Genomic DNA, 121,896 nt, shown 5'->3' on the forward strand with positions numbered 1-121,896 from the left:
GAAACCCAATATTAAAATTATTTGTGTAGTCTTCTATATTAATCAGAGTTTGTAATTTTTTCTATACTGAACAAAGTCGTATTACTGATGAAAAGTCACAACACATTTCTCCACAGTTCCTGAGGAAAGTGAATGTGTTCATCAAATGACTTTTGATATAAAATATGTAAGTTTTCTGCAATAACAGCTTTGAAATGACTGACAAAATAGGGAAGGTTTGAACAGCACTAGTTAATCTCATGGTTGACATCTGCAATATTGGGCACTGTGTGTTAATTATGTTGTCTGCATGGGTGGCAGGTCCCTATGATATTTGTGTACAAGTGCACAATTTAAAACATAAGAAATGTGGAAACATGGAATTTTGGTAGTGATGGATATTGAATTCCCAAGACAGAATATAGCTGGTATTCTCAGGAAATCCCAACATTACATGTGACAACCATACAACTATTCCCATGCTTTAATCTCTTCCTCCAGTATGAAGAGTGGAGTAAGTCTAGTAAATTAATTTGGAGGTTATAAAACCATCATCCACTAAATCAAATTTTCTTCCAAAAACTAGAGTGTGTAAGGCAAGGTGGCCGTTGACCTGTAGAAAGAACAGATATCCATAGCATAAGAGAGGTAATGTGCAATGATTGGAGTGTGGGAGACAGTCTGGTCCAGTCATTCTTTTCTCCCCACTCATCCTAAACTGTTTCTACCCACACTACTGCTTTTTGTTCTTTTGAGGAAAATAACCTGGAGTATATTGGAAATCAGTCAGAGCAAGAGAGAAACTTTTCCCCAATTATTATTAAAGGAGCCTGATCAAAAGAATTAGAGCTGGAAATTAGCCGTGATGGGATAAATAAAATCAGGTTCCAAAATCTGGTTGGGAAAGAACACCACGTTCAAGGGATGTGATAACACTTCCCTTGCAAAGCTTTTGCTGTTTCTTCTCCATATATCTACCTTAAAAATAAAAATGTTGTATTGCACTTAAAGAGAAAAGCACTGGTTTTCCCTAAGTGAGACCAATTTCTTGTAGTGGTCCTTTGAGGCACCTCTCAGTATAGAGTTTGGGGTACATAAATTCAGGTATACTTTTTTTTCCTTCCTGTTTTTCTCATTATTATGCACTATGCTTATATCACACTCTAATATCTAATAACATCTCTTTAGGCAGAAGTTACTAGAATTACACTAGAATATGTGTAAATTGTCTTATGTAGAATTTTAGAGTTTGAATATATAGAACTGCTCTTCAAAAACATTTACTTCAATCTTGATTCTGCCTCTGATTTGCTATAAAATGTCAAATGCAATGTTTTCCTCAGATCTTCCAGTAACAGCGCTTTGGTTCTGTCCTTTCTAACAAGTCTATTTGGAGATGTTGGAGCATGTCCTCTGCCATTTCCCCTACTACTCAGGAAGTAAGGTCCTGTTTCTACCGATTACACTCATATAATATATTCCCACAGACCATAAGGGGATGAGAGCTTTTGCAATTACCAAAAGATCATGCACCTTTCAGTTGTTTGTACGCTTGGCTTGCCAATTTGAACAACAGTGATATTATCATTCAGTACTGATAGCTATAAAGCCTCATGTTTTCAGATTGCTCAGATGTTGTGAGACAGGGCATCCCTGTTGCTGATTAGAGTCAGGTGAAGTAATTTGAATAAGGTAAAGTAATTACATCTGAATGTTCTTGGCTGGAAAAGTATGTCACAGATTGAGCGTACGAATGGTAAGATTGTACCTTTGGTCTGGTTTATGACAGTGGCAAGTGAGCACTCTTTTATCCCTAGTGAAATCTGCTTACACTGGAGAGAGTTACCAACATATAAGAAAGCAATAAAGTAACGGTCCTGACAAATCTAAAATTCAAGGTTTGATTTTACAGATTAAATATGAAACTATTGAATTCAATAAATTTGAAGGAATCATTGGAATGGAGAGAAAAACACAGAAAACAAACAATCTTCATTATTATTTAAGTAAAGAATATAGAAGGTTACACTGTAATCAAGGCTTTATCTGTTCAACTAAAATGTGTGAACCTACATGGGCAAAAATGTAGACATTTTTGCATTAAACTGATGAAAACTTTCCAAATTTACCCTCTATAATTTTTAATTTTACGGATACATATCTGTCAAGCTCATGATTACTAAATGCAGTTCTGTCACATTAAAAAAATGTATCTGTGACAAAGATGAGATGACTGTGAACAAGGCCAGTGACACTGAGCTACAGCAGGACAGAATAAAGCAGAAGGTTTGATAATGAGAGATTACACTTTCCAGCTATTCTTGAGGACCAGAGGGAGGGAATTATTTGGCTTATGCTGGCAGCAATTTCCCTAAGCCATGTGAGATGGCATACCTCAAGCTGTTGCAAATGTAGGCAGAACAACCACAGGCCATGGCTCTTGGTTGGATCTAGATTCCCCAGGGTATGAAATATATTGAAAAGGCTCCTAAATAGGGGCTGATCACATAATTTGACTGTTTGAATGGAAGTCCCACATATTCTTCAATCACTAACCCTTGTTCACAGCTCCCTTGAAGCTTAATAATCACTTCTGATTATTTTTTAAAAAATTAGATTAGCTGCTCATGGTTACAGTTTTACAACTGTAACATATCAGATGTGTTAAGCAGAACTTATGGACTGTACCCTTTTCTAGGTTCTGTAAAGCTGCAATGGACAAAGGTTATTAAGTTCCTGCTGTGTTTAAGTTTCCTACCGATCAGTTTTAATAAAATGTTTATTTCTTCAGAAATGTACAGTAGCCACATTAATCCTGTCCTTGAAAACTTAAAACTTAAGCCAAGATTTCCCAAAGAATGTTTGAAACCAGAAATATATTAGTATTCATTTATGGGTATTTAGTTAGCCCATGATTTATATTTTTCTGTAAGGAAATTGTGATTAATTGCAATGGTTAAAGATTGCGTTGTGCATTTTTCAGAAATGATAATACTTACAGCTTTTTGTCCTTTATACTGTTACTGCAAGAAAAAAGTCATTCAAAGTTTTCAGTTTTAGTGAACAAGCATCACCTTTATCAAAACACAAAAAACATCTATTCTTATGCAAATTCTATTTCAGACATCTAAATGACCCCTTTTGTCATTCCTCTACAGGAGCTGATTGATTCATGCTACTAGTCTAAAATATACATACAAATCAGAGCACTAAGAAAATTTTCTTTTCATAATGTCAGATAATGTAAACTTTATTATAAAATACTTCACAATTACATATATTGTATTTCAATTTAAACCCAGTCAGGTGTTCTGCAAGGATAATATGCCTTAGACTGAAGTAAGGTACTTATACTAAAAATGTACCAATTTTATCCACCTGATTCTGTGAAAGTAGGTAAGAATGTAAATGTGTGTATGTGTGTCTGCTTGTGTGTGTATCATGCAGACCACTTGTAAACTGTCATGAAGATTAGTCACCTAATTAGTTGCTACTGTATACTATTTTTTAAAAGATCCAGATAGAAGATGCATTGGCAAATGTTCAGACCATCTTTATGTTATTATATCTAATTGTAAACATCAACACATTTAATTATCATGCAAGCATGAACAATTATGCCATTACTTCGTAAACATACATGAAAGGTTATTCGTCACTGCCATATATTACAAAATATTAGTAATATCATGAAATAAAACCATATCAAACTTTTTCCCCAATCTTTGGTCTACTCATCATTTGAGAAATTCATAGTAATGAGGTCACTAACATGAAAGAGTGTTTTCTCTGAGGGAGAATATATATCTGTTCTATCTGAAACTGAGATGTATCTGCATTATCTTCCCATTAATTCCTCTTTGAAGTTATTTATACAAATTTATACATCCTTGACAATATTTAGTCACATACACACCACCACAGGAAACAGAAGCAAACATCCATTTCCCTCCCGAAGAGGCCTTATGAAAACTGACTTAGACATGTTTCAAGAAACAGGAGAGAAAAGAATCTAGGATCATAGAAGCCAAATCAAAATCAAAATGCTTTTCAATTTGTTTGAAAGCAGGTAAGGAGTAGGTTAACAAAAAGGTAGTAATTTTATATTATCGTTTTATGCATGCTCCTACACATAAAAGATACTAATTTTACTAAATATCTAGACTTAAAGTTGTCTAACACTTTACCATTTTAATATCCAAATTTGACTTGCATTTAAATTTGCTAAATTTTCAAACTCTGGACTGAAATTCTCAAGTCAGGTATTGGATGCCAAATACTGCATGGATGAAAATTTGCTAATATTATAAAATCCTTTCATAAGGAATTCTTAGCCCATGTGTGCTTTGAAGGAAAATCTCAATTTTGTCCAAGCAAATACAGCCAAGTTATAAACTTTAAGATATTACAATTCATCTTGTACTAAGGAATATCACATACTAGATCTTAGTAAGAAGCTTTTAGAATTGAGTGATATAATTTCCTGACCAACAGACATACTTAACTAACTCAATAATTGAGTTAGTGCACTGTGCACTAGGCATCCTTCAACCCTACCCAGCAGCCAACATGCCCATACAGTCCAATGTATTCCAATTTAAAAAGTCCAGAAATGGTTTAGGCATGTCAACTCCAAACTGCATCCATTCTAATACACCTGCTAAGACCACAGGCTCATTAGCTACAGAGCATCAATCTGCCAACATAATTATACTATTTTCCACTTAATTGCTCTGGAATTCTTCTGTTGTGAGAAAAAATATCTGTGAAGCATGCTGGGAAAATGGCTGTAACATCAGCTTAAAGAAAATAGCCTATTACTTACTACCTATTTTTCTAGATATATTACTAAAGTTCTGTTCTGTTAATTACATACAAGAGATATATATGCATTATTGCTTTGCAGCTAATTTTTGCTATTTATTTTCTGGTGGAAGAAATAAAATCAGAAGTTGTATGTATTGCAGTGCAAGAATGTTAACTTTCTAAGTTCAAAACTTAGGAAACCCAAGAACTAAGGTTGATTCAGCAATGTTAATTCAGCCCTCACATCTATGTTTTAGTTTGTAGTTCCTTATTTATCTGTTCATAGAAGAATTTTTTCACATTTTGGCTAATTAAATAGAATACACTCTGTTCTGGAAGCATACAAAGCATAAACTGTGAGGGACAATAATGACCAAAAGAAAACTGATTAATCCATCATATAACTAGGAAAGTCTGTAGGATCAGGGTATGTCTGGAAATGGCAGGTGAAGGATAACGGATTTGAATCATGACAGTGAGAACTGCATCTACCACAAAGTTCTAATGTGATGGTAATTGAGACACACCAACATTTTCCTATGGCTGCTAATGGCTGCTAAAAATGGCCACATTTTCTAGGTACCTATTTGAGTCATCCTTGGCAGATTCATAGAAGTGCCAAGTGATCGCAGCTGTGGCTGAAATGAGTTGGATCTATGCTTGTTATTTAAAATGCTCTAAAAATTCAGGTCCAAACTTGTTCAATTAGCAAAATATTAGTGAAAACATGATCATTTTAATCTCCTTCAAATATTTATTTTCTTGCACAGATTTCTTAATAGTGGCAGAATTATTTTACAAGTTCTTGAGGTTTTAATCATCTTATGGTTTTATTACAAAAACTTTTTGTCATTTTGATGTAGCTTACATAGGCAGACTTAAATGCTCAGACTCAACCAATAATACACCAAATTATCTGTGCCCAGCGTCAAATTCAGAAGTTACATTAATGCTTGCAATATTGTTTTTACTTTCACTAAGCCAATTGAGCCTCTGAATGAATTTAGCACTGTAATGTTAGACTGACTGTAAATCTTATCTGGTTTAAGGAAGTTTCAGATGAGCATAGAGATACTATTTCTATTGCATTTATCCAGGAATTCACTTTCTTGCTTGTTTTCACTGTTCCTACACCCACTGGAAATGTGGAGCGTCTTCACCATTTTCAGAAACTTACAGACAGCATCATGCAAGGACATATGTTGAAGACTGAGATAATCAAGCATACATCAAAGATTTCAGTTTCTGACCTCTGGGCTACTTCCAAGCTAGCTTTCATCTGAGATGTGGTTTTATTTTTTTAATTAATTAAAGTAACTGACAATTTATTTCCTGGTGGTAACAAGATCATATTTATAAACAGGATATATCCTTTATATCCTATTTTGCAGCAACAGAATTTTAATAGGAAATCTTGGCTGTTTCTAGCTAATGAAAGAAATTAGCCTGGGAGGATCACAGAATCACAGAACAGTTGAGGTTGGAAGGTCATTAGTCCCACCCCTTACTCAGGCAGGGTCAGCTAATGCAGGTTGCTCAGGACCACATCTAGTCAGGTGTTAAGATTATCTCCAGAGACGAGGACTCCACAACTTCACTATACTAACATACCTGTATTGAAGTTAGCTTATATTTTTTTTTTACCTTATTTTTCTTTCTCAAATTGCTTAAAGTCCTTGCTACTAAATGGTTATACCATTATAACATAACAGGGATGAATATTCATCAGTTTTCATTCTAACCTACTTCTCGGATAACTAATTTATTAAATCAAATGCAAATTAAACACAGTGCCTTCCAAGTCTGATAATCAGAAGCAGCAGACCAAAACCTTATAGAATTAAAGTCACAATGATTTTGACTGAATTAAATTCTGTATTTGTGGATTTTCATTCACCATACAGATTTTAAACAGTATAGTCTGCATTTTCTACTCAGGTGTTGAGGCTGTAAAGGTATAACCTCTGCTTAAATTCAATGGATTTTATGTCCATTGAATTCCAAAGCATTAAAGTTTCCTATGTTGTAAAGTTTCCATGTTTCACATGGTTGTTCTGCCATTGAAAAAGAGCTGGTGTTCATAGTTCGAGAAAAAGCGTTTTCATCAATTTTGTTGAATATCATCTGTTCTTCCTGAAAATTGAGCTTTGAGCGCTTACAATGTATGACCACCTATAAATTGATAGTAATATTTTTAGTGTGATGGGTTGTGATGAACACATTTTCCAAGTTATTGCTTGGGTTAACTGTTTGGCAATCCTGTTCCATTATTGTTTAGGTAGGTTTTTCTGAATTGTTTTGCTACTGTTTACTATTTTTTGCTAAAGAACATACTGAAATTTGGTAATAAAGTGTATGTTCTTCTTCCTATAAAGCTCATGATTATTGATTCTGATTAAATATTGTGAAAGATATTGTAATAGTTCTGTACATTATTCTCTTGGGGAGACTGAAGAGATAGAAAAGTCTGTAGCTAACACAGGCAGTCTCCCTCCACGCAAAATTCCTCATTGCCTTTGTAGCTATATGCTCAGACTCTTCAGTCAGTAAGTAGTGCTGGTGGTGCAGGACAGGGTACGCATGTGTGAGTTGTAGGGCTATGGCAAGATATGGGCTTTATTATAAAGGGAAGTGAGCTTTCAATCAAAGGAAAAGCTTTGATCTTGAAAGGGAATTTGGGAAAGGAATGAGAGAAGAATAATACCCTGAGCCTCAAAGTGTCAAGTGATGGAAGTTTCAGTGTTGAAGTGTTGGTCCTGAGTGCAAAATGATCAAACAGAAGGAAGAGGAAATGGGATAACATTTCTGAAGACAGAGCTTAATTTCTCTTGGAGATCTTAAGTATGAGCTCAAAATGGTTCAATTATGTTGTCAAAACTCAGAGCAGAAGAAAATGTAAAATAAATCACATATAGAATTGGTGGTGTGCATGTTGACATAAGAGGACAAGGCTTGAGCTAGATGTGAATGAATGAAATTGAGAGTGAAGACAGGGAAAAGGTGACACTGATAAAAATTTATCCCAACCTGTCCTTACTACAAAGTGTCACAGTTTTCTATTTTAGTACTGAAAGTAAGATGAAGAGTGGCCCCTTTTTCCTTTTTTTTTTTGTTTGGTTGGTTGGTTTGTTGGTTTTTTTTAATTTCTGGCCAACTTCCATTTTCCCGGTGCCAGAATGTTTCCCTGAGAACCCCTGAACACAACACCCCAGTTTTTCACTTTAAAAATATGATCAGTCTGCAAGGAGATAGAAAGAATCTTCAGATTGCTACTGAGCTATCAGATAGTTTGGCATAATTTTCCACATGACCTATCTTGGGCAATATTTAACTCACTTTCTGAATGATGCTTCCAAATGGAAACCTCGAACTTTAATGGTTGATTTTGCAGCACCAGACAGTCTCATAATTTTGATCTGAGTAACATCTTGGTCTGATGCTTTTCATATTTGCTATGTTTGCTTTCAGCTACACCAGTGTAAATATACTCATATTAAGTGTCTCAGCCTACTGAAGTACAATTCATTTTGAATTTCGGTCTATCGTATCACGAGGTACAATAGAGGTTCAAAACCCACACCAACTTTCTAGAATGTGGTTAGTCTTTTGGTAATCATCCACCTTCATTAGATGACTGAATACTTAGTATATTCTATTTGACAAATAATTACTGATTTTCAGGCAAAATGATTCCAAATATCTGTCATGACAGCTAGAAATCTAGAATCTCACCAAAAGTCTCTGGATGTAAATGTAGGTTTGATGTTTTAAGGATAGAAGTGGTTGGTCAGAAAGGGAAATAAAACCATTCATCTTTGACAGAAAATATAAAATAGATTCTGACTTCCCCATCCCTAATTACCTAAGAACGACTTGGGAATTCCATTTGAGCATAAGTCCAGTGGGAAGAAAACAACACAATCTACATTCTCTTGGATCCTCAAACGTCTGCCATCCTACTGGGGTGACAGTTTTTCTCCCTCTTTTGGCAACAGAGGAAAAGGACATTCTTCATCCATTGTGTCAGAGAATATATTCCACTACCATTTAAAATGCGGTTTTCCCCTTTACTGAGTAAGCCATAGTATTTAGCTTCCTAAAACAGCCTCTGGATAGAAGTGCAATGTGTTCCAATAGAGTTTGCTTTCACATGTGCAATTTGTTTGTGACTCATGAATCCCCATCAATATGCCTTCTGTAGAAGATGTTATAAATGGCATCAATCCTTTACTTGTATTTGAATCACATGCATAAGGCACTGAGATTTCATAAGATACCAAGCAGATTTTGGGAGGACAGCAGTTTTCAGCTTCAGAACAAAAAGAAAAAATCATTTATGTGCAAGATTTCAGTGAAAATTCAATGTGAAAGAGCAACAGAAATTCTTGACAATGCCTCCTCCCCTTCAATCCCTCCTGCTGCCTCTCTGTTGTCATCCTTCTTAAGTATCACCTCTCCTTTCCATCAGGACTGGCACTCAAGGATAACAGATGGCAGCCTCAAGATTGTAGCACCCTTTAATGTCTGCCCTTTACTGTCTGGCAAAAGTGTTGACATTTCTGCCTTGAATGAGAACTGAAAACATGTAAAAATATATTCAACATGAACATTCAGTGTCTAAGATGTTTACACACTGCTAATGGGCTTTGACTTTATTAGAATGATCCTTAGGTCTGCAGAACCCACAGTCAGGTGTGAACTAGATATTTTCTTCTGTTATTTCCACTGCATTAGAGAAATAACCAGCCTTGTTACCCATGGACTTAAGAGCTGTGCATACTATTTCCATCAGCAAATATGAAGGCACTGTTGTGGGTTTTCGTGCAAGCATCAATCAAGCTGTGGGAGTACAATCTCCTAGAACTGCCCACAGGAAGCTCTGCCTCCTCCTCTGGGAGGAGTCACTAAATGGGTAGGATCAGGAAGAGGTGAGCTGAGAAGCTCAGGTGTTATTAAACACTGGAGTCTTGAGCAGTTACTGAATTTTAATACTCATCATCACAGGTTTTTGTCTTTCATAGTGCACTGATGTTCAGAAGATAAATTGTATAAATGGCTCTGTTGCTGAAAGTAAAGTTAATTTATTTGTTTGCTGAACTGAGCACAGAAATAATGGACTGAATTGTTAATTTCTAAGAGTAAGCTTCAGGGAAATCTCTGGAATTATTTTTTTCTTAAGGACTCAAAATAGGTACCTGACTTCATAAGAACAGTATTTCTGTAAAACATTAAACTCTCTCAATGTACAGTGGAGCAGAGCTACGTCATAGTATTGGGCACTGGCTGAATGCCCCCCTGGCACTTTTCAAGGAAGCACTGCAACTCCTGCAACTCATTTATAGCATTGATTTATTTCTGATGGAAATTAAAAATCCCTGCCTCCTCTTCATCATAAACTATTAGATAGCTCTTACCATAAGGTTTTTGAAACAGCCTTTCATGTTTTATCCATTTGTAGAGTTTTCTTTTTTGTTATTGTTTGCTTTTTAAGTATTCTCAGTTGTTATAAGGTAGAATTTCCCATTAAAAATATATATGCCCCTTTAATCTTCAAATATGTGGAACAATTCAAGTCATATGGGTGACAAAATACAGGACATAATTTACCAACAAATCCCTCAGATTAATGTATACAGCTTAAAGATTTTGCACAGGAGGACTACACATGTCTGGAAAATGAGGACTACTTTCTGCTTGCAAACCCTGTATTTTGACAGGTCATATTGTCTTGAGATAGAACATCAGAAAAAGAATGAATAATTTAATCAGAAATAAATGAGACAAATTGTGTAAGGGACAGTACATGGATTTCCTTCTTGAAAGCTGAAGTCTGCCCATGCTTCACATGACCGGCCAACCATTCCACACTAAATGGTGAGCTGATCAGAAGCAGGTTTCTTCCTGCTAGTTTTTAAACCAAATAAATAAAACATTCAGATTGCTAGCAGATGCAGTGAGTTGTTCTGTGGATTTAAGGAGGCACATAGCTTTTAGTGCCCTTAATAAAAGCCTGTAAAATAATTTTAAAATTACAACTACTATCTGGTTGATCTGAAAATTTTTAATCCATGTTTGTATTCAACAAAATAATGAAAACAGTAGGGTTCACTTCCATAAAAATATTACATGGATTTACTTTTTTGCATGCAAGCTTTTAACTGAAATAATATTCCATACATTCCATTACTTATCTGAAAAAATTGAATACCTTTGTACTTCATTAGACATCTCCCTTCTCTGCCTCAGTAACATGCGGAACTGTAGCCCAGAGTTATTTTTAGATAGAGTGAGCAGTGTGAGAAAATCTGTGTCTTATTTAGGAAAAAATACGTATATTAAGAATTAAATGTGAATGGTCTCCTTTGATCAAAAGTGTTGGGATAAGCATGTGGGACACAAATGCCTGATGTCGAGGCATGCTGTTCCTGCATTTCCTAACTGTTCTTTCATATTTCAAATGCTGTTTTATTTCATCTTCACATTAGAACATGCTGAGTGATAGGGTTAGAGAGACCTAGTGTTTTTAAATTTGCACATCTAAACCCTGTTTATTGGTATTTTGATGACATCTAGTGGTGACAAAGCTGTTAGCCAGATTTCTGTCCTATGCTGATGTAGAAGGATCATCACATTATGAAGAATGCTTGTAAATGTGGGTGCAAGGCTCGCATTTTTAAGATGCAGAAGAAAAGGCTCAGCAACCGTTCCCCTCTTTCACTGTCTAATCATAGGGAACAGCAAACTTCTGGTATTTTCAAATATAAAGAAACTGTTATTCTTGTCATTTATTTTAGGATTTCAAAGTCAGGTTCCACTGATACTGTCAAAAGGGGTAGCGAAATAGAAAACTAGAACCAGGGTTAGACGAAGCCATAGTGAATCTGTGATAGCCAGCCTGTTCTTCAGTCTCCACCCACTGCCAACAAGTTAAAAATATTGTGTACAAACTGGAAGTGTTTGCCTGCAATAAAGCAATACCTGGTGCTGACAGAGAGTCACACAGTGGTTTTTGATGTCTCTAAATGAAAGAGAGCAAATCTCAGCTGCCCTAGTTAGGAATATCAAACCAGTTCTACATATGGTTGCCCTTGTTAGAATTCACCTATATATCTGCAAAATTGGTCTCAGGTCCAATGTATGTAATAAAAAAAAAAAAAGGAACCAAGCTGTGAGAATTCTCTTCCCCCTCCCTCAGAGAATTAGTGTTGAATGAATAGAGATACTTTGGTTGAACAGCACTACTTTCTACAACACAAATGTTTTACTTTTAATAAATATTTATGAGGAGTTGGCAGGGGAGGAAGAGGTTATATTTTGATGATTAGAAAAAACAGTGATTCAATAAATGACATTAACTTACTAGCTTCTCTGCTTTTGTTTCAAAACTATGAATATGTAGTGAGAGAGCGTGTGAGTGTGTGAGTGTGTGTCTCTGTGTGTGTGTGTGTCTCTGTGTGTGTGTATGTGTTTGAAAGAGAGAGAGTGTGTGAGACAGGTGGCAGTGGGGTTGCTATAGCAATTACTTGTCACTAATGATAGGAGGGTAATTACTGCAGCAAATTCCCACATAGCTATTCAGCACACAAGTTAGACTATTTCCCATCCCAAAATATTCTTTCTGTATCTGCAAGATTACCTTTTTCACTAGATGGCTACTGGCTACATTTCTAAAATTTAAAATAGCGTAAAATCAGAAGTTCATTAATTATGGTTTCACTGGAATCAGCATTTAGTCACCCCCATCAATTTTGAAAGAGGCAGCAAAGTTCTGTCCTTGGGAGTATACTTTTCTTAAGGCGCAATACAAAATTTTGTTTTTCAGAACACTTTTTGTAAGTTCAATGTCGAAAACATTTTGAGGTCACCTTCAATGTTGCGTTCAAGAAATCAAGATTAGTATGTGATTGAGTCTGACTCATCACTTAATTGCACAAGATGTAAATCAGGTTTTTCTGCAGTGAACTAATAAAATTAAACTATTAATAACTGTGAAAACAACTACAAATCAGGCCATGTTTGAAGGAAAATAGACACAGGTATTGAGAAACTCATTGACAGAGTTTCTTTACAACATGTTCATTAGCATATTTTTCATTCCCTTTCTTTCCATGATTTGTAGCTTAACAGTGGGTTATGACCTTATGCAAATCAGAAAACCATCTACATTGCATTTCATTTTTAGGCGGGTTCATTCTACAGTATTTAAAACATTTCCAAAGGAATAAATATAGATGCAAGTTCTTTGCTAACATGTGTAAAGAAAATTTTTGGTTTTGTATAATCTGCACTAATAAAATGGTCTCAAAACATGTGTATCTTATTTCCACAAAAATATGATGTTACCTAAGCTACAGTATTTCTTAATGATTCTTTCTATCCTTTTACCTTCCTTTTACTGAAAGAAATACAAATTACAGACATTATTTTTTAATTAATTGGTGGCAAATAAGTGGAATTACAAGCTGCTTTAGAGACTTCATTTTTTGCCCCTCAGCTGGCTGGACTGTGATAATTTGAGGGAATATACAATATTTTCTCTCTTTTCCAGAAGATGAAGTAATGAATTTCAGAACTAGGGGCTAGAAAGATAGCACCTGGGCTTGGTGGATGAGATTGTCTACTATGCCATATTGAACAAATGTTTGATGCACTCCTACTTGTGTATTTCTTTCTGATTCACTTGTTATGAAATTTAAAACTGTACATCTCTCTGGTTACTCATATTAAAAAATAGTACAAATCTGCTTAAGCTTAATTCACTTTCCATCCTTGATAAACTTTTTTGTAACTCCAACATTGCATTTTATTAATGTGAAAAGATAACTGTTACTGTTTATAACTGTAACTGTTACATATAAGGCAACTGTTATATATAAGATAACTGTTTATAAAGAAACCTTTATAAAATGCAACTGTTTTCAGATATTTTTTGGTACAGTTATTTCAATTCATAGATAAAACCAGGTGAATATGCTGGAAGTTAAAATCCACTTGCCAGCTGGTGACCTTGTATAAGTAAGTAAAATAATACTTGCTGTAACAACATGAATAATTGTATGTTTAATAAGGATTTTCACAATTTTGTTTCCTTTGTGCATGCCTCAAGTGAGGTTGCTTTATAATCTGCTTCTGATGTGTGAATCAGTAAATCTTATGAATCAGTTTATCCTCAAAGACAGCACTTGAATTCCCGAGGATTTAATGAAAAGCGCTTTCCATTTTTCTCACTAAAAATATATAGCTTGGTGCCAATTAAAATTCAGTGCACAGTGTATCTAGTAACCCTGATAATCAGTAAAAACATGTCAGAGAGCAAAATGGTTTCTCCAACTGAATGGAAATCTCAACAAGCAGTTAACCTACAATAGGAAGAAACTCATTACTAGGATAGCTTGCTGCCTTACAGCACTTGAAAAGCTGATTAAAGAAATAATGACGGGAAACTATACAAAATCCTGGCAAAAGTGGCAGGGAGGATAATGACACATATTTCAGCTTGAACCAATACTTATTTTGCCTCAGAACAACAACAAAAAATGTTGATCAGACTGCTACATGTTACATCAATGTACAAGAATTACAATTTCTTCCCTAAAACGCCACATTGTTTTTATTGTTTCAGCTCTTTGACTCTTGCTGACTTGAGTTCAAGTCCCAAACGGACTTCTGATCAGCAGGGTAGCTGATTTCAGAATTCCGTGAGAGAGAAAATGTGTAAACTTGGCGAAGTACTCCACAAGCTCCAGCTTGCAAACCTCACAGAGATTGCAGCCCATCCAGCTCGCAAGCTCTCACCTAATATAACATGCTGTAAGTTGTGAAGAAATGTGTTTAAGTATAAATAGTCTCTACTAGCTTCAGGAAGTAAAACTGTTCCCTTAGTTTAGTCAACACATTGCTTGCTGTGGAAGCTGAGAGACCAATGTCCTAGACTCACCAGTTATTTCTCCCTGTAAAATAAAAGTTACCAATAATTGTGTGTATAGTATTGTCTATTAGGTGGTGCATAAGGGCTTGCATTGTATGTACATACTGTAATTGTATAGAAAACATTACGGAGTGAGCCTGCTTTTAGCCTGATGCCTCATACAGTGGTAATTAAGGAGAACAGTCTTTTGATTTGCTACTATTTGCAGTTCTGCAGGAAAACTGAGTTTAGGCTATCTTGTGCTGTGCACTGTTGCCATGTTTAATCTCCTGATTCGCTAGGAACAATTACATGCGACACCTATGGGGAATTTAATTGCTTTGCTCCTGCCTTTATGGCAATCGTAATTATGGTGTAGTACTATTGGGGGGCGGGGCGGAGGAGGAAGAGAGAAAAAAAAATGTGATGTTTTTTAGAACATAGCACTGAATAATATCAAGGTTAGATTTATACAACAGCATAGCTCCAAGAATTAGCTTCCAGAATTAAACCTGTGCTTCATTTCATGAGAGGCCAGACAAAGTAAAGCACTGGTTATTGCAAATATTCTCATGTAAAGCTTTCCATTCAAGCCTATCAAATGCATGTATCCTCCCAATATATGTGGGAGTTAGTACAGCTTCTTTTTTTCCCCCTCCTTCTCCAGCTGAGGAAACTAAGGCACAGAAATGTGCTGCCTGATTTGTCTTTATGAAAAATCCAAAGGAGAGCAAATTAGTATGTAAGAAATTTTGAATTTCTAGCATTTCCAAGCTCCTTTTACTTTTAGTGGATGCGGCTTTGAAGGAAACATAATGGGCAAAACACATGGCTTTTTAAGCTATAAGACCTTAAAAAAACCCCGTAAAATGGAACATAATAAATAAATGAAAAAATGTTGCCGTGCACTATTCTGCTGATAAATCCTGTTGAGCAGAATTGAAAATGTCATTGTCTGAATCATACTGCATGATCCCAAGCAAAGGAGGTTGTAGACAGGATTATCCTATTGCATTCTGAAGGAAATTTTAAAGAGACTCCAAAGAGCAGTACTATATTAGAATTTCTTTTATTCCTTGTAGAAAAGAAAAAATGATCACTGCTTCATTTGCAGTAAGGCCTTTTGATTTCTTTTATCATCTAGATGATTTTCAGAACTGATCTTGATGGCAATTCAGTTAGAAATTAAATTCTCATCAAGAAGTCCTCCAGTGGCTTCACAAGTTAACACTCTTTGAGAAGTGGTGTACAGATCAAAATCAGGACAAATGCTCCAGAGAATAGAGTCTGTTCTGGCTGAAGAACTCCATAATAATGCAGAGGTTTACTTGTCTCAAATAAACGCTAATCAGACAGAAGTGAAATGCACTCACAATTCTCCATAAGTTACCTGTTCACCTTCAACACCTGCAGTAGTCCCTTTTAAATGATGTACAACATGGCCAAACACGTGACCTATAGATAGCAAAAAGGCAACCCACTCCTTTGCTATAATTATACTGTACAAGAAATACATGTTTAAGATAACTACTGGGGTTTTCTCTTTGTAGCCTATCCAACATAAATTTAGTCATGCCAGCGAAGGTATAATGCAATAATTGCCTGTATGAATCTTGGTAGCATTTAGACAATGTGCTGCAAAAGTGAAGGCACACAGTACATACCCCTGCAGATCTGCTGCTATGATTAACCTGAGAAATTTTGTATGAGAAAGAAAGTAACTAAGAGAATTGTGTTTTCTTCAGATAATTATCAACTTCTTTTCATACTGACATCAACAGAACTGACAAGATCTCTTTGAACATCAAGAGTACCTTTCTGGAAGCTTTGCATTCTTTCTTATTAAAAGAAAAAAGTATCTTCGTTGACGTTTTAAGCTTTTCCCAATTTTCATCTTAAAAAAGCTAAGGAGTTGATGGAAGACCCTTCCAAGGCCAAAGGGAATAATTCTCATACAAGAGCCAGTATAATTTTTTCCACAGAGTATATTCTTTTTCCTTTCTCTCACTTAGTAACTGTAACTCCATATAGTTATGAAAACAGCTATAACCTTTTCACTGAATTAACAGTTCCATGTGTAAACGATCCATATCCATTCTCCCCACCTTTTATTATGCTGTAAAAGGCTTCTGGACTGGTACAAGACAGGTCAGGTTTTCCACTCAGAACACAGTATGTGTGTTCACAGTCAATGTGATGGTCTCCTTGAGAAGTCAGCACATGGGAACTATCATTTGAAGACCTGTATTTGGCCACTATCTGGCCAAACAACTTTGGGTAAGTCACTTGCAGTCTTTGTTCTTTGAATTTCTTGTTTATAAAGCCATTATCAACCAATATTTGCAAATTGCTTTGTGTTACTGTTGTACGTTTAAAGTCATTTTTGTTTTTACTTTAAAATCATGTTCTGACTTTGTTTCCTCCAAATTTACATATCTAACCCTCAATCAAGCCCAAACTGCATCCCTTGTTTTGTAATGTTAACAGTGCAGGCATAGTACAAAAGAGAAGAGACTCCAAACAGTGAATCTGAATGCACTTTTAAACATGCTTTTCCATTGCAGATATTTACAAATGAAACCCTCTGATGCAGCATTTAATTCCCACGAGAAGTACTATTCTCATTATATCTTCTGTCTGTATACAAGCTTCTGCTGTGTTACTTGTATTGCCATTTTCAGCAGGGACTCAGAAGAGAGAAAGGATAGGAACTCAGACAGAATTACTAAACTGAAGCACAAAGATAATGAACTCTAATGCAACAGGACAGCAAATTAGAAGACTGGTAAGTTGTTAGCCCATGTAAAAATAGGAAGAAAAAGAGCTTTATTCTATACTTTTCAAGCATTCTTCAAAGCTCAGAGAGCCTACTAAACGACGCAGTCCAGTTAATCTGCCTAGAGCTCCTCAGTTCGGCTCTCTTTACAAAAGAAATCCAAGTAGACATTTTTAAGAGCAATTATTTTTTTATGAAAAGGAAATAACTAAGACCTAGAAAGGCACATTAGGGGCTAGGAGACAACCAATCAGGAAATGGTTTAAAATGCCCATTCAGCTCAATTTGCTTTAAAGTATTTCAAACCCCCTGAATACCGCAAATTCTACAAATAGCCAAGTGGCTGGGAGACATAGCGCATATTGCCAAACAGATTTAAATGCAAAACCAAGACTCCTGTTTCCCAAAGCTGTGGAGGGTGATTTTAACACTGTCTAGTCTTAAGGCAAAGCTAGTCTCTCCGTTTTTATGCATTTCCCTACCAGTGTCCTAATGTTCCCCTTCTGTGCAAATATACCTACAGATAAACATATGTATACAGAAATTTGGTAGTTCCAAAAATGACATAGATTTGGCAAAATTGTGTCCTCTTTCACAACATTATCACCCAAAAGCATTCAAGCATCATAAAATACTCCCTGTCCTTTGCTTTGGGATCAAAATTATAAAGATTTGAAATTATACATTTAATAACATACTTTAGAATTTTATTTACTTTCCATTTTGATAACTCTTGTGAAAATCTAGATAATATATTAATTTTTTTAGACACATGAAGTTATGAATTTATGTTTTCGTTAAAACAAATCCTCAGATTCTCCCTTTATACAAATAATTTTAGCAGCTGAAAATACAGAAATGCACCACATATCACAAAACTGTGATAAAATTTGGAAGATGACAATATTGGATCCATGGGCTGCATTATAGTTTTATTATTCTAGAAGTTTATGGGTACTGTCATATGAAAGGGTACAAATCTATTATAATCCTGACCTTTTCAAGTAACTGACATTCTGAAAATGTTCTGACACTTATATGGAATGGGGGAATTTTATTTTTATTCTGGAAAAAAATAAGACGTCTAAATCTCTTAGTCTGGATAGGAACTTGAGAATTGAAAGAAATGAAGGCAATGTTTCCAGATTTTTGTAGGGAAAAAAAAAAAAAAGCACTACCACTCAGGAAATCAGATACTCAGCTGTGTCTATGGAAAGCTACGACATAATCTTTCTGCAGAATGGGAGAGTCCTTTGAAAGGCTTCCAAGACAGAATAATTCAGAATATTTCTAACAAGACTATTGATTGCAAAAGCACATTTCCTTTCCACTTACCCACATTTTGTGATTTTAAAGGCCTACACGATAATGGTGAAGTTATATGAGGCCTAAAAACTAGTAAAAGCTGCATACAGAATCCCCGCTATCTGATCAAAGGCAAGCTATTTCGTAAGCAACCACAACTCTTCAAAAGATAAACTAAAACCATCTATTAAGAGATAATATTTGAAATAATGTCTGCTAAATAAAAATTACTAAATGGGCATTAAAACAGAATATGAATATAGTCAAATGGCAAATATCAGATTTTTTTCTAAGACACATGGAAACAATTTCACAGATTTTCAGCAAAGAAGCACCATGTGACATGCAGTAAAAGCAGTCAGCTTCCATGTTTCAGCACAAGTTGTACCACACAGTGCAAAGAACAGTAGAAGTTTATTAATAAGTATGTAACTAGAAGACAAACCTGCCGTGATGACCGCAGCTGTGCAGAAAAAGATTCTTTCTTGGATTTCATAAAAATGTGCAGAAATTTTTTTCAGATGACATACTTTCACATTAAAGAAGGATTAGGAATTATAATGACCTCATGGAAAAAGGTATAAATTATGCCTCTTTTATGTGTAGATGGATGTTGCAAATTCACAATGGCTTTTTTCTGGAATACTAGCCATCCTTCAGACTGTGAAACAAAAGTCTCTGAATGCAAAACCCAAAGGTGGGTCCTCATTATCTGAAGAAAGAGGTGGGGAAGAAAAACACCTTAACTAACTTGATGATGTCCAAAATTACAATATATGAAAAGTATAATACTGAAAACCATGTGAAACAGTTGTATTATATGTAAGATTCGTAACCATTCAGACTAAGTAAAAGCCGACCATGACTGAATTTTCAATCATGTGACTGGAAAATCAGCATTTACCATAATAAAGCAAAACTATTCAAGAAGTATTATGGAATAAGAGCTCTAAGTAGGTGAACAAAATTCCTCTTGACAGAAGTGCTGTAGAACACAGTTGCAAGACATTGGTGTGAAAACAGAACTACGGTAAGAATGATAATTGCATGTAGATGAAATGTTGTGACTTCAACCTTTACAAATAATGGTGAAGTGATTCATTCCATGGTCATGATAGCTATTCTTCCCTTCTGGTCACACTCATTACTGAGGATCAGTCCTCCAAAAAGCACCAAAGCTAAAGAAAACTAAAGCTTACAGTTATGTCAGGATACTCAAAATACTACAGCCTATGTTCCTTCACTGACAAATTGTTACCTAATCACTAATAGTGAAAGTCATTGCACACACAGAAAAGAAATGCTATGATAGAAGCCTAGATGAATTCATTGTTTGGATAATAAAGCCCTGAGATTCAATATTTAAATTCTATGAAGAAATGTCTAGTGGAACGTAGAATCACTTTGGCTACAAATTTGCCTGTCTCCTGGACTGTGCTGCTAAGTGATTTTATTGGGCATTTGTTGCTGGTTTTATTTGGCATTAGGTTTCATTTGCAGAAAGTGGTAAGCAAAATGAAGTCTCAACTTCAATGTTCAGTTAGTTTTATTTAAACATTAAAATAATTTACTGTTCCATGGAATCTACCTTCCTTTTAGCCAGATTTTATATATTTTTTGTCATTATCTTTTCCTATCCTTCAAAGGATGTTCCAAGAAAAATGTTTATAAAAATCTCATTTTGTTCTGCTAACCCTGAAAACTAAACATGTTTCATTTATTTTTAAATTAAGTGAAAATTAGCCAGGTGTGATAGATAAGTTTTCTATACACAGGTCTAAATATTGACAAAAGGAGACATGTCACAGGAAAAATCATCAGTCTAGCAATTATCACTTTAGCATGTTAAGCGGAAAAAGATGTGAAACTTCCAAATGTGTCAATACAGATTATTTCATTTCCACCAGCTATCAGCTATACTGTGAACATCAGTGCCTTAATGTCTACTCAGCAGCAAGTTAGTTTTTGCAAGCAAATATCTTAACGTGACATTCAGAATTGTCAGATCTCTGGCAAAACCATGTGTATCCCCTTAAGAAATTGTCTGCCAAGTAAATATTTGACATTTCTAGAAGGACAGATAGTACAGAGATAGAGACAGAGGACAGGGACAGGAACAAACACTCAGCTCTCACAGACATGGCAGTGACTTTCAGGTCCAAACCTGAGTGGACATGGAAAAGAGCAGAAGGAGCTGGTCACCATGTCCCCAGAGAGGCAGTAGTGGCAAAAATGTGCTAAAACTCTTTTTAACAGTAGGTCCAGAAACCAGCTGTGATTTTAAGGACTGGTTCTGCCAATTTAAATCATCTCCTTCAGTCTTGATCCTTTCACATTTCCTTGCCTAAAACTTAAACAGGATTGGCAGCCAAAGAAAAAAGCATTTTCCTCACTTTCTTCCAATCTCTGCTACTCTTTCAGATTCCCTACATATTAATAATTTCTCATATAGGAATGTATTCGTAATTTTCATAATCTAGTCAATGTCACACTATTTGCAAGTCAGTTTAACCTTTTCTGTTGCTGCTGTCCATCAAAAATTTTTTCAAGTTAAATTAAGGTGCTTTGATTAAAGAGCAGCAGACAAAGCAAGAAAGATAGAATAATGATCCATGTAGCTGAACAGGGGGCATTTAAAAGACATATTTTTCTTTACATTGTAAATAATTAATTTCAAGATCCCTGAGTAGACTAGTGCCTAAAATAGGTTTTAAGTTCTAACTCTTTCTCTGGTGAACGATAGTACTAGCAATTTTGTAGTAGCTTATGAAAGCCAGAATCACAGGATAATAGCTCACAGGATGCATTATTTTGGAGGGGGAACTTACAGAAAGTTCTCACCCCAGTGAGAACTAACAGTGTGAGATAAACACACTTGAGACCAATAACACTTTCTTGCAAAGATCTCATATAATCTAAAAATTTTTAATATAATTTTTAAAATTTACTTTTGAAAAGCCAGTATTACATGATGTGTGCTCAAAACATATTTTTGGTACTGATTAATCCAACAAGTATCAATATAAGGTCTGCAGCATGGACACCACCTCAAACAAAGCCTGGGACGTCTATAGAGAAACAACCACCAATTTCATTGACTTTGGTTCAGACCATTACTGAATGACTCTAGGCCACATGTGCAATTTGTATGGTAGTTTTGTTAAGACCTACAGTACTCAACTATTGTTTTCTGGATAAATTATGTCCCACCTTTGCAGACTAGGAGGCCCTGTAGAATGCATGTGGGCAAGATAGAATGTATGATGTAATTTGATCACAGGTGCTGAATTTGTTTATAACCGCATTAATTGTACCATGGTCTAATAGACCTTTTTAGGTGAAGAACAACAAAATCTTCTTAATTTTATTTATACTGCTTTTTTCTTAGAAGCATCCTTATTTGACATTTTAAGCCTATTTTGCCTTAGAAGTACATTATGCAGGCTGCTGGTAGAATAGGGAAAACATTATTCAAAATTGAAACTACTTCTCCAAGGAAACAAATCTGCATATGCTAACTTCTAATAAGTACTGGCAAATTATTAAGATGTATTACCTTCCCATATATTTCCTTCAAAATTTTACTATTCTTTGACTTCTAAGCAAGAATTCAAACACATAAAACAGTGACAAAGAGATTACTTTCAGACAAATATCATGATTTTTATGTAAAATGCCTCGAGGAACAAATGTTTTTTTCCTATTTTTCATTGTAAACAGTTGGCATGGTATTAAATTTAAGATATTGCAATCATCCCATTCATCTCTTTTTCATTGTCCTCAGGAGGCCAGGGCTTGCAATCTCTTGGCACAAATAAGAAGTATTTCAATATAAAATTTCAGAAGCAAACAAAAGAGATATTTTCATATTTCCTTTATATCTTTTTTTACTCTCCCTTGGTGCTCAGCATCAAGCAAGATTTGGCCCCAAGTCATGGAGATTTTAGGCAATAGTTTCCCCATGCTTAAATTTTAAAAGTAGTTGCCATAGCAACTGCCAGACACGGCATATGGTGTGTCTGTTACCTCCAAGATAACAGTGCAAGTTCTAAAGAATTTTCTTTACAATATGTTACGAACCTTTGTACTTTTTACAATTTTTCAGAGTGCAGTATAAGGTACTGTTGTTCCCTGACATTCTCTTCAAGTTGAATGCTCATTTTGTAATTCTCTCTTTCATATTAGGGAAATATTTCCCTCTCTCTCGTATTTCTATTCACCCAATATTCAGCAAAACAAGAAAGAACAAAGTGGGGAAAAGGAGACATCTACTAAGTTTTGTCTAAAGATTCTACTTAATTTTGCTACAGTGTTCCCTTTTCCTTCACAGTGACAATCGAAAAGACAAAAAAAAAAGAAAAAGACACAAATCTTTTTAAAACCCCTCTATTATATAGGTGCTGGGCATGCAGACACTTTGCAGAACTCTATGCAGCCTTCAACCTTTGACTCCCATACCTGCCCAGCTTCTCATTTCAAATGAAGAATTAGTATCTGTGCTAAGTGGTCTCAAACAAGAGGAACTCAGAAACACACCTGTCACCTCTTGTTTGGTATGTAGTACATGCCCCTTGGATAGCAAAGACCTATGTTGCAGACCCCCTTCCAAAATGGTTTGTCTTTGCTGTGTGTAGCTCCAGAAAAGAAAACCCCTAGGACAGCTTGTGGGTGGGATGACACTTCCTACCTTCCTCCACATCCTGAGAAGATCCCACTGTCCAGCAGAGCTCCCAGCAGTTCAACCTTTCGGTGCTTGCCTTGCTTTGCAGAATCTCATGCAGACTCAAGAAATAAGGGAAATAGGCCTTTATTCCTCCTTCTGCACCTTTGTGGTTGTATAGATCGAGACAGGATTAAAAAGAATAGTTACTAGGATACATAATAATGTTCTGCTCTATAATTCTCTGTCCCCTGAGTCCTTCATTCTGACAACTTTCTGCAATTCAGGCACTTTCTGCATAAATCTTCTAAAAAATTAAAAAATAAAACTCCACCAAAACAGGATGTAAGAGTGCACATTTAACTCTCCCCCTGAGGAAAAGTTAAAAAAGGAATGAACCATTCATTATACACTTCACTTAATGCACAACTACACAAAGCTGACACTACTCTGATGAAGACACAAGATAGTGTAAGAACAGAGTAAAATATTTTAAAGGGGACTTTGCATGTTTGTGTGTTTTTTTCTTGTATTTATTCTTCATTTACCACAGTTACTTCTCAAGGATGGGGTAGTCATTTTGCATGTAATTACCTTCAAGTAATACTTGTTTTGCAAAGAAATGCTTATATTTATTTAAGAAGTTGCATGGTTCATTAGAGCAATTTTTAGTGGAGATTTTTTTTTGAAATCTTCTTTTGCTGCCTGGTCAAGGGAAGAGAGAGACTAAAGAGCATAGCAGCAGGTACTATTTCTGGGCTATAGCTTTCAGTGTAGCTTTCAGTAAAGGCTGAATGATTCTGCTGTGGGGGAAAAAAAAAGACATTTTTGCTGCTGAAAAGAGACTAGGGACAGCTTTTTTTTTTCCCTAGTAATAGCAGTTGAAATTAACTAATAACAGGAAAAATACAGGAAAAGCAATGGTAGGAATTTCAGATTTTCGCTGCTAAATAGCATGTAACAGAGAAGGTGGGTCATGTGTGAGTTTCACCTCATCTTGGTGATGCATTATTGATTTATTATTCTGTAGCATTTAGAAGAAGAAAATTACTCATGGTGTCCCGACTGATTGAGGGATGGTGAGAAAAATGTTACAAATATGTTAATTTTTTTAAAAAATTGTATTTATTATACATAATGTAAAAATTGTGATGAAATTAAAATTCTATAATGCAGGAAGACATAGTTGTCACTCTCCATGCCTCACTTTTATTTTGTGCTGTAGACAATATCAGAGTGCATAAGTAGATCATCAGTTAAGTTACTTCAATACCCATGAATGCCATGTTTCTCTCAAATTGTAATTTCACAGGTTCTTACACCTTAGTTTTTCTTGCCAGCCCATGGATGGCATGATTTGTTGCATTGGACATACACTTGACATTAGATCTCCACAAGTTCCTAAAGGAACACATACTTATTCACTTCCTTCTTCTAAAACAAGCTCTTTCCACTTAATTGTGATTTTTTTCTAGTTCTTGTCTTGGCAATCAGCAAGCAAATCTCCATGGACATTGGCTGTCTGTACCAGCCAGCCACCAGATCACACAGTGTACAAGAAGGGGCTGAAAGAAGCAGTTTGTTCAGTCCTGAGAAGAATAAACAAAGGGAGATCTTAGTGACCTCCTTGCTGTCTTCAACTACTTACTAGGAGGGTATGGAAGAACAGAGCCTAAGTCCTTCTAGGGGACACAATTATAGGATGAGAGTTGGTGAGCACAAATTGTAACATGGGAAATTCCAACTAGATAGTAGGAAAAATATTTTCATCATAGTCAAACAGTGGAACAGGTTTCCCAGAGAAGTTGTGGCATCGCCATCACTCAAAACTCAATCAGGCAAGGTACTGAGTAACCTAATTAAGTTGGTCCTGCTTTGAGTGGGGCCAGATGACCTCAAAAGTTCTCTTCCAACCTAAATTATGTTGTGATTCTGTGATTCTATTCAGTTCAGGAGAGCTCAGCAGGCAGTGTTTGCCATTGAAAAAACTACTCTAATTGAAAATCTGAGTATGTCTGACAGAATAGGTCTCTCTTATAAGTGAAAGGGTGTGATTTATCTAAAGTAGTTTGTGCCACAGAGGGAGAGGTTGCTATTGTTCTCTTTTGGATGGCTTTTTCCTTTATTAGTATAGAGTATGTTGAATTTAGTAAAGTTATTACTGGTGAAATTACAAATAGCAGAGAATCAACTCTTGAACATTAATTTGCCAAAAATAAAATAACACTTAAGTTTCCTTTCAGTATGGTTTATTCTATTTCAGGAAACATAGGACCCAATAAGTTATACGCAAAGCCCCTCTATTATTAAGTGTAAGTGAAGTATATTGCTACAGTGTATTAGTGACTTGATATAAACATATTTTCCTCCTGAATGGTTATAAACAGGCTCACCATAACCTCATTTTTAGCTTTTTTTTCCACATTATAAATTCATTTTTCTCTTTGCAAAATGTCACTTTCTTTCCAGCAGGTTAATCCCAGGAGGCCTGGTAACTACAATTACTCCATTTAAATATTCCACAGATCTCTTAAGAGTCAAAAGAATTCTGTAGTGTCAGTTTAAATATAAATATATATAATTCTAGTTAATAGTCATCACTTCAAGTCTGTTATGAAAACTGTATTACTCATTCAGAGTGTGTGTGATGTTATGTATGCAGCATTTGTTGCAGCATTTTCATTGATTTATTGGTCCATAGTAACAGCAACATATCAATGACCTCAGGCAGAAACCAATGCTTTTCACAGGTTAACTGGTCTATAAGTGTTTTTTCTCATTACTTAAGGAAAGAGCACCAGAAATTTCCTAGCTTTTCATACAGAGAAATCTGAAACTGTATATACTACTGTAAAAGCATATACCGCCAAAATATATTTGATGCTTTTCATGTCTATAACATTTCCATCTAAAGAAAATACTTTCATTTACCAGTAAGCAGAATCTTATTTTTTTCTTGGTGGGTGGTAGGGAGGTTTGGAGAAGTTGACAATTTTCTACTACCTTATAAATAGTCTCAAACACTACACAGTTAAAAGACAAGTCTCTTAATGGCTTCAAAACTAAAATTGTGATGTTGATAAAAAATAGAACACAGTTTATTTTCTTCAAGTTTAGTGTGCTCATCAGGTGTTTATTTACTTATCCTGCTAGAATAGCCTTTGCAAAACAGGTAGAAGTGTAGCTGTTTTTACAACGAAAGTTTCAGAGTAGCAGAATGAATACCTGTACGCCCAGCAATCACAACTAATACCAATGAATAGTATTCTGAAGCTTTTTATCTCCATGACAACCCACCTCAGATTCTTCAATAAAATGCCACAAACATACTCAATTATACACACTTACCATGTGTTTATGAATATCACCAGTGTTGTGCATCTTAAAACCATATATAATACTATCGATGTCTTTCTCTTGGAAAACTAATCAGTCAGCACTCCACAGCTAAAAACTTCATTTGTGTCCTTCTGCTTATATTAACTGTTGAATAAACAGTTCAGTAGAATAAGAAGACAAAGAAATACATACAAATTATGGCTCAAACATATAAGAACATTCCTTGAGTCTGGCAATCATAATGAAAAATAAAGAAAAGGGAAGAATTACTTAAATATCTACACACCAGAATCACAAATTGCACAGCAGAACTATTCACAGTACTTTTTCTGTCTCAGAAAGGAAATAGCTGACTTAAATATTATAAGCAGAGTCCTCACTAAGCTGTGTGAGTAAGGATCTAATTATTGATACGAGTCACTTACTGATGTAAATGTCACTTAAGTTAAGGCTGGAAAAATCACAATAAAATGTTTAAAAAACTGTCCCAAGACCAAAGTTCAATTTAAGCCACTCTGGGAAATGGGATATTACAGACATCTACCCACGTAAAGGAAAAAGATACCCACTGCCATTTGCTCAGCGTTCACAAAATTCAGCAGTTACAGTCCATTATCTTGCCTGTTTTGTGTTGTTAGGACTGATTCCCTGGGCCACCCATGCTGCCACAGCTCTAACATACGTGCTGGGCAGATGCATGGCATCGGTGCAGAGCAAAGTATTGTCACAAACGAAAGAACAGTGTATGTTCAGGTCTGGATGCAAGCCTGCCAAACGGTTATGCATGGCCTGAATGGCTGTCATGGGTTTACTGTGGCTGGATTCAAACCCCTAAAAAATTGCTAAAAGGTGAGAGAGGTTCACAACAGGCAAGACAGATTCGATGTGAGGAATAATATTAAAATTTAATGCTAGCAGAATAGAAACTAAAAAGTAATAAAATACACAGTATTCAACACACTTTTAACCACCCCTTGGCCCCCTGCATCAGTGCAGGAGGAGAAAGTCTCAGGGCGATAGCTAAAGTCTCTCTTCATCAGAGTGCAGGGGGTCTCTGCACCCTCCCCAATGGTCTTTCATGGGCTGCAAGGGGACAACTCCCTTCACCATGATCTTCACCACGTATCACGGGGAGTTAAAGCTCTGAGTCTTTTCCCTGCTACGTGGGGTCCCTCCTAGGGGAATAAATTCTCAGGGGACCTCTCCAATTTGGGTCCATACCTCCCCCGGGTCACAGGTTCTGGGGTTCATCTCAGTCTTTATATCCTGATAGTTTTCACCAGAATCCCACTCAGAATAAATCTACTCAATGTGGCTTCTCTCTCTATCTCTCTTCAAGTTGCAAATTTGACTGGCAGTGGTAGCTGTGCTGGCAGTGCTTCTCCTCTCTGCTCCGCTCCCGGGCATGCTCCGTGCCATGCGCTGCTGCCACTCTGGGCTCCATCTTCAGTTCCAGGGGGTTAGTAAACCCACGACAATGGCTCACAGTAGCTGCAACCCATACCTCCTACAGCCTCTGCCTTCGAGAGGCAGTGTGACCCCTGCCCCAACTCTCTGGAGCCTCCACTCCAGCACATTCTTGCCAGCATTTCCACATAACCTGTTTTAACAATCGCTCATATCTGACACCCCTACCCAAACACACAGACTTTATCAGTCGTGGTTAACTGCACATATTTCAAATACCATTTGTACTTGTTAAGCCACTCTGCAAGATAATAGCTAACAAACCAGGCAGATCTCTTTTTCCTGCCTTCACCCAGGGTGTGTCAAAGGGTAGGCTAGCATCAGCATCAATTTTGGGAAAAGCAAAAGAAAAGGGAAAAAAAAAAGAAGCAGCTTTCAGCTGTGGGAATCAGCCTTATCTGTGGCATCACAGGCCATCCCTCATTTTGACATGAGTCTGCTCATCACAAGCCATTTTATCCCAATTTGTATGGACAGTGCATAGCAGCTGAAATAAAACACCTGTGAATCTCCCTGCCAGTCTAGAAGCACAGGTTATAAACTCAGCTGAGAGAAATCTGAAATACCGCCAGATATCTTTAGTGATAGACATGAACAAAAATTCTATGTGTTTTCCTCTTCTCTGGTCCTTTCTACCATCCCTGCACTGAACTCCACTATGGAACAACACCATATTTATAGGGGAACAAAGGTCACTTCAGCATACCCATATTTCCATGGTATGTCACAGGACTCAGGGCATATTGAAGACCTTCAGCATGCATATGAGTGATTTGGTCCCTAAAAGAGTCTCAGAAAGCATTATGAATGCAGGCTAGTTGGCTTCTGTACTTTGCTAGAAGACACATAACAGAATTGTGCTTCAGAACATGTGAGGGGTCAGGGCAGGAGGGGCTCTTTGCAGTCTTGGACTAACCAGTGCTGCACTATCTGGCTACTCTGAGACATTCTCCAGCAGTAATCTAGTAGATAAGTTAACTCTGCCTATTCATTCAAGATTAGCTGTAAACTCTTAATAAAAATGCCAGTTTTAATATCAGCACAAACTTCTGCTTTTGCTTTAGGTGTCCATCCAAAAAAGAAAAAAAGCTTCCTGCAGCTCAAGTACACCTCCTATAATGTATCAATACTAACAATGCTGTCTGTCCCAAAAACCTCCAGTGCGGTCACTCCCATTCCTATGACTCTATCAATAATGAAGACATATTTGCATTTTAAAATGGCATTGCATTATACTATCAAATATTGTATTCCTCAAGTTTCATAGATAACTGCGCTAAATTATTATGTTTATTTTCTGACTTCAGTACATGAAGTCTGCAGTCCATTTCACTGCAAGCCAGCAAAATAAGTTTGTCAAGATGTATTCCTCAAAATTTCTTGCTTTGCCCTGTAACTTCTTCATATAACACTTTCCCTGCCTGACAAACTGCAATATGAGCCAGAAACTCATCTTCCCTTTAATTAGACATTTATGCTCAGTCTAAACATGGCAAAAGGACAGAAAGTCTAAAAGCCAAAAACTTAATTCTTTCCCTAAAGAAGACTTAAATATTTTCTCATACTAAAAAGGTTCTAGGGTGTCAGGGCTATATACAATACTTTACAAGGCAAAATGAAACCTTCCTACAAAAAACCCTCGAAAAAAACCCTTGAAGTTCCTCATCTTCTAGCCTTTCCTCACTGATGGTCAGTTGCATCACTTCAAAGTTTTCATTACCATCCCTACATTAAAATGACAACATAAGTCACCAAAAGACAATGTACAATATATATTTCATGCATGTTGAACACCACTTGCAGCATCAAATACTAATACTTGATTGAACTATCTGTCTAGACTGAGCATCTAAATTTCATACCTAGAGTTTCCCTGAAATGCTTTATTTTGTAAGCCAGTGCTGATGATGCCAAAAAGGGCTCAACTACATTTTTTAGGTAGTCACTACTCAAGCACAACAAAAGATAGGAGTTATCTTTTATCTGCATTTCTAAGATGTAGACAGCCCAAGGTTGGGAGCTAGAGCAACCACTAGAGCACAAATTATTGTAGAATATAAACCTAAAGAGATTAACCTTATTGTTTTCTCACTGTTTCTTTAAGCCACTATTAAAATCAAATTAAAAAGACAGTGAGCTGGACTTCTCATGGTGCCTGAATATAGCTGAGAGTAGATTAAGAAAGTCACAAGTCTGGAGACACTAAATCTTATTAATCATAATGATACTTTTTACATTATAGCAACCACATTAGTAACAACTTCATTTTAGATAAAAAACTCTTTGAACCTGTGTTTCTAATGGAAATCTAATATAGGGACCACAGGTTTTACATGGAATTAGCAGAACTTTTGAGCTGCCAAGACCCAATGCAGGTTATTAGAAGATTTAGCCATGTAACTCATAGTAAAAATAAGCACTTTCTTCCTACTAAATGAGTTTAAGTTCTAAACCAATACTTCACTTCTTAAAAAAATGTTTTATCTGTTCATTTTATAACTACTGCATCCCAGTTAATTCTCAAGTCAAAAATACTGTTTGTCTAGGATCCTAATGACATTTACAAGGCCTACAATTAATAAACAAAAGCTACTTTACCATCTCTCAGTGTCTTGTCCTTATAAAAATTACGTACCACACTTCTACAGAAATGTATCTTTTCTTCTGTTTAGTTTATTACCTACAGAAAAGAAGTTTTACATAACTTTTTATGTCTTGTAGCTGTAGTCTCTAAACTATATGCAGCCACTTCCAATGAAAAGAGAAAAAACTATAGTGGGAATAGCTTTAATGTCATATTTTTACTAGTGGGTGTGAGAAGTGATTTAACTTACAGGTACTGATTATTTAATTGTATTGATATAGAGCACAGAGCCTACCATGACTAGTGAATCATTCAGACTGACAAGAGGAGGTGTAAAAACCCTTCTTGCTTCTATTCTGCCACATCCTTCCAGTTTAACAAAAGAAAAAGCTTTATTCACAGGTGGGGGTTAGTAAGCCATTAAAGTTCTTGATAACAGCTATGAATGCATAAAACAAACATGTCAAATCCATGCAGTATAATTCTGAAATTGATTGGATAATCAAACAAACTATTCCAAGAGATGACTATATCATCAGATGCACAATATAGCTGACTGTGAGCCTACGGATGTTTTAAAAATAATCTTTGTAAACTTTACAAAATTAAGCATGTATGGTGTGTTCCATTTCATTTGTTAGTGTGTGGTCTTTATTCAATGCAATTGTTGTATAAAGCCATTTACTTCTTTAGATTTGAAAAGATACCACAAACTATTAAAGTTTTAGCTACCTCATTGTGTATGAAAGTAATTGTAATGTGTATTTTTAAACCTATGGCCCTGCAGCAGTAGTTTTAATCAAGGAGCCTGACTCTAGTCTGCGAAATAATTGTTCTTTGGACAACACTTAACCAAAAATGAATATCAGTCACCAGTGTGCCCTGGCAGCCAAAAGGGACAACTGTGTCTTGGCACACCAGGCACAGCATCCTGATTGAGGTAATTGTCCCACTCTATTCTGCTCACCTTGAGTATTGTATGCAGTTTTGGGCACTGCAATATAAGAAGGTTATAAAGCTATTAGAGAATGTCCAAAGGAGGGCTATGAAGATAGGGAAGGGTCTAGAGGGGAAGCCATGCAAGGAATGGCTGAGGTCATTCGGCTTGTTCAACCTGAAGAAGAGACTGCAGTCTACAACTTCCTTGTGAGGGGAAGAGGAGGGGCAGACACTGACCTCTTCTCTGTGATGACCAGTGACAGGACTTGAGGGAATGGGATGAAGCCGTTTCAGGAAAGCTTCAGGCTGGATAATAAGAAGAGGTTCTTCACCCAGAGGATGGCTGATTGCTGGAACAGGCTCCCCAGGGAAATGGTCACAGCACCAAGCCTGACAGAGTTCAAGAAGCTCAGGCACATGGTGTGATTCTTGGGGTGTCTTGTGCAGTGCCAGGAGTTGGACTCGATGATCCTTGTGGTCCCTTGCAACTCAAGATATTCTATGATTCTATGAAAAATAATTAACAGAATTTAAATAAATTCTCAGTCTGGCTTTCAGCAACCTGAATAGAAAAAGCTACCTATAGATAGGTTTGAATATCACTATTTGTGTTCTACAGTAATACTGTAAAGGAATAATAGAGCTCACATTTTAGATATTTAACAAAGCACAGGCTTTTGGATCAAAAAAGTCTGTTTTTCTTTTCTTCCTCATCAATTTTATCTTTTTCACTAAACACAAGATGATGAAAAGCAAACAAGTAAGGGATTCACCTAAAACTCTTAATCTCTTTTCAATATCACTTTATGATGAGAGTAATCAAAAATACAATGCAAATCATCTGCTTTCTTTAAATAGTTATAATTTTTATTATTTACAGCCAACAATAGATTTTCAAATTATACTTTTCCCATTGTTTTTTCTATAGTATTTAAATAATACATACTTTTCTGTTTGTGTGGTTTTTTACTATGTAGTATGCATATCAAAAATTTTTATCTTCTATTTTCAGTATCATTACTATTTCCTTTATTGGTATAAATTAATATTCTAGAAAGCTGAGTAAAAGCAATATACTGAAGGCATTAACTAATGTGCCTAGTAAAAGAAACATTAAATGTAAGATGAGCTTTTTATTTTTATTTGGGTTTTTTGTTGCTATCATAAGAAGAAACAAAGTAGGGTAAAAGCTGTATTAGAAGAGATTCAGCATTGGTAAAAGAGTTATGACCTAGTGATCATATTCACCAAAAGGTGAGAGTTCCTTTTAAGTACTGCCACGTACTTGTTTTGCCAGAAAAGAAGTGGTTTCTTCAACAAATTACTAAAAATCTGCCTCGTACTTGTAGTCCAAGAAAAGCAATGTTGTTGAAAGGAAACCTTATCTTCTTTTTTCATTTTGTACAAAAGATAATCCCCTTGGGTCTGTCTGCAGCGCAAAATCCTCAGAAAATGAAGCTGAGAATGGTTGTATATTCTGCACTTCAGAAGAGATATATTCAGAAGTGGTCCATTGGAAGAAAGCTGGCATGTCTGGACAATTCTTTAGTGAAAACAAGTTATATTTTACAGAAGCTAGACTATATTAAGTAATGCAACATGAAAAAATTGTTACAATAATCCTGATCTAAGGTGAACTTTGCAGATCCTGACAGAGGAATCTTTGTACTTGTAAATTTAGCACAATTTACTTGTAACAACTGGGATTTTATGATTGTTGATGACATCCAAGTTGCTTTTCAGAAGAGTGCATAACAGTATTTTTATTTAAACATGAACTAAAAACTATAAGTCTGGCAATTCACCCTATTTATCAATTTCTAATTAATGAAAAGGATGAAAACATTAGAATTGAACTTACCCTTTGAAAGAGAATCATAAGAACAACTTGGATACATGAATAGGGAAAGTGAGCACTAATACAGGATGTTGTAAGTCTGATAAAGAATTCTATTCAAATATTTCTCTTCAGCATCAAATTGTAAAAAATCCTTTTAGATGAGGTGAAAAATCATAGAATTTTAAAGCTTAAAGAACAGATAATGCAATTATAACAAGATACAGGGGAGCTACCTAAATTATTATGTTCCACTTAACTCAGTGATCATAATCATTTTGCAGCTCTATTATATCAAGCTATGAAGAATAATTTAGAAAATCATTGACTCCATCTAGTGGTAATTTTCTGTAATTTTCACTTGCAACTCTGCTTCAGTGGAGAACTAAATTCCAAACTTTAGTTTTAATTTGTTATAAGCCAAGAAACAACAACAGCTAACAATAATCCAGAAAATCAATGAGTAGTAATGCCCACATCTCTTCCAAAAACAGTGCTCAAGATACTCTGCAAAGAAATTCAACATCATTTTTCATACATTTAGCTTGGGAAGCTGAGAGAGGGAAATGAGACAATTTTGACCAGTGCCAGAATGTGGACAAGAAACTAAGCTTCCCTAACAGGGTTGTCCCCCAGAGAACAAGGATGAGGGAAACAATCTTTCTCTGTGCATGGCTTTGCCTCAGTTCACCAGTAGACTAATGGTGACTGATATGAAGAAATAAAATGAAATTAAATTAAATTAAATTAATGAAATGAAATGGTATTTTTCCTTTTTATAACTTAGAGAGGGTAGTCGTATCACTACAGGCACCACCTCAGTCATTACAAGTAACCACATTTGCAGCCCTCTGAGACAATATAAAGACTCAGACTTCAGAATATGTTCTGCTTACTCAGACCCCACAGTGTGCAATTAAATCAAAGTGACAGCATGGCATGAAGAAATTTATACTGCCACTCCTCGATCTACCTTATTCCATAAAAAAAAAACAGAACAAAACCAAACAACAGGTCGAGTCCCCATGGCCATAACTGTAATTTTTCAAAAGTATTTAATCCAGATGAAGTAATTTTGGATATTCTTGTTTATATAACAACTAAAATATAAGTATGCTTGAGAAGTCTGAGAGAAGTGGAAAGCAGTAATTGCGAGGCTTCCACATATTTAATCAGGATCATTGAAATGAAAATTAAGTCTACAGGGATCAGAATCAAAGGAACTACAGAGAAAAGTGATTTTAACATTTTGAAGGTTTGAGGCTTTGGGGGAATTTGGACATCAAAAAAGGTTAATTTTTATTTCTATTTTTACAATAATACTTGTTATATTCCAGCAATATGGGGGACCTCAGGAAGGAGGCCCAGTATTCACCTCCAGAGTTTCCATGACAGGGCAACAAAAATGTCACAAATACTGTTCTATTCTATGTAAAGTCAAATACATAACACTTCCCAATTAATAATTTGGAAATCTATCAATAAATTTTGAACAACTATGAGAAAAATATCAGTTACTGACAGAAATAAACATCATGCCATAAGCACAAGGATTGGGGTTCAACTCAAGTTTGATCTGATTAACAGTCATAGTCTGCACAGCCATAACACCTATGACTGAGCAAAGGATGAGCACTATAGTAAACTGGGCTTTCAGAGCTAAAATTTGAATTATGAAAACATTCACTGGTGAAATTACCCAAAGATTATTTTAAATGAGTAAACTTGGCAAACAGAGTGGTCTCCTAAAGGCAGTATAAATACTACATGTCATTAAAAAAGGTCACTTACCCTCTGCTGTTTTAATCAACCACAGTTGATTTACAGAATTTCTACACCTGAGCCCTCTCCCACTCTAACCTTTGACAAGACTACTAACAAAAATTCACTGAATTGAAGAAATTTTTAGCTACTAGCATTCCTTCTCCCAAGCCATTATGCTCAGTGTTCAGTACATTGCTTCTAGGACAAAGTAGTCGTATTCTACGTGCTGTCCTCGTCAACGCCTGTGAACGAACAGAGCATCATTAAATAATTCTCTAGACAACTGAGAGTGCCTCTGTAGCTAACCAGTTAAAAAATGCTGGAATTTCATAGAATAGTTATCTCTCAGATTATCAAAACAAAAAAAAAAAATAGAGGAAAAGTTCTTTTTTAAAAATTTTCAAATAATGGAGATACAGGGTGACTTCAGGTCTTCATATGAGCTAACTGCAGCCTAGCAAGGGATCTGTCAGCTAGGATATATTATGTCCTCTACAGCATCTAACTAATAATTTGGTATAAGTAGTTTGATATGACGATAAGCTCACTTCTGACTGTTTATAAATGAGATGTAGATCAACACAACAAATGTAGAACTTGAAACAAATACAGTAACTTTATTTTTCATGGTAAATCATGCAGCATTACAGAGCTGTGAAAAACCCAGCTTATTAATGTATTAAAAACACCAGTGTCAGGTACTGGCACTTTTCTATTTGCCTTTTAAATTACGCCACAGAGATGATCCCCAGTGCATAGTTCTAGTACTGTGGTCTTATAGCCATATATTAGAACCTTCTTCTCCTATTACAGTCATACCTTAGAGAAAGGAAAATTGTCTAAACAGACCTCTTAATAGGCATAATTTCCCAGGCTTCTAGTTAAAAAACTATCTATTTCATAATAAAATTCTTCATTTGTAACTATTTGTATTTTTAAAAATAATAAAGGCTCTTCTCCCTTGATAATGATCAATAAAAGAATGTATTCAAGGTATTAAGTAATCTCCTGCTATTTTAATCTTTTGTCTAGCCATTTTCATATCTTTGGCAATTTGCAGAATGTGAGAAGTCTGGATTATCATGGATTGTGGTAGTGAGTTTTAGCTCTAAATTTCTGCAATGAGATGACACTTATGAGACAACATCTCAACCTAAACTATTTCTGTTCTCCAAAAAAGGTCTTCCTCGATAGAATAGAGTATAGTAAATTAAACACAGAATCCTTATATAAGTGTACCACAGCTAAATTCAGGTGCAGAATATATCATAATCATTAAAACAATCAAGATTTCAACTTGTCTAGCCATTTCAGAGTTGAGAATTTAACCTCATCTCAGCACTTGAGAAGAAATAATAGAGAGGTTTAAGAACAAATTTTCTTCCTCTATAAATACAAAAGAAGACATTGGTAATAAATACACAAATCAAGACTCAGACTCATTTGTCACCAGTCAATAATGCTTCCTTGGCTGCTGTATGCTCATCTGATATTTCCCTTACATCTATCCACAAACTTCATAAGAGCAGTGCACAGGTTCTTCCCCCACAGACTCTTTATTGGGGCAAACAAAATGTAGATATCGCAACCCCCTGATACCTTCCTGCTTTTTACTTTTACCCTCCAAAGCCACTTTATTGCTCCCCTCCACAACTGGATAGGGGAAGAAAGAAAATATAATAAAAAGCTCATGAGTTGAGATAAAGAACGTGAGAGATCACTCATCGACCGCCTTCATGGGCAAAACAAACTCGATTTGGGGACATTAATTGAATTTATTACCAATCAAAATCGGAGGAGGATAATGAGAAGTAAAACATAATCTTAAAACACCTTCCCCCCACCCTTCCATCCTTTTTCAGGGTTCTACATTCTCTCCCTTCCCCCCCCTCTGCCCCCGCTCCTCCCTGCTCGATGGCCCAGGCAGGCAGGAAATGGGGGTTACGGTCAGTTCATCACAGGTTGTTTCTGCCGCTGCTCAACGGCAAAGGAGTCCTTCCCCTGCTCCAGCGTGGGGACCCTCACACAAGAGACAGTCCTCTACAAACTTCTCCGGTGTGAGTTCTTCCCACAGGGTACAGCTCTTCACAAACAGCCTGCCCCAGAGTGGATTCCCCACAGAGTCACAAGTCCTAACAGGAAACCTGCTCTAGCATGGGCTCCTCTTGAGGCTAACATCTTAAGAGTCAGAAATATTTAACAATTTGCCCAGAGAGTTACAATGAATGAGAAGGGGGTTATGAAACCAGGTCCTGCCTTATTATTGCAAAATGTGGAATATGTAAAAATTCTCTTAAAAAAGGATGTTCTTTGATGTTTGATCTTTGTATACTTTTAAGCCTAATCAACAAGAAAGGAGATTTAATCTGTGAATCAGATAGCACCTGACAAGCAAGCTCTAAGTGATGTCCAGGTGTTAGAAAGACAAACTACTTGTTGGCCTTGTTAAGGTTTGAGACTTGACATGCTTCAATGATCTCAGACCTACAGGGAGGTTAAAAAAGGTTGGGAAGAAGAGTGTACCACTGAGAGTAGACAAAAAGAATGTAGAATTTACGAGCCACAAGGACTTTTGTCAGAACTCCCAAGATAAGGAAGAAACTAATAAAGCCAACTCAGCAGTTGTACTGAAATCAGCTCCAACTGGGTAAAAAGTAACTCCGCCAGGGGGGGATAGCGACCACTGACTCAAGAAACTCAGAGACTCAAAAGAAGAGAAAGACTGAGCATGCAGACTAATTAGCATGAGAAGCAAGAGACTCATTAACCACTAGAAGAGAGAATGCTAATTAAAAGAGAACTATGTAACTTGTAGCCAAGGCATATTTATGCCTTTAGTTGTTAAAATGTATAAAAATTAAAAGTTTTAATAGTTGGTGCGCTTGATTTGTGGAAACCTCCACCTTGCACTCTGCACAGAACAAACAATGTTTCCTTTCTAAACTAGACTCTGCAAAATTAGTGTCTTGATTGTCACAGTTAAACACAAAGGTCTTAAAAAATGTATTTTAAAAAAAAACAATAACTCACTTTTGTCAGGGTAGCTTCTTTTTTGGTGTGTGAAGATTTGTCTGTACGTATCTGTAAAAATTGTGAGGAACTTAACCATCTTAGTTGTGAATGATGTTCAGAGCATCGGTATGAAACGAAAAGAAAATATGATTGACTGGACATTAGGTGAAAGGAATTTAGAGTCAACGCTGAATGACAGTTAGCTCTCAATGACAATTCAGGGATGTGTTTCCCAATGCTTCCATGCTTTCCAAAATCTGAGTCTTCTCATTGAAGATCAGCAAAAGAATAATAAGTCCTAGTCTATTAAGAAAGAAAAACTAGTATTAACCACCTCTCCAGTAGAGCTCCCCATGAGTTTTTGGCAGAAGTAACATGCTAACAAGGGAACAGACAAAAACCTTCTTCAAATTAAAATTAAAAAACCATCATCTAATGTGTACTTTTGATTAATTTGAATTTTGACTGATTTCTCTGTCCACTGACTGCTCCCTCATCTGAGTCTTCTTGGACAGCTTAAGGTAACCTGTTTCACTCTTCACTGTTTAGTTATTACTGAATGAATAAGCTGACTAAAGTCTATCCAACTAAAATACTTTGGTTCAGCAGATTTCAGCTAAGTTTGCTTACTTCTGCTTTTTAATAAAACATATAAGATTTCTGCAATAAACTAAACAGAAAATACCAGCCCTTAAAAGAAAAAGCCCTACACACCTTTAAAACAAGTATTTATTTCAATGCTCAAAGAAAATGTTTTATATTCTACTTAACCTTTACAGGTAAGATTCCAAGGTGGATTAGGAATTTCATAAGTAAAGCCACCTATCTCCCAAGTTATGATAAATATTTGTATGCTCAAAAAACATCTCAAGAAATATTAAACTGTTTTAAAGGTTTAAGAAATACTAGAAGACTTCAACATGCAAAGAACTAAGTGGTAGTAGAATATGAAAACATTTTACCAACTAACTATTTTCCCTAAAGCTACTTAGTGTGCAAAAAAAGATACACTTTTCTTTTGGAATATTTTGCAAGTCTCTGAACCAAAAGTATTTCTCTTTACAGAAACTAATTCAGAGAGCTGAGGAAGCTATATAAGACCACCTCTCTTTAAGACCTAAGTGTGTTCTCCTTTAAAATACAGGGTGTATCTTATTCTTGGAAAAGATGTTGTGGCTGGCTATTTGCATCTTAATCAAATACTTCATGAAGTATCATTAGCATCACCCACAATCTGCAATCGGTGACTCTACAAAATGCTTTCTGCAAGATAAGTATTAGCTGACGTTTAAATATAAACAACACATTTGCATCTACAGGCTAGATGTTCATTTGGATTGGGAGAAGCAGAAGTTTTGTGACTATTTACAGGATGAAAAAGGAAAAACTGTTAAAGTTTTTTTAATGAACCTAAAAATCTCAATAAACTATCAAGTAAAGAAACAGAGATATATAAACTACAACTGGTCATCACATATAGAAAGACAATTTTTAAGTGTTTTGTCAACTTCAGGAAGGGTAGCTGATACAATATGTAATCACTTTCACCTCAATATTGATATCATGGTTGTTCTCCCCAGATTCCTCTATGCAACACAACTGCCCTGGGCAGAGCACTGGCCATGGATCACAGTGTCCAGATACATCAAGAGAGAAGCACTATTTAAAATTTTAGCTTGGAAAGGAAAAATTGTAAACAATTTAGCTTCTGTCCCACCAGAAAAGCTGAGGAGCGGAACAGTGTTGTTGCATTTGTACAGGCACATTAAGCTCCTGACCCGGAATGAACACAGCAATGCAGGCAGCACATGAGCTCTGCAAGGGGAAGCCTCACTGTCTTGCTGCAGGAGAAATATCACCCCTAATCACTGCTGCTCACATATCTGCTTATTATCAGAGCAATCCAGTAAGTACCAGGAGACCTGAAATTGCTGTTTTGTGAGCCAGTTCCTGCTGCCAAGAGGTGGTATGTTTGAGCTCAAAAGACATTGAGAACATTCAGAAGTGACTTCAGACCAAAACATTCAAACAAGAACCAGAAAATATAATAGGGGAGAACTAGGAAAAGAAACACTTGTGTTTTGTGGTAAATAATGAGCTAGTACTTTTCAAAGGGTTATGTGAGAACAAAAAAACCAGAGAGTTCATGATTAAAAACAATATATAAAAATTTTAAAGTAGCCTGGCCATCTTTTTCTAAAAACAATTAAGAATAAGGAGCTTATTAGTTATTCTTTTAATTTTATTAATATATAACCATGCAAATTGAGCATAACATGCTGTTATCATGGTTAGGTCCTAAAAACTTAATAAGCTATGCCATGACTGAGCATCTCCATATGTGATTTGGAGTTTTAGACAGCCTACCATACTTCAGATGTTTAGAGGATGATGTATTGCTAGTCAGAGTTTTACATAAATATAGAAAAATATTTGAGGCTCATTAAATTAAAAAAAAAATCCATAAAACCCAGGAAAACACATAGACACATTCAAACATTGATTCTTCCTTTAGAGCTTTTTCTCCCTTATGCATAGGACTACCTGAATGACTGATAAAGACTGAAAGAAAACAAAAATGTTCCATTTTTTTCTGACTGAGAATAATAATTTTTATAAATCTAACATATCAGCTGAACCAAAATGAAATATTCTGTATATTGAACCTAACAGCATATAGCAAAGAAAATAATGGTATATATTAAAAAAGATAGGGGTAGTATAATAACAGTAACATTATTTATTCAGTAGACCATTACTTTAGACAGTTATCCAGAATGTGGCAGACTGGGGTCAGACTCTCAAATTACAACATTAAAGCTTGTCATTCCCACTGGTAGTGTGACAATTCCTTTTATATATTAGAATAGCCAGCAAGCTAGAGAGGATACAGACAAGAATTAAACTCTACACTTCTTGAAAATGTACATTTGTATCCATGTAGGAGAATGGAAGCTATTCTGGATTTTTCACATAGCAGGTAGGTTGTCAGTTATTGGATAAAATAGCACACCGACCATACTGAGGTACATTTAGGAAAAACAATGTAATTTCTTTAAATTCTTTTTTTTAACAAGCAAATAATTACATAGAGTCTATCTCTACCTTTTGTCCTGTTCCCCATCCACAGACATCCTTCTTCTTCTTTTTTTTTTTCCTCAGAAGTACACATTGAAAGGGTATCTGATTAACAGCTGTTTAACATACAAGACTTGGGCAACTAGCTATGCCCCAGATACACAAACGCAGGAAATAACAGAGACAGTGACAATCGGAATCTCGGGCCACTGATGGCCCATTGAAGGGGCCAGTCTGAAGGAGATTAAACTGGAATTTTCTAACTGTGTGTTAGAAAGGTACATTGTGCATGAACAAGCACAGAAAAAAGGCAGTGGGACAATGGGGCCAGTTATGTGAAAACGAGCTGCTGGTCAGCACACTTGCCAAGCCAAGTCCCACCGAGGTTCCCAGGTAAGCCCTGTGTTCTGCCTGCGTGTGCCGCTGGCGAACTTCAAACGGGGGTAGGTAGCGAACAGGGTTCGTGGCCTAGGACCTGGATACTGGGACGAGCTTGAGTCTGGAGCTACTGCAGAGATCCCGGATTCAACAGCCAAGCTACCGAGGGAATAAAGGTCTGTGCTAGGTATTGGAGAGACCCGCCTGAGTAGGGAGGTGGGGACGAGGTGGGAGATCTGCTACCGACACTGTCCAATGTATGGGTGTGCAACTGTACCCCGCTCGGCATTCCCACTGGGTAGACCTCGGGACTGCGGCAGCCCAGGTGTACTGGACAAGGAAGCAGCACTGGCCTGCGTCCCGAAGCCGCTGGAATGAGCTCCCTTGTGATGCAGTGCACTACCAGTGGCACTCCGGTGGCAAAACATCAGCACAAACATCAAATACAGAGCTTTAGGTGGGAAACTATTTTACTGCAGCAAACGCAACCCGACCCAGCCTCCCGGCACGGATCACAGTCTGATGCGGGGCCACGAGCACCGCTCCCCGTGCGGGGGCGGGGCCGGCGCAGCTTCCGGCGGGCGGCGGATGTTGGGGTTTGAATTGGCCGTCGGTTGGGGCGCGCGGGGATCGCGGGGCCGCGTGCGGTGAGTGGCGCCCTCGGGGGCTCCGGGCTCGGGGGGCGGGTGCTGGCCGGCGCTGGAGGGGCGGTGTGAGCCACCGGGGCAGGGAGGCGGGAGCCCCTTCCTTCGCCTTGCGGGGAGCGCCGTGCGGCGGCCTCTCAGCCCGCGCTCGGGGGAGTCAGTGCGGCCTGGCTTCCGCCGCTTGGCTGGAGGCGGGAGGTGGATTAATAACTAACCAAAGGGAGCATCTTCCTCTTCCCACCACGCTCCAGAGAGGAAAAACTAGCGGGAGGCTAGCGGCGTCCTGGGGAGACTCGGCCGTGCAGCCGCGGGCGGGCGTCGCTGGCAGGACCCGCCGGGGCCCCCGTGCGGGCCGGGTGTTGCGGCTGAGCTCCCCCCGAGGTGCGGGCAGCATGGGCTGTCTGAATCCCGGCCGGCCGGGATCCTCCGGACGCGGCGGGAGCTCCCCCGTGCCCGCCTGTGTGGGGATGCGGAGGGACGGGTCTCTCCCGGAACGCGGCGCCGGGAAATAACGGCGGGATGAGCTGGCTGGAAGCCCCGCAGTGTGTAAATTCGGGACACGCAGGATGCAGAGATGGGCTCCGGGAGAGTTCCTTTGTTCGTGTGCTGGGGATATCACGTGTGCCTGATACGGTGCCTCGTGGGGTTTTTGGTTTTTTTCTTTGCCCATCCTGTCTCCAAACACCTTACGTCCCGGAGCAGTTAAGAGTTTCAGAATTAAGAAAAACCTAAATACCCACTCTGAGGACTTTTCTAGCCTGTTTAGGCAAAGTAGATACATTTTATTTACACTGTTTTTATAGACTCTGGGACATTGTGTTCGTTCTTGTCTCGCAAACAGACTGATGCGAAGTGCATAGTTTCTGTGAAAAGCCCCATAGGGGCCTCAGTGGTTTTTCTCGCGTAACTTTTAACTTTGAACTTCGGGTTCATTTCCCTAAAGAATTCGAGAAAAGTAGAAGGAATTGCGGGTGGGAGTGGTATAGCGATTTTTTCTGTTTTGCCGAAGCCAAGGAAAGTTAGGAAGATGGTTTCTGATTTCCGGCCACATGTGTGCTTTTTCCACCTGATAAAGCTTTTTACAACAAAATCTGGTCTTATGTGGTCATATACAGATAGTACTTTTGTTGTATTACCCTAGGACTTTGGTGACTGTAGAACTGACAGTGACCATGCTGGGGAACGTGTGTGAGCTTTGTGCTTGTCTTTTACTCCCTTTGTACCGGATTAAATATATTTATTCCTTTGTAATTTAGAAAGAGGAAAATGTGTTTCTGTGAAAACTGTAGTCGGTTATTTCATCTGACTGTCGGTGCGGTGTGTGCTTTTAAGAGCCTCTTCTCCTAAATTGGTTGTGGTGCTTTTTGGTTTGTTCTCCTTTTAGACCGTTTTTTGGCAAAGGTCTTTTGTGTACAACTACTCCGGTCCTCTAAAAGTGCGGTGGCATAGAGCAGTTTCCTTATGCCTGAGATTTCTGCCTCCCTTTTATTTATCTTTCTTTCTCAATAGAACTATCCTAAAACTCCAGTAAATGGCTGCAGGACTTTGTTTGCAATAGTTTGGATTAGCCTGAGGTTTCTTCCTGAAGCTGATATCTGGCAATCATCAAAACTAAGTACCAGACCACCGATAGGTCGGAGTCTGTCAGGCTTCTGGTTTGGACCTTTGATTTGTTACCGGCTTCTTCCCTGCCCACTTCAGCCTGTGAGGAGAGAGTTATCCGCCTGCATGAGGTCAAGCACGGATCTGCAGGCAATCACCCATGATTCTTGGCTTGCAAAACTTAGGTAATGCTTTCTTCAGCTTTCTAAGGGAAGGCAAGTCAAAGATTAACGCATATGTTCCTAGAAGGTTTTTGATAAAGAATTATCATCTTAGTGCTGCAGTGAAGAAACAAGGGATTTTGCTTGGTTGTTTTTTTTTTTTTCAAAGGTGGTCTTGGATGCATGGCATGGCACATAGTAAAGGGCAGCTCATGTGATGCTTGAAAGAAATGTGAGTTAGGTCGGTGTTTTTGAATAAATTATTCTCCGCTTCAAAATGTTAAATGCATAGTTCTAAGTGATGTAAATTCCCCTGTATGCATGTCCCAATTTTGGATTCTTCTTTTTTGTTTTGTTTTGTTTTGTTTTGTTTGGCTTTTTTGTGGATCAGGATGTCTTTGACTAGGCCAGGATCCTTCATTTTCTCCAAACAGTAGAGACTATATTCACAGTTACATCATTACCCTACACAGTTCACAGTTATTTTTTTATTCCAAGTTCTTTGTGTTAGTACAATCTTTACTTAAGCGGAAGTCACAGCTACTACCTAAGTTGTCCTTGGACCATTATTTTTGATGCTTAAAATAAGTAAGAACTCTTTTGTACAATTACATTTGTACATAATTAGCTGTTGCATTGGACTTTATTTTGTCTTTAGAAAATAAAATATATTGTGTGTTTGTTAGTTTGGGAAAATAGTTAAAAGTTGCTGTATGTTTCATTATCCAGAAAAAATATTCTTAGTCTGTTTGCATCCTGCTTTCTGAACCCTTATCTCTCAAAATAATGGTTGAATTCTAATATTCTTTTATTATAGTTCCTGCTTTTAGTTTATTGAGCTTATGCTCATCTTTACAATTTTAAATAAAATGTAAAAGAGGTATATAATGGCCATTAAGGTACTGGATGTATTTAATACCGTGTTTCTTTTTCATGATAGAGAGCCAACCAGAAGAACTCAGGATGAGTAAACCAAATAACTTTGACAGTCAAAGTACATGTAAGTAAACTTTTTATTAAATAGTTTCAGAAATATTTAATCTGCATGTATAATGCCAGTTGTAACTGGTTTTATTTGGGCTCAAAGAACAGGTGGGTTTCAGTAATCAAGTTACAGTGTCCAGTTCTGGCCCACTCAGTACAAGAAAGACAAGGACCTACTGGAGAGGGTTCAGCAGAGGGCCACAAAGATAGTTAGGGGTCTGGAGCATCTCTGTTATGAGTGGAGACTACAGGATCTGGGCCTGTTTAGTCTGGAGAAAAGAAGGCTGAGAGGGGATCTCATTAATGCATATAAATATCTCAAAGGCAGGTGTCAAAATGATGGTGCCAGACTCTTTTCAATGGTGTCCAGAGACAGGACAAGGAGCAATGGCCATAAACTAAAACACCAGAAGTTCCATCTCAACATGAGAAAGAACTTCTATACGTTGACAGGTTGACAGTGGCAGAGCACTGGAATAGGCTGCCCAGGGAGGTTGTGGGGTCTCCTTCTCTGGAGACATTCCAAACCCACCTCAGAGCATTCCTGTGTAACCTCCTCTAGGTGACCCTGCTTTGGCAGGGGAGTTGGACTAGGCAATCTCCAGAGGTCCCTTCCAACCCTAAATATTCTGTGAAATTGTATTGGAACCACCTGTCTCAGGAAATGAAAAAGAACCAACTTATAAACTTTGTTGGATTTGTTTGCTATAATTTGAATATTTTAAAACAGTATTTTTTAGTATTTTAACCTTGTGAATTCAGCTGCCAAATCACACAGAGCTGTGTTTGAGATGTACCATTCAGGGCTTCCTTGGGTGAAGCGGTACCCCTATTCTTGTCACTATTATGACTGTTCTTGCTGTTAGAATATTGTTAATCTGTCTTTTATATATCTACTGGGAATTAAAGGGAAGCTGTTAAATGTCTGTGGGGGTATGTTAGTCGGCTAGGAACTTCAGTTAGTGAGAAATCCTCAAGGTTTTAGTTAAATCTAATGTTGTCTGAAAGCCTTCAGTGTTTTAAAAGCAGTGGTAGCATATGACTTGGCACTGTCAGGGTACCATTCACGTGTTTTTCACTGTTATCATGTAAGTAGACAAAGAAATAGTTAAGTCGATTCATGGATTCTAATATGGTGATGACTTTATGTACAATACTAAAAACAATTAGATGACATATTTCATATGCACCTGGACATCGTTGGCCGTTTGATATCTTCAGGTGTTTGGGGAAGAACATTTCAATTGGGAGCACAAACTGCTTGTGAATTTAGCTTGGCTCATAGACCTCTCCTGAATCAGCAGGCTGGTGAAGTATTTTCTTTTTAGTAACTAGAGAAGGAACAAATAGTACTCTATTCTGTATCTACTATAAAATTCAACATTAAGGAAAGGGGTAGCTACTGTCCTTTATCCAGGAATCTACTTGAAGGTGCACGTGATTAAAAGAGATGAAAGCTACTCCTCTATAGCTGATCAGTAGTAATTCCAGTATATTCACTGTGATAATAAACATGACTCTTTGTTTTAGTCTGTGTTCTCTGTGGACTGACAGATGACTGCCCTGAAAAGTATGGAGAAAAAAAAACCTTTGTGGAATACAGTCTTACTGTTCATTATTACTGTTTGGTAAGTGTTAGTGTTGATCTTGGAGTTTTCTGGGAAAAACAAATGTAAGTGCAACAAGTATTTAATAGTAATAATCTGTCCAGTTGTTTTAACAGTTTTGTTGTTTTAAAGCTTGAACTGTGAGCTTTAACTCATTTCCTTGAAGGCTTGTACTTGTCAGGTGAAGCAGATCAAGTAAGTAAATCCCAACAAGCCTTTATTCAAAGCTAAATTCTATTCATGGTCCATTTAAATGAATTTAATTCTCCCAATCTATCATAGCATATAGCAATGAAGGTACATGTTTGCACCTACATATTTCCTTCTGTAAAAAAAGTGTAGTTTCAAAATTGAGAATGTGAAAATTTCACCTCTTGTGGAAAAAAGTAGAGAAAGGTTTTCTTTTTCTCGTTTAGTTCTTTTTTTGGCTGTGAGCTATTCTCTGAGGTTACACAGGACTTTGTAACACACAATAATCCTACTTCTCAGTTAAGTAATACATACCCTACTGATCGTATTGCTACAATATCACTAATTAGTAAAAGTTTGTAATTTAAACAAAACTATGGATATAAACTGCAGTTGAATAGTTATCACACTTGACATTTTTCAAGATTCATATTCTTAAAGGTGTACTTCAACTGTCTCTCAAATTCTTAATTTTTGCACGTCTTTAAAATAATATGACTACCTAAAAAAAAAGCAAACCCACCCAACAAGTTTTTTGTTTGATAATAAATACAGTTTGAATTTTTTCCCCCAAGTTTAAAAAAAGTCTCAACAGTATCGGGAATAATTTGGGGGGTATGTTTTCTCCACAAGTTTTTTCAAGAGTGTTGATTGCAGATGGCTTTATAGGTTGGATACCGAATCCTTTAAAGACTAAGGAGAGTGGAGGTTTTCTGAAGTTAAACAAAGATAGAATTTTATTTTCTTAAATAAATTTGAAGCAACTGGAAGGAAACATAGGTCTGTTTGTGATAATTTTCTCTTATATAAGGCCATATGAAACGACAGGAAGAAGTCCTATCACGATGGAGCAGAACAGCTAGGAAAGGGCATGCTTGCAATACTGAGCCTTACAATTTATAAGATATTTTAACTGCAGGAAGCTCATCACAGTATCTTTTATGGTATCTCTACTTTTAAAAGCAAGCAAACAAACCCCTTTGATTTTAGTTAAATATAGAGCATGTTATATAAGAAAAGAGTTCTACAAAGAGGCCCATGAGTAGTGCAGTTTCATTTTTCTTTGCCAAATGTCTCACAGTTGGAAAATATATTTAATTGGTTTTAGTACATAATTTTACATTTATTTGACTAAAATATTGATAGAACTGTTTTTAAAATGGTGCTATGTTGAAATTATAAAATGAGATTGTAAAGAATATAGAAGGCATCAAGTTGTGAAACTGTTTAGTTATTTGAAGATTACCTAACTAACTTGAATCTAAATTATCTTAAGACTCTTTTGATTTGCCTAGTTACTTGATTCTGTGTTTATTTAAATCTCCTCTAAAGCGAATTACTTTTCTTCTTAGGTGGCACTTCAGTACAGTTACTTCCTACTGTGCTTCATTATCTCCACAGCAAAATTGTCATTCATATTAACTCAGCTAATTTAATTTTACTTCCTCTGAAGATTTATATGCTGAAAGTAATTGTTTGACAATTAACTGAATAGTCTGTATACTTCAAAAAGGAAGGCACTGTCTTGGGATCTGCAGTATTACACAATACTTCGATGTTATGAAATATTTATTTTCATGTTACTGGTTACTATTCTCTACTGTCATATCAGAAAAAAATATGTAAATGTTTTGGATCAGCTTTTTAATCATTTAAATATTTGCATACAAGCTTTGTTAGACTAAACTTCTCTCTTACTTGAGAAACACAGTGTACATAATTTTAAATCTTAAGGTAGGTAAATGTTTTAAAATACTTAATTTGTTTTCATAGTTGATGTCAAGTGGTATTTGGCAGAGAGGGGAAGAAGACGAAGGTGTAGATGGATTCTTAATCACAGATATTAGAAAAGAAGTAAATAGAGCTGCAAAACTGGTAAGAATGATGTCTTTGGTATCATCATAAGGGAAAAAGTAACTTTTAAGTGCATTTAGTATTGCCTGCAGGATTTGTTTTCTTTTCTTTTTCCAATGGACAGTGTGCTGAGCCCATTCAAGAATCTGAATTTTACATTTAAGTAACATGTCTGTTGAGTTTTTGGAAGCCATGAGGGAAAATAAAACCTGCAGAAGTTGTGACTTAAGGGGCAGGAAGCACCTAAGATTCGTAAATGCTTGTTCGGCAGAAGGAACGACAAAAGTCAAAGGGTCTGAAAACAACTAGAAGGTTTTGTTAGTAAATTACATGCTTGGCATGGAAATTGGTATGTTAGTCCCTGACCGACCTATATAAGCACACAGCAGTGGGTTTTGGTTAAAGGGGTAGGGTGAAAAGGAAGAGAGAAATTAAAGAGGGAAAGATAAATTAAAGAAAGAAAGAAAAAGGAAAAGGATTAAAAGAGATGATTAAAGAAAGAGAGAGAGAGATGAGCAGTCCTGGTTCCAGTATTGATCCAGCTGAGAGAATGTCAGTCCTGGTTTCAGCGTCTATCCAGCTGTGCCAGTCCTGGGGATGCTGCCTGCGCTTGAGGGGGAGGGGTACTTTTTATGGACAGGTTTCTCCACCAGAAAGATGAGTTTCTCTGCCCTTGAAGACAGATTTCTTGCTTTCTATGTAAATTAGTTATCATGCGCAGTCCGTTCTTTCCGGCCTTTCTGAAAAAGGGTTGGAGGGCTTTGGGGGTCTTTGGTGGTCTTAATTCTTACCCTATAATCCATGCTCGCTTCCTGACACTTATTCCTGTGCTTGTGCTGTACTGTGTTGTGGTTCTTTCTTACAGAAAAGTGTTGCCCCGTCTTTGCCTGGCATCCCTTTTCCAGCCAAGTCTTTTTCTTTCCCATGTCGTGTTAATACCAATAGTCCTTGGTATTTACCAACAACTCTTGTCTTGTATTACTGATAGTCCTTGACTGTCTCCATATTCATCCAGTTATTAGTGTTTGAGACATACACATTAGTCCCTTATCTTCTAGGAATTGAGAGCTCAAAGGGTCTCACTTTGGACCACTGTTTATAGGGTCACAAGAGAGTGAGTTTTAGTCATAGTAATTTTCCATCCTGGCCACAATCCGAGTCAGTAACTTTCTTTGAAGGTTCAGTAACCAAAGTATTATTCTTGGGTTGTTACTCAGCCAAGAAAAATATGTTTCCAAGGGTATTTGTTAAAAAACAGGAGCTCATTAGACACCTGTTAGTTCCTGGGAACAGTGTTTCTGATAAGCTCAAGAGAGGCCTAGTCCGGGTACAGTTTATCAAGGCCAAGGCCTAAAGAGCGTTTCTCAGATCATAATGTGGATGGGGATTTGCTACCACAATCCGTCCTGCAACCACAGTCAGCTTCTCTGGCTGGGCCTCTCAAGTTTGCAAATATTTTTATTCCCTGGGTATGCTGCAGATAAATGAATATTAGCAAATTACACTTTCATAATACCTCCAGACATTGTGCTGAACCTCAAGCTGGCAGTATATAATTTTATAGATGCAACTATAGGTACTAGTAAAATAACTTGTATTTTAACTTACATGTCACAAGACAATATGCATATAAACCAATACATAAAGTCTGTGAAATAACTATATATATTTACTCTTTGAAACAGAGCTAAACCACATTAGTCTTGTCATAGTTACAATCTATTAGCTGATGCTCTTTCTTACACACTAGTTATAATTTTTCTATTGGTTTAATTCCTGTAATTTTACTTGGACTTTAGATGTTAAAATTCTCTTATTTCTAAAATTATTTTTAGAAATGTAATATCTGTAAGAAAAAGGGTGCTTCGATTGGATGCGTAGCTCCCAAATGCAAACGAAGTTACCATTTTCCTTGTGGGATAAAAAGGGAATGTATTTTCCAGTTCATGGAAGACTTCAGGTGAGTTTTGGGGTTTTGTTGTTTTCCATTTTCAATTCATTATATTTATACAGGAGATGGCTTGGTTTTTTTTTTTTACTTGTAATTGGATAGGCTGTTAATTATAAATGACATAGGGTTATCTAGGAAAAAAATACTGTATTTGTGGAAGACAGGGAGACCAACAGTTATATTGCATACCTAATACCTAGAAACTAAGTTCTCAACACTTCTAAATACATAATTTAGTGCTTCTACAAGTAGTTAAATTGTTTATAAAATTGAGCATTAAATTCTAAACTCTGAAATAAACTGCATAATGACTGATTTGGGATTTTTTTGTTTGCCTATCTCCTGTGCCTTTGTTGAAATGGCAGAGGTTTGGGTACCTATATCTCTCAGCAATCACAACACACTGTGTGCCATTCTGTTGTGTTTCAAAGCTTATTGGAGATGGACTGCAGGAGAAATGGCTTTAACATCAAATGTGTAAAAACTGTTTTATTTTCTTTTGCTATCATCTGTCTAGCATCTTGGCTGTAGTCAAAATACTCGAGTGCATTATTCTGCCTACTGTGAGCTGAGTTTGCAGGGTGCATGGATTGAACTCTGGCAGGCACTTCAACTTAAAAAATGACTCACATTACATACACATGTAAAGATTATGCAGTTTCAGAAAGGTTTCTTCTAGAGCTGCACTTCTTGGATGTCTTATGCCTTTAAAAATTTGCTAAATTATAAAATTTATCACACTACCTAGACTCTGCTGAACCAGTATGCAAACTCAAAGTTTCTTCTTTAATGTCATGGTTACATTGAAATACAGGAAGAACTTGGAGTTCTGAGGACAAAAAATGCATTATTTGGACCAGAAGTTTTGAGAGAAAGAACATATATGATCTCTGTAATTTACAGAGCATCAGTTGGCACTGTGATTCTTCCTTACTGTCATTCTGTTGACTTGCTCTGTTAGATACATAATTTGTTTACGTGTGTTGTAGTTAAACCCAGAGAGGCGGAAGAGCAAGCACAGCTGCTTGCTCACTACCCTCAGCAGATCAGGGAGAGAATTGGAAGGGTAAAAGCAAGAAAGCTCCTTAGTCAAGATAAAGACAGTTTAAGTAAAGCAAAAGCTGTGCACGCAAGCGAAACAAGACAAGGAATTCATTCACCACTTCCCATCAGCAGACAGGTATTCAGCTATCCCCAGGAATGCAGGGCTTCATCATGTGTAGCAATTAATGTCTCCCTCCTTCTTTCCCTCAGTTATATTGCTGAGCTTGATGTCATGGTACAGAATATCCCTTTGGTCAGTTGGGGTCATATGTTCTGGCTGTGTCCCCTCCCAGTTCCTTGTGCACCCCCAGCCTGCTTGCTCCTGGAGTGGTGTGAGAAACAGAAAAGGTCTGGACTCTATGCAAGCACCGCTTAGCAATAATTAAAACATGCCTGTACTATCAACACTTTTCTTCACAGATCCAAAACGCAGCACCATCCATTCAAGCTGCTATTAAGAAATTTAACTCTATGTTATATTGATAAGGCAACCGTAAATTATTATTTTTAGATCTTACTGTTGGGAACATAAACCAGTCCAAACTTTTATGGATAAAGAATCTAGAGGAGCATCACAGTGCACAATATGTCTGGATTTGGTTGAACATCTTCCATCGTACACTGTATTGAAAAGTCCTTGCTGTAAAAGTGCTTGGTTTCATCGAGAATGCTTGCAGGTAACACAGGTTCTCCCTTGCTTTTTGCATCCACAGAGATCACATTTCTTCCCTGTTTAAAAACAATGGAACAACTGCTTAAAATAGTGTGAAATTGCTTAATGTTAATGGAGGTAGTTGGTATGGAAATAGGTTTGAAGGACAATGCTAAAATTGTGTTACGGAGACAAAAAAGGATTTTGTTTTTTTAATGCTATTAATTTTTCCTCTCCTCACCCCCACGTTTCTGCATGTGTGATACACACTTCATGCCTTCACTTATGTTTAGGAACTGAAGTTCAACCTAGGTAGTTAACTTTCTTGTAAATCATTATGTGCAGAATCTGAATGCTAAAAATGTCATTTCTCCATCATCAGTTCTCTTTGCCCAAGTCCAAAGCTAGAAAAAGTTACAGTGTTCTTTTTGTAAATTTATTCTGGATCTGGAGAGGTTGACTTGAAAAGGATTGTGGTTTTGTTTATGAACCTTGATCTAGCATGTGATCTCTCTCCCTTAAAGGAAGAGAAAATGCTCACCATTTGCATCAATATCAAGTGACATCATGATTGATGTCAGCTTTAACATCCATGTGAGGATTGCATCCTTGAATGTAATGTTCATCAATATTAAGACATTTATTGGCATCTTAAGGATGGTAGTAATTCAATAATTGGTTTGGTTTTTTTGTTGTGTTTTTTTTTTTTCTTGACACAGTATCAAGCTTTGAGTGCTGGGATATTTTTCTTTAGGTGCACAGTATGCAATAACAAGGACAAATTTCAAAAAGAAATGTTGAGAATGGGCATGTATATTCCAGAAAGGCAAGTAATTTTGTGATAATCACTCCTCTACAAAAACTTTGATACTCTATAGAACTGCATCTATTAATATGTGAAACTTTAGTTCTACCTTCAGTTGTAGAATTGTTCACTTTGGTAAGAAGTAGCCTGTTTCCTTTTAGTTATGCATAAAAATTGGCAAAGGTCAAATTATCTCAAACATAGAACAGAAAGCTCTGAAAAGTCATTTTTAATGCCATGATTCAACTAGGAATCCAATTAAAAGATAAAAGCACTTCATAAATACAATAATTTTGCCTTAACATAGAGGTTGCTTGGAAGTGTGCTTTCTGTGCCCAAGTTTTCTAATTATCTGAATTTCTATCCAGACAGAATTGTAATTGACTGATTACTTAGCCATACAGCTTCTGTCTTCTGCCAAGGTATTGCTAAGGATATGTTCAGCATAATAACTGCTTCAAAATTCTGAATTGTTTTTCATAAGTTTCCACCACTTGATGAGGCTCAAAATATGACAGAAAGTGATCAGGATGATGTTTCTTTGTTAGAAGTAGTATTCTCTAATAACTATTATTCTTCAGAGAGTACCATTAATTCCCTCTTCAGACAGAAGCTCAAGATTTTTGAGAGGAAGTAGAGTCAAAATATTTGAACTTTGCCATACTGGCCTGGAAAATTCTGAGTTTACCTTTCATGAGTCCATTTTCAGTGGTAACTTGAGTAGGTTACCTAAACAAATATCGGTGTTTCTTATGAGAGAGAAAGTGAAATAATGTGAATCAGAGCAAACACACACTGAGGTCATGTGAAAAATAATAAATACTTCAAATCAAAGTAACTGTACACAAGAAGTCTGTCTGTATTTTATAGTATTATTTTAGTTACTAGACTTTTTTCTTCCCCCTCTCAGTTGTCTTAACCGTTGCTTAGAACATTGCATGGTTGAAATATATTCATGTGTTTATTACATACTCTATATTTTGAAAAAGATGTAACCCATTTAAACAATTGGAAATAGAGTTCTAATTATCTGGTCTTCGGCCTTGTTTATAGGGACGCATCTTGGGAACTTGAAGAGAACGCATATCAAGACTTACTGCAATGTTATCAACACTGTGATATTAGAAGATGTCTCTGCAAGAAAGGAAGAGACTATAATGAACCTGATAGGTATGACGCTTTAGCAGGAAAGTATAACCTACAATGGAATAGCTCTTTGATGTGGTTTGGTTGTTGCCTTTTATTATCATTAAAATTTATTTATTTAAATGCTTTGATACTTTTCAGCATCAGGTTTTAATGTCAAGCCAGCACACTGTCTAAATAAAGTGTTTGTTTTACTCCATATTTCAATACTAAATTTCTCAAACTAGGTTATGAAAGCCAAGAAAACCAACTTTAATGGATTATCTGTTATCTTGTCCTTGTTCTCATTTGATACAGAGCTGAAATAGAATTTGTGCATCAGCAGAACACGTAGATTAGCTTGTACGTAAATGAACGTTGTGTGTCTTTCATTGAGTTTAATTCTGCAATTTAATAAGTGCTAAAATACTTAGAGCTTTTATGAGTAATTATTGTTAAAGTACTAGACTTACGTGAAAATTAACTAGCTGTGTAAAGGCTAGTAAAATCAATCTAGCTGCAAGCTGTCCCACTGCATGCAAGTGGCAGATAGAATACTGCTGATAGTGTAATAAGAGGTCATGTGAAAGGCTTTATTCTGCTCTACCACTTGCTTAATTTTTTTTAATAAGTTCATTTTCTGCATGAATTTTTGTTTTGTTTGTGTGCTTCTGAAATTTTTATTTTTCATTGGTGTGAGTATGCTCAAAGCTGTCAGAACCTCTACTTTGAAGGCTTGTTTCTGTAGTACTGTGGTGGTTATTCCCTGTAGACATTAGCTTTGCTTTATATGGTTTTGACCAAGCATTCCATGGTTCATTCATGGTAGGTGTGCACCTCAGGATTTACTTTGCCTTTAAAAGTTGTACCTTAGGCTTCCAGTATTTGAACTAATCAGTCACATTTTTCCATTGTATGTTTAAGCAAAATTGAAGAAATCTAGACAAAAACCTAACAGATATTTAAACACTGTCATTAATGAAGTCTTCTTCAGAATGTAAGAATCATCATAGCATCATAAAATGGTTTGGGTTGGAAGTGAACTTTGTACTGTCACAACAGGCCCTGCTAAAATATCTGTTCACCAACATGTCAGTAGTTTGAATTTTTCCTGAGAGAGCTCTCCTGTAAAAAAAATTACCATTTGGAAAAGTCGACTGGTGGATACCCATAAGATAAAGAGGATTTTCCTGACTAGCAACATGAGGAGAAAATATTGCCTGTAAACTATTGACTTCAAGGCAGGGGAGCACACTAATTCATAGCTTCATTCAATACAAGGTCCTGAAACATGAGCTGCTTTTTTTTTTTCTTGTGAGTACATCTTGTATGAAGAAAGTTCCCCTTGATTATAATAATTTCTACCAGGCTGATAAAATTACGCTTTGTTAAGTTTAGTGTCTGGATTGCACTTACTATTGAATAGTCTTCATTTTAACTTTTCTTCTGTCTAATACTAAATACCTCAGTTTTTATTTTTAGTAAATGGGAAATAAAGCGTTGTCAGTGTTGTGGTTCTCGTGGGACTCATTTGGCCTGTTCATCTCTGAAGTCATGGGATCAAAACTGGGAGTGCATAGAATGCAGAAGTATCTTGGCAAAATCAGGTAAAGTTATGAACGTGATAGTGACTTCTTAAACGATAACTTTTAAGTTACGTAAACGTACTTTACGGCTAGCAAATATACTAGTTAATATAATTTAATCATACAGGGAAGTACAGCAGAAAGAAAAAGCGTTCTTTGGCTACCTCTGAAGAGACAGATGGGACAACTTGTTTGATGGAGGAGCCATCTCCAAAGACCCCTCGGCAGTCATCTGGATCCCAACGCAATTTTCTACTCCAGTGGGTAATTTTCTGTTTTCGAGCAGAAACTGATTATTACATAATATTCAAACATGAGGAGGTGATGGCTTATTCTGTAGGAGAAACTTCTTACGCTAAATTGCTAATTGATTAAAACTAGAGTTTTGAGTGATTGAAGTTTTCTGAGTAAGCCGTGAACAATAGTTATATGGATTTGGTGGCATGAAAACCACTTTTTAGTTTGATAAAAATTGATCCTTTTTAAAGGAACCTTAACAATTTAGAGGTAACTTAGAATGTACAAATGGCAAAACTTTAAGTTTGTTTATTGGGGTTTTTTCCATTTTAATAGTGTTCTAGAAATCTAACTTACAGATGTTTATAATAATATTTTCCTGTGCTGAATTAAAATGTTGTCAAGTCTGTAGAAATTCATGGTTTTAGTTTTTACTTAATGTATCAGTCAGGACTTCCATCTCATCTATGGGATGCAACTAAAAGCAGATCCTAAGACCACCGTGTAATAAAATACTGAATTATTATTTTTAAAATTGTAGTTCAGGCACTGGTGAACTTCATGGTAGGGGGAAACTATACGGCTATCTTCAAATAAGAAGTGGTTATGCATTCTTCAATTGTATCTCTTCTTAAAATACTGTTTTGACTTATAGATCACCAAAGATAATGTACCAGAACAACTTGTCACCTTGCTCACACCTAGAACGTCCAGCATCCAACAGAGTGACAATGTCCTTATCTCCACTGGTGTCAAACAGAAACTGGTCCCTGAGGCAAAAGTATTTTCTTTTAATTTTTCTTACGTTGAAGAGTAATCTAGCATATGGCTTTATACCATAATTCCTACAAAATATCAAAGGAGGTGGCAGGAGGAGTGTATTGTACCTATATGTACTTGTTTGCGTGTGTGTGTGTGTATGTATATGCATATATATATATATCTCACAGACCCCCAGCACCTGCAAAAACAATTTCCCAGGGGACTTTACTTACTAATTCCCTGGGCAGCCTGAAGTTTGCTGTCCTCATGTCCAGAACTGAGGTTTTGCTGGCACTTCTGTCAACAGAGATTTTAAACTCAACTGTCTCGTGGTCACTGTGGCCAAGATGGCCACCAATCTCCACTTCACTCACAAGGTCCACTTTGAGTTGGCTCCCTTAGGACCTGTTCCATAAAGTTGTGATCCAGGTTTTTTAGGAGTCTTCTGGCCCAGATTGTACCAGCTGTGTGATACATATATATATATATATGTATGTATAGATGTATGTATATAGTCACTGGAAAAATGGAATGAGTACACTGAAAACCTGGAGTCATAGCTCGATAAAGGCTTCTGCTTTTTATAAATGCTAGAGGGGTGCAAGGAGAAAAGAATTATACCTATTGAGAATTTTTAGGTCAGGTAGTAAGGGGATGAAAACTCAGAAATGTATATTTGTCCTTACCAAAGTATGGCTAGTTATTCTTCAGAAAATAGGGAATAAAAAGAATTCTAGTTGCTTTCTTCTAATTAGACGTGTTTTGAATGTTCAAGGTTTTTGCACTTGTACCATAGGCATAGTTCATGACTGTATTAAAACCAGTGCTAAAACAACATGTTTTAATATAAAATATTTATTTTAAGGATGTAAAATTCTTTATCTGGCTGTGAGTAGTTAATTGATGAATTCTACCTTATGTGCTAAAAATTCTGATGAAGGAATTAGTTACTTCTAGTAGATCAGGTATTTGAAACAGATTTGGTTGGAAGTTAGAAAACAAAGAAGAGGTCTTATTTTTTTATATGAGAACTGAAACATTTCTTCCTATTCAAATGTCTTTTTGGATATAGCAACAAAGATTATTCTGATTTGGTTGCAAAATATCTCTTTAACACAAAATGGTAAAGTTCAGTTTCTCACTTGTTTTGCATTGTTCAAATGTAGACTGACGGTGTAAGAATTGTTTGGCACTGTGTTGGTGTCATTGATTTATGAAAATCACTATTTGTTTTATGCCAGGGTAATTATTTCTACCTCCTTTTTTCTAGTTCTTAGAGGTACTTTAAAATTTACCACTACAGAGTTAAAATTTGAAAAATCTACACTGAATATTTTACTGATATAATTTAGGCAATACCTGAATGTGCCACAGTGTTTAAAGAAGTGTTCTTCTTAATAGATTGTAAGAATGTTTCCTGTATAACTGTTGCTAATTATGAATCAGAGATTTCATCTGAAAATGCATCTAATTTTCTCATAGGCATTTAAGAGAGCAAAGAAGGGAAGTTAGTAATATTCTGAAGGAGTTAAAGGTACAAGTTAATACAAAAACAACAAGGCTTAACATCAATGCAGACGATATCTGGAATAGTGCTTTAAAAGGATTTAGACAGCGCAACTTCAGTCCTACAAACACCATCGAAATAAATTTCACAAACTGCAAAAACAGATCAAAGACAGATACTTCTGCTGCATCAAAACACCATTTCTTCCAATTATTAATGCTTCACCTTCAGAATTCATCACTGTTTGAGGGCTCTTCTGCAAAGAATTTGTCCCTTGATTTTCAAGGTAATTAAATGCTTTGTTCAAAAATACATTGAGAACTGTGTAACTTTAAACAATTTTTTAGTCTTTAGCTGGTATGAGTGTCAGTTCACAAGTATCATCTTGATGAATAAAAATTGTTTGGATTTTTTGTTTGCTTTTTTTTTCAATTCTGAAGGCAGTTGGAATGTGGATTTGTAGTAGCAAAAAAAAATGGTTTAGTTGGAAACATTGATGACTACGAAGGAAGAAATACAGCAAATAATTAGACTTGTTCTTGTCAAGTGAATTCCTTTCTTCCTTACTCACTTTCTCTGCTACTTATGTTCCTTATTTTCCTCAAATTTCTAGGACGTTATCTCTTATAGCATGCTCCCTAGAGACCCCAAGTTACCGTCTTTGAGTTCTTATGCTTCAGAGTTAAATGTGCATGTGGTACAAAGTGGAAGAGGAAGTTACATCTCCCAAACCTTGAATAGTGGCTGAAGAGTTGAAGTAAAAGATATATAAAAATGTGATCTTATTCTTTCAACCATCAGGAGATGGCAAAGCTCATTTGTTGCCTTTTCTAAAATAAGAACAAATTGCATTATGACACTTTCTTTTAAAAAGTGAGGATCACAAATCATTTCTATGCATAAATAGCAAATATATTTTTCTATTTGCAGCTGTAAAAGAAAACCTTTATTTCGAAGCTGGTAAAATGATTGCAGTTTCTCTGGTTCACGGCGGTCCATCTCCTGGTTTCTTTTCCAAAACACTATTTGATTGTCTTGTCTATGGTCCAGAGAATGTGAAGCCAGCTTTGGAAGATGTTGCTGATGTTGATGTAGCACAAACAATAAAAATGGTAATATGAATAAGTTATATTTCTAATTCGAGACTATATTTGGAGATAAAGAAAGACTTACTGAATAGAACTTTCATTGAAATTAAAAAGCTTTTTTTTTCACACATATACATGCATGTAGTAAACCAATTCCTACTTTTGTCTTTTTATACAGATAAAATATGCAAATAGTCTGTCCAGCCTACAGTCTACAATACATGACTGCTATGAATTCCTTGCTGCTGCTGGATGTTTTAGACCTATAACAGCTTTGTGTGATAAGAACAGGCTGGTGAATGACATATTGATCCATCATGTAATCAAGAGAATTATTTCACCCTTAGAAAGGTTTGTTTGGTTTGAATTTTCATGCTACTTGGGTTGTTTCCTCACTGAAATACTAAATAATATGTTGCTAAAACTAACTTTCACATGTTCTTACTTATTCATTTAAACCAATGGAGTATACTGTAATTTTCAGTGGATTAATTAGCTGAAGGACTAATTAAACTGAAGGACTGAAATTATTTCTCTACATATCTGCTCTGTTCCGCTTTTTTGGTCACATTCCTTTTTCAACTTAGTGAAGAGGGCAGATTCACAGTTTTTAAACTTTTTTTTTCACTGTTAAGTTTTTAAAGCATCACAAAGACTACAAAATCTCTTAAGCTTGTGTTCATTTTTAATTCAGCATTGTTTGAATTTAGAATCATTAAATTTTAGAAATGTTGAACATATGTTTCAAATTTTAATGAGTTTTCTAGAGTTCTAATCAGGGAGTTTGTTTGCCATTAGGAGGGCAATAATGTCAACAAGTTGACCTGCTTAGAACATCAGCCTTGCATTGATGTTTCCGTGAGGTAGTGATGACCTCATTAGCTGGAAAAGCTGCAGCTGTTGACTATTCTTTAATAATCACTGACCTTACTTCCAATTCTTCATCTGCTCAGTAAAAATGCATTAGATGCTAATTATTCTAACAAATATAACTGGATTTATACTTAAAACATTTATGGTGTTATCTTTGACAAATTTGAATCAACTGAATCTCCAAGAGCTATGAAAACTAATTTTGAATGTGAGGATTTTTTTTAAATAAAGTTCAGAGCAATTAGTCTTTCAGTCAAGGCCTGCTGGCATATTTGAACAATATATATCGTATTTTAAAACTTGTCAGTTGGAAAGTATAACATAATAATTAGCCTGTTTGTTTATGGGGTAATGTGGTTTTGTGCATTTTTGGAGATGGGCTTAAATGTGCATAAGTGAGTAGAACAAGAATTTGCTTGTCACTATCAAGGACTGACAGTAACTAAAGAGTTGGTCATTTTAGCTGTTAAATATTCTACACCCCGACTGTACACTTTCAACATGTTTATTCTGAATTTTATTGATTCAGCCTATTGATATGTAAGAAATTATGAGTAAACACCTTAAGTAAAATTTTAATTGAGATTATGGCAGCCAAATTGTAAAGCCAGTTGCTTGAAATGTTCTTGTCCAATGCACAGTAACAAGTGAAATTTTTTTCAACCTACAGAGCTGTTGGGTTCTTTGCTTTGGTTTGATTTTGTTTTTGGAGAGGCAAGTGTGTTTAAATGCATGTAGTTAAATTATAGGGTCAGATTGGTGTGTACGGTGGAAGGGACTTCTGGAACTTATCTTGTCTACCACCCCTGCTTAAGCCAGGCCATTTAGAATGAGTTGTCCAGGACCATGTCCAGACAGCTTTTTAATACCTCTGTGGATGGAGGCTTTACAGCCTCTCTGGGCAACCTGTGCCAGTGCTCAGTCACTCAGACAGTAAAAAAGTGGGTCCTGATGTTCCCATGGAACCTTCTGTGTTTCAGTTTGTGCTCAGTTCCACTGGTCCTGTCACTGGGCACCACCACTTAAAACAGCTTGTCTCTGACTTCCCTGCACATTCCCTTCAAATACTTTGAAGGGAATAGACATTGAGATTCTACTTGAACCTTCTTTTCTCCAGGCTGAAGCATCCCAGCTCTCTCAGCCTTTCCTCATAGGGTTATGCTCCACTCCCTTAATCATCCGAGTCACCCTTTGCTAGGCTCTTCTCCAGTGTGTCCATTTCCCTCTTGTACTGGGGAGACCAGCACTGGACACAGCATTTCAAGTGTGGCTGTACCAGTGCTGAGCAGAGTTAAAGTATCATTTCCTTTGATCTGCTGGCACCATAATTCCTAGTACAGCCCAGGATACCGTTATCTGCATTTGCCACAGGGAGAAATAATAGCATGTAAGCACATGCAGACTGCAAAAGCCAAGCAAAGGCTACCTTTTAAGACATCTCATTTTACCTAAAGACAAGGCATTTTAACTGTTTTCTGAAGAGATGTTTGTAAGAAAGAGATTCGTTATGTAAAAGTTAAAAGTAAACTTTGCACATATAGTCAAGTACTAGGAAATAATTTCTGCATATCAATGATATTTCTTTCATCTGCCCAAAAAGCTCCATAGAAACATCTAGATTGTTAAAATGAGAGTTAAACACATTTTGCAAGCTAAAATGGGACTACTGTGTACACCTTATTCACAAGACTTGGAGACAGCAGATGGAGAAGATTTATTGTATCCAATCTTGCAGCTTTATAAAACGGAGAGTTCTGATGCATGGTTACTCTTTTTTTTTTTTTCTTTTCCCTCTCCTAGTTTTAGGCAAGGTTTGAAAACTCTCGGTGTTCTAGAGAAAATGCAAATGCATCCAGATGCATTCTCTAGCATATTGTGCCACAAACCCGAAAGACTTTCAGCACAAACTATTTGTGATCTCTTTTCAATCCATTCCTCATCAGATGTAAATAAAGTTAAAGGTGCTGATTTTTGGATGGGCTATTTGCAAGATGTGGAAAGTAAGTAATTTTTTTTTTTCTTTTCTCCCCTTCCCTGTTCAGGGTATATATAAACCCTGGTATATATATATAAGGGGCTTGATTTATAGAGTTCAGTGGGATAAATAAGTCCAAGGGTTTGCAGTCACTGTCAGTTCCTAATTGTTCTTCTTCACCCTCTTTCTTACTAATTAGAATTTCCAAAACTGTTGTCCAATTATAATCAAAATTTAGAGGCGTAAATAAAGGAAAGATAGGAACTAGAACTCCTGTGAATTTAAAAAGAAAACAAAATGCAAGTGACACAGAAAAATCCTTTATTAGATAGTTTGTCTAAAGTCTTAAAGCCCACTGTTTTCTATAATTTTCTTACAGAAGAGTTTTTTTCTGTTCACTTAAGATTTTTCAGAACTAACCCAAGTGAGTTTTACTTGTTAAACATTTTCTTATTTAGCCATAGAACTGCATATTTATTCAGCATATTGATCTGATTTTATGTGGGCTTTTTTTGATCTAACACTTAGCATGCAGGATAATGGTTTATGTGTAATAGACCATCAGTGATAAATAACACCTAATCCTATCTTTTTAGGTGGTGAGTCTGTAGTGACATTTGAGGATATTCTGCTGTTCGTAACAGGCTCCTCTTCTATACCATCCATTGGTTTTGATCCTGAACCTACTATTAAATTTTTGCATATAAGGTATCCCATTGGAAACAGACTCCTTAATTGCTTAGAACTCCCTATAACAAATACATACCAGCAGTTTAAAAATAAAATGGAGCTCACCATCAGAAACACATTAAGAGTTGAAAGAGAATAAGTATTTTTGCTATTAAACTGGATGGTGGAAACTTCAGTTTTCTGCAGGGACATCTACTTCCAACTTGCTACTGTATTTTTGGACAATGTGCTCTCAGTCTTTTCCCACTTTTCCTCCAAAGATATGCTAAAAGTAGTAATATTGTAAGATAGAAAACAATTTTCAAATGAAAATACACTTTATTTCTTGAATAATTCTCCTTCTGAAGTTGACTTGAGTCAACAGACTCTTGCAGAAGTACTTTAAATATCTACTTTTGCTGTAGACAAGTATAAGTACCAGACTCTGTTACAGGTAAGCCTGTGGATTGTATCACATACTTCAGTAACTTATTTATCAAAGGCAAGTCGGGTACATCTTGAAGATAATTTCTGTAGAGCTTTGTTTCAAGTAAAACTGTGATGCAGGTGTTTTGAAATCTTTTTTAAACTGCTGCAGCTTCTCTTTCTTGATCCTGGGAGAGGTGCTAATCTTTTTATATTAAGACCTATTTTCGTCACTGGGTAACAAAAGCAGGTATGCCGCGTTGCCCCTTAATTTTTTATTTTTTTTTTTTATTTCAAAGTCTAAGGAAATTATTGCAAGCCTTAGATCAGATATTTCTCACTACTTTCAAGTAGCTAAAACAATCTAATCTCATCAAAGTCCCATCATTAGAAATTTAAGAATATAAGAAATTAACACAGGACTAGCAGTGTTTTTTGGTTCTTAGCCAAAAGCATATTAAAGTCTACCTTAAAATTAATGTATGAACTCTTGGAGAATGTAATTTGACTTGTTTATATACTAAGCATTTTCTCACTGTCTTCTATTTTTTTCCTCCAATAATATTCCATGTTTCTCATCTCTGCATAATTTTTGAGTCTCGTTCTTCCAATAACTTCTTTGTAGTCTTAGCCTTCAGAATGGTCTATTGCCATTATAAGGAGAATGGTTTGGTGCAAATTTGTGTGCATAATAAGGATTCATATTCTATGTTTGCATTTCTAAAATACGGCAATGAGTCTCCTGCAAATATTATACTTCAAAAATGAGTAGTATACCCAGTGAGCATTCCTTTTTCTTGCCTAGTTAAAGATAAATGTCTTCTGTAATATTACGTGATTTTTCTGTGTGAGAAGTACAGAACTTACAGGAGTACCAAACAGAGTGTGAATAATTTTAATGGACAATTCCTGGACTTCCGGCATCTGCAGTGGCAAGAGAAACTGTTCAGAACTTGCAACTAAATAAACTACATTTTAAAACCTTCAATGGAGAAAGAAATACAAAGATAACGTGAATACAGGGCTTCAAAAACATACCTGAGATTACAAAAATAGAGTTCACACCTTTTATTGCTTATTTCTTTTGAATTCAGCAGTTGAAAGGGGTTTATATAAAGGTAGAACTAACTTTTATGTCAGCTGTAGGAAATGTTAACTTTAAAACCTTCTGCTATACAATGCTATATCCAAACACTGAATTTGTAAAATTATGTAGTATCTAATATTACTTGAAAGGGTTTCTCTAACATAGAATTAGTTCCCATTTTCTAATACTGATGTCTATGCATTCAGGACAAGTTTTCTTTCCTTTTTTGTTGATCAGCTCTATCTAGACATTCCAGTATATTCCAGTTGTGTTCCTCTCCTCTTCACATTTTCAGCATTTGTTTATATAGACCAATCTTAAATTTATTTTAACTGTTCATTAGAATTCCATTGAATAAGCTAACTACCGATCCATCAAAACACAGAAAGGTCTCCCTTGTCCTTAAAATGTAAGAGCAGTTTACGTAGCTAAAAGGACCATCAGGTTTTTTATTATAGCAGGTCTCTAAAGTGCAATATTATCGAGTAATTTTCATTTTACATAAACATAACCTGAGGCACACCTGGAAATTAGGGAATTTGCTTAATTTCAGTATTTCTGTAACAGAGAGAATAATTGTATATACATTAGTTATGTAGTAAATATATTCTTACGGAATTTGCATCTTCTGTAAAATTTGTCGGCAGTGCTCTTTGTGTTTGGCCACAAAACTTCACCCCACAGTTTCTGCCTCAAACCCTAAGCATCCATCTGGAATTAGCATATCAAATAAGCTATTTATTTTCTAGAGTGATAATTTTCTACTAAACAATAATATATTAGTGGGTTTCGTATGGTCTCCTTAACAATGCACATACAATTAAAAACACCCTCAAGTATTTTAGCTCTATGTTTGAAAAGCGAAGGAATAAGAAATTTCTGACTTGCTTTCACCCATTCAAAGGATGCTTAGCAGAAAAAGCTGTTAGCATTTTTAACTAACTGGCTTAAGAGTGAAATAGAGTCAAAAGGAGAACTTCATTTATACTTAAAGTCTAAATGATTGTGTGCTGCAGCTTTGACATTTTTCATTAAGATGTTCAGCCTGAGGGTTTTGAGAGTATTGGTCATTAATTCACACTCACATGTTACATATACATTTTGAAAATAGTATTAAAAAAATGTTTTAAAAAGAGGGAAATGCAACTTTGGAGCCTACAAAATATTAGTTTAACGTTTATCTCTATTCTGTATTATATGGTATAGCATTTTAAAGCTCAGACTTTACTGATTTTTACTTAAGGGAGTTCCTAGTTGGACAAAAGAAAAATTAAAATGCTTAAGCTTTTGAAGTGTCAAATCATATGCATACAGAAAGTAGTTTTCGAAACATTAATGTATGTAAAAAAACCCAAACCAACAATTCAACCCTCTGATTTTTATATTGCATAAACAATGTTCTTTTTAAACTTAAGGTAATTTTAAAAATGCTATTTTGTAAATATTTTTAGCTCTAACTTGAACTGCAGGATCAGTGCCTGAACTGTTGCATCTTCAAGCAACATTATATGTGACAGGTGTAGCATCAGTGTTGAAATAATCAGTAATTGTGGGAAATGTTATGTATATGTTCAAAGTGCAATAAAGGGTTAAATACAGAACTTTCAGCGGTTTTTTTGTTAACACTTACAGGGTTAAACCCCATTAAATTATCACTATTTTTTGTAATTTCATTTGTGTATCTATAGATTTATATAAATATATAGCATGTTTATCCAGATACCTTTGTATCCAAAACTGTGTTAGGGCGAATGGGGCTCTTCCCACTGTAGGATGCTGTAAAGAGTATGGAGGACCCAAGGAAGGCTGTCTCTGGAGATGTGCTACCTCGGGCAGAGGCAAGCAAACTCGAAATTATTTTTCCTTGATGACTTTATTTATAGCTAGCTGGCTGGTTTTGAAACTTCAGTCCTTTCACGTACTCGATCTGAGTGCGGCTCAGCTGCTTTCATCCGAGCTGTTCCAGTTACCTCCATGAAACTTCAGTGCGAGAGCAAACACCGCTCCTGCGGCTTTTTGTTCGGGGGCGGGGAAAGGTGGAAAACGCCGTTGTCCGCCGGGTTAAAGCACAGGCAGTTCCCGCATGGCCGCTCCCTGCGCACCTGGCGCGGCCGGGCCGGGCCCGCCCCCCGCGCAGGGGCCGCCACGTGTCCCGGCGGCTGCGCAGGCGGCGGGCGGGGCGGCGCGGCCGGAACGGCGGGCGGGAAGATGGCGGCCGGTATCCGGGAGAAGCAGACAGGTGAGCGCCGGCCGCGGTCCCCGCCGTGCGGCGCCTTCCTGGGGCTCGGGGCAGGGAGGGAGCCGGGTCAGCCGCACGCTGCCGCCGGGGGCGCCTGCCTGTCTCCCTGCGCGGCGGGGTGTGGGCGCCGCCTCGCTTCCGCTGGGCGTTCCCACCCCCTCGCCCAGCTTGGGTCTCCCGGCAAGGGGGTGGCGGCCCCTCCACCGCCCTCTCCCTCGGCGGCAGCTGGGACGCCGCTCCGCCGCCTCTGCCCGGGGGCCTCGAGCCGCGGCTTTCGCCGAGGGGCCCCGGCCCCCCTGTGGCCCCCGGGCCCCGACTGTAGGTGCCGCCGGGGTGTGGAAGGCGCCCCCGGGGAGGAACTTGAGCGGGCCCGGGAAGGGAACGGTGTCTTCTGCCACGACCGTGGATGCGCACCCTCCGTCTTGGCTTCCTCCTGCCCGTGAGAAGGATCAACGGGAAATAGCGTTAAATAAAGCTGCTGTTGTGATGCTCGTGTTAAGACAATACTACGTACTGACCGTCAAGAAATTCGGAACACGAGATTAACAACTAATGATGCAGGTTTTCTGTGAGTAAAGGGTTTGTTATTCAGTCCCTTCTTACAGATTGCTGAGTCCTTAATTGACTCTTTAATCTCTGTAGAGCCTTGAATATACTCCTAAAGCATAGAGGATGTCGACTCCACAGTCCTCTCTACTTCCCTTGCTTGCCAAAGTTGAAAGTAGTTTGAGCTGTAATCCTGTCACTTTCTCCTTGACAACTGCGGTATCTTTGGTGGTATAGACGATTCTGGATGCATTTATTTAGCATGAAATGTTTAAAGTCATCTGCCTAAAAAAGTCAGTCTCTGTGTGTGCCTTAAGTATTGACTAGTATGCTCCATCTTTTTGTACCAGGAGTCCTTTCTGCAATCTCATTCCTGTGTCCGTCTACCATTGACAGTGCTACTTGATGTTCCTTTCCAATCCTTTGCTTTTCTTCTCTTTGCTACCTGTCTAATAAAGCCCATTTCTTTGCGCTTATGTTCTGTACAGCTTTATTCTTTTCTATTGTGCTTCACCATGTTCATGGAGTGGGTTGGGTTAAGGATCATCTAGTTCCAGCCCCCTCCCTGCTCTCAGCAGGGACACCTTCTGCTCAAAGCCCCATCCAACCTGGCCTTGAACACTTCCAGGCATGGGGCATCCACATCTTCTCTGAATAACCAGTTCTAGTGCCTCACCATCCTCATAAGGAAGAATTTCTACCTTATATCTAATCTAAACCTACTCTCTTTCAGTTTAAGGCCATTCCCCCTTGTCCTATCACTACAAGCCCTTGTGAAAAGTCCCTCTCCAGCATTGTTCTAACCTGCCTTAGGTACTGGAAGGCTGCTGTAAGGTCTCCCCAAAGCTTTCTCTTCTCCTGGCTGAACAAACCCAACTCCCTCTGTCTGTGTTTGTAGGAAAGGTATTCCAGCCTCCAGATCATTTTGGTGGCTCTTTTCTGGACTTGATTCAACAGGTCCATATCCAGAGCTGGATGCAGTGTTCCAGGTGAGGTCTCACCAGAGCAGAGTAGAGGGGCAGAATCCCCTCTCTTGCCCTGCTGGCCACACTGCTTTTGATGCAGCCCAGGATATAGTTGGCTTTCTGGGCTGCAAGTGCACATTGCCAGCTCATCCACCAACACCCCCAGGTCCTTCTGCTCAGGGTTGCTCTAAATCTGTTCCCTGCCCAGCCTGTATTTGTGCTTGGGATTGCCCCAACCTAGCTGCGGGACCTTGCACTTGGCTTTGTTAAATTTCGTGAGGTTTGCACAGTCCTACCTCTCAGGCCTGTCAAGGTCCCTCTAGAAGGCATCCCTTCGCTCCAGCTTAGTGAGGAGGAATTTCTTCACAGAATGGATTGTTAAACATTGGAACAACTGCCTGGGGAGATGGCGAAGTCACTATCCCTGGAGGTGTTCAAGAAACAACTGAACGTGGCAATTGTGCCATGGTTTAGTTGACAAGGTGGCGATCAGTCAGCAGTTGGACTTGATGGTCTTAGGGGTCTTTTCCAACCTAAATAATTCTGTGATTCTGTGACCTCATCACGCAGCTTGATGTCATTGGCAAACCTGCTGAGGGGACACTCAGTCCATTTGCTGACAATTGTTACTTGATTATTTCAGTCAGCCTTTACCACTGAACCTATATTGTCTTTTCTTGTATCTTTTGTAAGGAGATAGATTCAGGGACTAAAAGATACATGGAAAAAGGGAAAGATTTATTATCATTTAGTGTTTGTATTACCACATATGTACACCATCTGTTGTGACCTTTATCCTGGTTCATAACTAGTCAAAGCATATCATTGCGCAAGCACAGTAAAAATATGATCCTTGCCCCAGGGAACATTCAGCATAAAAGTAAATGAAATGGCAATATCAGTACAAAAAAAGAAACTCAGAGACTTGCTGAATGTTTATCTTGATTGTCACAGCACATAACTAGTCTGATTACTGTCTTCCTTCACAGAGGGCTTATGCTAAGTTTTACTTTAGATGATAAACTGCAAAGCAGCTGTTTCAGCTCCAGTAGTACCAAAATACATAACCATGGAGCTTTAAAAAAATTGCTCATAATGGCTGAAGATGTCACCAGTGGTAAGGGACCAAAGAATCCAGGAGCAGTCTGTAATCAACTTTCAGGACTGCTCCATGGTGTTTAAAAAAGAAGAAAATAAAAAAGTATGAAGGAAGTGGAATGCTGGTTTCCAGGGAGACTCAGCACTCACTGCTAGCTTAGATTTTCCCACATTCACGTTTCACTGCTAGTAATGTGATTTGAAAGGACAGCAGTACCCAGGAGGAAGCAGGGACAGGCTGCGAAAGAAAAATTCGGAAACATTGCCTGGGCGTGAATAGATGGTGTTAGGAAAGCCAAAGTTCAAGTGAAGTTGAACGGTGCGGCTAATGCCTAGAGAAATGAGAAAGTGCTTCTGCTGCAACACTAGTAGCAAAAATGTGAATAAGAAAAAACGTTGGGTCATTGCTAAATGGAGCTGGTCATTTAGTGGTGATAGGCACAGTTAAGGTTGAGGAACACAATGCTGCCTTTGCCTCAGTCTTCACCAACAGTCTTCCAGCCTTTGTGTCACTTCAGAGTCAATCATGGAGTGAGTCCTATTGGAAAATACTTCTCATCACATGAAGGAAAAGGCAGACGTGGATCTATGTATGGTAAATCATGTCTGACCAACCTAATTGCCTTCAGTGAGAAAATGACTGGACTTGTAGGCAGTGGGACAGTAGTGTGTCATTTACCTTGACGTCAGCAAGGCTTTTGATGTTGTGTTCTTGTATCCAGGTTAGGATGTTACGGACTGAATGGATGAGCAACTAGATAAATAAAGCAAAAAGGCTGGATGATCAGGCTCAGAGGGTTGTGATTAATCAAACGTAATGTACCTAGAGGCTAGTAACAACTGGAGCACCGCATGAGTATATTCTGTGACCTCTCCTATTTAAAATCTCTTACTTCCTGGAGGAAGTGTCAGAGTGTACTCTGATTAAGTGTGCAAGTGACAGCAAACTAGGGGAATCTGTTCTACTTGAGGGCAGAGCTGCCACTCAGAGGCACCTGTATGGGCAAGAGGAATAGGCCATCAGAGATCTTACGGAATTTAACAATGACAAATGTAAATTCCTGCACCTAGAAAGGAAGAACCCCTTGCAACATACAGGCAACAGTGTTTTGTCAGACTAGAGAGCAGTCTGGGTTTGCCAGACTGATTGATGGAGAGCAGCTGCCGAAAAGGCCTGCAAGCGGTCTCAGTGGACGGCGAGCTGAACGTGAGCCCACAGTGAACCCTGCATAGCAGCATCCTGGGCCGTGTTCACGGGAGCACAGCCAGTAGATGGAGGGGAGTGATTATCTCCCCTGCCCAGCTCCAGGAGATGGTGTCTAGATGCTGCATCCAGTTTGTGACTACAGTGCAGGAAAGCCATCCAGCAGTTGGAGGGAGTCAGCAGGGACTACCAGGGTTATCGGGGGCTTGAGCAGTGAGGCAAGGCTGTAGCAGTAGGGCTTGCTCTGCCTGGAGAAAAGGTGGCTTCAGGGGGGACCAAACAGCAACTCCCCAATACCTGTGGGCAGCACTGAGAAGATGGAGCCAGGCTCCTTTGAACTGGTGTACAGCAGTACGGTGAGGGACAACTGGCATAAATTACATAACATAAATGAGATGTTCAAACTGGATATAAGGAAAAACTTTTTCCCCACAAGGACAGTCAGTGCCACAGGTTGCACAGTGTGTTTGTAGGATATCCACCCCTGGGGACTTGTCTGGATAAAGCCCTGAACAGCCTGGCCTAGCCTCACAGATGACCCTGCTTGAGCAGCAGGTTGCACTGGAGGTTTCCCAAGGTCCTCTCCTGCCTAACCTGTCCTGTGATACTGTAAATCCCAGGGAACTGCACTGAGTATGCTCACAGGCTTCATTCAGCCAGAGTCAGAAGTTAACTGTTTCTACTGCTTTCTATTTATGAGCAAAGTGATATACATTGCTCTGATTTTCCTCTTTGCAAAACCTTGTGATAATTTTGGTTATGAGTTTGAAGAGAATAGCCACTAATTTATAATGATGCAAATAGTGCTTTGCTGTTAGTCAAAGATGGGAGAGCAGCACATAGTGTGTTGTTTAATCAGGTAACTGAGGAAAGACTCATTACTTAATAGATTTATACATTAGTAGGTGAAGGAATCTGCTTTGGTTTCTGTGTTGAATGGCAAGTTACATGAAAGTTCATTCCTGTTTCAAAGAGTTTTCCTGCTGCAAATTAAGGATATTTTTGTAACCCTTGAAGCAGCAATTTCCTCTTATGACTTCTCAAAATGTTTTAAAATGTGTATCAGTTTTAGTCAGGCATAAAGGTATTTTTTGTTTGTGTGTATAGTGTTGTTCCAGTGGAGTAGGAAAAGCAGATCAGGGAATAAAGCAAACTAGTTCCTACTGTCTAGAATGCACCTTAAGGAAGATACTGGACTTATTTTTAAGGCAAACGATGTCATATAGCCTGTATAACTAAGAAGAGTTAATGTTTTGGAACTTGCTTATTTTCCTTTTGCAGTGTCTTCTGGACTCCATAAATTCTATCTGACATAAGCCACTTGTCAGTCAAAGCTGTATAAAAGTAATGAAAATTTGATTTGTTGCCTTTATATTTTATGATGGTTTTCCTCTCAAATGAAATGTATAATAAAACACTACTAATGTGTTTAATCACTGTTGTTGAAGTGTAAAGAGAGTAATTTGTCTTTGTTTTCCAGTGGCTTTGAAACGTATGCTGAACTTCAATGTCCCTCCTGTTAAAAACAGCACGGGAGAACCAGTATGGAAGGTAAGAACTATTTGAAAGGAATATGAGAATTTTATAGTGTTCAGAAAAGTTCAGATTTGCAAATTTTAACTAACTCGAGTTCATCTTCCCTATGTTATTAACTTGTACAAAATATTTTTTCCTGTATTATAAATATACAGAATTTATTATCAGAACTGCTGAGAAAAATTCATATGTTGGTTGCTTGATGACTGAAGGACTAGATGACTAACTGATTCTTTAGGCAATATTTTACTGAGTAACTGAGGAGGATATTTTTGAAATATACTTAGATCTCATTCATACCATTGGCAGAAGCTTGCATGATACCTTATAGGTAAACTCAAAGTCAGAAAGAAGCCCATACAAAGGGAAGAACTATTGTTAACCTTGAACAAGCTGAGCTCAAGCTACCTTTATTACCTTTAAAATGTAACTTGTAGTTCATGAGAAGATGTTGCTACTACAAAGCAACATATATTCTGTCTCTTCATCTGTTGTCTTTTTTCACTAATTCCTCTCTGCGTCTCCTGCTGTTTTCTCCCAAATGCAGTCAAAAAAACTCTGCACGTACAATAACAAATTTCTGACAGCAGACTTGTTTGTCAAGACAGTTTGCAGGAGATAGACGTGATGGTTCTTTTTCCCCCTTTTGTGACTGAGTTTCTTTTTGGTTTTTTATATTTTATTTATTCATAAACACAAATGGAAGTCTGTGACAAATTAATGATTTATTATAAATTGGTAGATGTTTAAGTACTTTTCAGGTTAGGGTAGTAGTTTCCTAAACCTGAATTGCTGCATCCACTGTATCCTATATTCTGCAGTATCCACTTTTTACAGCACTTTATAAGATGATGTGTATCTGTTTCAGGTTCTCATTTATGACAGATTTGGCCAAGATATAATCTCACCTTTGCTGTCAGTGAAAGAGCTGAGAGATATGGGGATCACTTTACATCTGTAAGTGTTTTTTTAAAATTTTGATTTTTTTCTAAAGAGAACTTTATTTAATATTCCTGCAAATCATGAACAAAACAGTGAAAAATAACTACTAAAGTTTATATCCTGACTTGTTCCTAAAATCTGATGGCATTATTCAGAATCAGGGAGTGGAGAGAGAGTTCCAAACACTGTTCAGTAGAATTTCTTGCTAAGTACACAAGGCCCCTGTTCGAAAATTACCGAAGAGGTATTCTTTTGGAATCTGTCTTTACAAATGCCTCTGTAATCATATATGTTAAAATTATATTGACACAAACTGTTTCATGGGACTGTGTATGTTTTCTGCTTGTCTTTTTACACAAAGAATTTAGTTGTCTGCTGTCAAACATATGGAATCTTTAAGTATTATTTTAAGACATTTCCCATTTCTCTTTCCCCAGATTACATTTACTTAGTTCATTGTCCTTCCTTAGCTGTGGTAATAATCATGAAGAAACTTTGAAGATACATTTATTTTTTCAAAATTTGATAAACTTTTGCTAAGTGAAGGCTAGAAATAGAAGCACGATTTAACATGTTAACACATTAGCAGATATGTGAGAAAAACTTCTAAGAACCTTACCTTTAAGCAGGAAAGGCAAGTTTAATAGAATGAGATATGCAGAGTTTTTTTATTATGTCAACAGTTTGCATGTGAACTTTGTGGATGCAGTATTTTAGCTTCCTCTGAATGGATAATCTATTTTTGAAGATTTCTAAAGCCTTTTCTCAAGCTTTGTATAAACTTCGGAGACATCTGTTAATATATTCAGCCAAAAATTATACAACTGTGATTTTTCGCTTTTCATGTCTCATTCTTGCTAAAAATATAGCTAAATATAGGGCAACATTTATCTGTACAAATAAAAAATTTCTTTAACTTTTTTAATTTTACACATATCAGAGAAGCAGCACATTAAAGATGGATTTTTTGTTCCTGTCAGGCTTTTGCATTCAGATCGGGATGCTATTCCAGATGTTCCAGCTGTTTACTTTGTAATGCCAACAGAAGAAAATATTGACAGAATGTGCCAGGTAACTTGGATGCTTAATGTTTCAGATGAGTGGACACAACAGAGTATGTGAAGTAATTGTGCAGTCACTGGAATGTGACTGTTCTATATATAATTCTTGTGTATGTCTAAACACCTTTGCTGACATTTTTTACACATAAGCACATATTTGTCATAAAAATATTACCCGAAACGTTTACATGCAAAACTTCCATTTCCCAGAAAATAGAAGGGTAAATATGTCTTATGTGTTTCAGAGAGGGAGTTTAGGGAGTGAAAAGACAAGAGGCAGTGGGTACAAACATTCCATTTAAACATAAGAAAAAGCTTTTTTAATGAGTGTAGACAAACGCTGGAACAGATTGCCTGGAGAGTCTGTGGAGTCTCCATCCTTGGAGATGTTTTAAACCTGACTGGACACAATTCTGAGCCACCTGTACTGTTTGACGCTGCTTTGAGTGGGAGGCTTGGGTTAGGCTAATCTCAGTTTTTTACATTCTCTGGGAGGAGATGGAAGGTTGATATCTTTGCCAAAGGAAAAAAAAGAGCAAAGGGTAATTTTGGTCAGCGGTAAGGTGTGGAATAGTGATTGCTGTCTTTTAGATTAAATTTCATTTCCTGTTTTTTTGCAGTTCTGTGTTAGTTTGTTTATATCTGGATATGTAATCAAAACACTGTACAGACTGTATGAACAGACAGCCAAGCACTTATGAAAATTCAGTTTGACTGTGGATAGTTACAACACCACATAGTAAAAGTATGGATTTTTTTTTTTAATTAGTCAGAAATATATTAGTACTTTTTCAGGAAAAGGGTTGTGCTTTTCCTTTTTTTTTAGGATCTTCGAAACCAGCTCTATGAATCTTATTATTTAAACTTTATTTCTGCCATTTCGAGAAGTAAACTGGAAGATATTGCAAATGCTGCTATAGGTGCTAATGCAGTAACTCAAGTGGCTAAGGTAAGAAAGTCTTCCAGTCCCTAATGTTAACACCATTACAGGTGTTATTGCATTCTTACTGTCAGGCATCCTTGGGAAAAAAAGGGAATCTACAGTAATCTCATTAATGTAGCTTAGTACCATACGTCAGCTTAGTCAAAAGTCCAAGTGCTGCAAGACTTTTGTGCTAAATGACAAGAGGTTTCAGAATATTCCTGATCTCATCAGCTAATGGAGTGCCTTCAGTGCATATATGTTGAGGTGGCGTTTTAGCTCCTAAATACACAAAAAGAGCAGTATGAGTGCAGTTGTCATTTTAAATAATATTTCATACATACACACTCTTATGAGTATACTCCCATACCTTTCTGATTTAAAGGCAGGTGTTAAGTATTTACTCTTTTGTTGAATGCCTGTACCAAAACTTGTAAATTAAGTTATTATTTTCATATATAATTAAATACCTTTGCTTTTTCTCACTCCAGTTAGTACTACTGGCATCATACAAAGAACCTGTTGTGGAATGAAATTAACTCTACTTGTGTTGTTTAAGCCTTAGATCCTCAGCAGGAGTAAGTTGGTGTAGCAGTGTAAACTAACTTCCTTAAATCTGTTTTTCTGTTGTGATATCTCATGAATAGTTTATTCCATAGAGAGATTTAATTTTTTTCCTGAATGTATGGGTACGTTACAGAAAAATTAGAATTCATGAGCTGTAATGTTGTATTGTTCAGATAGTGCCCTCTTCCCTTTCTCCTGCCCGAGAGCTTAGTGCTGCTTACTTGTAGTCCTTCATGTTCACAAAAAATGAACCTATAATATTGAAATGTCCTCCACATGTGTTTTTTAGTGATATTTGGCTACTAAAAATTTGTCCACAGAAACAGTTGAACTGTTCTGGCACTTTTCAGTGCTCTAATATTTTGTATTAATCACTCAATCCTTACACAGGCTTTTTAATTAATAAATTATATCTTGCATTTCTTTCTTTTAATAGGCATTTCTGTGAAATGTTGAAAATTAGGTAGCAGTAAATCACAGGTTTTTTTATGCTTCACTCTGGACTATTCTGACCATTATTCCTTAATTTCTAGGTGTTTGATCAATATCTTAATTTTATTACTTTAGAAGATGACATGTTTGTATTGTGTAACCAAAACAAAGAACTTGTTTCATATCGTGGTAAGTAAAATTTATATAAAAATTTTACCAGAATGTCTGAATTTGAAATTTACTTTTGAAGTTGTATCTAATAACCAGAAGTGATTTTATTTTGCTTTGATCTGGTAGAGATGAGAAGTCTTTGTATGCCTAACATTTAGCGGTGAGATTTTTCTCCTCTCTTGCGCAATTTCCAAAGTCAATACCTTTCTTTAAAACTGGATCTGTAATACTCGGTTGTGTCTCACACTGGGGATTGATTCCATTTGCAGAATGAAGGGCATTTTTGTTTGAAAAGGAGACTTTAATTTTTTTCACTAAAAACTGCTGTTAAGAGTTTTAATAATAGTTGTGTGATGTGTTCATGTGTATGTAAAGACTGGTTCTCATAAGATTCCTTATGCTAACAAGGAGTCTGAATTAAGATGACTGAAAATGTTTCGCACCCATCAGTTTCTGTCTGGCTTGTTTTCCTCTCTTGGGCCGCTGAAATTTGCCACGCTATGTTTAAACCAGTCTGAAAGTTTGCAGTTTCCAAAAGCTGATCGAACAGAAATCTGATCTCCCATAGAGAGTGATGAGTTTTCCAACAGAGCACTGATACAATCTGTCTCATTGTGTGAATTCTAGATCTGACACAGAGAGGCAGTGGGAGTGCAGGGGTGAGGAAGAAGTGGTCTTTTTTGCCTTTGGAGAAAAACCCTAGCAGGAAACTGCCAGTTTGTAATAGTTTCATAATCTACATAAGTCAAAGTAAATCTGAGGGTAATGAAAGACAGCTGCTGTTCTTGCAGCAGCAGTGCCATGTGTGGCCATTAACGTAGCTGAATGTGTGAACTAAGAATAAATATAATAAAACAGGTTAATTTTCAGAAACCTGATTTCCTGTCTGTAAGACTATGTTTACAGAGAGGTAATGTTCAGGACAAATAAGCATGATAAAATTCTTCAGTTATGTGAAAGGCTTTCATAGACAGAAAAGACACAAAAGATTCTCTCTGTTTAGTAATGGACAAGAAGTAATGAGTTTAAATTGCAACAAGAAAGTTTCTGATCTGATATTAGAAGCATTTTCTAACATTAAAGGTAGTGAAATATTACCATAGATTACCTATAAATGTTATGGTATTTTCATGACTGGGAATCTTTCTGAATTAGTTTATATACGGTAATTGCATGGGTTTAACTCATCTTTGGGCAAGAGGACTAAGCAGATAAACCCTTAGGCTCTCTCTGGTTCTGTTTTTCTGTGACTGTGTAGAAGGAGAGTATATGGGTAATATTAGTATAAAGTCGATGTTTGAGGCATCCTGTTTTATGCTATGCAAATGCTTCTTTACCATTCTCTACCATTTTGTTGAATTTTGCGAAACAACAACAAAATGTAGGAAACCTAAGCTTACCTCTATATAATAAATGCATTCCCCCTAAGCTTGCTACAGCAGAGAGAGAGGAACATATAGAAAACATGATAGAACATTTTACTGAAAGGTTATTAATGGAGTTTCTCAAAGGTTGACTTAACAAGCAGTAATACTGAATATCTGCATTGATTGCTATGGTACAAGAAACAAATGTGCTCATGAAATGCATGGTACACAAAATTAGAAGGCACTGACAGTATGCAGATTACTGGACCATCATAAATGAGTACTTTTTAAAACTAGAAAATGCAAGAGAGTAAAAATAAGATTATTTCCCCTCTGTAAACTGGGAGACCACTGGTTGGAGGTAACTATACCTAGAATGATAAGAATTATAGCCCTAGTTAATTTCAAAGCTTTGTCATTACAGAAAAATACAGATAGTGGGAACAGTCTGCTTTTCTTGGTGCTGATGTTTCAGAAGCTTGAAACTTCTATTGCTGCTGTCATCCTAACAGCCAAAGGCAAAACTTTGGCTTGTTAAGTATAGTTGCTGATAGAAATTGCCAATATAATCCATCTCCCCTTAGAGGAGAAAAGTTGAGGGGAAAAAAAGCACCTTTAAAGTTACAGAATGGTTATGGCTGGCCATGCATAAATTTAGGATGGAAAGCATATTAATGTTTAGAGCTTTGAAATTCATTTTTGAAGAAAGAGGAAAAGACAGGTAATTATGTGAGGAATTTTAAAGGTAAAATAAAGCAAACAAGGGTGGAATTTATGGCATGAATCCTGAGATAGTACTTGCCTTGAGATCTGTGATAAGATTTGGTTTGATGTTTCCTGTTGGCTGTTCTATTCTTGTCAGTGTTAGTTATTTAAGAGAAATGTTGCTACGTGTCTCCTCTTCTGACCTAAATGTGTGAGGGAAATCTCTCTTATCTGTCATATGAAATGTTTTATAACTTGGTAATAATCCCTAATCTAGAGACTGACAGTAAATTTGTTGCAAAAAAAAAAGAATCTCCATTACAAGAGGTGGGATTTAGAATTTTTAAATATAGATAACTGCATACTATAATTCTCTTTAAATTGCACAGGTAATTTTTTGAGGATTTTTTCCTGAAAAATGTTTTCCAAGTGGATGGCCATTTCTCTTCTATAACATGTGGTTTCCTAGGAAGTATTTAGTAATGTAGTACTGACACAATCCAAAAGTTAAAGTATGCAGTCAGAGAGAGTTGGAAACAATTATGTAGTGTTTGACCTCAGACAGTAAGCAATAATTTTCTCCCAATTTTTTTCCCAAAAAAAGGGAGCAGAAACTAGTATATGTGCTAAGAGGGGCATTTCATGATTTAATCTCTTCTGCAACAAAAGCTGTTGACTATTAACAGCTCTCAGGTAAGAAAAGGATTGTTTTCTCTGTATGAAAGTGGCATAACCTTGCTTAACCCTATTCTTAACTCTTTCCCTTACTATTTTAGCCATTAACCGACCAGATATAACAGACACAGAAATGGAAACAATAATGGACACTATTGTTGATAGTCTCTTCTGTTTTTTTGTTACACTTGGTAAGTTTCCAAATTCTAGCATATTTTCCATATTCAGTGAGACAACTAGAAGTTTAGTGATTTAATATAGAAAGGCAGAATTAAATCTGTGACCAAAATCTCAATAATTCACAGGGTGGGATAATGATCTTTCTCAAATTATTGCTTTAAATCACTGCAAAGTCCAGTAAAGGCTGTCCCTTCGTGGAAGTTGCATCTTAGTCTTCAGTACCAATGGAAGAAGAATATTGAAATGCAAAGATTTGGAATTACTTTTTTTACAAGATCCTAGTTTGCAATAAAGATAGTAGTACTTTGAGTTTGGACTTGTAGCTCTCAAAAGAAACCAAACTCAAAGAAATAGAAGAAAAAAACTCACACAAACTCTGCAAAAATCTAACTGAAATACTCAAGGAATAGGAAGGTACATTAATTTTACTTATTTTATTGTGAGTTTTCTTGATACTTAGCTCATACATTTTTCATAGTGATGATGTTTAATCTAAGTTCTAACTGAATTTGGTCAGTCTGAGATAGCTTTCCTACAAGGGGAGCTTGGGATTGCTATGGGGCAGTGTGTTCAGTAGAGATTCTCTTGGACCTGTTCAGTTCTTTCAAGTGTTAGTGTGATACAAATTGAATGTCTTTTACTCAGTCACTTAAACTCTATGGTTTTGGAATTTTCATATTTGTGTAGGTAAGTGAGAAACAGTAGCTAAATATTTTGAAATCTGAAAGCCAATGGAAAATGTGCTTTTGAAAATAGCATTACCCTGAAGTGATGGATATATTGTGGTGGTGGTGATATAATACTTCCTGTTGTTTTCAGGGGACTTCTAACCTTTTGAAAATAACTTTTAATGCTTCTTTGTGAGATACTTTGTCCCCTCCACAATACATTAGCTATTTTTCTAGTGTGCACTGTATTTCTCATTGTCTTGTATAAGGTATTCACTTACTTTTGTAAAACTTTAATATTTCTATATAGTATTTGTTTCATAGATAAAGACTGCAAGAGCAAAATTTGAAGTAAGTTTGCATTTATCTCAGAATGTTAGTGAAATTTGTTTATGAAAAGTATACTGATTTATAATCTGAAAATTATAATGCATGTAGAAGTCAATATATCTTTTATTAGGCGCTATTCCTATAATCAGATGCTCAAGAGGAACTGCAGCTGAAATGGTGGCAGTGGTAAGAACTGTTTTTCTAAGCACCTATCACTGATTTAAAACTTTCCTAACGCTATGTTTAGTTTTCTCAATACTAGACAGAGATCTAGTGTTATTGTATCCTTTTCCTTATGAAGGAAATAAAACTGGAAAGGAGATACATCCATTTTCCTTTCTGATTTCAATTCCATGGAACTCTTCTGTAGAAATTGGGATGCTATGGAATGAGATGATTGGAAACTTAAATATGAATAATCAATCCTAATCTAGAGTTTATCAAGATTTTCTGACATTATGATTAAGATACATCTACACAGTTTAAAAAGTGGCTGTCTGGCCTTGTGTTTTTCTGTGCGTCTTGGTAAGAAATTTTTATCTATCTTACTGGGAAATCCCATAAGTACAAGACATTTTTAGTAAATCAGACTAATCTGACATTGAACTTGATCACCAAATAGGGATGAAATGACCAAACTAAATCACAATGAACAATATGTACAGCACTGTCTTCATTAGGGGTCACTGTGCTTCACTTCTTCCATCTTCTTCACATCTTTATCAGTGAAGCCATGATACTGATTAAACCTAAGCATTCAGTGTGCATGCATTCATATTGAGGATAATCTCATTTTTATGAAACACTTGTGTGGCAGTATCTGACAGCCCAATTTGCTGCTTCTGCTTCTTGGTGCCTCCTACTGGTATTTTCTGTTTGCATGTTTAGGGAAAGGTAATTGTGCTGATTGTCTGGGAAGAGATTAGTGGACGTAAAGGAAATATCTTCAGTGTAGTCCTGGATATAAATACAAATGCTGGAGGGAGAAAATAGAATTAAGATTTCTTTCTTTCCCATGTGCAGTGGACCTAGTCTTCCTGCAGCTAAAACTTTTATAAACTACAAAAACAGCACAATAAATCTTTTAGTGTTGATCAGATAAAGAGGTTAGGAAACCACTGTTTTGTTAAAAGTGGTTTTGTTTTTTCCTCTCCTCAGAAATTGGATAAGAAGCTCAGAGAGAATCTAAGAGATGCCAGAAACAGTCTTTTTACAGGCGACACACTTGGAGCTGGGCAGTTCAGGTATTGTGTTAGTAATAACTATGTATTTTTATTTTTCATATTTCAGTTGTCTGAAATCTCTCATTAGGATAAGTCACCACTGTACTGAAAACTGTATTTACAAGAATTTGTTTCAATATTAAAACAATTTATATACTCTTAAGGGAGTTTTTTAGTCTCTTAATAACCCATTCTAAAACTTTTATAGCTAATAAATGTACGGTCCTAGGGCAGTAAGTCGAAAATAATCTAACGAACCAGTTAATTTTGTTCCCTCTCTAAACCAAGCTTATGCAAATACGCTGTTTACAGAACTTGAATGTCTGAACATATCTGTTAGCAACCTTTAGTCCATTAAAAGAAAGAAAGACCCATTTTCTTATTTGTGCACAGTGTTACCAGTTGTAGTTATGTCAAAAGCAAGTGTTTCTCAGCTGATCCCTACATATACCGGAAGGGAACTGCTTCAGGACTACCACTTGGATAATTAGATGTTTAAGGTCTGTTAAGTCATGACCATTTGAATCCTTTGTGGATGCTTGCATGCATCTGATAATGTGTTCTCAGTAGCGTACCTCTGTGCTGTTATCCCCAGATAGTTGAATATTCCACAAGCTGCCTTAGGAAAGTGTGTTATGGGAGTTTATACTGTACATGAAAAGGTGAGACATGTATTGGCAAGACTGTAGCTGAAGGAAACTGTTATTATATCCTAACTGGATATAAAACAGTCTTTTATATGAAATTAAGAGCAAAATTTGGATAAAAGGCACAAAAAAATCAAGGGTGGCAAAATGGAATGAAAGGAGGGGGAACAGTTGTGAAATACCATTTCCCTCATTTTCATGGGAGCTGCATTGTAACCACTGCTTTTCCTTCAGTGGCTGTTTTCCTGATAGTATAGCATCATTACCCTCAAAATTAAAATGCAAGGAAAGGGAAACATTGGAAACTTCAACCAATTAAATGGGTTCAGGTCTTTGGTTTTCAGAATCATTAAGGTGACTAAGGTTCTTGAGATTATATATTGAAGTGAAAATACTTTCTGCAAGGAAATCCAGACCATGGAATTTACATGCTTTTACTATGTGCAAATATACTTCAGCTGGCATGTTTACTGTAGGGATAATGTCCTTGAGGGAAATGGTGATAATAATTTTCTGTCAGTTCACAGTCTTCCTGTCTTTACTATGGATTTTTCATGTAGCCATAACCCAAGACCTTTAGGCATGAATGCATTCTTTTATCACAAAATCGAGTATTGATAGAATTACTACAGTGCATCTCAGAAGTTCATAATTTTTTTTTCACAGACTTTATGTCCAAGCAAAGAGAAAAATTAAATTAAAAACTCTTGGAAGAGAGATTTTATATTTGAGGTTCATAATGGGGATTAAGGTCGAATATTACCCAGTCAGACAATTGTTTGGAACTCAAATGTGTATCCACACAAAGATGTATTAGTTAATACCTAAAAGGCTAGTTGCTGTTCAGTGTTTTGACTTCTGTTCAATATTGATATATTGGTAATTTCACTTAGTACAAAATAAAATAATCTTTTTATCATTACTAAGATTTGATTCCTGGAATTTCTGGCAGTGATCAGCCCCAGTGACTTTGGAGGAGGCTAGAGGAGCTCAGCAGTAGGCATTTCTGCTTTTAATTTGAAATATGATGTAGAAGGTGGCTGATATCACTCAGGATGTTACGGGGGTGTTTTAATCATGTTTAAAGAAGTACTAACACAGTGTCATCTTTTCAGCTTTCAAAGGCCCCTATTAGTCCTTGTTGACAGAAACATAGATTTAGCAACTCCTCTACATCATACTTGGACATACCAAGCTTTAGTGCATGATGTTCTGGTAAGGATAAATCTGATTTTTTTACCAAAACTATTCTTTCACTCAGTTTGTTCTTAATACCACATTCTCTCTTGATTCAAATCTGTTTTGTCTGTTTTATTTGGAAGTTATTTTAGTAAAAAACACTTGGAATATTTTCTCTAAAAGGTTTACTTAGCAATAATTTCTAAAATATTTAAAAAGTTGAAATCTTGATATCTTCAAAAGATAGATAATTCAGCAATCCTGGCCTTTTCGTCAGTAGTTCATAATCTTTATGTGATGTAATATCCAAAATCCATTAGGTGCAATTCAGTTTTTTAAAAAAATAAATGCTTTTAATGTAGTTTTTAACCAATTTTGGTTTTACTTTGAATTTCTAAAAACATATTTTCCTGTTTTTCTCCACAAGGTGGTGTAAGTGTTCAATACAGAGATGCCAAGGGGTATATAACCCTACTGGAGGAATCTCAAATAGATTTTGTAAATAATTTTTTGAAATTCGTATAGCCTTAAACTGCCTTTATTTCCTCAAGTTTATTTTGTAATACCAGTAGTAGAAATGTACTTGAATGAAAACTAATACTGCTTACCTAAGATTTATGCATTTTGTGTATAGGTATGGAGTAAATAAAAAATAATAAGAGTAATTAGTATCTGGAGGCTTTTTTATACTGAGAGTTTCTCATGAAAATCATTTCAATATCTGGCTTTGAGAAGTATTTGGAGTTTATTTTTGAGACCATTAGAGGAATACATGAAATATGCACGTGCATATGTGTGTTTGTATACAGGGTTGATTGTGAACTTGTCATGTGAAAGATGTTTGGTTCCCTGATCATCCCGCAGAACTGTATGGTCATACATAGAGTGCTGTCCAGAAACTTGTATTGCTACAATGAAAATATTTCAGCACTAATGGGATGTTTTAGGACACTTGTAAATTCTATTTTATGTGATTAGTTCGTTCTGACAAGTGCCTTTCTCTTAACTTAAAGGGTGCTTTTTACAGATAGAGAATTTTTGGCCTAGTTTCTTTAGGGAAGGCATATGAGAAAAGAACAGTTTGCACTGAGCCAATAACTGGCTAGAGACTTGTCAGTAGAAGTGCTGAATTTCTACAGGTTTTTTTTTAAAATAGTAAAGAGTAGGGTATGGAAACCCAAATTACAATTTTTACAGGTGTAAATGCTATTGCACAAGGTCTGTGCTAATTTCAGTTTGTCACCTGCTAATCATTTAATCAGCAAATGCTCACTTGCTCAGTATTAAAACCATGTGAAGCTCCATCTATTTGACTCCAGCTAATCTGCCACGTAGAGAAGGTAGTGTTGGGTGGCCTTAAGCATGTGTTGGGATAGGACTTCAGTGCATCAAGTTGCAGAATGATCATATACTGGAAACTGAGGACAACTAGTACTACAAATATGCTGGGGTATCAGAATAACGATAGAAGAATGATTCAAGGATTGTTGGATATTTGTCTGTACTGCATCAGGCTTCAGTAGTTTCTCTGGAACAACTTGTTAGATGTTGCATCTTATTTTTGGCTGAGCAGATAGGATTATGAATTTGTTTAGTGAAATTGTAACCAAGTTGTCTAGGACTCCATGGAAAGGGCAAAAGTTTAATTTAAAAACCAGTCAAGGTATTCACCTTAAAGGCAAGCTTGCCAGGGTCTTCATGCACCGGGCATAATATTTCATGAAAGAACTGCAGTAGCATTTTAAGAGCCCATGAATTGTAACCAAGATGCTGATTATGTGAGCTGTGCTTTCAAACAAATTGTTTTTCACTTAAGGTCTCAGTTACAATAGACCAGGAATTCTGTGCGGTGTTGAACTGTATGCTAACCCAGGCACAAGGTTGAGTGCTGCATCTGTTTAGTTTATAACTGTGGTATTTCTACACATAAACAGGCTCATGAGAAGAGATTCCTATTTCTAAATAAAAAAAACTTTCAGGAATGGGCACAGAAAAATGGGAGGTATGGATAGAAAGTCTTATAAGGACAAAATGAGGAGTTAAAAGGAGGAACACTAATCAATAAGAATTATTTTGGGAATATTCCTTGTAAATGCCAAAACTAACTTGAAAACTCAGGTCACTGGTGAGTTAAATTGAGCCAAAACATAGATCTTCATTAAAAATTACAGCTAAATTTGCAATCAAATAAATTTTTTCCCTTCAAGTTTTTATTGAATATATGTACTTGAAAAGTACTTTTCTTTTGCTAAAACATTAAACACATCTTGTAAGATGAGGTTTGTGCTCATTGACTGCATGACTTTTCTTTGAGTATCTGCTTCTACTAGTTTTACTTCTAGCTAGTTTTATTTCTATTCTGGCATGGATCATTTGTAGTAATTTATTTTAAGTCTTTGCCAAGGGATAACTAGAAAAATTTTAAAATTTTATTTGACAGTTTCACTTACAGTGATCTGTTTCTGTATACTTTAATGAACATAATAAAGTGGGGTTTTATTTCTGGAAAAAACACCTGTTCTAAAAGGTTCATGACAGATTCTGTATAGCTGAAGATTTTATTCTCTTTATCGTTGTTTGCCAAGCAAATGACACCTTTGAAATTTCTATGTTCATGCATCTGTGGAAGAAGAAAAACTGTATGGAGAAACAGCAGCTTTTTTGCAAACTTTTGCTTTATCATGCATTCACTATTTCACTAGTGTTTAAAAAAATTAGGGAAAGAGCTGTGAACGTGTAGCTAAGTAGTCTTCACAGTAAATAATGCTGTTGCTGTTGTCCTGAGCTTCTTGGCAGCTTTGATACATTTGTTATCCTTGTGTAAGTGAACTTCAGCCTTAGAAACACTTTTTGTCTGCAACACGGGCACCTTTATGCTTTAGTTTTGGATGATTATTAGAGCACAGTTTTTGCTAAATAACATGTTTTCTGTGCAGAAAACTGAAGTTCAGTGTCAGGAGATTGCTCACGTGTGAGACAATCAAATGTCTTTGCTTAATATTTGGTGCTTGTTGGGTGTATTTTTAAGTAACTGTGAATAGTTTTGGAGTTCTTGTATTGCTGTTGTTATTATCTAGTTAGCTAGTAAACTGTTTTCTGCCCTCTTATGAAGTTCTAATAAATAGCTGTGTTAATATTTTTTTAGAAAATATTCTAGAAGATATTGGTTGAGTGTGAAAGACTGAATAATTAAAAACTGTCAAATATTTACATAAGATTCCTCTTTATTTTAGGATTTCCATTTGAATAGAGTTAACTTGGAAGAATCAATAGGAATGGAAAGTTCTCCAGCAGGTGCTAGACCTAAGAAAAAAAATAAGAAGTCCTATGATTTAACTGCATCTGATAAATTCTGGCAAAAGCATAAGGGCAGGTAAGCTGTGTAGGTACACAGTTTATAATAATTTAGTCAAAACAAATTCTAAGTATTCTTCATATTATGATAGTTCTATTTTTAAGCTTATTTGAAAATACTTTATAAGTTTGGAGGGGTTTTTTAAGATGTGTTGGGTCTGGCTGAGATGGAGTTCATTTTCTGCACAGCAGCCCTTACAGTGCTGTGCTTTGCATTGGTAGCTAGAAAGGTGTTGGTAACATGCCAGTGTTTTGGCTACTGCTGAGCAGTGCTGGCACAGCATCAAGGCTGTCTCTCCAACATCACCCCTCACCACTAGTCTGGGGATAGGCAAGATGTTGGGAGGGTACGTAGTCAGGAAAGCTGACCCAAACTGACCAAAGAGATATTCTGTAACATATGATGTCTGTTCAGCAATAAAAGCTAAGAGAAAGGAGGAGGAAGGGCAGGGCATTCGATTTTTTTTTTACAATGTTTGTCTTCTGGAGCAACCACTCTGTCTACTGAAGCCTCTCTTCCTGGGAAGTGGCCAGACATTGCTGCTAGTGGACAGTAGAGAACAAAATCTTCTGTTTTCCTTTGCTTTCACACACAATCTTTGATTTTTTCTACTGCCTATATCTTGAGCCATGAGTTTGGGGTTTTTTCCATCTTATTTTCTGCTTGCCCAGTCCTGCTGAGAGGAGTGGCTTGACCCAACCCTCGAACCAGGGTCAACCAACCACATCATTGTCAATATTTGTTGTCCATGTTAATTGTATATGAGCTTTTTGTCACAGAGCTCAAAAATGTTCATACCAAAATTGCATAAAATTATCGAAAACAGTGAATTTATCTTCAAAAGTTTAAGTAAACCTACAGTGAAATGTCATTTTCACTGATTTGATACTGGTGCATAATTTGTGTACTGTTATTTCCAAAAAGGTTTTTGTGGTCTGGTTCTAGTGTTTCAATGTGTTATTTAACTGAGCCTAATGCAAAGTATTGCATTAGTCCTTTTCCAGAGGTAGCTGAGTCTGTTCAGCAAGAACTGGAATCTTACAGAGCCCAAGAAGATGAAGTCAAAAGACTTAAAAGTATCATGGTAAGTTTATCACCTCTATGTGCTCTATGTAAAGCATTATAGGACTTTTATAGATGCTTAGCACACCCTGTCATCCCACACACAAAAATTGTCAGTGCATGCTGAATTTTAGGCATAATACAATCTTAAAAGTAGAACTAGAAGTACCGTATTTCATGAGAAGGTTCAATTTCTTGTGTTTAATGGTGTTGCAGTTATATAATTTCCATATTAACTGAAAAACACTATCTAGACGTTAATCCTGTTGTGCAAAAATAGATTCTAAATTTATTGACTCTATATGCATGTGTGATATTTGTACTTATTATGACTGGTTTTATTCCTCTTTTCAAACCCTTCCTCAAAACCCAGGGTATAGAAGGGGAGGATGAAGGAGCAATAAGTATGCTTTCAGATAATACAGCTAAGCTAACTTCAGCTGTCAGGTAAGTGATCATTAATGCATTATTGTTTAACTAACTGGGAACTATTTCTAATTTTTTCTGTCATTGCACTTTTAATATTCTTTGAAATAAATAGCTTTAAACGTAGGCTATTCAGCTCAACAGTGTAGTTTAAATGTTTTATAATTCTGGTAAAGTTAAATGCAAGATAAGTGTTTGCACATGTAACTTCCACAATATGAGCCATCTACACATGGCTCTGCATTCTTTCATTAAGAAAATTGTTAGTGAAATCCACTTCTTGAAGTATCTTCTTGCTTTGCATAGTGTGTAATTAATTACATTTTGATTCATGTAGTTACTATAATATCTGTTCACAAGATTATAGTTATTAACAACTCTGCATGAGAAATTTAGTCTCCTGCTTTTGGAGACCTAGCCACCATGGATGACAGTGTAAGTCTGAGATTTAGACTTGTTTCTCATTGTAAATTTGTTTTTCATTCCCCTGATGCCTTGGAGAAGGGAGATGTTTAGTTTGCTGCCTTTTACTAAGACCCAGTCAGAAGGAAGAAGAAACAATAATTATTGTGAGGATAGATGGGGTGATATGCCCAGTGTACTGTGGAATCCAGTGTGCCTGCATTAGTTAGTTGTCTCTTAGGGAGTTTCAAAAGTTGTTTTGTATGCTATGCCTAGTTAGGATTTGATTGGAATTATAAAGGATGTGTGATGGATCAGACAGTTTCCAAAAAGCAAGCAGATATTTCCATGCTTCCTATAAACTGAGTAAGACACTGAGTATCCAGGGTGCTTTTGGATGTGAAAATGTATAGATCCCAAGCAGTCTTTTATAAATGTGATTGCCAAGTGCCAGCAGTGGAAATCATGTAGATCATAACACCTTAAATAACAATTTTTCTACAAAGTAAATTTAACCATTCTGTTTCCCATTTCGCAAAAGAAAATATTTCAGTCACAAATCCTGCATAGAGAATTATGTTCTATGCAGAAGCACCTGTGAGAAATTTCAGGACATCCAGAGGTTCTGTATTTATTTGACAGATGTTATTATTTAATATAATTTTATAATTATTTGACAAAGTTTGATATTTTTACAGGTATTATTATTTGGTGGATACTGGCACTTCTATATGTACCAGAAATGAGCTAAATGTAGTAGATTATTTGTTTAGGTTAGCAGGGCATGTATCTGTTGTTGGTCACAAGCTTTCAGTGGAAATATTGAATTACCTTTTATGTATATTTTTTGCTAGTCAAGGTCAAAAACCTAGTTTACTACATTACATGTGACTTATGTCTTTATGTTATTCTATTATGGTTATGAGAATCATTATCTCTGTACTTTGTAATTTCTTAGTTCCAATCCTATTCTATAATTTTAGATTTTAATAATCTTTAGAGATTCCTTCCAACCCAGAAAGTTCTATGATTCTATAATTCTTTTTGTACCTACTGTATACAATTCACAATTCAACTAATAGTGCAAATGGGCAGGTTAGTTTGTATTTAATCTCTTCAGCTCTCTTCCAGAACTTCTGGAAAAGAAGAGGCTCATTGATCTTCATACAAATGTTGCAACAGCTGTTTTGGAGCACATAAAGGTATGGTTGCTCTCCAATTTCAGTTTTCTATTAGTACTGCTCCTTAACTGGAGGAATATGCTTGAGCTGGTGAAGATAAGAAAGTGAGTCTTCTCAATTGTGCTACCTTTTCAGAAATTCCTGTGTAACATTACTTGAAGGGCGACAGAGAATGAATTTTGAATGCCTCTGCATGGAAAATGAAGACATACCCATTCTTTTCTTATCAGAATTTACTAGTATCCTCTCAGTCTTTTTTAATGGTGGCCACAACTGCTGTTGTGGGTTGAAATCTTTCTAAAATAAGTTTCTGATGGAAGTGTTTTGTTTATTTTAGAGATGTGTCATGGCAAGTCATGACTTCAGTCTAAGCAATTTTTTGTGCTCTGTATCTGTTTACCAGAAGGGCACTGTTGACTCCTCACCAACGAAAATAATACCCAGAGGTGTGGCAATTATGGCACAAGTTACTGAAGTGGTCTTTCCAGCAGGGTCTGTGTTAGATGTCTTGTGCATAATTTAAGCACTTCAGAAGGATGCTTGTTCTCTTTTCTGTTTAAGTATGCTGCTCTTGTGTCAGAGACCTCACAGAGTGTTTAGTATCAAGTGAAGAACATGGTTACTGCCAGGATAACTTGGAAAATGGATCTGTTTTCACAGTATGAGAACAGAAATTATAGATGAGGCTTTCAGAAACACTGAAATTCTGTTTTTGGAAGGTGGTTCAAGCACCAAGTTTCACTGAAAATCAATAATTAGAAAATTTTACTCCAAGCTGTTTATAATTCATGGAAGGCAATGTGTTTTTAAGCTAGCTTTAACATTTGTAAAGGGCATAAGATCTGTCCTCAGTTATTACTGCTACTGAATTTTTTAAAGTACAATATATGAACAAAGGATTCATTCTGAAACTTAAAGAATAAATTAATTTTACGTATTTTTAAAGTTGGGGAAGAGATATTAGCGTGTCTCTCTGTTTAGTTTATTATTATGGGGCCAGTTTATGTGCTTTTGCAGTATTAGGCTTGTAAATTTTCATATCTGACAATTTTAAAGCAGTACATCAATACCCTTGAAAAAGTAGAAGTCAACAATGTCAGTATTTTGATGCCTTGATGTAAATTCACTTTTCTAAGAAGATACTGACATGGTAATGGCAGGCCTACACCAGTAGTGTTTTATATATTTTATTTGTTGGAAGGAAACCATGTTTCAGAGCAAGATGTAGGATGGCAGTAACATCAGTTTTGATCACCAGTGTCCTGTTGGCAACGGATTGAAGTCAGATGCACTTGTTCATTCTCCATTAGGTGATAGCAACACACTTTTGGTTAACTAGAGGTGGAGGGAATTAACTTTGGGTCCTTCTACAGATTACTACAGCACTCAACTAGCCCTTTGGCTCACTGCTCTGACAGGGAGCCTGCTATTAGGGAGTTCTGTAGGATTGGTCATCCATTTCTCCATGATTCTTAATTCTGGAACTGCAAGTGCTCGGGCTTCTTACCTTGTTTTTGTATAGCTGTTGAAGAAGATTATGAAACAAATGGCCATGCTGTTTTTTCAATACCTTGATGATATGTGCATCTCTATCATCTTTTCTTTTGATTTAGAAAGCATCAAGTTCATCTCCAGATATTTAGGAAACTGTCCTAAACTAATGCAGAAGCACATGTTTTTTCTGTTGCAATTTGCCTACACTAAAACCTTCTCACTGAATGAATGTCAAGTGTATTCCAACTGCTTTCTCCTGAACATTTTCTCCTCTTTTGTAACCCTTTGGTGTTAGAAAAAGTATCTTTCTGTCTTGAGGTGTGAAATTTTAATATGCAGGATGTTATGCTACCTAATGGATTCCACTAAAATCCTGTCAAAAAGGGCATTGTCTCAACCAGTATTTTTAAAAGAAATTCTCATGGTACCTTGAGGCTATGATTAATAGGTTTTATGTACAGTTAAATAATTAAACCAGATTAGGGTCAGAGAATTTTTTTTGCAAGTGCTGAAGTCATGAGGAACTAGTGAGGCACCATACTCTTCCTCAGGTTACTATAGTTTCTCTTTTAAAATAATCTGGGAGTGCATTCATACCTTAAAATAGAGTATATGCATTGTCCATTGTGGTTTTTTGCTATATTAATGATTTGAGCATTTTTCTTCACTATATATATGAGGATTAATGCAAAGAGTACTACAAGACCTGCTTTAGATACACTAAGTGAATTTAATTTTTCTTGTGGTCATATTTTAATGTTTAGTTTACAGCTGCTTTCTACATTCTGTTGGATTGTTTTCTAAGACACAACAAGAGGAAACCAGAAAGTAATGACATACTTAGGGGTCCTGGCAGTTTTCTGGCTTAAGTGTTTAGTGAAATAATGGAAAGTATGCATCACTTTTTCACTAAGTGAACCATCAAATATTTGTTGTCAGTGCTTAGAATAAATGCATCCTTGTTTTGCACGGATGGATTTTTTCTCTGCTGAAGCTGGTGACTGAAGGACTGGACCCAACAGATAACAGATTTAAGGCTAGAATTATGAATACCTAGCTGCTTTAGAGTTTCAAGTAATGCTTATCTTTGCATGTCATTGTAATTTGAATACTAGGATAACTGATGTATATTTAATCATGACATATAAAAAGGTGTACATGTACATTTTTCTAAAATGATTAGTTGGAGAGGGGGTAGATTAGGTAACCTCTTGCTAGAATTATACATGTGAATTTATGTGGCAGATTTTTATGTGAATTATTATCTGTCATAAATTACATTTGTTTGGTTTAGTTTTTTTTTAATTCCTGCATAATTTTTTTCATGTATCTCTGCTTTTGCTTGATCTCAAGGCCTGATATTTGAGCATTGACAATAGCCTTTCAGATTTTCAAATTCTTATTTTATAAAGGAATTCCACTATTTTAACTACTCTATTTGAAATAAGGTTACATTTTTGTCTTATGCCATGTGTAGTGGGTTGACCTTGGCTGGATGCCATGTGCCCACCATGCTGCTCTATCACTTCCCTTCCCAGCTGGACATGGTGGGAAATGACCTGTGGGTTGAGATAAGGCAGCTTAATAAAGTAAAAGTGAAAGTTTGCATGCAGACAAGCGAAGAGGAAAGTAACAAGGTTTATTCTCTACTTCCTATCAGCAGCAATGTCCAGCCACTTCCCTGGAAGCAGTGCTTCAGCACACCTAGCAGTTGCTCCGCAAGCAAACATTGTAAATGACGAATGGCCCCCTTCACCCTCCTTTCCTTAGCCTTTATATCTGAGCTGACATCATATGGTATGGAATATCCCTTTGGTTAGTTTGGATCAACTGGCCTACTTGTGTCCCCTCAATGGGGGGAGGAAGGAATATTGAGAGATAGTGCTGATGCTTTTGCCAGCACTGCTCTGCAGTAGCCAAAACACTGATGTGTTATCAATTGTTATCAACACTCTTCTTGCTCCCAGTGCAAAGCACAGCCCTATGACAGCTGCTATGGGGAAATGAGCGCCATCTCAGCCAGACCCAGTACGTTCTCACTCCCATGATCATCTGTGGGCTGCATTCATTCTCTAACGTTGTTCAGTAAAGTGAACATTGTTCATTGTTCAGTGAAGAGAAACAATACGTGTTTGTGAAATATATATGTTGCAGTGGTCCATGCTGGCTTTCTGTCATTCAGTAACCTTCCAGTAGAAAACAGCTTTTTCTGAGTTCAGTTGTGGTGACCTTTCCTTCATCATTCTGTGCAGTTCAGTGAAAGGGAATTGGCTATGACTGCCACTTCCAGCCTTCTTCCGGAGTTTCTTTTCCTCTTGATAGGAACACACTGTAATTACCTGACCAGCCTCACTCGTTCTGGGGGCAGTTATTTCTGGTTGTTTTCAGTCAGCATCTTTGAGAAATTCCTCAAGTAGTTTCTTAATATCTTCTCTCTTCTTCTGCATGTTCTCTCTCTTTGTCCCTAAAGTTAAGAACTTTTGTACTGTAAAAAGGATAGGAGAGCTTCCAACAAGTCCTCACAAAAGTGACCCTCTAAGATATTTCAATGGGTCCTGCTTCCACTTCTTTGCTTAAAAAAGAAGGAATTTTATGTTCATTTTGGAGTACAGCACTCAAGTAGACTTTCCCATGTGCTTCAGTAATTTCCCCTAAAATAAGTTTTGGCCTGTTTCTAAAGATGAGAAGTTGAAAGCTTTCACAAATATATTTAAAAAAAATTCAGACTTTAAACTAGTGTAACATAACCACTGATAATCACATTAACTTTGGCTAACTACTCTTCTAACATAAGCTCAAGGTAAATGTAGCTTAGAAGCAGCTCTATCTCTCTTTTTTTTTTTTCACTTCATGCACCTTCTATGTAGTTACAGTCACTATGACAATCAAAAGAAGACATTCTTCTGCTCCTAAAAGTAGCAAAGGGTCATTTTTTGAGCACTCTTCAAGGTAATTTACTTTATAAGCTGTAATTACAAGCTTCCACAAAAGGTTTAAATTAAGTTGCTGTTTTGCAAGTAATTGCTCGTCAAGGAGTTCAGTAAATGGTGACTGAGAAATGGAAGTGTTGTATCACCTGCATCATAAGCTGATTGCCAAATGCTTTCAATGTAAAAATATTCTTTTATTTATCCACTCCAGGTCTTTACAGTACTCAGAAGGTGAAATATCTTAATATCCTTAGGTTAGAGAAGTACCCTTTTTTTTGAAGGGTGGGGAAATAACTTTTTTGAAATTCCGTTTTCTTATTTGTGATCTCAGGAATAATTCTAATTAAATTCAGAAACATGTGAAAACCAGACTTCTAAAGTTTTTATGTTGCTGTTGTTAAAACAACTGCTGCAGTGGGTAGAAGGTCCCACAGCAGTTTTTCATGCTTCGGCATTATCAGGCAAAATTCCCTGAATCACTTAACCCAAGAAAAGCATGGGTGACTCTTGCCTCACTCTGGCAGTATCATTTCAGTCTCCCAATGGGTATGCTGTGGAGCTGAAACACTTCCAAAGCATTAAGATGGAGATCTATTCTGACAGTTTCCTTTTCGAGCCAGTACATAGCTGAATATGTCCAAACACCAGGATTTAGTTAGTTACCAGATATTAAGGTTTTGTAAGCTGAGTAGTTGTAACATTTGTTTTGATGCTACATGTTAATGTTCAGACACGCATAATGATTTGCATTGTAATGGAACTTTTTAAAATAAGTTTTGGATTGCATTTTTCTACTTTTAGATTGTAAATCCATGATCAAGAAGTTCAAAGCTTGTTTGTTTGTGCAGATGTGCTGCAATGCAGTCATTAGTTGCATGGCCATGTGATATATTCCGCAAAGCTTTTGCCTCCATAATTTTGTGTAGTCCCTGTGCCATCCTCCCTAAAAGAGGATTTTCTCAACATCTGTATGTCATTGTATAATGAGAGACTTGTTTTCCTATCTATCTTCGTTGTGAATGAATTATTGTAAGTCTTTGATCTGAGGTAGTATTTCATTACCAGCCCACGTTGGCAATTGCCAACTTTTCTCTGGGATGATACCTTAATGTATAAAGGAATTTCCCCCACTTATCTGCATTGAATAATTGTCTTCTTGACTGAGAGACTGGAGGTTCAACATAAATCTGACATAATAGTCACTTGACCATTAATTTTTATTTCTGGTTCAATATTCACATTGGACATCCCTTTCTTAACTTGCATTTTCACTTTTAGTATGATAATTACATATCCATCAACATCCTGAGAGTTAATAGAAGCATATTATAATGCAAGGATTAGTTATTTTTACTGATAATTTATTTAAAAATAAAATTTTAAAAACAGTCTTGCTACATACCCTTTTAAAGAGGAAATAAATATTCTTTGTGTTGAGATGTTAACCCTAACACTTACTCCTAAACAGAGTCGAAAGCTGGATGTGTATTTTGAATATGAGGAAAAAATAATGAGCAAATCTACTCTGGATAAATCTCTTCTGGACATGATTTCTGACCCAGATGGTGAGTACTTTAAATCTGAACTTTGTATAAAATTTGTTAAGAAACACAATAAATCTGTACCTGCTTGGACTTCAGGGTTGGTAGAGAGCTTATATGCAACCTGTGCAAGACTTGTAAAGAAAACAGCTTTTGATTGATCTTCAGCCACAGTCTAGAGTGTTTAGGATTTCAGTTGAGTAATATCCAAAATATTAGCAACATTTGCAGCTCCAGTAAAATCCTTTCCCAGCTCCTTGTTTCTGAAGGTCAAAATATTTTAATTTTTGTGCTTTTCCTGTATTTATTAGTATAGCATGGAATTTGGTTGTCTGAAGAGTACTGATCCTTTAAAATCCTACTGCATGTTCTGTAATGTATATATACCTCACAAACAGAATGAAAAATGGCATTTCATAGAATTTGGTTAGATCAAGGGGCTGCAATGTAGGTAGCTCTTGCTCTTGTGAGGAAAAAGATAAAAGGGAGAAGGTGGAGAGAAGGGAAGCTAGATGTAAATTGACCAGCTCACTGAGACTCAGCTGAAGCTTTGCGTGCATTGACCCAGTTGTGGCCTGTCTGTTTTCATTGTCTAAGAGCAATGCATCCCAGCTTCTGTTTCAGATGTGGTTCATACATAACAGAGCATTGTACACTGAGGTTACTCAGATTCTCGATTAGCAGGAGTCATTAAGAGTCTTTCTGTGAAAGGCTGAGATCCAAATGAGTTCTCAGCTTTTTGTAGTATCATAGCATCAACTCTCATTTTAGTCTGTCACAACCTGAGGTATGTCATAACCCTCTGATGGATTTCAGTATGATCGGATACCAGTTGGGTGGAACAAAATAACCTGCAGAGCAAGATTGTAAAACTTAAATTTTAGTCACTGACCTATCTGCATATTGGCAAAGTATATTGGCAAACTCCACATACTTAGAGACCCAAGGTTCCTGCTCTTTTCGCAGTATACTCTTTAGAAAATGTTTTGTTACCGCATGCTTATGTGTGTAGTCTTTTAGCCACCTACTGGACTTAATGTCTGCTTGGAGTTTGTATAATGATGCATATTTATATAAAGAGTATATATACATCCTGCTGACTTTTTACAAAAGTCTTTTAGTAGTGTCTGTGCTATATAATCAAAGGCAGTAGAAGATTGGTAGAAGTCTTGAGCTAAAAATTTACAGATATCGTATTGGATCAAGTCTAGAAACTAAAAAAGTTTCAGAAAATTGAATGTCAAACATCAATCTGTAATTCAGTACATACATTAATTTTTAATATGAAGCTAATAAGAAAATGTATAATCTGTACTTTTATTAAGCAACGATACAAACTAGTCCTTTTCAATGTTAAGAATTAACTTTTCATGTACTATTTCGATTCAGCTTTTACGTTTGCATAAACTTAGATATGAAAACAGAAATTTTTATGCTTGTTTATGTCCTACTGGATCAATTACCTTCTACCTGAATCCACATTTTCTATGCCTTTTTAGATTGCAGTATAAAGCAAATTGTTTTCCAAGCCTGATGTATCATGTCAACATTCCCATTAGCAAGGTTCCTGGGTTTTGTGCAAGAGAAAGATTAGATTTACAAGCTCGAGTTTTAGTTCGTAAGCTAAGTATTCAGGTTTTCATGGTAGTATGTTAGCATTTTATATGCATTGCCTAGTTTTAAGATAAGTTCATATAACAAAGGGATTTCAGTTAAATCACAGTGGTTATTCCTGGGCATGCTTCTTGTAAAACTGTCCAGACTCCTGTTGTGTGATTCACTGAGAAATACCAGCTCAAAACATTTTGAAGGAATCGTCTTCTGGTGCTTCTAGCAGTGAACTATTTGTTTGCATTATCTGTGGGGATACTTGTCTTGTGGACTATGATATCTGCAGAGCTCTTCACAAAAGTACTGAGATGTGATCACTTAACAGCTTCATAGACTAATCTGCCACTCAGGGCTATTAGTTGCCTCCCAGATCAGTGCGTATTACTGTGTTGTGGAGTGACAAAATGGGAGCTACTGGCTTTTCTTTGCTAGTAGTTAATCAGTAGCCCTAAAGGCTGCCTGCTGGTTTTTGAGTGGAAAATACAATTGGTCTATTCTACATTTGCTAAGTTAAGTTTTCTTCAGACTGTTTAGCCATTTGGCTCTCTGTGCTGTCACAGACTACAGCCTAGAAAAAGGTAGTGAATATTTTACAGGCAGCTTACCTGAGTCTTTAGTCTGTTTACTATGATTACATCAGTAGTATGTCAAGAGTAAAGTACTTCTTCCAAGGAAGGTGGTTTTCCTACAATTTCGTAAAGTATACACAATGCAGTCACATTTTTTATTATTATTATTATTTAGTAAGACAAAATATCACTTAGACTCATATGTGAGTGAGACCACTTACACTTCTGTGAGCACAAACTTTCTAGGAGCATTGTAGGCGCAGTTGACAGGCCTGGAGAGGAAATGCTATTACATGCCAGCCTAATCCAGTTGAAACTGAAATTTAGTGATGAGCAAAGTACTGAAACAAGCCATAAAGGGACGTGCTGGAATCCAAGTTTCCAAGTCAGTTACAGAAACCAAAGTCAGTTACACTGTATATTTAGAATGTTTAAGTGAATTCCAGGTGGATGTCTACCTTGAAAGCTGGCTTTTGGTTTAGATAATACAAAGTTTCTTCAGTTCTTGATCTTTTGACTTGCTGGTATTTGGTAAAGGTTAGTAAAACCTACTTTCCAGAGAAGATTGTATCAAGTCATAAATGTTCATTTTGACAGCACTTACTCTTAACTTCTGCCAAACTAAATATATGCTCACTTACAAACAAATGTTGCAGATTAGATTAGATGATCTCCTGCTAACATGATCCACATTCCATAGCAGGAGAAAAACACCCAAAACAAATAAACAAAACAGAAAAAGGAAAAGAAAAAATAACAAAAACAAAACAGAAAAAAAAGTCTATTTTCTTAACCATGAGTACAAGAAAGTGCATTCTTATATTGTACTAAAGATATCGGGTTTTTTAATAAATTTTAATTTGAAATGTTTGTTTTGAGAAGTTGTACTTCTGAAATCTTCATTTGAAATTATAGTCTTAATTAACAGTGATTCTCTTCTAGACAAAATAAAAGATGGTGTTCAAAATCTGTTGTAGTAGGTTATAGTTTAAGTCATGGCCACATCATCGTTTTGGTCTGGAGAGGCAAATTTGGAGTGTCATATTAATAATGCTTCCTAAGAATGGGAAGTGTTTTTCTCCAACAGATAGTGTGACACATGGTTCAGGAGGTGAAATCCTTTCTGAAGGGAAGTTGGAAATTCAGGCTTTTTTTTCCTGACCAAAAGTTCATATAAGTGCTTTTGCGAATCTCAAGTATTTCAGTACAGTCAACCATAGAGCTGTGTAAACAAGTTGTAGAGGTAAACAAATGTGCTGTGGCTTTTACTTTTATGATTTTTCTTTAGTCTACTTTTTCATTGACCTACTCCTAGCTAATGCTTGCAGTCTCCACATGAAACAAGTAATAATTCCACTACATAACTTATTTATTAAGTTATTTGAAGAATAATATTCACTACAAGCAAAAGGGAAAAGTGTAAAACTTTCAGAAAGAATGAGTACATCTAACCCAACTGTAATAACGTTTCTGTATGTTGTTCTACCAGTTTTATACATTGAACAAGCCCCCGGTTATAGATATAACAATTATGGTCATAACTAAAGGTCTGCATGTACATATATATGGTTACTGAAGAGCAATTAATGTAGCAGCACAGTTATAATTTAAGTTTTTTGGGTTTTTTTTTTACTGCAGCAGGAACCCCAGAAGATAAAATGCGATTATTTCTCATCTATTACATAAGCTCAGCTCAGGCACCTTCAGAGGTATGTATGTTCTTTACAGCTTCCAAAACCAGATTCTACCACACAGGATTTTTTGTATTGTTTCAGGAGTAAGTAGATATTTCTGCTTCTTTTTAAAGAGAAGTATGAAATGCCCAGGAAATATTAAAACTTTAAATAAAATTTCTTGGTGTTACAAGGAAGTCTGCTCACAAAGCTTTAGCCACCATTTCAAAGGATATGAATGGCTAGTAAGGAGGAATATTTAGATCAGAGTTACTGCAAGACTCATCTTAGCATGCTGTCTATTATTCTCCTCCACTGCTCAGTAGAATTAGATAAAGCAATATGACTATTTTTACTCTATCTTTGTATATTAAATAATAATTGAGTCAGTTGACTAGCAGATGAATAAAGGAGAAATACATCTTGTGCCAATATCTGAATAATTCAGAAAACAATTTCTTAATATTTCTTTTGAATTTAGGATTATTAATTTCAAGGAAAAATCTTCTTGCACTGTAGAAATATTATGTGATGGAAAAAAATGTTTGGTTAGGCAAATAGAAAGTGTTCTTATAAATGTATATTAGCTCCTCTTTGTTTATTATCTGCTGTTGTGACATTCTACAGAAACCAACATTCTGTCAGGGTTTTTTTAAAAATGCTGATATAAAAGACTGTTTCCATATCTGAAAGTGCACAGGATTTAATTCCTGCATAGGACATAATGAGAGCTGCTGTTGGCAAATTTTATTTTAAGTTATATTTTCGTACTTCGTAGGAAATAGAATTAAGACTCATAATTAGTTTTTAACTTACTTGGGTTAATGCTATAACTTTGCACTGCTTGCTTAATATTTAGGTACAGATATTAGAGTAGCTTCAACCTCATGTAATTCTCCACTTCATAATTGCAGATTGATTTGGAGCAGTATAAAAAAGCATTGATGGATGCAGGTTGTAATCTCGCTCCTTTGAGCTACATAAAACAATGGAAGTAGGTATTTTCTTTTTTATCCTATTTGAGGCTAACTGGGTCATTTTACAGAACCCAGCATTGTATTCAAGAGTTGTGTTACTTCTCATACATCATAAATTGTCCTTAAACATTCATTCTGGTATAATTTTTTACTGTTATGGTACTACATGCAAATCTTATTTTAGAACTAAACTCCAGTAATGCCAGAACACTATTGAACAATGACACGTAGTAGTGCCCTTAATGATCCAGGACAGAAACAACTTACTGAATTAAATGAAAAGTTGTGCTAATTCAAACTCCAAAGGTTTTTTTGTTCATACCAAAGGGTGATGCTGCCTATCAGTTTTTCTAGTTTTACATGGTAGCAAAATAAAGTGTTTGTCTTTTAAGTATCAAATCTAATTCCTATTGTATTTGTAGACAAGAGGGATTTATATAATAAATAGTTACTTCCCAAAAGAGTTTGAGATGCAGAAGATTTTTCATTTTCAGATGACTAGGGGGGAACATTCTACATCCCTATGTGCCATGACATAAATATTTGATTTCTATCACTACTTTCACAGGGCTTTCACTAAGATGGCTTCAGCTCCAACCAGCTATGGAAACACAACGCCTAAACCATTGGGGTATGCTTTTGATTAATCTTCTGTGAGCCATTGAGTTCTTTTAGGTTATTTTAGTAGTACTGAAAGTGTGATTAGTACTATACAGGGCTTAGAACAAAGTATCTCCCTATTTGTAAAAGTTTTAAGTTACAGACAATTACAAGCACTCATTTCCCCTTAACGGTGCGTAGGAAACACATAGAGGAAAGTAAATGGATCTGTGACTAAATCCACAAAGTTTCTTAATGTTGTGCTATCTTCACTTATACATTAAATTCATTCTCAAAGGAATAGAATTCAGCACCAGGAACTGGATCTGTGACAGCCATCATTTTAACCCTTACATAGTCAATGGCAGAAGATAAGAACAGCCCTGTATATTCAAAATCAGTTATCTCTTGGTCTTGGACTGTCAGGGATGCAAGAACACACCGCTCTTTCATTAAAATGTCATGGACAGGGTGTCTGTCCGCTTGTTGAAAGGCTTAGTTATTTGTGCTAAGGGTACATGTATCCCATCCAGGGTATAGGACTTGGGTCTTTCCATGCTTGAGAGGATTTGAACCCTCATACCAACTTCACTTTCAGGAATGCGCTGTCACTATCATAAGGAATCCGTGGCGCAGTATGGTTAGAGAGAATTCCGGTGCTGTTTCACTTGGAAAAATTGTTGGAGGTGCTCAGCATCTCTGTTAACTCTGATTAGGACTCTGTTAACTGTGATTAGGACATCCACTTGAACACTCAAATGCTTACTGAAGTTGTAAAATAAACTATTCAGTGGGTTAAAGACTAGAACTCAAGACTTCTCTTGATAGGAAAGGATCTAACTGCCTGATTATAGATGTATTCCCATACACTTGCTTGCCGTGTGGTATGAAGAATATATTTTATGAAAAATTGAATTACTTGGTACTTAAGTCCCATCAACATTAATGGAAATTGGATGTCAGTATAAAGCTTAAAAATAAAAATATAGAAAAGGTCTTACACATCATCTTTACTTTGTTTTTTTCAGTCTGTTTTCACGTGTTATGAATACAGGATCACAGTTTGTAATGGAAGGAGTGAAGAATTTGGTACTGAAGCAACAAGTAAGTTTAAAAAAAACAATAAAAAAGTCTGTTATGTGAGTATTGTGAATACTTGGGAAAACAAATTTCAGTACCTCTATCATATTAATAAAATCCATTGTACAGTAAAAAAGTAAACATAAATCTCTGGATAGATCTATCACTTTGGAACTTCCTGTTTTTATATAAGTAACAAATAATGTTCACATTTTCATTGAATACTTCTTTGTAAGGATTTAGATTCCAGTATGTGCAATTAAGAGTAATTTCAGTATTATAAGAAGAGTAGCTGTGGAATACTCAAAATAGACTAGACCTTCATAAACAAAAAATCTGTGTCTTTTCTTAGAACAGTATGTATTAAGTGAATCTATTCCAGAATGATTGAAAGGCTGAAAAGTGTTAATTTTCTGTTCAGTTACAGTTCAAGCCTTTCTAGTTTTCTCACATAAGTAGTGTACAGCAACCATAATCTTGTAACGTGCATGAAAATCAAAGTGTGTTTATAATGACATGGCCACCTTCAAATATTCACTAAGCTTTATAAAATATTTCTGAGCATAAATTAAATGCAAATGTCAATGTACACCCCCCAAAAGAAAACGAACAACAACAACAAAAAAGAAACTGGTTGTATAACTTGCAGCTGAAATTTTGAATTGTGGTTCCCAGAAGTGCTTCCCTGTAGAAGAAACATTATTTTGTCCAATATGTACTTTCATCAGATGCCAATAAATCAATATTTAGTTTATAATCTTAATTCTGTAATATTTTGACATCAGTATTTCTAAGAAAAAGATAATCAAATTCTTAGTTGAAGAATCAGAATTTAGTTTAGGAATACAGCATATCAGAACTAAATAAAATGAAATCTTAATTAAACGTTTGGCTTTTTGACTTACTTAATCTTATCATTGCCATTGTTTGTTTATTTACCCTGTTAAACACATAATTTACACATTAAAGGTATCAGCTATCTCATAAAAATGGGATCTTGCTTTTGTAGGTTATTCAATGAAGTTAATTCTGCAGGAATTTAACTGTGACTAGATATGATAAGTTGCATTACAAGTTACAAATCAGTAGTATACCACCAAACATGGTTGAGGAAACTTTTAAATATGCAGCTTGCTGGAACGTTATATTTTATAGAGAACTGTTCAGATGAACTCTTACTTGTAATAATAGAAGATAATTATATTCTAAAGGAGACTTCCTGTTCTTCTTTTATTTAACATTTTGTCACTTCTTTAAATGTGTGGCTTTAAAGAGTTAGTATTATTCTTGACAAAATGGCTTGCATTGTTTTGAGTTCTGAGTGAGTAAGAAGTCAATTTGCCAACGTTTTCAGGGTATGCCTTTTCTGGCTTTTAATTCCTTCTCCGGGTATTTTAGCTTAGCCAAATAAAATGCTGTTCTTCTCATATTTTTAAGCCTAATGTAAATCTGTGGTATTTTTATTAAAGTTAACTTTATTTCTCCTTCAGTCATTTGGGGATTTACATTCGTTTTTTACTAAGTGTTTTTCAGGATCGTGTGTAGATCGTCCTTTGGAATGTCCTCTTGATATATTCTGTCAACAAGACACATTTCCAATTCTGTTGCTATGTAAACTCACTCTCAGTTTATTATAACTGAAATAGTTTGACTGTTTAATACTTCAGATCTTTTGTCCAAGCTAAAATTTCCCATCTTAAATATGGAACAGTGGTCTTGAATCTCGCCTCAGTTTATTCCTTTGCAGTTCATCCAAACATTTGTTGCCAGGGTTGCTTTTTTTACCCATTTCTTTGACAACATTAGCTCTTGCTTAGAGTCACACCCTTAATTATCATCTTTAGCTTTAAAATTCTTTCCTTTAACTGCAAAGAATTTTTTTAATAAGAGTTCATGTGTGATCACGTGCAAATGTTGCTTATACCTAAATACAGTTGTGTTCCCATCTTCACACTTTTTTTGTGCTTTATGGCTAGATGCACTGGCTAGATGCACCTCAGATGTTTGCGTTTTCTGTACAGAAGAGTAATTTAGGTGATGATAAATGTGCTTAACCTTTACAAAATATAAGAGGGAAAATGTTTAAATTAGTATTTCAAATGCTCTGTAAACTCTTCCATAAATAATAGTGTGCCTGCAAATAGTTCTTAGTAAGCATTTCAGCATTCCATTGACTTCACATTATGTTTTACAGAATCTGCCAGTCACACGCATTTTGGACAATCTTATGGAGATGAAGTCGAACCCTGTGAGTACAACTGCGTTCACACGGAGACAGATGGAACAAATGAAATCTTGAGGCTGGGATATATAATATAATGGGGCTAATTTTTTTTCATGATAATGCAGTTAAATCCAATCATGCTGTGTTTCAAGAATAGAACCATTTTCATAACTATTTACTAAGACTTTTTTTATTAAAATAGTTTCTAAACAATGACAATTTATTGTGTCTCATTGGAACTAGTATTTTTGAGGTTTTTCCTGGTCTGAGCTTCTATTACTCTTCTGCTGTACTGAGCTTCTGTTGCTCCTAAATTTCTGCGTTAAGCTGTGGGTTGAAATTTTCTTTGCATCAAGGTGATTTTTTTTTAAAAGAGCACAATTTCATAAGTAAAGTAGTTACAAAGAGGCATATTAGAGAAAATTTCATTTCCCACATCTTTAAACTATGCTATATAGAGGAAAACATTTTACTACTAATTCAGTCATTCTCTTTGCAAGCAGAGATGGTTGTTGTCAGAAAAGTCCTCTTTTTGGCTTGTTTCTGTGAAAATTTACGCAGACTATTTGAAATTTATATATTACAAACTTCTGAAATGCTTACGTGTTAGCTAGATAGTCAAGGCATTTGCTAGAATTTACATCTAAAAATAGCCCTGTGTCTGGTTATGCCTAGTACATAATCAATGTAGTCATTTTTCTTGCCAGGTATTTAGTTCCTGCAAAACTCTTACATATGACCAACCTGTTCACATACTTGTCCTGAAAAAATCACCTGTTAAAAGTTATTTAGAAAACTTTAATGTTTGCCACATCTTCCTCATTTAATGACATCAGCATCAGACATTATATTTATATATGTTTATATGTATTATATATATTATAATTGTATAATTATAATATCTCACACTTGTTAGTAGATTCAAAACATTCTTAGTCCACTTTCACCTTAAGATATTAACTATATGTAAAGGGAGAAAAATAATGGTAAAATATGAAAATTATCAACATGCAAGTAATCCTTTATTTTCTTAAACTGTACTTCATTGATGATATGTGTCATGATTCTTAAGTGATAATTTGCCTTCTCTTAACAAACAAAGGAATTGACTCTGTTTTCAGTGTTAGTGGATTGTTATTCCTATTTGCAAGAGTTGCAGAACATGTACAGGGCTAATTTTAGCTAGTCAACCAGTAGATGGCACCCAGAACACTTACCACAGAAAGCTGAAATTAAAACTACAGAAAACTTACAAGTAGGTGAAAAACAAAAAAATTTTTTTTCCAAGTAAACACTAGCTTCCTTAGGCTACAAGTTTAGGAGTTGATTTGGAAAAATTTACAAGTCATATAGGATGCGGGTTCTGACTTGATATTGCCACATTTTACTTAGTAGAAAACAGCCAGCACCACTTTGATAATTTGGAAAAAATATTGATCTTCTGACTTAAAAAAGCAGCCATTGAGTCAGTCTGTCAGTCAGCAGCTTCATGTTCCACTGGCATGTCAGAGACTGATATTCATGGCCTGAAACAGGGAGTCCTACTTTTCAAGTCATAGGAGACCAGGCAAGCCCTAAAGAATGATTTTCCTAACCTGCAGGAAAATTGACAGCAAGTTTTGGAGTAAATTTCAGCTAACAGAAGCAAGCCAGAGAGTCATTGTGGAATATATTTAGATTTGCTGTACCATCAACAGAAGTGAAATTGTATCTGGAAAAGGTCAATGCGTAGATATACACCATTGTGGCAGCTTCTGTGTTTATCTTCTGATGTTTGGAGTCCTTTTCTATTCCCCAGAATAGAAAACTATTGCACTGCAGGCAAAATACAAAGGCAGAGGAAAAAAAGCCCTCATGATTTAATATTTTTACAACACAGAAAAAAACTCCACTATGGTTCATTAAATCTTATTAACCACAGTGATCAGTGTATGAATAAAAGGTGTAATGCAAGATTAGAGCAGATTATTGAGAAGCCAAACAATTATTACAATGAACATAAATAAACTAATTTCTAGATATGAACTGCAACAATAAAGTAAATATATAAAATGTACAACTTGTACCACAAACATTCACAAATATTATCAGTTGAAATCTTAAACCTATTTAAAATTATACCCTATGCAAAACTCTGTAAGGTTGTCTGTAAATCACTTTGTGAGTTACTTGTCCCTGCTATTTCTTTTGTCTCACAAGGACAAGCTTACCAGCAAGGACACATAAGTCTATACCTGTGCTTTCCAAGTTTTTCAGAACAGCTAAAACAGTTCTTATGGGCAATAATACCATTTTGTAATTTTTTTAATTTGTGTAGATTAACTATAGTTACATTTTTTCTTGAAATACTTATTCAGAAGCATTCCTTGATGACCTTAAAGTAATCCGTTACTTGGGGGTTTTTAAAATAATAATATTTATTGGTCAAAGCAGGTTTTTAAGGAATTGCTTTTAAGATAATGTTTTCACAAAGGAATGTTCTGTTCATAAATCTACTAACATACTTGCTTTGTTTTGGTGTCCCTTAATAGATTGATTAAAACCTTAAATCTTCCTAAAACAAAACAAAACAAATCTTATTGTCAAGTATACACAAATTTTAACCCATAGATATGAAAATGACACTCATTTACTATAGAATTATGGAGGTTCTTTTAAGTATCTTCTACAAAATGATTTGATTATTGAGTTAGGGCAATCCTTGATAAGTAAAGCTTTACAAAGGGGTTTAGCTTCAGTGAATACAGTATGTACATTTGTATTGACTTAAGAGGTAGATAGATCTTATTTGTGATATATATTAATGAAACTGTATTTTGGTTAATACCATCCCTTTTAGTGTATATGGTATCTTTCAGATTTAGGATATATTGTAGAATTACCTTTCATGCATTACAAAATAAAATTCTAAAAATAGAGGGTTTCCTTAATCCAAATTAGTCATCTTAGATTCTGCAGAAAAACAAATACATACTGAGAGTTAAAGACATTTCCATGGGATTTTTTCCATTTTAATTTGAAATCTTGACAATTAAGTTTATAATCTCAAAAGTATGCATTTTCTTCTTGAATTGTTTCGGGAAGTCACAAATTCAGTTGTGTGTAAGGAAACAGCCATACAGTTGTTTTTATTGGCAAGCTAGCTGTTTCTTAAAGCAAATAAAATCAAGTAGAGTTTCTTTTGTCTATACCCTCAGAATTGATTTCAGCAGGAATGGTGTATTTAAATAACAAAAAAAAAAAAAAACTAATTTATAACATTTAGATTTCTTAACCACTTTTCATGTGTCTACTTATACAAGCCCACAATGAAAAAACACAGGAGTAATACATTCAGGAATAAATGTTTGTAATATGTGTATTAACTCTGATTTTTAGTTCTGGCATTAATCTGTAATTCATTCTAACAAGCAGAGAAAGTGCAGTTCTTTATCCCAGGTAAATGTTTCTCAAATACCTCTCAGTTTTAGTTTATCAATCTCTGTCCATTCCCAACTGTCTCATTACTTCAAAGTCACTATATCACCTTTATGTACAAAGCTGCCAAAATCATGAATGCTGGCAGACTACAAATGTAGTTGAAATTGCCGGTGGAGCATATAAAAGCATTTTACAGAGGTTCAGTGTGAAATTAGATCTAAATTAATTTTTTTTAAAAGCCAAACTTCAAGATAAGAGAGTTATTTTATGTAACTGCATAAAAGTTCTTAATATAAAATAAATTTATTTTCTGCGTGTGTAACCACATGTATATTAAATATTTTTTAGTATTAGAGGTAGTTATGCTTTGACTCTAATAAATTCCCCAGATAATCTGTCTGCTACTCAAGAAGTATTTTTTCTGTAGTACAGAATCATCAAAACAGAGGTCTTTGCATGTATGCACCCAGGTGAACTCAACTGTAGTTGTGCATAGTTTATCCACAGAGTACCTGGATGAAAATGTAGTGTAGAAACAGCAGAAAGCCAAGTAGTTGTCAAAAGGAGTTACTAAGAAGTTTTGTTTTTTGTCCATTATAATTGGCAAAAATCCTGCTTGTTGCCAATAAAAATATTGGAAGTGCCTCAGTGTTTTGTGTGAAGAAAAAAATTTTTTTGTATGGTTTAGACAGTCAGACTTTTCAAATGCTTGTGGAACACATTTCTTCTTCAAGAGCTTAATTTTGGTTTAATAGTAGTCATAAATCATGAAATGAGAAGGATAAGTTACATAACAGTAGCAAATTTTGATCTGTCTTGTATTTAGCATTCATTGCCACAGAAGTGTTTTGTTTTATAATGTTAAAACAATAGCAAATCTCTGTAAGCTGGAAAATTTTAGCATTTATAACTAACCGTGTGGTGTTCCTATAAAGCTGATAACACCGTAATTTTTCTTTCTGCATACTGCCTTTCTCTTGGGATTTATTATGCAACCAGTGTATTTTTTGGAAAGTGTGTGATAGTCAATTTTAGATGAACCAGAAATAAAAAGCTTAATAGTACCCTTACAGCTTCTCACTGCTGTTTATTCTGTATTGGTTCAGTTACGTCCAAACTTTATAAATATTAGTGGACACCACAATTAATTTTGAATTATGCGATGGGAAATTATGTTGGTTCGAACTATGTTTAACATAATAGATACAAGCCAAAAATGCCAAACTTTTGAGATAAAAACATACTTTTTAATAGGAGACAGATGACTACCGGTATTTTGACCCCAAGATGCTACGAGGCAGTGACAGGTGAGTTTACTATGAGTTTTGCTTCTTTCCTTGTTCTCTGTGAAAAGGCTAACTTAAGAAATCTGGTTTTATTTTACTTGCTGACTACAAGTAATGAATTTTAGTCATTGATTCTATGTCAAGACAGTTGGTGTTGAAGGAATTCACAATAGGAACTTGGATCAACCAGATAAATCTTGTAACACTGCAAAAAAAATCTTTGTTCCAGTGACTGAACATGCTGCTAACATGTACATCAGTTCAGTCATGGGAATTTGTACTAGTATTTAGCAATAATAAATGTTAGAGTTATTCATAGTTGTACTGTTTGGTTTCTCTGAAACTTTGTGGTTTTCCACTGTTTGAAAAAAAAACCACTGAAAGTTGACTGAATTTGCTTTTGTGTAGGTAGGTGCCCATTTTATGTTCATGTGCATATGAAGGGAGACTTGGATATAGTTTATTTTACCAGTAGAAGAGAGGAAGAGGAATTACACTAGAAGTTTATAAATTTTTATCTTTTGTTTTATATCTTTGATCAATAACTGGCTGATAGTCACACCTGATCTAATATCCTAGAAACAGAGAAGATACTTTATTTTAATATACCTTCTAAAAATAATTTTCATCAAACCTGTGGGAAAACAATCATCAGCTCATTTAGTTGCAGGAGTTTATTACAGGACAAATGTGGATAAAGTAGGTCCAGGCTTGGTTTTATTTACTTGCTTCATCTGTTCTTGAAACATGGAAAGTAATAAAAAATAAATTTCAGATAATATGTAAGTTTTATTGAAAAGTATTGCAGATTATGTAGTTTCAAAGATGAGCAGATTTTGAAAATGTCAGAGAAGAAAATCACTAGTATTTTATGTTTTAATTTTAACTTTCGTTGTTTTGTAATGCTTTTGTAGCATTTCTGGTGGATTTTGTGCGAAAGTGCAAAGATTTGTTTCACTAAAGCCAAAGAGTTTTTCTTATGTAAATATGCTTTTTTATCTACTCTGTATAGTTCTTATGTTGCTCTAAACAATGTAAAAATAAGCATTTACAGCAGTTCATAAACGTGCCATTCTGTGTAGCTATAATAGTCATCGCAGGGAAAAGCTTTTAATTTCTGGTTTGAGTTTTTTGGGGTTTTTTTTACATAAACTTAAGTTATATTCCTTAAATCATATTTAAGCATGACAGCAAAACTCTTAATATAGCCATATAGGGGTTTGTCTAATTCTCCCTTCAAATATTTATGTAGATGATAAAAAACATAGGTTAGCTGGCTTGACAAAATATTACTTGTTTAAAATAGTGAAATCAAATATTATAATTAATAGGACAATATTAGAAAGTGACTAATTTTATTTTCTAATCTAGTCCTATTTTAAAAAATATTGGCATTGCTATCTATTATGTTTTAAATAGAGTAGGAACTAACTGCATTCCTGTAATTCAGTCTTGGCTAAAGAGTATCTTTATATCCTGTGTAAAGCCTATGTCAAATATAAACAGGCCTTGTCCTCTGAAAGGATGACACAAAATGTTTGTGGATTTGCTGTATCATATTCAAAAGAGAGCATTGGGGTAACACTTCTACTTATGGGGAGTCTGCAATATTCATGACGGACAAAGCAACATATTAGACATAGCCATTCCCTTTTAAAACCTGTTTTTCTGGTACACTGGAATCTGTGTTGAGTCAGTTCTTGCTGGTCACTCAGATAAAACTTCTTGGAATAAGAGAAAAGGTAAGTTGAAGGGGAAAATTTAATGCTTTTAATCTGTGTTAGAACATAAGATGTATTTGACTGCCTGGGGCTACAGATAGGAAGGTAGTGGTAGTGTATGAGCAAAGGGCAGGAGGGCAGACTGACCCTTCATAGCCTTTTCTTCACTTTCCCCTTCCTCCTGAAGGTGCAAGGTTTCTCCTACTGTCCATGCTACCTGCCTGTGAATTCAAATGGAGAGGAAGAGTCTGTACCACCAAACTGTAACTTACTTTTCCTCCCTAAATAATTTTAATCCCACATACCTCCTGCCTAGAGTAGTTTTTGAGATTTCGAAGCTATATCCAGCCACTGCCAGGTGACTGGCTTACCTGGTTAAGATTCCAATAGGCAGGATTGAAGCTATATCCAGCCACTGCAAACTGACTGACTTACCTGGTTAAGATTCCAGTAGGCAGAATTTCTAAGTGCCATGAACTGTGCTAATGCTGATGACATTTTTTACTCATAATATTTGCTCCTAGGTAACAGCACCATAGTTAGAGCTTTTCAACTCTGGAAGAGTTGTTGTCATAAAGCTTATGATCAAACAGCAACCTTAAGAATGACAAAGTAAAACTCCTATTTACTCGTATTCCATCCTGTAGAATGAATGATTTTCTATAACAATTTAAATAAAATACTTGGTGGATGAATGCACAAAGGCAATTATTGTTCTATTTTATGCTCTTGTCTAATATTATGTAGTATTTCATAAACATGATGTGTATATTACTTATTTTGCATATTTATATTCATGTCTAATAAAATTTGAGCTGTATGTTTTTGTGTGGTTTTTTTATAGCTCAGTTCCAAGAAATAAAAATCCATTCCAGGAGGTAAGTCACATAGGAATTATTTTTCAAATGTTAAAAATAAATACATCCTGAAGTACCAGTCATTTTTGATAATCATGATTAAGAAAATGAGAGATCTTGTTTGCAAAAAAAGCACTTAAAACTAATAATATCTAGTATTAATTATAATTAGCTGTTATTCTGAAGAAGGCTTTTCATCTTCAAAGAACTGTGTAAGCATGAACTAATACTGGAGAAAAAAAAATCTAGCAAATTCTTCTGAAGGTAATACAAGGACTTACTAATATCCTAATTGGGTACTGAGCAATTTAAAACCCCATTTTTATACCAAATCTTGAGAATGCTCTCTGGATTTAATCCTCTGTCCAGCCTTAAACAGCAGTGTTGACCACTGATGTACATGACTATTTTAAACAGTCTCTGCAATTAAAGGAAAGAAGCAAAATAATTAATGTTGTCATTTCAAACAAATGCCTGTAACTTTCAGTATTTTTCAACATAAATATTTGCAAATAGTAGAAGTCTTACTTACCTGACCTGACTACCAAGTTTCACAAGCAAAATCTTTGCCTTGGCAAAGACATACAGATGTCTCAGATTTCTCCTGAAATGTTCTAATTATCCTCCAGAACAAAAGAAATACCATGTGGTATCATATATATGACTAACAGATGGTCATGGCAAAAATGTCAGTAATAATAATACAACTATTAATTCTCCTTTGTCTAGTCATTAATTGTTCTCTTTTAAGCATAGCCCAGAAAACACTGATGGCCTTTACTTGTAATATTATAGATTATTACCAGTAGTAGGTGGGGAGGGAAAGCACAAAAAAAGTAATGTGTTGAAACCATGTATGCATCAAGTACTTCTTAATAGAAAATTGTGATTATTTCTGTTTTGGATTTAATGATTTGCTATTTTACTGCTGAAATTATGAGAATTTCAATGCATACTCTGATAATGTGTGTGTTGCCTTTTAGGCCATAGTGTTTATAGTTGGAGGAGGCAACTATATTGAATATCAAAATCTTATTGACTACATAAAGGTATGTGTACTTCTTTGGTTGTAGTGTATAACTTACTGATAGAAACCAGTCATAGCAAGTTTTCTGTAATATTTAGCATTTGGAAGATCAAGTCTATGAAATTAGCATTAAAATCCTTATTCTATACAGAGTCTGGGAAAAAAGTACATAAGAAATCAGTAGAAATTGTGGATTACTAATTCAGACCAAGAAAGACCTGTTTCTGCTATTTTGCTCATGTTGCACTTTGGAATTGAGTAAATAATATGCATTCTTCTTTATTTTGTCTTCGTACACACCAGCATGGTTGAAAACTGTAGCAGATGTAGCTAAGTGAATTAACCTGTCTTCTGTACTGATACATTAAATGCTGTCAGTTTGGCTGTTCATACTGTTTTAGAGTCCTGTTACTAGTTTTCATTTGCTGTTCTTAAATAAAGCAGCTGTAGCGTATCATAACCTTGAAAATAAGGAACTGCTCAGAATTCTTTAGTTTTCATAAATATTACAAAAGAGATACCAGTGCTTTTTTGTATGCAGCTTAGGAATGTGGAGTCAGTTCAAAATATAACCTGCAGATTACAGTATCTTATTTTATGACAATCTTACTTGAGTGAAAAGGGTTTCAAAAGCCAACATAGTACAAATACTATGCTATCTGTCAAAGCAAATATCAGATTGGCATCAATATCTAAGCGTTTATTATTTACCCACATTTAGAAGTTTTCACTCCTGAGTTAATGGAAGCTCATTCTTGTTACACTGCATCATTTAATTCTGTGTAGAAATCATAAGATATGCACAAAGAAAACATAAGCACAAAGAAGAAAATACGTAACCAACTATGTAACAGATCTAATTTCTCTGCTTCCACATGACCAGTCTAGCAGAACACAAAATCAGTGGATGGAGAAAAGTAACTAAATCATTACAGTTCCTGGGGAGCAGGGATGGTATTCCCGCACTTTCCAGGAATAAAAAAAATACAACAGGAATCTTAGTAAAATTTTGAAGAAGGTAAAAAATTATTTAAGAGCAGCAGCATACCATTCTTTCTTTCTTATCATAACCTTATTCATGGTACAATTGTGCTGTTCTGTGCTAGACTGGATTAAGGCTTTTCACACAGAAGAATAAATATGGAGCATTAGTCACTGAAAAACACTTCTTCCAAAAAGCAAGCACATGAGGGTTTTATGTCCAGGTAAATCATGAAGAATGAAAAGTCAGAACATGTCCCTCTAACAGGCAGCCATTTTGGAACATGGGGAAAGGATAGAAGAGGAATGTAAATTAAAGAAGTCATTTAGACTTATCACCATCCTTGATAACTAATTCAGTGAGGCATCTACCTGTAGCAGAGTGCATTGTCAAACATTTAGCTTGCTCCTTAGTTTACCCAAAGCCACATTCAAAAGATGCCCCGCAACATGTGTATTTCTGGTGTATATTTGTTACTTCCTACTAAAAAAATCTCTGAATTCCCTAGAGGCTAATATACTTCCTTGATTATAGCTGCACACTGACAGAACTGAGGTTTGCTGTGTACGTGTATATACAGGGCATTTGTAAGATGACAAGTTAAGCACTTGGCACTTCATATGAAGTGACGGAAAGCTGAAGTTTCTGAGAAATAAGAGGGCAAAGAGGAGGTCATTTGATAAACAGAGGGAGAGTACAGAAGGAACTGAAAACTACATGAATGGTAATGTTAGATGTTATGGAGAGTCAGAAGTTGAACATACTTTTTCTTCTCCTGGAACCTGTGAACAGTTGTCACAGCTAAAGGGTGCTGTACGTTTCTCCAATCAGACGGTGTACGTGAGCAGTGAGAGATGACCTCCCAAGGGGAAAGACTCCTTCACCTTTATTCCATTTAGCCATTTGCTCTTCAGAAGACAAGATTAATGAAAACTTTAATTCTGCCTCCCACCACCTAGAGACTTGGGTGCCTCTCCCAGGTGACTCTTACAGGCTTATCCAATAAAATTTGCTTTTCCATATGGTACACTTCCAGCATCTATAGTTTCAACAGATGTATGTAGCTTATTAATTATTCTCATATTCAATCAGTCTTCCTCCAGATTAAAAAAAAGAGAAAAATCAACAGCTCTTGCTTGAGAAAAATCAACATGTTCTTGCAAGCAGATACCACAGAGATTTTATTCACTGCTTTATTTTTCTAAGCACTATCTGTTTTGCCAGTTTGCATCTGAAAGCACAGAGAAAGTATTTTAAAACTTTCTAAAACAGGAAGCAATGTTCATTCAGCTTTGACATTCTGAGGGGGTTTTTTGTAGAAGAATTAAGAGGAACACTCAAATCCAATTATTTGCAGTTCAGTGCTAGAATGGACTATCTCACAATATCAAAAAGCAAATATTTATAATGTCATTAAGGCAGATTGTGCCTTAAAATAAATATATTGGCCAAGATCAGTTCAACATGCTGAAACCGTGTCACCAGAATTGCAATCCATAGGGAGCCTCCAAGGGAAGGCTAGCATACTGTTTTGTACAAAAGAATGTAGCATATCCTTTCATTTCCTTTTGTAGATGGTTAGAAAAGTACTACTTGTTAATCTGTTCCAATCACAAGAAATTTAAATCAATCATAGTTTTTCGGTCATTAAGAAATACTGGACTTTGAAGAGTACTGAGGTTTGGGGGTTTTTTAGATATAAAGCAGTTTCAACTTGGCTCCAATCATTATTTGCAGATATAGCTCTTTGTTTGAATAAACTAAGAAATGAACATGAATTACATACACATATTTAAAATTACACTTCTAGAGGAATATCTGGGACAAACTGGAAGTGTACATTCATGTTTCTTAGAGCTGCCTGAAAGGCAACAGTCTCATTTCACAGTTATTTGTATAGTTTGAAATTTTGGTACAAGGCAGAAGCAAATGCTACTCAATCACAGTATGGAAAGGGGAATCTGTCAAAATACTGGTTTAGAACACAGATATCCAGATTTGAAAGAATGGCCTGAAATGTCTGAAGATGAAAGCTCAAGATCCTGCTCAGCAACAAGAATAGCTTATTACTACAAAACAGTCAATACAGATGAGAACTTGAACCAGGATTACCATCTCCCCAGTAGGCATCCCCACCAGCTAAGGACTGTTTAGATCTGCTTCTGTTACTTTCTGCTGAAATGGCACAATTAGCAGTTTATGTGAAACAATCATTTTGTCAATGATTCCTATTTTGCTCTTAATTAGGTAAATTTTAGCTAACTAATATGGGAAAAGGCAAAATAATTTAACAGTGAAACAGATTTCTCAAGCCTGTGCTAGAACTTTGAAGACTCAGGGAATTATTAGCCCAACACTGGAAGTAAATTCAGTCTGAAACTATGTATAACTTAAACTAATTTTCATTTCCCAAATGCTAACATTGCACTTTGGTAGCCTTACTATATCTAGCAAATACTGTTAAATTGCAAACTAAGTTTATTATGCATCTGAGGGAATTCAACAAAACATTTTGTTTCAGAATTCCTCTAAAAAAAAAAGTGCTGTTTTTAATATCATTATCATATGGAAATAAATTACAGGTGGAAGTTTTCAGGCTTTAACCCAAAAGAAACAGTAAATATGTTGGCACTATTCTTAGCGAATCGCCCAGTTATTTTGGGGAGTAACGCTTTACTCAAGTAAGGTTGTTAGCTTCCCGAGGCCATTCACAGATACATCAGAGAGCTTTGCATTCTAGTGAGTTTAAATGTATAAGATGTCCTATTTTTCCACTTTCTGCCTCTGGTCCTTTATTTTCCACTTCAGTTTATTTACAGGTTTTTTTCCTGCAGTGGAGCAACTATTCGTTTTCCAGCCTGAAGTGTAAGACTTCAACATCATCAAGATTTTACTGGGTTCTTTTAGTATATAATTAGTTTAAGCCACTTTTGCTTTCTGTTAAACACTTTATTTCTTGTGGATTTTTCTTTTTTAGGGTAAACAAGGCAAACATGTCCTGTATGGCTGCAGTGAACTTTTTAATGCTACACAGTTTATAAAACAGGTAGATAACTTTGATAACCTCTGTAATATTTACTACTTCTTTCACTGTGTATTGACTTATATAACTCTACATCTCTCCATGGATTTTTACAAAAAAAAAAAACTAATTTGTGAAGGATTAATACATGTTCTTGTTAACCATTTTTGTTTGCTTGAAGTGGGGGTTTGAAGCCATTATTTTTAATTAGCTTTTGAAGGCTGTGTTGTGAATGTGAGTTCACAGGTAATGCAGGTGAACAAGTTCATAATTGCCTTTTTAGAAATCCTAGTGAAAAAAATTGAGTTAGTTCTTGATACATTCACAAATAACGTCTTTCCAGGCTATTCTTGCAACAGTTAGAAGATCTTTAAACCTTTGTCCTGGTTTATAAATATGTGTGTGTATGTATATAAATGCTGGCCTAGTGTAAGCTTGTTGTCCATACCTATACTAAAATCTGTATTTTAATGTTTTTAAACATCATCATCACCATTACTTCTCTATGCCTCATTCCATTATAAATACAAAATAAAAATTATTCATGGTAGTCAGCAAATAGCAGCCCTTCAGTAGCTGTCACCACCTATGGTTTTATGTCCTACTAAGATGAGAATAAGTTGTTATTAAAACTACATTTTAAAGAATTAAATTAATTTTTGTTGCACTTGAAGAAGACAAGTGGTATTTAACAGCTTTTAACTCCTCATTCAGCTTAATTAACATTTTTGTTGTCTTGACTGTGTGCACTGTACCTTTACCTCTGAGATTTATTCAAATCTGAAGATTTGAAGCTCAGATCCTCTCCTCTGAGGCTATGCATTAAATATTCTATTAACAGCATACTTTTGGTTGTCAGAGACAAACAAAGCTTATAGGACAGAAGTATTTACTGTATGAACTGGATATTAGTTTGACTGAAAGAATAAGATTAGCAACCTAATGATTTTCTGTCTCTTCATGTTTAGCTGTCCCAGCTTGGCCAGAAATAAGACTGAAACACCTGGATGGCAGTGTGACAACAGAATTGTTACCACATTCAGATATCTTCATATCTTTAATTTTGTCATTATATTAAAACTTAAACCCGTTTCACTAATATGATAACTTTTAAAAAAATGTGTAATTAATACGGTGTATATCAACATTTCAGAAATAAACCTTAAAACCTGATATATTTTTGGTGGGGGTCAGTTTTACATTATTAAATTTTAAATGCAGTATTAACTATGGTATATGACAGAGATGGCTGAAAAGCATGGCATTTTCAAGTTGTTATATATGTTTCTGATACGGTAAATGGGGCAATAGGTCATATCTGTCCTTTGGAGATGTGTTCTTCTCGAAGCCAGAATATCTTTATTTAACAAAATTGAAAAGGACAGAACTACCTTTTAGGGCCACAGACAAACAGCCTTAGTGCTAGAGAACTACTTCTTCTAGTTCTTACCCTTTTAGTTTAACCAAAGTCCTTATACTTAGATTTGTGCAGTCTTTGCTTGGTGGTCAAAAGATGTACTTGAAGATACCTTCAATACAAGTTTCTGATGCAGTAATTTAGCTTTTCTCTTAAGAGAAATTTGCTTGTCTACACAGTCACAGTTTCAAACTGTAGAACTTAAATCTTTAATTTTTTCTGCACTTTTTTTTGTAACTGCTTTGACTGTTATGTTTGGGAAGAACCCAAATCATACTCACAAAACAGCTTTTAACTGTTTTATAAGCACATATTTAAAATACAGTTTTTAACAATTCCATTAGGCAGGGGTAGTTGAGTAGTTCAAAGAATCTCATTGTATAATTACATTTTGCCAGTAATGATAGCTCTGGAGAGCGCATAGAGGAATTGAGAGAAGGTAAAATTTTTTTTATAGATGTAAGTCTCTGCCTCTAGAAACATCCTCTCTGGAAACAGCACTGCTTCAGGTGAAGTAATAATATGCCTTCAAAATGAGGCTTAACACACGCAAAAAGCAAAAAGAAAACACTTCTTGTGAATTTATTAACAAACTGTGAAATTGTAAGAATTACTGGCTTACTGTAAATTTTTCAGCAGTGTTTTTTGCACCATTCTTCAATGTTGAATGTTGATTTTGCACTAAACACAATACCTTTTCCCCAGCTAGATTGTTTTTCATAACACTTATACAAGAAATGCAGTTGATCTATTCCTTAAAAGTATCACAAGAAAAATATGCATAATCTGGATCATGTTATCAAAAAGTAATAATGTTATTTAATTATCTCAGCTGAGCATTGTAAGCTACTCCATGCTACTACTATAAATTTCTAACTTTGCCAAGTCAATAAATATGTTTATTGTGGTGTTTATTGTAGTTATTGCATGTGAGCATTCTCCCAGACTTCAATAAGGAAGAACTCACTGTCAAATGCAGTTTGTTGTTCTAGTTCCCTATGCATATACTGTATTTGTTAGTAAAAACAAGCTCAAAGTGTGTTTGGAAAAGAAAATTACATTTAAGGTGTTTATTGCTTCCTGTGGGAGTTTGTTCCAGGTTCTTGAAATAATCCCTTCTCAACTGTGCTTCCTATGCAGAGTTTTAGCCTTGCAGCTGATAACCGTCTTACCAAAAGCCTACCAATTGCTTTTTATCCAGATTGTGGCACCGCTCCCTTAAACCAGGAGCACTCCTAAATCACAGCTTACAGAATTCGCTCTTTCAGTAAACTGTGTAAAGATACCAGAAATTACCTTGGTGGCTACATTCAAAAATCTCAGTTTTCAGTCTTTACACGGCCTCTGGAGAAACATTTTGGTTTTGCCCAACTTTATAGCTGGGTCTTCAAGACTGCACTGGTCAATTTGAGGTTTGGGTTTTTAAAGAAAAAATTAATACAATTTTCGTACTTCAAACATTCTTCTCCTTCCTCTCTAACTTAGTTTTCTGGTTTTGTTGTAGTAGTAGTGCTAAAGCTCTTTGTTACCAATAAGGTAAGGCTTTACAGCTCTGTCTCTGTAGGGGTGTACCTACATCATGCTTCTTCCCTTCTGACACAGTTTGAGTTATGGTGTGCTGGTGTTTGTTACATGGCCCTTTTTCCCCTAGTACCTCTTGTGGATATAGAAATGTGGAAGGTTGTACAAGAAGTCTCTATGGTTAATCCAGAGGCAAACAATGTTAAAAGTAAGCTGTTTCTTTGTTAAGTTTGTTCAATTTATAGCCAGTCACTGTGCCCTTCATATCCTCAAAGGCCAGTGCTTAAAGGAGAGGTTATGCGTGGCTCAGTGGGTCTTTTAAGTAAAATAATAGCAGCAGCATTCATGTTGCTAATAAATACTTTGGGCAGCTGCATAGAGGACAGGGAGGTTTGGAACTTTTCTAGCTCCTTCTCCGTTAATAAGCCTCTGAGAGGGCCAGCTTCTGGCACAGCAGTTCCAGCTTCCACGTCTCAGGACAGGCAATTCTTCATTGGGATCTACCTTCCCATGTAGGTAAGTAAAAACACCACGAGGCTGAGTGTCAAGTGCTAAACCTTTCTCAGGAAGAAAATTAGCAGTCTGGTCTTCAGCTGTAGAAAATTGGCACATCTGTCTTTCGGGAAGTATAGGAAAATGTTAAAAATCATTGCATGTACTTAAGAATTAATTCATATTTTGAAATTATAACCCTTTGCTTGCTTTCTTGCTTTAATTTGAAGGGTTTAGAATATTTAGATGGATTTTTTTGATTTAATGATGAATTTAGTGCCTCTGTTTTTCAGAATTAAGATGCTTCTAAAAAAGAAAAAGTAACAATTAAAAGAATGAAACAATCAGAATGAGTTAAAGAAGCCTCTGGAGACCACCATCTGGTCTAAATGCCCTTACTTGTATAACGCTCTCTGATAGAAATCAGATACAAATCTTTCTTATGTTAGAAGTAAATTTTGCTAAGATTGATGGTGTTTACATCAGTCTGAATGGAATGTAAAGTAGCAGCTTTTCCCCAAAACACATCAATTCTGTAGAGAATAGGAACACTGCTGTCAGTCACAGTTACAGAGCCAACACTGCTATGCATACAGAGCTCCAGGACTAGATTGAAGAAAGTGCAGCACTTCTCTTTTTGCTTGAATGATACACTCCAAAATGGAATTGCTTAGTGGTTAATCCAGTGTGTTGGCTGGAGCAATCCTAAAAGGTTTAAGATGTAAAGGGTTTATAAATAGGTACATAGGAATTGACTTCAAAACTATCACAACTATGTTCTTCAGATCTGAAATAAAAGATGTTGGGCTGGAACAACCTCCTATCCCTTGTTTACTGACAGTGGAGAGACCACTCGCTCTCTTTGTTTGGATGGTTCGTTTGTTGTGACTCATTGCTGACAGATGGCTCTGGATCAGAGAAAGTTAAGCCTGGCCAGTGTTCTGGTGGTACAAAAAAGTTAGCCACAGTGTTGATGATTTCTATGTAACTTCAGAGATCAGAGATGTTAATAATTTTCTTGCTGTGAATCAGTAGATGATTTAACCCGCTTCTGTTTTATTTGGAAGTGGTTTAGTAACCCTATTCTGTGTAACAATCTCAGTTGTTTTCAGCAACATTCAGATATATTCTGCTTCTTAATGTGGTCACATGTCACTGCAACACACATGCCCTCCTTCAACGGTATACAAAAATCTGAATATTTAATCTACCAATGCATCATAATTTTTTTTCTACAATTATAAACCCTTAGGTAGTTAAATTACTAAAGGAATTTTAAATTTAATTATAAACTTTGTAGCTTTCTCTTTACCTGCCAGTGTCTTTCTCCTTCTATAAGCCAAGCAGGGCTAAATTTTACATTTTTAAAACATTATTCCAACTCCTTCTCGTGATTGCGTAGGTCGACTTTCTTGAATTGGTAATGGAGGAGTGGTCTTTATCCTGTGAAAGCAGACACATGCCCAAAAGCCTCAGAACTATCAGTACCAAGTCCTACTTCAGTCTCCTCATCTCTTGTGTATGCATTCCTATTTCTGGCAATGTAAGATAGGTAAATCATATGCATAATGCTTTTACAGAAAATTGCTTTTTAGCACCTCAGCATGGACATGCAGTCATTTACTGCTCTGAATTCTTTCTTGTATTATGCATGTATCATGAAAATAAATGGATGAAAATTAACCTGGATAAAAATTAGGTCCCAGAGAG

General features: G+C 36.0%; 2 protein-coding genes across 6 annotated transcripts; both read left to right on the forward strand.

The window, feature by feature from the left end:
* Window positions 1–42,388: 42,388 nt before the first annotated feature.
* Window positions 42,389–66,264, forward strand: G2E3 (G2/M-phase specific E3 ubiquitin protein ligase). Of its 3 annotated transcripts, none has more exons than XM_027709410.1 (16): window positions 42,389–42,478; window positions 45,179–45,238; window positions 46,753–46,850; window positions 48,792–48,893; window positions 50,708–50,832; window positions 52,379–52,544; window positions 53,239–53,345; window positions 54,378–54,494; window positions 55,932–56,056; window positions 56,163–56,295; window positions 56,928–57,053; window positions 58,517–58,827; window positions 59,472–59,653; window positions 59,808–59,980; window positions 62,303–62,502; window positions 63,074–66,264. In XM_027709410.1, the coding sequence occupies exons 2-16, from the start codon at window positions 45,202–45,204 to the stop codon at window positions 63,304–63,306; spliced, it is 2,235 nt and encodes a 744-aa protein (XP_027565211.1). In that variant the 5' UTR covers window positions 42,389–42,478; window positions 45,179–45,201; the 3' UTR covers window positions 63,307–66,264. The 3 variants fall into 3 exon arrangements, with proteins under 3 accessions (XP_027565211.1, XP_027565202.1, XP_027565220.1); XM_027709401.1 differs by lacking the exon at window positions 42,389–42,478 and adding an exon at window positions 44,048–44,262; XM_027709419.1 differs by lacking the exon at window positions 42,389–42,478 and adding an exon at window positions 44,408–44,470.
* Window positions 66,265–66,837: 573 nt separating this feature from the next.
* Window positions 66,838–119,087, forward strand: SCFD1 (sec1 family domain containing 1). 3 transcript variants are annotated; one of them, XM_027709428.1, is made up of 25 exons: window positions 66,838–66,898; window positions 72,192–72,262; window positions 73,116–73,204; window positions 74,170–74,260; window positions 75,077–75,199; window positions 76,273–76,360; window positions 79,191–79,280; window positions 80,398–80,453; window positions 81,426–81,511; window positions 83,253–83,352; window positions 86,550–86,689; window positions 87,665–87,755; window positions 88,107–88,180; window positions 89,682–89,763; window positions 95,635–95,731; window positions 99,526–99,596; window positions 100,475–100,554; window positions 101,106–101,168; window positions 102,166–102,241; window positions 104,412–104,465; window positions 109,116–109,168; window positions 111,713–111,746; window positions 112,709–112,774; window positions 116,712–116,780; window positions 117,725–119,087. In XM_027709428.1, exons 1-25 carry the CDS (start codon window positions 66,868–66,870, stop codon window positions 117,746–117,748), a joined length of 1,899 nt encoding a protein of 632 aa, XP_027565229.1. In that variant the 5' UTR covers window positions 66,838–66,867; the 3' UTR covers window positions 117,749–119,087. The 3 variants fall into 3 exon arrangements, with proteins under 3 accessions (XP_027565229.1, XP_027565233.1, XP_027565239.1); XM_027709432.1 differs by having other exon boundaries at window positions 99,529–99,596; window positions 117,725–117,927; XM_027709438.1 differs by lacking the exon at window positions 66,838–66,898 and adding an exon at window positions 67,323–67,466 and having other exon boundaries at window positions 117,725–117,927.
* The last annotated feature ends 2,809 nt before the right edge of the window (window positions 119,088–121,896 follow it).

The sequence above is a fragment of the Neopelma chrysocephalum genome, unplaced genomic scaffold (genome assembly GCF_003984885.1).
Source record: "Neopelma chrysocephalum unplaced genomic scaffold, ASM398488v2 Primary Assembly neopelma1_24, whole genome shotgun sequence".
Taxonomy (NCBI): Eukaryota; Metazoa; Chordata; class Aves; order Passeriformes; family Pipridae; genus Neopelma; species Neopelma chrysocephalum.

Excerpts from the sequence above, each read along its gene's own strand:
- G2E3 (XM_027709401.1), top strand. The coding sequence starts at position 44,238 with ATGATTCTTGGCTTGCAAAACTTAG. Across the intron at positions 53,346-54,377 it reads GGCATGTATATTCCAGAAAG|GGACGCATCTTGGGAACTTG; the intron begins GCAAGTAATTTT and ends CCTTGTTTATAG. Across the intron at positions 57,054-58,516 it reads AACTGGTCCCTGAGGCAAAA|GCATTTAAGAGAGCAAAGAA; the intron begins GTATTTTCTTTT and ends ATTTTCTCATAG.
- SCFD1 (XM_027709428.1), top strand. The coding sequence starts at position 66,868 with ATGGCGGCCGGTATCCGGGAGAAGCAGACAG. Across the intron at positions 95,732-99,525 it reads CATGATTTCTGACCCAGATG|CAGGAACCCCAGAAGATAAA; the intron begins GTGAGTACTTTA and ends TTTTTACTGCAG. Across the intron at positions 109,169-111,712 it reads ATGCTACGAGGCAGTGACAG|CTCAGTTCCAAGAAATAAAA; the intron begins GTGAGTTTACTA and ends GTTTTTTTATAG.